At 41.9% G+C, this 144,179-nt stretch overlaps 4 protein-coding genes across 8 annotated transcripts in view; 3 read left to right on the top strand and 1 right to left on the bottom strand.

The window, feature by feature from the left end:
* POLE2 (DNA polymerase epsilon 2, accessory subunit) overlaps positions 1 to 47,110 on the bottom strand; it is a 48,055-nt gene extending 945 nt beyond the window's left edge. The window contains exons 1-16 of the mRNA XM_063440203.1: positions 47,005 to 47,110; positions 33,807 to 33,907; positions 30,930 to 31,005; positions 22,560 to 22,637; positions 21,809 to 21,902; positions 21,209 to 21,283; positions 16,735 to 16,818; positions 16,547 to 16,603; positions 14,966 to 15,014; positions 14,808 to 14,880; positions 11,715 to 11,887; positions 9,906 to 9,995; positions 8,878 to 8,932; positions 4,949 to 5,008; positions 535 to 612; positions 1 to 66 (exon numbers count right to left, since the gene is read on the bottom strand). The exon at positions 1 to 66 is cut by the window's left edge and continues 43 nt beyond it. Coding sequence (XP_063296273.1) covers positions 1 to 66; positions 535 to 612; positions 4,949 to 5,008; positions 8,878 to 8,932; positions 9,906 to 9,995; positions 11,715 to 11,887; positions 14,808 to 14,880; positions 14,966 to 15,014; positions 16,547 to 16,603; positions 16,735 to 16,818; positions 21,209 to 21,283; positions 21,809 to 21,902; positions 22,560 to 22,637; positions 30,930 to 31,005; positions 33,807 to 33,907; positions 47,005 to 47,072 — 1,277 coding nt within the window. The 5' untranslated portion in view covers positions 47,073 to 47,110. The remainder of the gene's footprint in view (positions 67 to 534; positions 613 to 4,948; positions 5,009 to 8,877; positions 8,933 to 9,905; positions 9,996 to 11,714; positions 11,888 to 14,807; positions 14,881 to 14,965; positions 15,015 to 16,546; positions 16,604 to 16,734; positions 16,819 to 21,208; positions 21,284 to 21,808; positions 21,903 to 22,559; positions 22,638 to 30,929; positions 31,006 to 33,806; positions 33,908 to 47,004) is intronic.
* Positions 47,111 to 61,882: 14,772 nt separating this feature from the next.
* On the top strand, positions 61,883 to 85,321 carry ARHGAP11A (Rho GTPase activating protein 11A). 5 transcript variants are annotated; one of them, XM_063439912.1, is made up of 13 exons: positions 61,883 to 61,914; positions 62,016 to 62,334; positions 73,893 to 73,963; positions 74,871 to 74,967; positions 75,447 to 75,703; positions 78,238 to 78,401; positions 78,927 to 79,067; positions 79,496 to 79,570; positions 80,008 to 80,178; positions 80,311 to 80,446; positions 80,579 to 80,687; positions 81,944 to 82,085; positions 82,552 to 85,321. In XM_063439912.1, exons 2-13 carry the CDS (start codon positions 62,206 to 62,208, stop codon positions 84,006 to 84,008), a joined length of 2,949 nt encoding a protein of 982 aa, XP_063295982.1. In that variant the 5' UTR covers positions 61,883 to 61,914; positions 62,016 to 62,205; the 3' UTR covers positions 84,009 to 85,321. The 5 variants fall into 5 exon arrangements, with proteins under 5 accessions (XP_063295982.1, XP_063295983.1, XP_063295981.1 ...); XM_063439913.1 differs by lacking the exon at positions 61,883 to 61,914 and having other exon boundaries at positions 61,961 to 62,334; positions 80,311 to 80,422; XM_063439911.1 differs by lacking the exon at positions 61,883 to 61,914 and having other exon boundaries at positions 61,961 to 62,334.
* Positions 85,322 to 91,087: 5,766 nt separating this feature from the next.
* SCG5 (secretogranin V) lies at positions 91,088 to 119,977 on the top strand. Its single transcript, XM_063439919.1, has 6 exons — positions 91,088 to 91,162; positions 92,971 to 93,202; positions 109,187 to 109,336; positions 115,676 to 115,785; positions 117,249 to 117,302; positions 119,451 to 119,977. The coding sequence occupies exons 2-6, from the start codon at positions 92,977 to 92,979 to the stop codon at positions 119,538 to 119,540; spliced, it is 630 nt and encodes a 209-aa protein (XP_063295989.1). The 5' UTR covers positions 91,088 to 91,162; positions 92,971 to 92,976; the 3' UTR covers positions 119,541 to 119,977.
* Positions 119,978 to 136,180: 16,203 nt separating this feature from the next.
* The window catches only part of GREM1 (gremlin 1, DAN family BMP antagonist), a 17,067-nt gene continuing 9,068 nt past the window's right edge, over positions 136,181 to 144,179 (top strand). The window contains exon 1 of the mRNA XM_063440275.1: positions 136,181 to 136,282. Within this exon, the coding sequence (XP_063296345.1) occupies positions 136,212 to 136,282 (71 nt within the window). The 5' untranslated portion in view covers positions 136,181 to 136,211. The remainder of the gene's footprint in view (positions 136,283 to 144,179) is intronic.

The raw sequence follows: 144,179 nt of genomic DNA, 5'->3' as shown, positions 1-144,179 counted from the left end.
TTCCTGCACATTTTATTTACTAAATCTTCCCGAAGCACAACTATTTCGTGGGTACAATATTGTATTCTGAGAAGAGATTAAGAAAGAAAAAAAAGAGAAAATATCAGCATAGGATTTATTCTATATGCAAATGTCATGTCACAATATAACTCAAACTGGTCTTTGCAGGTAAATCATTTTCATGTTTAAGATGTCTTGTATAGTAAAAAATGTCCAAATGCTTTTTTTCTTTTAACCCCTTAAGGACACATGACATGTGTGACATGTCATGATTCCCTTTTATTCCAGAGGTTTGGTCCTTAAGGGGTTAAATACAAGATTGGGATCAAATGAATACCGGTCTTGTTTAAAAACAAGAGGCGGTGCACTTCCAGAGAGAATAATGGTACACCACAAACACCAAAAATTCCTGGCATCCAACAGGGAAAGATAACCTCTGTCCGTATGAATGTTGAAAAGCAAATTCACATTTATAGCCCAGTAAGCACATACTAAAATACTTATTTATAATATACAGCTTTGCAAAACATGTACCTGCAGGGATTTGTAGTGAAAATCGAGAACGGTACTCGTTGGCGGAATTCTTCAGTAATGTGTTCTGCAATTGGGGGTCTGTAACAAAGAAGTTCATTAATGTTGTTAATACAGTGTAGCGGAGAGCTGGCCTTTCACAGGTTAACTCCACTAAAGATCCCAGTGAGGCTCAGGAACAAGTAATAAAATCCCATAGAACAATAGTTACAGCAAGCAAGGTAATCCACGAATATCCCAATACAGATCCCAATGACTGGACGACACACAGCATGAGGAGCAGAACTGAACTTTTAATCACTCAACCTTCTTTTAAAGCTTTCTTCCATGCAAGGGAGGGATTCACATTCATTATACAGTACACCAATCATACATGAGTTGCCACCCATTATGCAGGACACAGTTACCCTGGGGTACCCCTTTAAATGTTACATCCCCTGGTAGCCCTGATCTGGGTGAGTGACATATTCAAAAATCACCCAGATCGGACCAGGGGTTCGGGAAATTCCTGGAGGTAGTAAAAAGACTGACCGCGCTGGAGGTAACAGCCAAAATTGGTTCCATACGTTTTGGCCCTGCAGTCGGTCACAGAAAAAGGGAATAAAATGCATGAACGGCCTCGTTTATGGAGACTGGGGAGGATTCGGATAAACCCCCTTGTTCGTGGGGTTCTTTCTACCGAACGGTGAGCCGTTCGGTAGTTTCTACACGAATGGAGGGCAGTGTATAGGTCTCAGCAGTGTTTACCTAGCCGAGTGTCCGATTTGGATTCCAGACACTCGACAGCAAAACACCGCTTTTCGGGAGTTTAAGATGGCCGCCGCCACGTGTTCGTCTCCCGAATGGCGACCACCCAGAGGGCAAAGCACACACTGCACTGATTGCCAATTACCCGTTTGCAGCATTGTTGCAAACAGCAATTGGAGACACACTTATTCCTGGAGTGATTTTACCGAACAATCATACACATACATACGGAAAAAATTAACCGAAAGCATATGAACACATAATTTTGAGGACAGCCCAATGCCATCCGCTACATACAGATATTGTAGAAAGTGTCTTGTAAAGTTATATGTGGCTGCAAAATAACATTCTTATCAAAACATTTATTTCCCTTGTAAATATGATACATCGATTACATGGCATTTCAACAACTGTGCTAGCCAAATACGTGACTGAAACATCTTTAAAGTGCACAACATGAAAAACATTGCTCAAAGAAAATAAAATCTCATGTAACGTGTTTGTGGGCCAAAAAGGTAGCAAATGTATAGATGAACATGTACTTATTTTACCTTTTTTAAAATGTATTGCGATGCCATCAAAGCAGCAATATAGACTACTGACTTGGAGGTTACACATGCAGCCACCCTGCATCCAATGACGAGATGGCATTCCATAACTCATCATATGAACGTGCAAATTACAAATTGTTGGATGCCAGCCAGCCAGCCAGCCTCTTGGGCCCACAGTGACTGCATACACAGCTGACCTATCAGCTACATGAGTGACAAGAAACAGAATGAAAGGTGAACCCATCAAAATAGGTGAAAGTTGTAAATGGCGCAGGAGGTGATGAAGTAGGCTAGCATACGTGCACGTTGGAAGGGGAGAAGATACGCTACCACGAGGGATATGAGAGGAGAGGTGGGAGACGAGAGTGTGTGAGAGGTGAGAAAGGACAGAGATTGAGAGTTACACTTGACATAAAGTCGACCTGTGCTCTAAACTTGCAAGAAGGAAGAGTGGGGAAGCCAGAAGCAGAGGAAAGAGGAGTTTGGACGCCAGATTGATTTATTGGAAAGACTGTTGCAGAAGCCATTAGCAGTAACACTGCAATAAAGATTGGAGCTTAGGGGACTGGCTGCAAACGACCAGAAGATAAAGACACCTAATTAAGTAATTAATCTGAAACTTGGAAAACTTTGACAAGCTGATACCCTCGCTACAACTAGGTAATAGCCAACTAAAGCTTGTTAATGTGGCGTTATATTGGGACTGTGTTTAAGGCTTACGAGGAATTAAGGAATAAATCACTAACGGAAAGAAAAAGGAGAGAAAAGGGAAAGAAAAAAAAAAAGGAAGAAAGGAAACAGCTGGGTTTCCTAAAGGAATTAATTATAATTAATATCTTTTTTTTTATTATTTTTTTTTTCTTCAAATAAGGAGACTCAGATTTACTGGCACACATTTGCTAATTGAGTATTAAAGGATATTTTGTCCCATCCTGCAGTGCAGATTTGTCTTATTGCCTAAATAGTCGCCTTTTGCTCCCTTTTTGCAGATTGGGCACACCTCCTGAGGCCACATATACTGCTGTTTATTGTAATTGGCTTATCCCATAATGGCTTTCGAATGCACGCAAGATAATAAGTTGACCAATAAAAATTATAAAGGGGGGGGGGGGGAACAAAAAAAAGCGGTCTGTTTTTTTTCCCCTGAAGAAATGTCGGATAGTACAGAAAATAATATTACAGATATGTCAATACAATCTACATACAATGTTTCTGAACAGGAGATGGAAAGCAATACAGTAACTCCTAATTTGCTTAAATCCAGTTTGGAGGAAGTTCTCAGGGAATCAAAAAGTGATATAAATGAGAAATTCTCAGGCTTGAAAACAAATCTATCCTCTATAGTGTCAAGAATACAAAAGATAGAGGAGGAAGAAGAGGCAAGAAATCTTCAATACAAAGATATGAAGGATGTGCAAAATAAGTTGGAGACAAAAATAATTCATTTAGAGGAAAAGATTTGCGACTTAGAGGACAGATCTCGAAGATCTAATTTAAGATTCCAAAATATTCATGAGGAAATCTCAGATATGAATTTGCGAGACTTTTTGATGGAGTTTTTTTTTTTTAGTTTGGATGTGTCTTCTGATAAGCACAGCATGCAATTGGAAAGATGTCATAGATGTCATAGAATAGAGTATGCATTGATAACCTGGATTTTCTATTGTGGAATGATATAGGAAGGATGACGAGCATTAATGATACAAAGAATTAATTAATAATATCACAAATATTGAAAGAATGGCAAGGTATAAAGAAAGATCTAAAAATTAATAAGATTTATGAAGGATCTGATATTAAAATAATGGAGTCAGTAATGCCTGACATTGATTTAAGAATTTGGACTAAACAACAGGAATGTACAATTGGGTAAACATGTGAGAATTATCAAATATATTTTGATCAATTGAAGCAGAAATGGAACCTCTCTCAACAAGATATATTTAAATACCTTTGAATTCAAGGTTTTCTAAAGGAACATCTATTAAAGTCGAATAATGATATAATCAACCTACTTAAGAAAACATTTAATGGTACAAGTCAAAAATGATGTATTTCTAATGCAAGGGAATTATTAAACATGAAAACTTGGATATTGAAATCGTCTACTATGAAACAATGAGAAATAGATTTAGCGATCTCTATAAATTATAGGGTTTGGGATTCTACACTTTTAAAAATCAAAAAACATATACACTGTCTTAACATCTTAGAGACACAAGTAAAAGTCGTGTACAGGTGGTACATTGTGCCAGTAAGGCTTTATAGGATCTTCCCTTCTAATTTTCCAGTTTGTTGGAGATGTTTACATCAGGAGGGAACCATGTATCATACATTATGGAATTGCCCTAGAATAGTTCCATTTTGGGACTTGGTATTTAAAACTGTAAAGGATATTATTGGAAGACCGCTGATTATAAAAACAAACTGCTCTGTTAAATATAAATAGCACGGTAGGTGTTAAAAAACATGATATTTTGATTACCCATTGCTTAATGGCAGCAAAAATATGAATTGCTTGACACTGGAAGCAAGTAATTATTCCAACAAAAGCATTATTCATAAAACAATTGTTTTATAAATTGGAGATGGAAATAAATATGCTATTTTACAATTATCAATCACTCGGGATATAGATTTTAATCCATTTATAGAGAACTAATAAAAAAGGTTACTGCCCTTAATATTGATCCCTAAAAAGAGCGTGTTATTATCTCATACATTGGAAATAATACAAGTTAAAGTAGAAATCGGTCTCGCAGTCTCAGTGTTTGTCTTAGTGATTGTTTGTTTAAGTGACGTGGCTGTATGGTTATTTATTATGTATGGGAACGATGCTCACGACTGTATGTGATTTATGCATACTTTGACTGTCATAATGCCGTTTTGTATTGTATTGTACTTTGTTAAAATAATATATGAAATAATAAATGAATTTGAAAAATACATTTTAGGGTAGATTATTGGAAAACAAAAAGAAAGTTGTAAATGGCTTTCCCGAAAAACTCCAATAATTGAAATGAAAATGTGTATTCTTAAATATAGCAAGACATCTTTTTGTACAAACTGCTACAACATTAACTGGTTATCAATATCACAGTTTTCAAGTACACTTGTACCTTGGCAAGATGAAGCCAGGACCAGGGTCTTCAGGACCGGGAACAAACACAAATCTGCTACTGTTTAACAGAAGAAAATAAACATTACTTGATGAGAAACATGTCATAGAGTAGACAATAGCAACTGATAATACGCCTATACCCTTGCTGGTTCATAGAGCTCCTCAATATGTGAACATAATTTGGTGCAAAATTACATTATTTCAACATATTCACACACCACTATTTTAGTTATTTATTAAATATTATATATATATACACCGTATACTCGAGTATAAGCAGAGTTTTTCAGCACATTTTTTGTGCTGAAAAACCCCAACTCGGCTTATACTTGAGTCAATGTCTGTATTATGGCAATTTGCATTGCCATAATACAGACTGGGGGCTGTGTGCGGTTACTTACCTCTCCTGCAGCTCCTGTCAGCTCTCTCCTCCTCCGCGGCGGTCCGTTCAGCACCTCGGTCAACTCCCAGTGTAAGTCTCGCGAGAGCCGCGGGGTCATAGTGCGGCTCTCACGAGACTTACAGTGTGAGCTGACAGAGAAGCTGCACGGACCGGCGCGGAGGAGAAGGGAGCTGACAGGAGCTGCAAGAGAGGTAAGTAACAGCTCTGCCAGCCCCCTCTCCCCCCACTGAACTGCCAATGCCACTGGACCACCAGGGAGTGAGAGCCCCCCTCCCTGCCATGTATCAAGCAGGGAGGGGGGACGAAAAAAAATTAAATAAAATAAAAAATAATAATAATTAAATTAAAAAAAATAATAAAAAAATATTAAAAAAATTTAAATTTTTTTTTATAAAATTGCCCACCCCCCACCAAGGCTCAGCTGCACACACACACACACACACACACACTGCACTCATACATACACACACGCTGCACTCATACATACACACACGCTGCACTCATACACACACACACACTGCACTCATTATATACACACACTGTAAATAAATATTCAATTAATATAAATTTTTTAGGATCTAATTTTATTTAGAAATTTACCAGTAGCTGCTGCATTTCCCACCCTAGTCTTATACTCGAGTCAATAAGTTTTCCCAGTTTTTTGGGGTAAAATTAGGGGCCTCGGCTTATATTCGGGTCGGCTTATACTCGAGTATATACGGTATATAGTTAATACAATGTTAAACAAAAATCTGCACACCAGTCAAGCCACAAGACTTGCTTTTCCCACAGAAATCCCAAAACTGCAGTGATGTTACAACCGCAACGGATTCTGGGTGGGCATATACAAATTAGTTTAACAAAGAATCCCAATTTTGCCTCATTCCATTTTAAACACAGATTCCTTTTAATCTGTGTTTGCTGTATAAAACAGCTTGAAACACAATATAGGAAAAGATGCAAAACCAGTGAACCACTCATGGACAGCTGCTTCGTTGTTAATGCAACTCATCAGCATGAGGTTGGTTACTGGCTTGCTAATTGAGGCTTGGTAGTGCTTGGGAAGCAAAATCCAAATAGGTTATGGTGGAGAAAAATTGTGATTGAAAACCCCTTCCACCTGAAGTCTGTGGATAGTTAATACAATGTTAAACAAAAATCTGCACACCAGTCAAGCCACAAGACTTGCTTTTCCCACAGAAATCCCAAAACTGCAGCGATGTTACAATCGCAAAGGATTCTGGGTGGGTATATGCAAATTAGTTTAACAAAGAATCATTGTGGCGAAGCCAACCTCGCCACTGTGAACTGGAGGAGCCTGGTTGCCCGCCTGCTGCCTTTAGATTATGGACCGGCAGCTAAAGGGTTAATTTTGCTGAGCAGGAGGATTTATTTCTCCCCCTCTGCACAGCCGTTCGGTAGATTCTATCTACCGAACAAACAGCCTGTTTGCAACCTCCCCAGAGCCGTGGGAAGCCGGCCGGCGTTGTTAATTGGCCACCCAGAAGCTGGAGTGTGCTGCCAATTTACCTCCCCAAGCTGCGGTTAACCGCAGCTTAATTGCTTGTTACTGGGTGGCCGCTGTTACACTTAGCGGCCGCTAGGTGGCGGTGTTCTGGAGCTCCCCGGGCAGCCAGCGCTTTTCTGCCCGGCTTTCATGCACCAAAATCGGACACTTTTACGTGCTGGCACAGTTGAACCTCCAGCTCCTGGTTCTAATTCGTATGGATTTGGTGAATGCAGGGAAATTCGGTATTTTATGTTTTATGTGAATGTTTTAACCCAGATAGCAATGCCACGGAGCCTGTTCGTATAATTAAAGACTTTAGCTCCATGGCACTTAAACTGTATTCGGGTGGTCTGAGTGCCATTCACCTAATAATGTGCACTCAGACCTGAGCTATCTGGGGATATGTTACATGTCTGTGTTTTATGTATAAAATGTGTCTTTATGTATTTTAAAGTGATAGTCTGTTTCTGTGTCACCACATGTATAATGGAGTCTTGCCTTTGTCCTGGGAGATAATTGAATTACTTCTCTAATTATCTCCAGGACAGAGAGGAGGAAACCAGGATGCATTGTGGGAAAGTATTGTGGCTGTGTGTACGAAAGTGATACATGTCTGTCTGCTGTTTCAGTCTTCCATTTGGTCCCTTAGGGGAGTGTCCACCAGGTGGGAGACCTGCATAAATACTGGGCAGGTAGCCCTCAGTAAAACAGATTCTGCTTGACCCTCAAACCGATGTGTCGTCTCGTTTTGGGGGGAATTGGATTGTACGCTGACTGCCAGGAGTGTAAGCGGGAGTTTCCAGAATTCGTACAGTTTGCAGTTCGGGAGATTGGTGCTTGCAGTAGCTGCTGGTCTAGGAAAAAGGGGATTATCGCCTAAACGATTTTTATCCCCTTTTGAGCAAAACGGTCCGTTACAATCATATTTTTGTCTCATTCCATTTTAAACATGGATAGATAGATATATATATATATATATATATATATATATATATATATATATATATTGTGGCAGGGTCAGAGAGGCCTTTTATGTTAGCAACAGGTTGGAGCGCTCTCAGTTCCCAGCATGATAGGGTTAATAGGTGGAAATCAGCCCTTTCAAGTGAATTTAATTAACCTGCACTAGAGTGATTTAAAAGGTCAGCCTCTGAAGGCATCAGAGAGTCTAACAGCTAGGAGAGAGGAGGCAGTTAAAGGGACACTCCAGGCACCCAGACCACTTCTGCCCATTGGAGTGGTCTGGGTGCCAACTCCCATTATCCTTAACCCTGCAAGTGTAATTATTGCAGTTTTTATAAACTGCAATAATTACCTTGCAGGGTTAAGTCCTCCTCTAGTGGCTGTCTATCAGACACCCACTAGAGGGACTTACGTTTTCTTAAAACACGAAAAGTGTTTTAAACGACACTAGACGTCCTCACGCTATGCATGAGGACCTCCAGCGTCGCCGGATTCCCCATAGGAAAGCACTGAATAAGAGCCTTTGCATTAGGTCTCCCCCACCGACGTCAGCTGTGGAAGAGTGTGGGCAGAACCTGACATCGGCGCTGGATTCAGGTAAGTCATTTAAGGGGTTTTAACCCCTTCAGCAACATGGGATGGGGGGTGGGAGGGAGAGAGGCACTGCAGGTGCAGAAATGTTTTCCTGGCACTGGAGAGTCCCTTTAAGCCTGAGACTCTGAGACTCTAAAGGAAAAGGTACCGTGTAAAAACCTGTGTGTTTAAAACTGGGAACGGGATTAGTTGGCCAGTTAGATAGTTAGGAAAACGGTTTAGTAAGTCTCCAATTTGTAGTAGGATTTTTTTTTTTTTTTTTTTATTTCTGTGAAGCACAGCATTGTGTACCTCAAGGAAAGTGCAAATAAACTGTGTTACTATTTTACCCTGACGCTTGAATTTAAAGTTTATTATCAAGAGCCCGGCCATCCTGAGATACACAGACACACACACACCCTCTCTCTCTCTCTCAATCAAATTTATAATCATAGTCAAAAGATAAAGCATATTATACCTTTTGTGTATGTCTGGATATTCACTTATAACGTCTGCTAAATTCTTAAAGGAATCTGGAATACAAATGACAGAAGAAATTAAGAGTGCTATACCCCCAAGAAAAAGAGATTACTGTATGCTGGAAAAAAAACAAAAAAAAACATTTATATTAACATAATCATTGTCTCTCCCACAAAGTGCAAGTTACGTTAAGAACTGTTGTCAACCGGTGAGGTACTGTGTGGTTACCCCTTCTTATCCACCTAATGCTCAGCTACAGATCCAATTTAAAGCAAAACGTGTAGTTCATGGACCCATTCAACATAAGACAACACACAAGTTGAAGGATTACTCCAAGCATCATGACCACTTAGTGATTTGAAGTGGTTATGGTGTCTTGAGTTTGAGTGTTTCTCTTTGAAGCGCTGTACATACTGGAGATTAACTCCTTCCCTGCATGATGCGTGACTCCACACTTTGCAGCGTTTGCCTGGCCAGAACAATTCGGTCCAACTAATGTAAATTTTGTGCAGAATTGGCATCTGATGCCAGCAAGCATAGCATGCTGGCGTCAAACAGCCCATGGAGGCATGCCCACCCCCCGTGTGCGTTGAGTAGTCCTTCAAAGCCTCTTCATGATTCAGAAAATCATGTGAAACTGTCAAGCATCTCAAAAAGAACCTCTGCTTTGGTCAAATAGGTCACAGACTTCAGTCAGGTACAGGTTGCTTCCAACCAAAGGGGTCACTCTCACAGAGCACGGATATGCCATGAGAGATATAGAAACTGATAACATTGTGTATGTTATATATAGTGCACATGATATTTTGTGTAATATATAGAATTAACATTTAGGGTAAATTGGTAATTGTGGAGAAGTTACAACAGTATTGCAAATTTGAAACTAAAATAGGTAGAAGGTTGTGCCTTTCAGTCTATTCCCACAACTGCCAATTTGATAAGTCACTCCCACTCGTGTTCCTGACACTTTACGTTAGAATTCTCAATAAAAATATTGTTCTACCACTTAAAAACGTTGTCCTATACCTTTTAAAGACTTAATTTTATTCTTCCCGTATGGCGCAGAAGAAAAGTTCCCACAGAAGATGAAGCAGGTTGGAGGAGCACTGGAGTAGCCTGAAATGATAGAAATTGAGATATGTCCGTTGTTTTAGTATTAACATAGAGACTTAAGGCAGAGCAGAGAACTGGACACTGGAAATAGTCATTCAGAAAAATGGAAATGAGTGAGGAAGTACTTTGTTACATGGTCCCTAAACAGAGAGAACGTGGAAGTACTGAAAAAAATCTCGAACTTTTGGTTTTACTGTATGAGGAAAGAGTGTACAGAAAAGGCAATAATTAAGTTAACTGACATATGACAGGGAAATACCTCTTAAATCCATAAACATGATATGTTAATAGCTACTGAACTATATAAATACTCACTGTGGCTGCCTATAACTATACCCTCAATCTCCAAAAACTCTAGCTCTGATAAGATAGGAGGCAACCAAGTTCCAAATCTCACTGAACTAATGAGACCTGAATCTCCCTGTGGTCCCCATACTACTTCCCAAGGTCTAGTGGAGCACAACACAGATGTACATGGGTCAATGTAATTATGTCTTTTTGCGAATGTATTTCATTAAACATAGTGGGCACAAAGATATGTCCAACATTCTTTTGATTGCTAGGAGTACAGTGGAGAATGCAGACAGAAATCAGAGAATTGATAAGTCACCCAAAGACTGGACAGAGGAGTCATGGGGATGTAGCTGCACCTTATCCTTCATACAAACTCCCACATTGTAAAGAGTAATTTTGCTAATTGGATTTTCAACCACTGAATACATCATAAAATGATGCAGGCCGACATAAAACCAAATGGACCTTACACCAAGAAATGATTCCCTGTCAGTCCTCATAGGCTGCAAGGGAATGGACTGTATCTGCATGCTGCACTAGCAGAGGAATGTCTTGGGATATTCCTGCAATATCCAGAGTATACGACGCAATTTTGCTTCCATGAAGAGACAGTCTACACCAGGGGTAGGCAACCTTCGGCTCTACAGATGTTGTGGACTACATCTCCCTTGATGCTTTGCCAGCAATATGGCTGTAAAAGCATTATGGGAGATGTAGTCCAAAACATCTGTAGAGCCGAAGGTTGCCTACCCCTGGTCTACACTATCTCTGAGACCAGAGACAGACATCTGCATCTCCAGATTTGCTCTCTTTAAGAAATCGGTCAGGCCCTGGTCAATACTTTACCACGTTGTTGTGTTTAACCAGGGGCCATATAACAGAAGGGGCAGGGCTTAAAAATTCTACTCCTAAGCTGTTAGACGGGCCTTATAAGCTACTTATCGAGCAAGCCTGGTAGTGTCCATGGCATACTCTCCATGTTTGAATTTGTACTAGTCAACTGCGAATTTTAAACCCTAGCAAGGAGTTTGAAGAGGGGAGCACCATGCATCTCCAGTGGCTGGAAGGAATACAAAAATATCTACCTAATCAGTCCTGCACCCCTCACAATAGCAAGGAAGAATGTGGTTTGCACCTCTGGCTGATACATATGTGCTTTCTAGACACTTCTGAATGAATCCGAGAGCTGCAGCTACGTTACCCTTCAAGCATTCAGCAAAGCCAGACCAGAAGGAGGACTTCACATGTTTACAGCCACTGGAGATGCAGACTACATGCTCAGACCATTGGACGATCAGGAACACGGCAGTCTATTGTACACAAGACTATAGCAAACAGGATTTCTCCCAACATTGGTAAAAAAAATTTACCTTTTTTTTTTATCCCCACTCATACAGAAAAAATTATCTATTGCATTCTTGCAGATACCTGAAAACATAACGTGCAGCTTTTCTATAACTTCAACTTGATCCAGCCATAAATCAGACACAAACACAAACATGACTTCCTCATTCTCCTCCTCCAGCTGCTTCAGCTTTACTGAAGACTTTACAGAAGTTGTAGCGGGTCCACCGAAAAAATTGATGTTGCCGTAATATGCTCTGAATAAGAGGAAAAAATATAAAAATACAAAATATTATTTATGTGTGAGTGTCCAAGACTGGCGGAACACCCAGATACAATAGGCTAGACAACCCCTCCCACAATTCCAGACACACAGCTTTCCCATTATCAACTGGATTTAATACAGTTTTGCAATTCCACAATGATAAGGCATGTAATAGATGTGGATGATATTTATCCTCAGCAGCAGGGGGTCTCAATATATATGCTGTATGACCGCCGTACAAATCCTCCAGATCAATTAATTCAAGGGTATTATTACCAAGGTTAAAACATATCAAGTACTTTAGCAAGAGCATCTAAACTAGAGTATAATGTGGGATAAAAGGCAGAATAAAAATTCTAATTTCAGAAATTAATTACATTTTAAATAAACCACTAAGATCAGATGCACTTAATGGACAACAACTCGTGTGAGCAATACTCGTTGGAAAGTAGTATTTCTGAACAGTAATCTAGTTGTGTCCAACCTAAGATACATTCTAGCTAGCAAGACTTTAACCCCTTAAGGACCGGACTTTTTTTGCGATGTTGTACATTTGCGACCAGGCATCTTTTTGACACTTTTGTGGTGTTTGTGTTTAGCTGTAATTTTCCGCTCTCTCATTTACTGTTCCCATACAAATTATATATTGTTTTTTTCAGGACAAAAGGGGCTTTCTTTACATACCATTATTTATATAATCTCATGTAATTTAATTTTAAAAAAATGAAAAAATATGATGAAAAATTGAAAAAAATACACTTTTTTTGAATTTTATGTGAAAAATCTTTTACTTATCTACAAAAGCGAATGAAAAAAAACTGCTAAATAGATTCAAAATGTTGTCCTGAGTTAAAAAATACCCAGTGTTTACATGCTTTTTGCTATTTTTTTGCATGTTATAGGGCTATGAGTACAAGTAGGATATTGCGGTTTCAAAACATACATTTTTAAAATGTATCAATAGTGTTATTGTAACACTATTATCTGTCATAAATTGCTAAATAACACCCCACGTGTACATATTTTTTTAAAAGTAGACAACCCAGGGTATTCAATATGGGGTATGTCCAGACTTTTTTAGTAGCCACTTAGTCGCAAACACTGGCCAAAGTTAGCGTTCATATTTGTTTGTGTGTGAAAAAAGTAAAAAACTAAATTGAACGCTAATTTTGGCCAGTGTTTGTGACTAAGTGGTTACTAAAAAAGACTGGACATACCCCATTTGCAATACCTTGGGTTGTCTTCTTTTGCAAATGGTATGCCATCATGGGGGTAATTCTCATTCCTGGGCTACCATACGCTCTCAAAGGCAACGTAACCAACCTGGCCATTTTCAATGTAAAAATATTTGACCCATATATTTGACCCTGTAACTTTCAAAAACGCTATAAAACCTGTACATGGTGGGTCCTGTTCTACTCAGGAGACTTTGCTGAACACAAATATTAGTGTTTCAAAACTGGAAAATGTATCACAACAATTATATCATCAGTAAAAGTGCTGTTTTTGTGTGAAAAATGCAAAAAAAGTCACTTTCACTGACAATATCATCGCTGTGATATGTTTTACTGTTTTGAATCACTAATATTTGTGTTCAGCGAAGTCTCCCGAGTAAAACAGTACCCCCCATGTACAGGTTTTAGGGTGTCGTAGAACGTTACAGGGTAAAATACAGTGATAGCAAATTAAATTCTATGTACTTTCGGCCTGGGTTGGCAGGCAGGTCCCTTAAATTGCAATCAATAAAATAACTTAATTATGTAAAAATATTACATAAATACGCACGTAGAATTTAAATATATATGCATATTTATATATTTGAAGTCTACGTGTATATTTATATAATTATTTATGTAATTTTGTATATGGACATATGAATAGTTCGCATTCTTTTTATTTATTTATACATACATAGATATATATACAATTTCATTCTAAGTGTATTTTGATATAAATATATATATATTAATATCAAAATACAGTTAGAATAAAATTTCGTATAGATATTATTTTTAATTTTTTACATTTAATTTAAATTATTTATTATTCGTATTTTATAATAATATATATATATATATACAATATATATAGTTATATATATATTATATATATACACGTGTGTAAATTAATTATAAGTGTATTTTTATATTAATATATGTACATATTAATATAAAAATACACTTAGCATGACATTATATATATAATATATAGACATATATTATATAAGTATAATATATGTCTATATATCATATATATACACATATATAATAATAATTTTTTTTTTTTTATTAACTTTCACTTTAATTATTTTTCTGATTTTACACTTGCAGGGAGACTGCTTGTCAGCACAGACAGTCCCCCTGCAGGCAGAGACTAGGACACCTATTGTGACCATGTGGTCGCCCTGTTGGGCGATCACATGGCCACAGGGGTCCTAAACCGCCATGGGGAGACTGTCTGGGCTGCAGGCAGTCTCCCCACACCGGGAGCACCGCCGATCGGGTAAGTACATAGGACGGTTCAGGACCGTCACCGGTCGGCAACGCAAAAATGCCGATGACGCTCCGGAACCGTCCTCCGTCCTTAAGGGGTTAAGAAACACATAAGCATGAAGACTGTATTAGGATTAGGTAAGAATTCAACCACATTCCAAAACAAACTGGATTTAAATCACAGTCTTCTGTGTAAAGGGGGATTCTGGAATCCACTTAATGCAGCGTTGATTAGCCTGATGTAATTTGGGGATTGTCTCCAAGTCTCCAGAAAAAGGACATTCCACCCACCAGCTTTTCTGGGAAAAAAAACAATCCTGTAATGCTCTGCACTGACTTCCTGTTTGCCAGTCGCTGGAAATATGCACTCGTAACTCATAGAGCTGCCCATTTGTGCAAACATGTTTAAAACTCACTTACCTGGTGGTGCTGGCAGGCTCTGTAGGAGGGAAGCCAAATGCATTGATATGAAAAATCTTGTCTTCGTACCAACCTAACGAGGGAGGAGAAAAAAATAAATATGTTTTGGAGGTGATTCTTTTTTCAGTCTTACATCTAGAGTATGAAACAGATGTTACCTTCTGCTAAAACAAAGCAGGACTCTGTGTATAGGCCACTGTGGAACTGGTGCACGGTGGTTAAAGAAAAATGCAATCACATGTTAAGTGTACGATAGTGTTTTGCCGCTGGGAGTCCCCTGGTGTGCGGTGCACTGGTAAAGTGGAAAATTGTTCTTAAATGGTTTGACACTTACCTGGCTCTGCTGGAAGCTTGTTGTCTTCCCAATCTGAGCTGCTGTGGCAAAGCTATACGTCCACCAGTGGTGTATCCTGGTTTTGTGCTGCCCTAGGCAGGACAAAACTCAGGCGCCCCTTTCCCCCCCCCCCAACGCGACACCCCCACCCAACTCTTCTCCCCCGTCCCGCCTTCTAAATACACACACAAATTCACTGACAGATACGCATACACTAGCTAACAGACACACACACACACACAGTCAGACACACACACTGACTGTCAGACACAGACACTCTCATATATATAATATAATAATATATAATATAATAATATATAATAATATATAATATAATATAATAATATATTATATATAATATAATAATATATAGTATAATAATATATAATATAAAATAATATATATAATATAATATATATAATATATATAATATATATATAATATATATAATATAATATATATATAATATAATAACATAATATATATATAATATAATAACATATAATATATATAATATAATATATATATAATATAATAACATATAATATATAATATATATAATATAATATATAACATATATAATATATAATTAATTTAACCTACCCCCCAGCCTCCTTACCTTTGGGAATGCTGGGGGGAGGTCTCTTTCTCCCTGGTGGTCCAGTGGCTGCCGGTCGGGCTGATGGGCTAGGCGGCCGGCTGGCGAGGGAGCTCTTCCTCTGAGCGCTCTGCTCAGCTCCCTCGCGCGCAGCACAGTGAGGCTGGGAGGCGGAGCCGGAATATGACGTCATATTCCGGCTCCCAGCCTCACTGTGTGGCGCGCGAGGGAGCTGAGCAGAGCGCTCAGAGGAAGAGCTCCCTCGCCAGCCGCCCGCCTAGCCCATCAGCCCGACCGGCAGCCCAGTTAGCCGCAAGGCTAACAAGGTATTTTCCCCAGGCATTTAGGGGCGGCGTTTTTTGCCGCCCCCTGGAAAATGCCGCCCAAGGCAAATGCCTTGTTTGCCTTGCGGCTAATACGCCCCTGACGTCCACGTTATTATACCAAGTTGGGAAATTATTGTCCCAGCTTGGTATGATAATGCAGAAATATGAACTTCTGTTTTACCATACCACATAAGACCAAAGGCTTGTGGACGCCCAACAGAGACAGGTAAGTGTATAACCATTAAAATGACTTGACAGTTTACAATTGGTTCAAACATAAGGGGACTCCTAGCACCATAACCAATTAAGCCTCTGCAGCAGTGGAATCAAATCACATTTTGAAGTTTGAGAACTGTGCAAGAGCATAATGTAATCCAGATATTCAAGAGAGTTGTTGCAACCTTGGGGTGCATCATGATTATTGAGTCTCATCCAAACTCTGGACTTTGCTCAAGTTATCAAAGTACTACAAAAAGGATATAGCTTTGCTGAGGTCGAGCTGCACTGCTCCAGTGGGATCTTCCAGAAAATACTTGCCCTGAAATTAAATGTAGAAAATCACTTGATTAGAACAAGACTATATGCTGTTGCACTTTTTTTTTTACCCCATGCACATACAGCTTTAATGCATTCAATTAGTACTGAAACGCAAGATAAAAAGTTACTCACCTCCTTGAGCTGAGTTATCATACCAAGTACTATCACATCCCCCATTTTAGCTGTACCGCCCAGGAGGGTCTCTACAGATTTGAGCTGAAATTGGCAAAATTATACAGATGTGAACTATGATGTACAAGAAACTGTCAGACACATTGACCACATAAATTAAGGATAACAAGACTCAAGCTAATCTTCAGAGGGTCAATAAAATAAAGCTGAAAATTTTAGAATAAAGTGTTTTGATCTAAGCCATTTATTCCCAAGTCATATATCGTGGAGGATCAGATAGTCTGATGTTAGAATTGATACCAGACACTATATGTAGTGGTTTGATAAAGACTCCCCCCCCCCCCATAGATCATACAAAAAAATAAATAAAAATATTTTTTTTATTTTATAAGGCTACTTCAAATCATTTTAGCAATCAAATATGGGGATTCAGTTACACCATATGGTCCTATTGCGTCAAGCCCACCATTATGTCACATTACCCCAAAATACATTCTTATACAAGTCAAGTCTTGTGGTTTGTAAGGGTGTTTTTAAGGACAGTAAAACGCTAGGCCTACATTGTCTCAAAAGCTGAAGACGTAACTGACAAGAGAAGAGATTTCATACTTTACTGTCTGAAAACGTAAAAGTTAAAATTGATGAGGCAGCTTAATCTCATGAAGGCAATTGATAACATATTTCAGATGTGCAGAGTATTAAAGTCATTTCTTAAACCAGGGCTTGACAAATCTGCTTTGAATCTAGGAGCCAGCTAAAAAAGGTAGGAACTAGGTTTTTTAAACTGACAAAGCTTTATATTCAGCTACAAAAATACAATTATTAAAGAGACACTATAGTCACCAGGACCACTACAGCTTAATGTAGTGGTTCTGGTGTCTACAGCCTGTCCCTGCAGACTTTTTAATGTAAACACTGACTTATCAGGAGGAAAAAGGCAGTGTTTACATTGCTGCCTAGAAACACCTCTAGTGACAGTCACTACGACAGCCATTAAAGTGCTTCCCATCTCAGTGATTCTGCAAGAAGGCACTGAACGTTCCCCATAAAGAAGCATTAATTCAATGCATCTCTATGAGGAGATGCTGATTGGCGCCACATTTTGCAGCACATGCGCAATAGCTTCTCAGTACTTTCCTTTCAGAAAGCATTGGATTGGCAGAGGTCATCAAGCGTGATTATCTCAGCCATAGAGGCAGGGCCAGCCGCGGGAAGACCGTTACGGAATGGAAAAAAAGTGAATATAAACACCATTCCCACGTGATCGGGGGGGAGGAGGGAGCAGGTCATCTAAACACACACACACTGACAGACACACCCTGAGACAGACACCCACACACATACACACGCTGACAGACACTCAGAGACACACACACACGTATACACTGACAGACACATACGCGCTGACAGACACACACATACATACCAAGTAAGATTACACACACACACATACACTGACAGACCACATTATTATTTGTGTTCATGTAATTCTATTACACCCAGCCTCCCTATATTTGGGAGAGCTCGAGTGGGTCTGTTTTCCCTGTTTTCCCTGGGGTCCAGTGGAGGGCAGTGAAGACGAGCGAGCAGCTGCGCGTACTGTGGGTGGTCGGCGAGGGAGTGATCGCCCTGCTCTGCTCCAGTGCCGCTTAGTGATGCTGGGGCCGGGTTGACTTCATATACCGGCCCCGGCATCACTAAGTGAGGGAGCAGAGCAGTGAGATCACAGTCCCCTCGCCGTCAGCTTACAGAACACGCGCTTCGGACGGAACAGGCTCACATTAGGTGTGGACAATTAACTAATACACCTGGATGTAATTAGATTTGTTTTTATAGGTATAAAACAGCCTGTTTGTCACGGTTATGGTAGATTGCACCTAAGGTTGAAACGTACTAGGTTGAAACGCGTTGTGTTAATTATTTTCTTGTTCTTTTAATATACATTGGGATAAAAGTATTTTTACCATCTACCATCCGGTTCCTGGTTCTTCTGGACATTCCACTGTTCCAGTAAAGACTTTACTACAATTTCCAGTTATCCCAATGGTGGATGAAATGCTGTTACAGTTCAGAGCCATTATTTAAGGGCTCTGTAAAGTGAGAGTGCTCCATTTTTACTCTACTACTGTTATTTGTTTTAACAGATTACACTATGGTTGCTCTATTTTACATTTATGTCATATAGGGTTCTGTTATGAAAAAGACCTACTACATATACTTTAAAAAAAAAAAGGTAATAAATTCTAATCACTGTGTGTGCTTTGACACTTTTGTTTGGTACTTTACAAGTTTTACAGCCTGGTTAGTGGTGTTGGTGTGGGGATTTTAAGCCTTATATTAAGAGATAGATTTGGTTTTAATTCCAGTGTGTAGCAATAGAGATATTTGGCATGTGTATAGTGGTGAATTGTGAGTCTAAACATCAGATTACTGAGAATGTGCTGGGTAAGTCAACATGTTTAAACCTTTGCCAGAAATGCTGCAGATTTTGCTTTGAAACATGGTTTGATGCTTTGTGAACATTAAAGAGGAACGGTCATTTCCTTTAGCACAACCGAATAACTAACTAAAAGTTAACTATCGGTTGTGCTAAAAGTTTAACATCGTTATATTTAATATTTAACTTGCAAATTCTGCAGGGAAACTATGAGTTAGTTAATTCTCCTAAAATGTCTCAAATGGTTTAGCAAGCACTTCTGTGCCCAAAACATCATGAGCAGCATAGTCATCAAAAATGTGGAAATTCTGCACAAGTAAGACAGGTATTTATACTTATCTACACTGCTCTTTTCACCCCAGCAGTGTTTGTTGTATATTGAAATACAAACAAAATCACCCGTGAAACAAAGTGATTAAAAAACTTAACTTCTGGGTACACAGCTCCCAAGGTTATTTCCCAGTAGATAACCGTTTAGTAGGATAGTATAAATGATAGGATATTTTAGGGATTCTGCTGATGTACCTAGAATAGAGGATAAAACATAGTGCAAATATTGTTTGATACTCAGAGGTAGTATACAGGTATATATGCACTCACAGATTCCAAATGGATTTAGCGTTTTAAAGGTGCCGCCCCACAATGTAGATGGGGGGTATCAATCGGTGTTCCTCCTCGAGTGGTAGCCACTGGGGTATCAGGGTCAGGCTAGATGGTTCAAAAACAAACTCCGACCAGAAGAATTCCTCCAAGGCAATTTATTCACTCATAAGATCAGGAGGTGTACAAAATAAGTAAAAACAAATATGAAAAATAAAACAGGTCACCGGTCCTACGCGTTTCGTCTTTGAACAACAAGACTTCCTCAGGGACCTTTTCAATAAAACCAGCAGTAACATGTACAATAGTTGGCAATGACATCCTGATGTCATTGCCAACTATTGTACATGTTACTGCTGGTTTTATTGAAAAGGTCCCTGAGGAAGTCTTGTTGTTCAAAGACGAAACGCGTAGGACCGGTGACCTGTTTTATTTTTCATATTTGTTTTTACTTATTTTGTACACCTCCTGATCTTATGAGTGAATAAATTGCCTTGGAGGAATTCTTCTGGTCGGAGTTTGTTTTTGAACCATCTAGCCTGACCCTGATACCCCAGTGGCTACCACTCGAGGAGGAACACCGATTGATACCCCCCATCTACATTGTGGGGCGGCACCTTTAAAACGCTAAATCCATTTGGAATCTGTGAGTGCATATATACCTGTATACTACCTCTGAGTATCAAACAATATTTGCACTATGTTTTATCCTCTATTCTAGGTACATCAGCAGAATCCCTAAAATATCCTATCATTTATACTTTGTTGTATATTGGTTGGAATATGGTACACAAGCAAAGTACACCACCGCAACAGTGCCCCCTACTTATCAAAAATGTTACCGCATAACACAAAAGTACAGAGGGACAATGAGAGGCTTTAACAAAGGCTGACAGCAGCCAAGGTCAAATGGCAACATAGGCTGTCAGGCAGCAGGCCATGGTTAACATAACAGCACGAGAACCTGTGGTGGGACACAAAACGTATCATATAAGGGAATGTAATAAAACGTGTATGTACTAAGATGTAAACCAGACGTATGGATATGCAACCATTCCCCCATTACCCTCCTTCCTTTTTTTTTCTGTAATCAAAAAGCAATAAAAATTGTTAAATTGAAAAAAAAAAAAAAAAAAAAAAAAAAAAACCCAAATGAACGACTGATCCCATTAGTCAAAACTTCTGACACTTTTTTTGGGTAAGGTGAATGTTCATGGCTGCAAATGGTCTATTTTTTTGAAACTCAATAATACTTATTTGTTCCAAACTGAACACTTTCTGTGTGCAGAAATCTAAAGTGAATACATTATCAGATTTTTCCTTTTTTTTGCTTGTTAGGCTGCCCGAGGCAGACAGGGCTACAAGTGGCCGATACCATTCTATTTGTCAACTGACATAACTGAATTAATAATGTACACCATAATGTTACAGATGTACCTGAAATTTGCTTCTGTTTTCACTAGGATGTGCGCCAATAATAGGTGGAGTGAAAAGTTCATGTCTGTGCGTTCTCTGAAATAGAGAGAAAGAGATGCCTGTGTAATGTGGTCAATGAACAGTTACAGTATATACACATTACAGAACCAACATGCAGAGTCAATTTCAACTTCTGAAAAGAAAGTGATGTTCCAAAGTTGATAAAACAAGTATCATAGAACTTGAGTACTAAAATCAAGAGCTTAGGGTGTAGAGGTTAACACAGTAAAGGAGTTTAAACATGCGTGGGATAGGCATAAGGCTATCCTAACTATAAGATAAGGCCAGGGACAAATAAAAATATTTAGAAAATTGGGCAGACTAGATGGGCCGAATGGTTCTTATCTGCCGTCACATGCTAAACCGTACTTGTTAACTAAATTTCCCCTAGTCTAATAGGAGTTGTATTTGGCATTATTCATTTTTTTGGGATATTTCGACAATCCAAACCGGTATCGAGTAATTTTCTGTACATACTCTAAGGCTAACCAGGAACTATAAGAATGCTAAATTGAACCTGGCATGAGCATACAAAGAAACAATTTTTTTTTACATATTTACCTGCTGCAGGATTGTATATCGCTCACGAAACAGCTCTGCTTTGTCTCTGGAGCTTCCAATGAGACTGGGTGCAGGAAGGTCAGTCATGTTCAAACTGCAAACATATAGAAAGATAGATTACATAATTGCCATGCTACAGCTCCGCAATCAACTATATTAAAGAATTTGAAACATAGAATGTGACGGCAATTAAGAACCATTCGGCCCATCTAGTCTGCCCAATTTACTAAATACTTTCATTAGTCCCTGACCTTATCGTATAGTTAGGATAGCCTTATGCCTATCCCACGCATGCTTAAACTTCTTTACTGTGTTAACCTCTACCACTTCAGCTGGAAGGCTATTCCATGCATCCACTACTCTCTCAGTAAAGTAAAACTTCCTGAAATTATTTTTAAACCTTTACCCCTCTAATTTAAGACTATGTCCTCTTGTTGTGGTAGATTTTTTTTGTTTTTAAGAATGTATATACACTCAGTCAAATTTGTGCTTCTATCGCTGGCAGACATAAAATACATGCAAGATAAATAAAAGTGAATTTACTAAACTGTGAATTGTGGATATTTGAGATTGTTATTGCAAATAAGACCTTTCCAATTTGAAGAATTGTATATCTCTATTACTCTGGCCTAACATTTACAATTTCTTTGTTAATTTCCCACAATTTGCATTTTACTAAGAAACTCCATAGCACTTTCCAGTTCAAATATGAAATACAAAGGCAAAGTTGAAGACACAAAGAGCAACTTACGGAAGGAATTTTTTTCTTTCTGGATTGTAGACGTAACGAGGTATGTTATACGCACCAATAATATTAAAAATATTCTCTCTGCATAGAATGACAAAAGGAAAAAAAAAATGAAATAACAAAATACAATAAGGAACATTTAATTGTTTTCTATTGTGATTACTTCATGTTTACTTTCATCTCAAAATTTTGGCAGATCAACCCAAAATGCAGTTTGTAATCCATCTATTAATCTCCTGGACTATGCAGCATGGGTGTTACCAGTCTTAGAGCAGCATTGGGAGCATAGGCGTGCGCACGGGGTGTGTCAGGGCACACCCTAATCCCCGCCGCCCACTGATGGATCGAGCCCGGCAGGGCAGATCACAGGATCTCCCCAGTCGATCCATGCAGAGCCGGCGCTATCCGAGCGCCGGTCTTTCTGTGTGCCTGCATGGGCAGGTGGAGAGATCAAAGATCTCCCTCATCGGCCCAGAGGCAGGAGAGGGCCCGGGGAGCTCTAGCCAGCAGCTTCGCCGGATTCCTCTCACGAGGTTAGAGCGTTGCTGCGGAAACGCTCCGATTTCGCAAGAGTGAACTCTAGCCCTATAGGCTAGAGTTCACTCACCACTAGGACCACCAGGGATGGCAGCAAGGATCCCCCACCCAGGCAAATGATAAGAAGGGAGGGGGGCTATTTCCTAATCTGTCCCCCCACCTCCACACAAATCACTACAAAGTCACAGCACCCTACCAGCACAAAAACACACACACACAGCACCCTACCAGCACAAACACACACACACACACAGCACCCTACCAGCACAAACACACAAACACACACAGCACCCTACCAGCACAAACACACACACACAGCACCCTACCAGCACAAACACACACACACACACACACAGCACCCCACCAGCACAAACACACACAGCACCCCACCAGCACAAACACACACAGCACCCCACCAGCACACACAGCACCCCACCAGCACACACAGCACCCCACCAGCACACACAGCACCCCACCAGCACACACAGCACCCCACCAGCACAAACACACACGCACAGCACCCCACCAGCACAAACACACACAGCAACCCACCAGCACAAACACACACAGCACCCCACCAGCACAAACACACACACACACAGCACCCCACCAGCACAAACACACACACACACACACACAGCACCCCACCAGCACAAACACACACACACACACAGCAACCCACCAGCACAAACACACACACACACAGCACCTCACCAGCACAAACACACACACACACAGCACCTCACCAGCACAAACACACACACACACACACAGCACCTCACCAGCACAAACACACACACAGCACCTCACCAGCACAAACACACACACAGCACCTCACCAGCACAAACACACAGCACCCCACCAGCACAAACACACAGCACCCCACCAGCACAAACACACAGCACCCCACCAGCACAAACACACAGCACCCCACCAGCACAAACACGCACACACACACACAATACCCCACCAGCACAATCACACACACACACACACACACACAATACCCCACCAGCACAATCACACACACACACACAATACCCCACCAGCACAATCACACACACACACACAATACCCCACCAGCACAATCACACACACACACACACAGCACCCCACCAGCACAATCACACACACACACACACACAGCACCCCACCAGCACAATCACACACACACAGCAGTGTATGTGTGTATATATATATATATATATATATATATATATACACACACACACGGCGTGTGTGTTTGTGCTTTAGGGTGCACACCCTTATGCAATAGGCTGCTCATGCCTATGATTGGGACATACATATCCTAGTCTGCCTGAGTTCAGTGAGAGTTGCACTTCCAATTGCAGTTGCCGTTTATCTCCCCAGCTCTCCTCTGGTAAAACAGTGTGACTGTCTCCCCAGCTACTCTGCCACCATATGAGTACCAGAAAAGTAATAATGAAATATTAACCCCAGTCAGGGGCGTATTAGCCGCGGGGCAAACAAGGCATTTGCCTTGGGCGGCATTTTCCAGGGGCGGCAAAAAAAGCCGCCCCCAAATGCCCAAGGCAAATGTCTTGTTAGCCTTGCGGCTAACAGACATGCCGGCGGGCTGCTGGGCGGTCGGGTGGCGCTGGTGGGCGGCCGGCAAGGGAGCACTTCCCCTGAGCTGTCTGCTCAGCTCCCTCGCGCGCCGCAGAGTGAGGCTGGGAGACGGAATATGACGTCATATTCCGGCTCCCAGCCTCACTCTGAGGCGCGCGAGGGAGCTGAGCAGACAGCTCAGGGGAAGTGCTCCCTCGCCGGCCGCCCGCCAGGCAGTGCCGCCCGATCGCCCAGCAGCCACTGGACCACCAAGGAGGAAGAGACATCTGGGGGAGGCTGGGGGGGAGGGGGGTGTTTAAATAAATAAAAAAAATGTGTTAATGTGGGTGGGTGAGTGTGTGTGTCTGTATCTGTGAGTGTGTGTGTCTGTCTGTGAGTGTGTGTGTCTGTCTGTGAGTGTGTGTGTCTGTCTGTGAGTGTGTGTGTCTGTCTGTGAGTGTGTGTGTCTGTCTGTGAGTGGGTGTGTCTGTCTGTGAGTGGGTGTGTCTGTCTGTGAGTGGGTGTGTCTGTCTGTGAGTGTGTGTGTGTGTCTGTGTGTGTGTCTGTGAGTGTGTGTGTCTGTGAGTGTGTGTGTGTCTGTGAGTCTGTGAGTGTGTGTGTGTGTCTGTGAGTGTGTGAGTGTGTGAGTGTGTGTGTGTGTCTGTGAGTGTCTGTGAGTCTGTGAGTGTGTGAGTGTGTGTGTGTGTCTGTGAGTGTCTGTGAGTCTGTGAGTGTCTGTGAGTCTGTGAGTGTCTGTGAGTCTGTGAGTGTCTGTGTGTCTGTGAGTGTCTGTGAGTGTCTGTGAGTCTGTGAGTGTCTGTGAGTGTCTGTGAGTGTCTGTGAGTGTCTGTGAGAGTCTGTGAGTCTGTGAGAGTCTGTGAGTCTGTGAGAGTCTGTGAGTCTGTGAGAGTCTGTGAGTCTGTGAGAGTCTGTGAGAGTCTGTGAGAGTCTGTGAGAGTCTGTGAGAGTCTGTGAGAGTCTGTGAGAGTCTGTGAGAGTCTGTGAGAGTCTGTGAGAGTCTGTGAGAGTCTGTGAGAGTCTGTGAGAGTCTGTGAGAGTCTGTGAGAGTCTGTGAGAGTCTGTGAGAGTCTGTGAGAGTCTGTGAGAGTCTGTGAGAGTCTGTGAGAGTCTGTGAGAGTCTGTGAGAGTCTGTGAGAGTCTGTGAGAGTCTGTGAGAGTCTGTGAGAGTCTGTGAGAGTCTGTGAGAGTCTGTGAGTCTGTGAGAGTCTGTGAGTGTCTGTGAGTCTGTGAGTGTCTGTGAGTGTCTGTGAGTGTCTGTGAGTGTCTGTGAGTGTCTGTGAGTGTCTGTGAGTGTCTGTGAGTGTCTGTGAGTGTCTGTGAGTGTCTGTGAGTGTCTGTGAGTGTCTGTGAGTGTCTGTGAGTGTCTGTGAGTGTCTGTGAGTGTCTGTGAGTGTCTGTGAGTGTGTGTCTGTGAGTGTGTGTCTGTGAGTGTGTGTCTGTGAGTGTGTGTCTGTGAGTGTGTGTCTGTGAGTGTGTGTCTGTGAGTGTGTGTCTGTGAGTGTGTGTCTGTGAGTGTGTGTCTGTGAGTGTGTGTCTGTGAGTGTGTGTCTGTGAGTGTGTGTCTGTGAGTGTGTCTGTGAGTGTGTCTGTGAGTGTGTGTGAGTCTGTGAGTGTGTGAGTGTCTGTGAGTGTGTGTGTGTGTGTGTCTGTGAGTGTGTGTGTGTGTCTGTGAGTGTGTGTGTGTGTGTCTGTGAGTGTGTGTGTGTGTCTGTGTGTGTGTGTGTCTGTGAGTGTGTGTGTGTGTCTGTGAGTGTGTGAGTGTCTGTGAGTGTGTGTGTGTGTGTCTGTGAGTGTGTGTGTGTGTGTCTGTGAGTGTGTGTGTGTGAGTGTGTGTGTGTGTGTGTGTCTGTGAGTGTGTGTGTGTGTCTGTGAGTCTGTGAGTGTGTGTGTGTGTCTGTGAGTCTGTGAGTGTGTGTGTGTGTCTGTGAGTCTGTGAGTGTGTCTGTGAGTCTGTGAGTGTGTCTGTGAGTCTGTGAGTGTGTGTGTGTGTCTGTGAGTCTGTGAGTGTGTGTGTGTCTGTGAGTGTGTGAGTGTGTGTGTGTGTCTGTGAGTGTCTGTGAGTCTGTGAGTGTGTGTGTGTGTGAGTGTCTGTGAGTCTGTGAATGTGTGAGTGTCTGTGAGTGTGTGTGAGTCTGTGAGTGTGTGTGAGTCTGTGAGTGTGTGTGAGTCTGTGAGTGTGTGTGAGTCTGTGAGTGTGTGTGAGTCTGTGAGTGTGTGTGAGTCTGTGAGTGTGTGTGAGTCTGTGAGTGTGTGTGAGTCTGTGAGTGTGTGTGAGTCTGTGAGTGTGTGTGAGTCTGTGAGTGTGTGTGAGTCTGTGAGTGTGTGTGAGTCTGTGAGTGTGTGTGAGTCTGTGAGTGTGTGTGAGTCTGTGAGTGTGTGTGAGTCTGTGAGTGTGTGTGTGTCTGTGAGTGTGTGTGTGTCTGTGTGTGTGTGTCTGTGAGTGTGTGTCTGTGAGTGTGTGTCTGTGAGTGTGTGTCTGTGAGTGTGTGTCTGTGAGTGTGTGTCTGTGAGTGTGTGTCTGTGAGTGTGTGTCTGTGAGTGTGTGTCTGTGAGTGTGTGTCTGTGAGTGTGTGTCTGTGAGTGTGTCTGTGAGTGTGTCTGTGAGTGTGTCTGTGAGTGTGTCTGTGAGTGTGTCTGTGAGTGTGTCTGTGAGTGTGTCTGTGAGTGTGTCTGTGAGTGTGTCTGTGAGTGTGTCTGTGAGTGTGTCTGTGAGTGTGTCTGTGTGTGTGTCTGTGTGTGTGTCTGTGAGTGTGTCTGTGAGTGTGTCTGTGAGTGTGTCTGTGAGTGTGTCTGTGAGTGTGTCTGTGAGTGTGTCTGTGAGTGTGTCTGTGAGTGTGTCTGTGTGTGTGTCTGTGTGTGTGTCTGTGTGTGTGTCTGTGAGTGTGTCTGTGAGTGTGTCTGTGAGTGTGTCTGTGAGTGTGTCTGTGAGTGTGTCTGTGAGTGTGTCTGTGAGTGTGTCTGTGAGTGTGTCTGTGAGTGTGTCTGTGAGTGTGTCTGTGAGTGTGTCTGTGAGTGTCTGTGAGTGTGTCTGTGAGTGTGTGTGTCTGTGTGTGTGTCTGTGTGTGTGTCTGTGTGTGTGTCTGTGTGTGTGTCTGTGAGTGTGTCTGTGAGTGTGTCTGTGAGTGTGTCTGTGAGTGTGTCTGTGAGTGTGTCTGTGAGTGTGTCTGTGAGTGTGTCTGTGAGTGTGTCTGTGAGTGTGTCTGTGAGTGTGTCTGTGAGTGTGTCTGTGTGTGTGTCTGTGTGTGTGTCTGTGTGTGTGTCTGTGTGTGTGTCTGTGTGTGTGTCTGTGTGTGTGTCTGTGTGTGTGTCTGTGAGTGTGTCTGTGAGTGTGTCTGTGAGTGTGTGTGTGTGTGTGTGTGTGTGTGTGAGTGTGTGTGTGTGTGAGTGTGTGTGTGTGTGAGTGTGTGTGTCTGTGAGTGTGTGTGTCTGTGAGTGTGTGTGTCTGTGAGTGTGTGTGTCTGTGAGTGTGTGTGTCTGTGAGTGTGTGTGTCTGTGAGTGTGTGTGTCTGTGAGTGTGTGTCTGTGAGTGTGTGTGTCTGTGAGTGTGTGTGTGTCTGTGAGTGTCTGTGAGTGTCTGTGAGTGTCTGTGAGTGTCTGTGTGTGTCTGTGAGTGTGTGTGTGTGTCTGTGAGTGTGTGTGTGTGTCTGTGAGTGTGTGTGTGTGTCTGTGAGTGTGTGTGTGTGTCTGTGGGTGGGTGTGTGTGTGTGTCTGTGAGTGTGTGTGTGTGTCTGTGAGTGTGTGTGTGTGTCTGTGAGTGTGTGTGTGTGTCTGTGAGTGTGTGTGTGTCTGTGAGTGTGTGTGTGTCTGTGAGTGTGTGTGTCTGTGAGTGTGTGTGTGTGTCTGTGAGTGTGTGTGTGTGTCTGTGAGTGTGTGTGTGTGTGTGTCTGTGTGTGTGTGTCTGTGAGTGTGTGTGTCTGTGAGTGTGTGTGTCTGTGAGTGTGTGTGTCTGTGAGTGTGTGTGTCTGTGAGTGTGTGTGTCTGTGAGTGTGTGTGTCTGTGAGTGTGTGTGTCTGTGAGTGTGTGTGTCTGTGAGTGTGTGTGTGTCTGTGAGTGTGTGTGTGTCTGTGAGTGTGTGTGTGTCTGTGAGTGTCTGTGAGTGTCTGTGAGTGTCTGTGAGTGTGTGTGTGTGTCTGTGAGTGTGTGTGTGTCTGTGAGTGTGTGTGTGTGTGTCTGTGAGTGTGTGTGTGTGTCTGTGAGTGTGTGTCTGTGAGTGTGTGTGTGTGTCTGTGAGTGTGTGTGTGTGTCTGTGGGTGTGTGTGTGTCTGTGAGTGTGTGTGTGTGTCTGTGAGTGTGTGTGTGTGTCTGTGAGTGTGTGTGTGTGTCTGTGAGTGTGTGTGTGTCTGTGAGTGTGTGTGTGTCTGTGAGTGTGTGTGTCTGTGAGTGTGTGTGTCTGTGAGTGTGTGTGTGTGTCTGTGAGTGTGTGTGTGTGTCTGTGAGTGTGTGTGTGTGTGTGTGTCTGTGAGTGTGTGTGTGTGTGTCTGTGAGTGTGTGTGTCTGTGAGTGTGTGTGTCTGTGAGTGTGTGTGTCTGTGAGTGTGTGTGTCTGTGAGTGTGTGTGTGTCTGTGAGTGTGTGTGTCTGTGAGTGTGTGTGTGTCTGTGAGTGTGTGTGTCTGTGAGTGTGTGTGTCTGTGAGTGTGTGTGTCTGTGAGTGTGTGTGTCTGTGAGTGTGTGTGTCTGTGAGTGTGTGTGTCTGTGAGTGTGTGTGTCTGTGAGTGTGTGTGTGTCTGTGAGTGTGTGTGTGTGTCTGTGAGTGTGTGTGTCTGTGAGTGTGTGTGTGTGTCTGTGAGTGTGTGTGTCTGTGAGTGTGTGTGTCTGTGAGTGTGTGTGTCTGTGAGTGTGTGTGTGTCTGTGAGTGTGTGTGTGTCTGAGTGTGTGTGTCTGTCTGTCTGTGAGTGTGTGTGTCTGTCTGTGAGTGTGTGTGTCTGTCTGTGAGTGTGTGTGTCTGTCTGTGAGTGTGTGTGTCTGTCTGTGAGTGTGTGTGTCTGTCTGTGAGTGTGTGTGTCTGTCTGTGAGTGTGTGTGTCTGTCTGTGAGTGTGTGTGTCTGTCTGTGAGTGTGTGTGTCTGTCTGTGAGTGTGTGTGTGTGTCTGTGAGTGTGTGTGTCTGTGAGTGTGTGTGTCTGTGAGTGTGTGTGTCTGTGTGTGTGTGTCTGTGAGTGTGTGTGTCTGTGAGTGTGTGTGTGTGTCTGTGAGTGTGTGTGTGTGTCTGTGAGTGTGTGTGTGTGTCTGTGAGTGTGTGTCTGTGAGTGTGTGTCTGTGAGTGTGTGTCTGTGAGTGTGTGTCTGTGAGTGTGTGTGTGTGTCTGTGAGTGTGTGTGTGTGTCTGTGAGTGTGTGTGTGTGTGTGTGTCTGTGAGTGTGTGTGTCTGTGAGTGTGTGTGTCTGTGAGTGTGTGTGTCTGTGAGTGTGTGTGTCTGTGAGTGTGTGTGTCTGTGAGTGTGTGTGTCTGTGAGTGTGTGTGTCTGTGAGTGTGTGTGTCTGTGAGTGTGTGTGTCTGTGAGTGTGTGTCACCAGAACAACTACAGCTTATTGAATTTGTTCTGGTGAGTAGAATCATTACCTTCAGGCTTTTTGCTGTAAACACTGTCTTTTCAGAGAAAATGCAGTGTTTACATTACAGCCTAGTGATAACTTCACTGGCCACTCGTTAGATGGCTGTTAGAGATCCTCCCTGGGTCATGGCTGCCTAAAATGCATCCAAACATTCAGTATCTCCTCCCTCTGCATGCAGACACTAAAATTTCCTCATAGAGATTCACTGATTCAATTCATCTCTGTGAGGAGATGCTGATTGGCCAGGGGTGTGTTTGAATCATGGTGGCTCTGCCCCTGATCTGTCTCAGCCAATCCTATAGGGGAAGCATTGTGATTGGATCAGGCTACCACTTCTGATGATGTCAGAGGTAGGTCAAAAGGAAACAGTGACAAACTATGCAGCTGCAGATTTGAATTCAAGTAAGATTTTAAAATATTTGGGGGGGGGGGGCTAGATGGTGTTAACACTATAGGGTCAAGAATACATGTTTGTGTTCCTGACCCTATAGTGATCCTTTAACCCCTTAAGGACCAAACGGGAATCATGACATGTCACACATGTCATGTGTCCTTAAGGGGTTAAAGACTTAACAGTTGTATATACATAAAACATGTAAACAAATAAGATGAATTATCAGAACATACTAATTATTTAAAAATATCACTTATCACAAACAGGGTTTGTTTATTGCACTCAAAATATTTTTAATCATACATGTTTTCATCGCTGGACCGGCTACATTCTTGTACTGCTGTCTCCACGGCCGACAGCTCGATCATATTAGAAGACACTGAAAGAAGATAAAATATTGATTATGGACATGTGAATGGCACTTGTCCCTAGCAAAAACGATGCAAAACCATCAAAAAAGGAGTTTATATAAATGGGTAAATATAAATCAAACTATTTTTGTTTTTAGAAAAGTCAACCGTAGCAGACGTTATGTAACATACATTTTGAAGGGATGGGTGTTAAGTTGTAGATATAATAAGCTGGATGATCAAAGAGCACTCAACCAACAAATACATTCATCTGAATGTACCCTAAAATTCTGCCCTGGATTTGGAAACTTAAAATGTTACACATAAGGGCTCTGCTTTTTTTCTTTTGCAATACAGAAATTATTAAAAGGACACTTAAGAGCGTATGTGTCACTCAGTATATACTAGGATATACTGTGCAGAGTGTCATTTAGTATATAGCAGGATTCACTGTTCATAGTACTGTGTGTGTCATTCAGTATATAGCAGGATTCATTGTGCAGAGCACTGAGTGCCATTCAGTATATAGCAGGATTCATTGTGCAGAGCACTGAGTGCCATTCAGTATATAGCAGGATTCATTGTGCAGAGCACTGAGTGCCATTCAGTATATAGCAGGATTCATTGTGCAGAGCACTGAGTGCCATTCAGTATATAGCAGGATTCACTGTGCAGAGCACTGAGTGCCATTCAGTATATAGCAGGATTCACTGTGCAGAGCACTAAGTGCCATTCAGTATATAGCAGGATTCACTGTGCAGAGCACCGAGGGCCATTCAGTATATAGCAGGATTCACTGTGCAGAGCACCGAGGGCCATTCAGTATATAGCAGGATTCATTGTGCAGAGCACTGAGTGCCAGTCAGTATATAGCAGGATTCATTGTGCAGAGCACCGAGTGCCATTCAGTATATAGCAGGATTCACTGTGCAGAGCACTGAGTGCCATTCAGTATATAGCAGGATTCACTGTGCAGAGCACCGAGTGCCATTCAGTATATAGCAGGATTCATTGTGCAGAGCACCGAGTGCCATTCAGTATATAGCAGGATTCATTGTGCAGAGCACCGAGTGCCATTCAGTATATAGCAGGATTCATTGTGCAGAGCACCGAGTGCCATTCAGTATATAGCAGGATTCACTGTGCAGAGCACCGAGTGCCATTCAGTATATAGCAGGATTCACTGTGCAGAGCACTAGGTGCCATTCAGTATATAGCAGGATTCATTGTGCAGAGCACCGAGTGCCATTCAGTATATAGCAGGATTCACTGTGCAGAGCACTAAGTGCCATTCAGTATATAGCAGGATTCATTGTGCAGAGCACTGAGTGCCGTTCAGTATATAGCAGGATTCATTGTGCAGAGCACCGAGTGCCGTTCAGTATATAGCAGGATTCATTGTGCAGAGCACCGAGTGCCATTCAGTATATAGCAGGATTCACTGTGCAGAGCACTAAGTGCCATTCAGTATATAGCAGGATTCACTGTGCAGAGCACTGAGTGCCATTCAGTATATAGCAGGATTCACTGTGCAGAGCACTGAGTGCCATTCAGTATATAGCAGGATTCACTGTGCAGAGCACTGAGTGCCATTCAGTATATAGCAGGATTCACTGTGCAGAGCACTGAGTGCCATTCAGTATATAGCAGGATTCACTGTGCAGAGCACTAAGTGCCATTCAGTATATAGCAGGATTCATTGTGCAGAGCACTAAGTGCCATTCAGTATATAGCAGGATTCACTGTGCAGAGCACCGAGTGCCATTCAGTATATAGCAGGATTCACTGTGCAGAGCACTAGGTGCCATTCAGTATATAGCAAGATTCATTGTGCAGAGCACCGAGTGCCATTCAGTATATAGCAGGATTCACTGTGCAGAGCACTAAGTGCCATTCAGTATATAGCAGGATTCATTGTGCAGAGCACTGAGTGCCGTTCAGTATATAGCAGGATTCATTGTGCAGAGCACCGAGTGCCATTCAGTATATAGCAGGATTCACTGTGCAGAGCACTAAGTGCCATTCAGTATATAGCAGGATTCACTGTGCAGAGCACTGAGTGCCATTCAGTATATAGCAGGATTCACTGTGCAGAGCACTGAGTGCCATTCAGTATATAGCAGGATTCACTGTGCAGAGCACTAAGTGCCATTCAGTATATAGCAGGATTCATTGTGCAGAGCACTAAGTGCCATTCAGTATATAGCAGGATTCACTGTGCAGAGCACCGAGTGCCATTCAGTATATAGCAGGATTCACTGTGCAGAGCACTAGGTGCCATTCAGTATATAGCAAGATTCATTGTGCAGAGCACCGAGTGCCATTCAGTATATAGCAGGATTCACTGTGCAGAGCACTAAGTGCCATTCAGTATATAGCAGGATTCATTGTGCAGAGCACTGAGTGCCGTTCAGTATATAGCAGGATTCATTGTGCAGAGCACCGAGTGCCATTCAGTATATAGCAGGATTCACTGTGCAGAGCACTAAGTGCCATTCAGTATATAGCAGGATTCACTGTGCAGAGCACTGAGTGCCATTCAGTATATAGCAGGATTCACTGTGCAGAGCACTGAGTGCCATTCAGTATATAGCAGGATTCACTGTGCAGAGCACTGAGTGCCATTCAGTATATAGCAGGATTCACTGTGCAGAGCACTAAGTGCCATTCAGTATATAGCAGGATTCATTGTGCAGAGCACTAAGTGCCATTCAGTATATAGCAGGATTCACTGTGCAGAGCACCGAGTGCCATTCAGTATATAGCAGGATTCACTGTGCAGAGTGATGTTTCCAAAGTTGAAACCCAATCAAATTAGACAAATACTTACAAGGCTGCTTTTCAACAGTGTCTATGATTCGATCAATCACATCTTCAATTTCCACCTCAGTCACAGAACTTAGTACATCTGTGAGATATTTACTGGCCTCTCTAGAAGATTAAATTTAAAAAGAATTACATTGGCGTCTAAACAGTGCATCCAAAGCTTTTGAAGAAAGAAAACAACAAAAAAAACATGGTGAATGTTTAGTGAAATCGCCAGCTATAAATATATATATTTATTTGTTTTGTTATGAAGAATGAATGGAATAGGAGAAAATATATAGCCATTATACTTTTTTGTTATGTTACCTTTGACATAAACATTACAATTTCTGTGACCATGAGATTCTGTATACTGCTACTGTAGGTGTCAATAGGACTTCATGACTCATTGACTGAGAGTGCGCAGCTGATGCTCTCAGCTAATGACTGAGAAATTCTGCACAAGCTGGTTAAGTCGCCATCGCAGAATCTCCAGCACCTGGCAAGACTCAGTAAGAGGGCAAACCGTTGCAAAATGGGAAAACTCATATGACACGGAAGCCCCCCCATTGATTCAATGCTTTTCTATGGGGAAGTTTGAATTTAAGCCCTTCGAGGAGTATTAAATTGCAAAGTATTGATGGAGAGGCCATGCGGGAGGCGACAAAAGTGAGTAAAACATTTTTTTTTAACTGCAAATGGGTCGGACAGAACTTATGTAGAGGTAGGGACAGGGGCACTATAGCGCTAGGAATACAAGTTTGTATTCCTGACGCTATATAGTTCCTTTAACAATACTACAAAATGATTGCATGCTTACTATAAAAGAAACACAGTTGACCAACTGTATTTAACTTATTGTAAATCTTTTTTTGGGTGGTGTCAGGTACAATCCTACCACCAATGCATCAGGGGGGTGGTAGTGTTTTTTTTTTTTTTTAAATGATTATTTCACTCCAAATTGCAATATCCCAGCAACAGATAAAACAAAATCAAGGAGTGACCAAAAGCTAACTCTTTAGCTGTTGTAAATTACAACACGATGATGCATTGTGGGATTTGTAGTTCTAGCACAGTTAGGGAATGTACCTTGCTCTTACTGTCAATGTATATACTGTAATTATATAGACTGTATTTTAGAATTATGGACTTTATATAGTATTAGACTGTATATAGCATTATAATGCCATATAAAGGCTGTAATTCTATATAGACTGTATATAGTACTGTATTACAGACTGCAAATAGTATTAGACTGTATATAATATTACAGATTTTATATAATATTACAGACGGTATATAGTATTACACACACACACACACATATATATATATATATATTATTCACTGTATATGGTATTACACACTGTATATAGTATTACAGACTGTATATGGTATTACACACTGTATATAGTATTACAGACTGTATATGGTATTACACACTGTATATAGTATTACAGACTGTATATGGTATTACACACTGTATATGGTATTACACACTGTATATGGTATTACAGACTGTATATAGTATACACTGTATATAGTATTACAGACTGTATATAGTATACACTGTATATAGTATTACAGACTGTATATAGTATACACTGTATATAGTATTACAGACTGTATATAGTATACACTGTATATAGTATTACAGACTGTATATATTATACACTGTATATAGTATTACAGACTGTATATATTATACACTGTATATAGTATTACAGACTGTATATATTATACACTAGAAACAACACAGGTGTAGGCGCTCTCTAGAATGTATGGATGGACGGCAGCAGTAAACCAGCAGGACTTCCCAATACCTGCTATTACCCAGAAAGTGCAGAAAACAAAGTGGTAAACCGCGCCACACGATAAATAGTATAAACAAAATTGTACATACATACAAGTAATCCCAGTATTGAGGTAGTAAATATAAACCTTAAAGGATAAAAATAGAAATAATAGTGCAATATGCCAATGTAGAAAAAAATACAATAGTGCTATAATATAAAGAACCAGTAGAAGGACCAACTCACACTTTACAGAGCTGCTAAGAGCTCTGCTGATTAGCGCCTGGACGGTATAATCCCCGTCTAAGGATATGGTGGTGGTATCTGGTATCCAAGGTTCCACAGGCGTGTATAAAATAGAAACACAGAGAAAATCCAATAGTGTATTATGTATAAATATTGGAATAAAAAACAAGGGGTAAATACCCTACTTACAATTTCCAGAGCACTAAACTTGCTCTGGTGGTGAGTGCTTGTGGTGGTATAATCCCCACCAAGGGATATAAGCAGGATCCAAGGTGCACAGGAATGAGAGGTAGATCAAAAAGCTGGAAACAAACTGCAACTTTATTGTAAAATAAAATAAAAAACCTTTTTATATAAAATCTCCAGTAAAAATACAATGTCCAAAATTCAAAGTCCAGACTTCTTGATCCACTTTACGCGTTTCGCCCGAATAGGGGCTTCTTCAGAAGTGTAGATAGTGGGGAATGGCAGTTCCGTCCTTATATAGGGCATCTGTCTTGTAATCCCAGTGTGTGCACTCTTCCTGTTTCCGGCCGGTCGCATGCGCCAACCGGAAGTGACGTAACGCAATCTGCAGGGGCTGATGGGACGTGTAGTCCTAATGTTGTTACTAATTCCGGTAGTCACGTGCGTCGCCCGGAAATGACGTCACGCGACTAGCGGTGCATTGTGGGGGGAGTAGTTTTTAACACTACCCTTTACAGCATCCTCAAACAAAGGAGAAATAAAGAGCAATTACATATACATTAATGATTATGGAGAACTATATGTTTAAGTATATACCTCTATGGCCATATATATTGGCCCTCTAAGAATCTGTTATATATCTATAAAACCCAGATCACTATATGTATAAGTATATACCTCTATGGCCATATTTACTGGCCCTTTAAAAAATCGTTCATTCAGAATTCCCTGACCACTATATGTTCAACTTATAAACTTTACTATATATGCAGTCATGTAAACAAACTAAGATTGAACAGCTCTCCATAATCATTAATGTATATGTAATTGCTCTTTATTTCTCCTTTGTTTGAGGATGCTGTAAAGGGTAGTGTTAAAAACTACTCCCCCCACAATGCACCGCTAGTCGCGTGACGTCATTTCCGGGCGACGCACGTGACTACCGGAATTAGTAACAACATTAGGACTACACGTCCCATCAGCCCCTGCAGATTGCGTTACGTCACTTCCGGTTGGCGCATGCGACCGGCCGGAAACAGGAAGAGTGCACACACTGGGATTACAAGACAGATGCCCTATATAAGGACGGAACTGCCATTCCCCACTATCTACACTTCTGAAGAAGCCCCTATTCGGGCGAAACGCGTAAAGTGGATCAAGAAGTCTGGACTTTGAATTTTGGACATTGTATTTTTATTGGAGATTTTATTTAAAAAGGTTTTTTATTTTATTTTACAATAAAGTTGCAGTTTGTTTCCAGCTTTTTGATCTACCTCTCATTCCTGTGCACCTTGGATCCTGCTTATATCCCTTGGTGGGGATTATACCACCACAAGCACTCACCACCAGTGCAAGTTTAGTGCTCTGGAAATTGTAAGTAGGGTATTTACCCCTTGTTTTTTATTCCAATATTTATACATAATACACTATTGGATTTTCTCCGTGTTTCTATTTTATACACGCCTGTGGAGCCTTGGATACCAGATACCACCACCATATCCTTAGACGGGGATTATACCGTCCAGGCGCTAATCAGCAGAGCTCTTAGCAGCTCTGTAAAGTGTGAGTTGGTCCTTCTACTGGTTCTTTATATTATAGCACTATTGTATTTTTTTCTACATTGGCATATTGCACTATTATTTCTATTTTTATCCTTTAAGGTTTATATTTACTACCTCAATACTGGGATTACTTGTATGTATGTACAATTTTGTTTATACTATTTTTTATCGTGTGGGGCGGTTTACCACTTTGTTTTCTGCACATATATTATACACTGTATATAGTATTACAGACTATCTAGTATTATACACTGTATATATTATTTATTACAGACTGTGTGTATGGTATTATACACTAGGGATCGACCGATTATCGGTTTTACCGATATAATCGGCCGATATTCGGTATTTTCGGCAATATCGGTATCGGCCAATAGGGATACCGATATTGCCGATAATACCTCCCAGGACCGCCAGGCTCATTACAAGCCCGGCGGTCCTGGGGGGGCGGCAGCAAGCGTTTACTCACCTCCCTGCAGCTCCTCCAGCTCCCCAGTGTAAATCTCGCGAGACCCGCGGCCAGCTCTGACGGCCGCAGGTCTCGCGAGATTTACACTGGGGAGCTGGAGGAGCTGCTGGGAGGTGAGTAAACGCTTGCTGCCCACCCCACTTCCCTCCCCTCCCCTCTCCCAGCTAAGCCAATGCCACTGGACCACCAGGGATTAACTTATCCCCCCTTCCCTGGCAAGGCAACAAGCAGGGAGGGGGGACAACAAAAATTTAATGATAATTAAATATATAAAAAAAATAAACATTTTATATAAAAATTTAAAAAACTTTTTTTAATAAAAAATGCCCCCTCACACACACACTATTATTATACACATACCAGTGGCGGATCCAGAGCCTGATCTCGGGAGGGGCACTTGTAGATTATTTAAAAAAAATAATCCTAGCACAATAACCACTACAGCTCAGTGTAGTAGTTATGGTGCCAGTAGTGCCAGGATCCCACCCCGGAGTAAGTAGTCATACCGTTTAAGAACAGTTTGACAACTTACCTGGGGTCTGCTGGGATATAGGGCATAGGAGAAGTGGTGTGTGTTAGGGGTGAAGTGTGTGTGAAAGGTGCAGTGTGTGTGTGAGCGGTGAAGTGAGTGTGAGTGCGTAAGGGTGGCAGTGTGTGTGTTAGGGGGCAGTGTGTGTATGGGGGGCACAGTATGTATGTGTGGGGCAGTGTGTGTATGGGGGGCACTGTATGTATGTGTGGGGCAGTGTGTGTATGGGGGGCACTGTGTGTATGGGGGGGTTGTGTGTGTGTGTGTTTGGGGCAATGTGTGTATGGGGGGGCAGCAGGGTGTGTAGGGCACTGTGTGTGTATAGGTGTGCAGTGTGTGCGGGGCAGTATGTGTGTGGGGCAGTGTGTATGGGGGCAGTGTGTGTATGGGGGCAGTGTGTGTATGGGGGCAGTGTGTGTATGGGGGCAGTGTGTGTATGGGGGCAGTGTGTGTAGTGTTTGTTTGTGGGGCAGTGTTTGTTTGTGGGGCAGTGTGTGTGTGGGGGCAGTGTGTATGTGGGGGCAGTGTTTGTGTGTGTGGGGCAGTGTTTGTGTGTGTGGGGCAGTGTTTGTGTGTGTATGGGGGCAGTGTTTGTGTGTGTATGGGGGCAGTGTTTGTGTGTGTATGGGGGCAGTGTTTGTGTGTGTATGGGGGCAGTGTTTGTGTGTGTATGGGGGCAGTGTTTGTGTGTGTATGGGGGCAGTGTTTGTGTGTGTATGGGGGCAGTGTTTGTGTGTATGGGGGCAGTGTTTGTGTGTATGGGGGCAGTGTTTGTGTGTATGGGGGCAGTGTTTGTGTGTATGGGGGCAGTGTTTGTGTGTATGGGGGCAGTGTTTGTGTGTATGGGGGCAGTGTTTGTGTGTATGGGGGCAGTGTTTGTGTGTATGGGGGCAGTGTTTGTGTGTATGGGGGCAGTGTTTGTGTGTATGGGGGCAGTGTTTGTGTGTATGGGGGCAGTGTTTGTGTGTATGGGGGCAGTGTTTGTGTGTATGGGGGCAGTGTTTGTGTGTATGGGGGCAGTGTTTGTGTGTATGGGGGCAGTGTTTGTGTGTATGGGGGCAGTGTTTGTGTGTATGGGGGCAGTGTTTGTGTGTATGGGGGCAGTGTTTGTGTGTATGGGGGCAGTGTTTGTGTGTATGGGGGCAGTGTTTGTGTGTATGGGGGCAGTGTTTGTGTGTATGGGGGCAGTGTTTGTGTGTATGGGGGCAGTGTTTGTGTGTATGGGGGCAGTGTTTGTGTGTATGGGGGCAGTGTTTGTGTGTATGGGGGCAGTGTTTGTGTGTATGGGGGCAGTGTTTGTGTGTATGGGGGCAGTGTTTGTGTGTATGGGGGCAGTGTTTGTGTGTATGGGGGCAGTGTTTGTGTGTATGGGGGCAGTGTTTGTGTGTATGGGGGCAGTGTTTGTGTGTATGGGGGCAGTGTTTGTGTGTATGGGGGCAGTGTTTGTGTGTATGGGGGCAGTGTTTGTGTGTATGGGGGCAGTGTTTGTGTGTATGGGGGCAGTGTTTGTGTGTATGGGGGCAGTGTTTGTGTGTATGGGGGCAGTGTTTGTGTGTATGGGGGCAGTGTTTGTGTGTATGGGGGCAGTGTTTGTGTGTATGGGGGCAGTGTTTGTGTGTATGGGGGCAGTGTTTGTGTGTATGGGGGCAGTGTTTGTGTGTATGGGGGCAGTGTTTGTGTGTATGGGGGCAGTGTTTGTGTGTATGGGGGCAGTGTTTGTGTGTATGGGGGCAGTGTTTGTGTGTATGGGGGCAGTGTTTGTGTGTATGGGGGCAGTGTTTGTGTGTATGGGGGCAGTGTTTGTGTGTATGGGGGCAGTGTTTGTGTGTATGGGGGCAGTGTTTGTGTGTATGGGGGCAGTGTTTGTGTGTATGGGGGCAGTGTTTGTGTGTATGGGGGCAGTGTTTGTGTGTATGGGGGCAGTGTTTGTGTGTATGGGGGCAGTGTTTGTGTGTATGGGGGCAGTGTTTGTGTGTATGGGGGCAGTGTTTGTGTGTATGGGGGCAGTGTTTGTGTGTATGGGGGCAGTGTTTGTGTGTATGGGGGCAGTGTTTGTGTGTATGGGGGCAGTGTTTGTGTGTATGGGGGCAGTGTTTGTGTGTATGGGGGCAGTGTTTGTGTGTATGGGGGCAGTGTTTGTGTGTATGGGGGCAGTGTTTGTGTGTATGGGGGCAGTGTTTGTGTGTATGGGGGCAGTGTTTGTGTGTATGGGGGCAGTGTTTGTGTGTATGGGGGCAGTGTTTGTGTGTATGGGGGCAGTGTTTGTGTGTATGGGGGCAGTGTTTGTGTGTATGGGGGCAGTGTTTGTGTGTATGGGGGCAGTGTTTGTGTGTATGGGGGCAGTGTTTGTGTGTATGGGGGCAGTGTTTGTGTGTATGGGGGCAGTGTTTGTGTGTATGGGGGCAGTGTTTGTGTGTATGGGGGCAGTGTTTGTGTGTATGGGGGCAGTGTTTGTGTGTATGGGGGCAGTGTTTGTGTGTATGGGGGCAGTGTTTGTGTGTATGGGGGCAGTGTTTGTGTGTATGGGGGCAGTGTTTGTGTGTATGGGGGCAGTGTTTGTGTGTATGGGGGCAGTGTTTGTGTGTATGGGGGCAGTGTTTGTGTGTATGGGGGCAGTGTTTGTGTGTATGGGGGCAGTGTTTGTGTGTATGGGGGCAGTGTTTGTGTGTATGGGGGCAGTGTTTGTGTGTATGGGGGCAGTGTTTGTGTGTGTGGGGGCAGTGTTTGTGTGTGTGGGGGCAGTGTTTGTGTGTGTGGGGGCAGTGTTTGTGTGTGTGGGGGCAGTGTTTGTGTGTGTGGGGGCAGTGTTTGTGTGTGTGGGGGCAGTGTTTGTGTGTGTGGGGGCAGTGTTTGTGTGTGTGGGGGCAGTGTTTGTGTGTGTGGGGGCAGTGTGTGTGTGTGTGGGGTCAGTGTGTGTAGTGTGTGTATGGGGTCAGTGTGTGTATGGGGTCAGTGTGTGTATGGGGTCAGTGTGTGTATGGGGTCAGTGTGTGTATGGGGTCAGTGTGTGTATGGGGTCAGTGTGTGTATGGGGTCAGTGTGTGTATGGGGTCAGTGTGTGTATGGGGTCAGTGTGTGTATGGGGTCAGTGTGTGTATGGGGTCAGTGTGTGTATGGGGTCAGTGTGTGTATGGGGTCAGTGTGTGTATGGGGTCAGTGTGTGTATGGGGTCAGTGTGTGTATGGGGTCAGTGTGTGTATGGGGTCAGTGTGTGTAGTGTGTGTATGGGGTCAGTGTGTGTATGGGGTCAGTGTGTGTAGTGTGTGTATGGGGTCAGTGTGTGTATGGGGTCAGTGTGTGTAGTGTGTGTAGTGTGTGTAGTGTGTGTATGGGGTCAGTGTGTGTATGGGGTCAGTGTGTGTATGGGGTCAGTGTGTGTATGGGGTCAGTGTGTGTATGGGGTCAGTGTGTGTATGGGGTCAGTGTGTGTATGGGGTCAGTGTGTGTATGGGGTCAGTGTGTGTATGGGGTCAGTGTGTGTATGGGGTCAGTGTGTGTATGGGGTCAGTGTGTGTATGGGGTCAGTGTGTGTAGTGTGTGTATGGGGTCAGTGTGTGTAGTGTGTGTATGGGGTCAGTGTGTATATGGGGTCAGTGTGTGTAGTGTGTGTATGGGGTCAGTGTGTGTAGTGTGTGTATGGGGTCAGTGTGTATATGGGGTCAGTGTGTGTAGTGTGTGTATGGGGTCAGTGTGTGTATGGGGTCAGTGTGTGTAGTGTGTGTATGGGGTCAGTGTGTGTATGGGGGCAGTGTATGTTGGGCAGTGTGTATGGGGGCAGTGTGTATGTGGGGCAGTGTGTATGGGGCCAGTGTGTATGGGGGGAGGGGAGGAGGGAAGGGAGGCTTTAAAAAAAAAAAAAAAAGTGTGTGTAGTGTGTGTATGGGGTCAGTGTGTGTATGGGGTCAGTGTGTGTAGTGTGTGTATGGGGTCAGTGTGTGTAGTGTGTGTATGGGGTCAGTGTGTGTATGGGGTCAGTGTGTGTATGGGGTCAGTGTGTGTATGGGGTCAGTGTGTGTAGTGTGTGTATGGGGTCAGTGTGTGTAGTGTGTGTATGGGGTCAGTGTGTGTAGTGTGTGTATGGGGTCAGTGTGTGTAGTGTGTGTATGGGGTCAGTGTGTGTAGTGTGTGTATGGGGTCAGTGTGTGTAGTGTGTGTATGGGGTCAGTGTGTGTAGTGTGTGTATGGGGTCAGTGTGTGTATGGGGTCAGTGTGTGTAGTGTGTGTATGGGGTCAGTGTGTGTAGTGTGTGTATGGGGTCAGTGTGTGTATGGGGTCAGTGTGTGTATGGGGTCAGTGTATGTTGGGCAGTGTGTATGGGGGCAGTGTGTATGTGGGGCAGTGTGTATGGGGCCAGTGTGTATGGGGCCAGTGTGTATGGGGCCAGTGTGTATGGGGCCAGTGTGTATGGGGGGAGGGGAGGAGGGAAGGGGGGCTTTTTAATTAAAAAAAAAAAAAAAAAAAAATGTATTTAATAAAATTAAATTAAAATGTATTTAATTAAATAATATATTATGTCCCCCCTCCCTTCTTACCTTTATTGAGGAGGAGGGGGGACATTTCTGGATCCCTGGTGGTCCCAGTGGGGAATCCCTGGTGGTCCAGTGGTTCCAGTGAACTCTAGCCCGCGCTCCAGGGCTAGAGTTCACTCTCGCGAGATTTGGAGCGTTGCCGTGGTAACCGCGGCAACGCTCCAAATCTCGCGAGAGGAGGACCCGGAGGAGCTGCTGGTAACAGCTCCCGGGTCCTCTCTCCCTCCCCTTCCGGTCGGCTGTCAGTAATGTGCCTGCGGACCGGGGAGGGAGATCACTGATCTCCCTCCCGGTCCGCAGGCACATTGCAGGGCTGGCGCTTGGGCAATTCCAGCCCTGCACTAGCCGGCAGGGGAGAATCTCGGGGGGGGGCAATTGCCCCGTTGCCCCCCCCCTGGATCCGCCAATGACACATACACTACACAAACACACTGTGTATATAATTCAGTGTGTTTGTATAGTGTGTGTATATATAATGCAGTGTGTTTGTATAGTGTGTGTATATATAATGCACACTACACAAACACACTGTATTATATATACACACACACACTATACAAACACACTGCATTATATACACACACACACACTATACAAACACACTGCATTATACACACACACACACACTATACAAACACACACTGCATTATATACACACACACACACACTATACAAACACACACTGCATTATATACACACACACTATACAAACACACACTGCATTATATACACACACTATACAAACACACACTGCATTATATACACACACACTATACAAACACACACTGCATTATATACACACACACACTATACAAACACACACTGCATTATATACACACACACTATACAAACACACACTGCATTATATACACACACACTATACAAACACACACTGCATTATATACACACACACTATACAAACACACACTGCATTATATACACACCCACTATACAAACACACACTGCATTATATACACACACACACTGCATTATATACACACACACACTGCATTATATACACACACACACTGCATTATATACACACACACTATACAAACACACACTGCATTATATACACACACTATACAAACACACACTGCATTATATACACACACACTATACAAACACACACTGCATTATATACACACACTATACAAACACACACTGCATTATATACACACACTATACAAACACACACTGCATTATATACACACACTATACAAACACACACTGCATTATATACACACACTATACAAACACACACTGCATTATATACACACACTATACAAACACACACTGCATTATATACACACACTATACAAACACACACTGCATTATATACACACACTATACAAACACACACTGCATTATATACACACACACACTATACAAACACACACAGCATTATATACACACACACTATACAAACACACACAGCATTATATACGCACACACTATACAAACACACACTGCATTATATACACACACACTATACAAACACACACTGCATTTTATACACACACACTATACAAACACACACTGCATTATATACACACACACACTATACAAACACACACTGCATTATATACACACACTATACAAACACACACTATACAAACACACACTATACAAACACACACTATACAAACACACACTGCATTATATACACACACACTGCACAAACACACACTGCATTATATACACACACTATACAAACACACTGCATTATATACACACACACTACATTATATACACTGCATTATATACACACACACTATACAAACACACTGCATTATATACACACACACACTATACAAACACACTGCATTATATACACACACACTATACAAACACACTGCATTATATACACACACACTATACAAACACACTGCATTATATACACACACACTATACAAACACACTGCATTATATACACACACACTATACAAACACACTGCATTATATACACACACACTATACAAACGCACTGCATTATATACACACACACACACTATACAAACACACTGCATTATATACACACACACTATACAAACACACTGCATTATATACACACACACACTATACAAACACACTGCATTATATACACACACACTATACAAACACACTGCATTATATACACACACACTATACAAACACACTGCATTATATACACACACACACTATACAAACACACTGCATTATATACACACACACACTATACAAACACACACACTATACAAACACACTGCATTATATACACACACACTATACAAACACACACACTATACAAACACACTGCATTATATACACACACACTATACAAACACACACACTATACAAACACACTGCATTATATACACACACACTATACAAACACACACTATACAAACACACACTATACAAACACACACACTATACAAACACACTGCATTATATACACACACACTATACAAACACACTGCATTATATACACACACACACTGCATCCACTACACACACACACTGCATCCACTACACACACACACTGCATCCACTACACACACACACTGCATCCACTACACACACACTGCATCCACTACACACACACTGCATCCACTACACACACACTGCATCCACTACACACACACTGCATCCACTACACACACATACACAGCTCCCCTGTCTAAACACACTGCATCCACTACACGTGGCATGTATATTTTGTGCATTTACCTTTAGAAATAGTTTTTATTTTCCAAAATGGTAAATGTACAGAATATCGGCAAATTATATCGGCTATCGGCCTGAAAGTTCACAGAATATCGGTATCGGTATCGGCTCTAAAAAATCAATATCGGTCGATCCCTATTATACACTGTATATAGTATTATTACAGACAGTGTATATGGTATTATTATACAATGTATATAGTATTATTACAGACAGTGTGTGTGTATATATATATATATATATATATATATATATATATACACACAGTAATATGTATTACAGAAAGTTTTTATATACAGTATAGTATTACAGATTGTATATAGTATTTTTACAGACTGTATATATATATATATATATATATATATATTATACACAGTATAGTATTACAGACTATATTTTATATTATACACAGTATATAGTATTATACACTGTATATAGTATTACAGACTGTGTGTGTATATATATATATATATTATATACAGTATAGTATTACAGACTGTGTGTATGTATATATATATATATATATATATATATATTATACACTGTATATAGTATTTATTATACAGACAGTTATACACTGTATATAGTATTACAGACAGTATATAGTTTTATTATACACTGTATATAGTATTATTATACACAGTATACTGTATATAGTATTACAGACAGTATATAGTTTTATTATACACTGTATATAGTATTATTATACACAGTACACAGACTGTATATAGTATTATTATACACAGTACACAGACTGTATATAGTATTATTATTATACACAGTATATAGTATTTATTATACAGACAGTTATTATACACTGTATATAGTATTATTATACACAGTACACAGACTGTATATAGTATTATTATTATACACAGTACACAGACTGTATATAGTATTATTATTATACACAGTATATAGTATTTATTATACAGACAGTTATTATACACTGTATATAGTATTATTATTATACACAGACTGTATATAGTATTATTATACACAGTACACAGACTGTATATAGTATTATTATACACAGTACACAGACTGTATATAGTATTATTATTATACACAGTATATAGTATTACAGACTGTCCCCCCCCCTGTGGCAGTGATTACTGAACACTGTCCATAACAGGAAGCCTGACACAGGTAACAGCCCTGTACATGCTGGTATGACTATGAGGTGACTCGGCTACTCACGCCCGCAGTACCAGGCCATGCATTTTGAAGGCAGAGGCCACTTTGCTCTTCAGCTTGCAGGCAGCCATTCTCCAAAGGTTCGCGCCAAGTCCCGGGGACAGCTGACACCGACGTCACTTCCGCCCAGCTTCTGGCACCTGAAGCAGAACGCTGGCACAGGCCTCCGCTCTGCGCATGCGCACCGACAAACAGCATCCTGTCTTGTGCATGTCTCTGGCAATAGAAAAGGCATTGCTCTACCAGTCTACCACACACTGTACAGGCCTCCGCTCTGCGCATGCGCACTGACAAACAGCATCCTGCCTTGCGCATGTCTCTGGTAATAGAAAAGGCATTGCTCTACCACACACTGTACAAGTTTTAATTTACTAGGCAATTAATAAATAAATGTCAATAATAATGTTAATATTAAAAAAAAAAAAAAAACATTTTTTAAATGGTGATTTGGTGTAGGCTTGAGATGTCAGCTGGTGTCTTTTGTTTATTATTCTCTCCCATTAAATTAAGGATAATTATAAAAATGTGGGTAATGTTTAGAACTAGGAAAAAAAATTAGGTGTCCATGAGCTCAAAAATAAATAAAAAATATAAATGGTGACTTGGTGCGTTTTAGTCATTATCCGCTGTAGGAATGACTTTTTGTCCACCGTATAGTTGCCGTGCAGGTACAGTACAGTAACTTTAAATAGGAATATTTATATAAATTGCAACCTAAATTGCAATTGTAGTAATTGTCTCTAGTAAAGAGGTACAGGGAGTGAAGCTGAAGTTGTAGGTGCCAAATTAAGACTGTTTGGCACCAAAATAGTAGGCCTGAAAGGTGATAGGAGGTTAGCAAGCAGTCGTGCATACCAGCTGTTTATGGATTTTCCTCCCAAAACCACTTCCACCACTGTTAGCTTCAATTGCCACCACTAGTTCAACTATTGGCGGTCCCACTGCGGCCATGACTCCTACTATATTTTATAGTTGCAGGGTAGTTTCATCGTAGTCCGAGAGGTCGACTCTTCCAAGTCCATATAAGCATCATAATAGGGCGTTAAGAAAGAGAGTGAGCAGGGTCATCCCCACCATAACCACTGCAAGCAGCGCAAATATTGACAGACTCTGGAGGAGTAGTAACTATTTCCATTGTGCCAAGTAGTCAGGGAGAAGAGAGTAACTGGCAACATGTTATTAGAGGTGTGCTACCTATCCATCATCTTAGAGCGGAGGAGGAATGATTGGCACCCTGCTGACCTACCAACCATCTATCAACTAGTTACCGCCTAATCAGAAACCTGATTGTCTTATTGCAATACAACCAAAACAAATCAACACATAAATAAAATTTGGTTTATTCGAATTGATCGTATAATTTTGACAAATTGGCTAAATATTTCCACTGTGTACATGTCTATTACCACCCTATATCACATTTGCCTTCCTGAAACGTATTGTATTGGATTGTTACTGTCTAACTGTACTGGTTTGTCACCATCTTTTTTTATGTCCTTTACTCTACCCTTCTTCTTATTACCTTGAAAGGGAGCTGGAGTTGAACCTCATCCCTTGACTCCAGTGGTTTGCTGCTGGGATCTCTCTTTACTATCTCGCATACCCGCCAACATTTCAAATGGACAAAGAGGGCCACTTTAATTTTAGGGGTGTGAGTGGGTGTGTCGCTGTTCAGAGAAATTTTCTGATTTGCTAATAACAATGTTTTTCAAATAAATTGTAATTCAGAACAAGAACAATGTATCTTATCTACACATGTTTATTGCAATTTAAAGAGACATATTACTGTGAATATTATTGCTGTGGAGTTCTGTTATACACTCAGACAAAGCAGCAATATGGGGTTTCTAAAAAAGAGGGACATTAGTATAGAAAACAGGGACAGAGGACTTTGGGTCTAAAATTGGGACTGTGCCCCCTAAATAGAGACACTTGGGAGGAATGCCAGCTCTCTGCAACTCTGTAATGAAGCCACGTCTGGGTTGACGTCCCATCCTGACTCCAGATTTGGTAAAGGACCCTAGGGAGCTAGGCTATCAGTACTGAGAGATGCCAGCAGCTCCCTTGCCACTCACTCTCTTGCCAGCAATGCAATGCAAGTGCAAGCGCTTTGCTTTTACTGGGGGCTGACCGCCTTCCCCCCATCGTGTCGGTACACTTCTGGGCACATCAGTGGTTATTTTTTGGCAAATATGGTGATGTGTAAATCATAGCATTAATGATGACGTGGTAAGGGGTGGAAAATATTTGCATGTGTATAAAATAAAGCAAGTAAAAGGTTATAAATTGTATGGAAGGTGACCCATTGTTGTTGGTGAGGATTGAAATATAAAAAACAAGGAGTAGATTATAGCAAGGGGATAAAATATGACACCAAGGAAGAAATAAGACATTACAACTCTTTACGTGGCATGGTCTCTTTATTTAAAATTAATCAAGTTAATATCCTGCCCCAAACCTTAATGCAACAGGCAGGAGCTGATATGGTAATGTTGATACATGCGATAACAGGGCTTTGGGGAGTTGTCCCAATGAACTATGTAATGTTGGCAGTAAATCCATAAACGATACTGGTAAATAATTAACAAAAAAAAGTGTATTCTTCTCTTTTCCTTGTATAACCACAACCTGTAATATTGTATTCAATCAATAAAATGTTTAATTTGATGTAAAATACCTATTTTTCGGGTAGTTTTGGAAGATTTACTTGCTAAAATTCACATCCCTTGGCTCTGAATTTTCAATGCAATCCATATATGTTTGTAATCACAGACTAGCCTGACATTGTAAATACCCTGAATGATACGAGTCATCCTCTCACTCTACTTGCAAATCTGTTTAATGCTTTACAGTTGCATAATTTTGCACGCTTAAGTCGTGATTGCATCAATTGCAAAAATTTACAAAAATGAAGAGCGTCACCTGGGCATATAAACTGGCATAACCAAATAACTACATAACCCAATTCATACACATTTCCAATCCTCTGTGTCCATATGTTGTGTTCAGGCAGGGCTGACAAGGTAAGACCACCATCTACAGAGAAAGAAAGACACCTCTAATGGGTATCGGTGGTGACTAAATATTATTTAGAGGAGATAGCTAAAGTCAGAACTCCAGGCAGAATCCAGGTTGGTCTGTAAATGTTCCAAGGGTCAATACAACTAACATACAGAGAATGGTGAATTAACAATACGGGTTAACAGAACAGGAATCAGGATCAATTAGGAAACTAGCCAAATATCTAACATAAGCTAAAATGATTATTATTAGCATTTATATATCGCCAATATATTCCGCAGTGCTTTACAATTATAGAATGGGAATATTTGACATCAAGTACTTGGCATACAAAAATTAACAGAGACAAGAGATGAAGAAGGCCCTGCTCAAACAAGCTTGCAATGTATTAATAAATATTCTGGAGAGATAAACTACAGATGTGTGGTGGAATCTCGGTAAAAATAAATTTAGTAGGCCGAGATTACCACGTGGCATGTGTACGTGCATATGCTGACGTATCGATCAGTTGGTTGCACGAGGCAAGATACGATCAGTAGTGTACGGAGCATGTGCAAGAATACAGGATATAGTATTCCCCTCCTCCATTGTGCTGGACAAGCCATGCGGTCAAACAGGAAGTTAATTCTTATTTGTGTTGATTGGTTAAGAGAATGTGCGGGTGGAGCTTAATATGGGAGGAGTTATATGCCTATATAAGGAGCCTGCACTATTGTCCGGGGCTCAGAATTTGCTGTATTTTGGTGACGCTAGTCCCTCTGAGTCCCGATCGGTGATCCAATAAAGAATCTCTTCCTTCCTGAAGAAACCTGTGTCCATCTCTCTGTGCTTGGCTTCCGTCAGTTTCTCCGGTATCATTTGGTGCATTGGCCGGGAAACTCATCGTTCAACGGTAGCTGAGAGGCAGAGGCGTGAGACGGTCTATCTTTGCCCACGTTCTCTACGGCTGCACCCCTGAACTTCTGCGTGGACCTCCCTTCGTCTCGGCGCCACTGGTCTGTTGTCCAGGAGATCATCGGCCTCTACGTGAGAAGTGCTGGGGTGTCCCCGTCGATGAGTGTGAACTCAGGTTCAGGAACGAGGAGGTAAGACAACTGCTGTTTTAGACGGCAGGACCCACTAGGGGTATACCGATTGTGCGGTAGGCCCAAAGGGGTTTTGAATCTGTGTATCTGCCCCCTCTGTCGGAGGGAAGGAGCGAAGGCGCACCGCTCGATCGAACGCTCTTTAGTCAGACCGTTTGATTTGGTTAGTCAGGCGGGGTCCTGGTGTAAATAGCCCTAGCCGGACACCGGTGTCTTGTCTAGACTAGCGTTCTAGGGTGTATATTACGTTCGCTAGGTCGGAGGGACCGGGAGACTAAGCGGCGCCTGTGTAAATTCGGTTCGCTAGTTCTCATCCTATCTGGGCTAAGTGGGAAGGCGTGTAAATTTGGAACCCACTAGACTTTTGATAGTGCGACTAAGAGGCGCCTGTGTAAATTCGGTTCTCTAGCTCGCTATATATGTGGTGATTGGGCAGTGTGGCTAACCAAAACGGGTGTATATAGTTTTAGGTAGTCCATTCAAGGTACTGGCCAATAGTTTAGTTGGGAATTGTAAATGTGTTAACGATTGTTTTAGTAAAGTGTATATCTTGTTAGATAGCGCGAGCTCAGCCGTCTAGCGAGAGTGTTAATAGTGTGTTGCTGTATTATAGTGCACGGTACCATAACCCTGTATATTTACTGACACTGTATATAAGTACTAATCATTGTCGTCCATTGCATGTTTAACACCATAACCACTAATAATTGTATTGTGACCTTAACTTGTGCTTTGACCTATGCTAACCGTACTGTAACCGCTATTTGTAAAAGACGATGTTACTGGGGTGTGTTATAGACGGGTAATTCGTATATAGAGAATTATAGCGTGGGTGACTGTATAGTTACGCCAAAGGGCATAATATTGATTATATAGTGACTGGTGTAACAGCTGTGTGTGTACGGGAATTCCCTGAGTGTTTATTGTTATTGTGTACGTTTCACTTGGTAACCGTACCACGTGGTGCTGTTGCCAGAGGAAACGGGTGTGACTGTTGAATAGTACGCGTGTATAGTATTCGTTGTCGACGACGTTCCATTGTTAAGTATGGGTGCGTCGCAGTCAACGATTCCGGATCCCTTAGGTTGTATGGTGAAGAATTTTAAAAAGGGATTCAAAACTTGTGATTTTGGGGTTAAAATGTCTCCTGTACGTTTGGTCACTTTGTGTACTAGGGAGTGGCCTACTTTGGTTGCGGCATGGCCGCCACGTGGCAGTTTGGATCTAACTCTGGTACAGCGCTTACACGTGGCTGTATCAGGTAGGCCTGAACTTTACGGCCAGTTTCCTTATATTGACTGTTGGAGACAGGCCGTAAATGACTCGCCAAAATGGCTCCAGACATGCCACGAGGAGCAGTGTCGCCTCATGGTAGCTAGGACTTGTTCGTCCACTAGGACTGGTGTTAGGCCCATTTTGGACACGCCCCCTGAGTCCGAGATCCCTTTGCCGCCCCCTTACTTTCCGTTAAGAGGAAGTGACGCAAACGCAGGAAGTCCTGCAGCCCTCCCCTCATTACCCCCATCCACTTCCGCTTCCTCCTCCAGTACAGGATCCACCCCCCCTCGTACTAAATCTCCCCTTCCGGAACCAGAACCCACCCCCATTAGAAACGAATATCCTGATTTGGCGCCACTTCAGACTTCCGGTCAAGCTTCATCTAGCTCGGCTCGAAGTGTTTTATTTACGACCTTTTCCCAAAACCAACCTCCCACATCCCCATACCCTATCTCTCCCCGACCGGAACCCATGACTGACGCCTCTCTACGTAGCCCCATCCAAACCCGACAGTTGACTGGTGCCCAACAATTAAAGCACTATCAGATGCCTCTTCGTCTGAATCCCGGGTCAGCTTATATCGATGCCGCAGGTCAAATGGCACACGCTGACCCAGTCTTCGTATATGTCCCATTTACCACAACCGATCTTTTAAACTGGAAGACCCATAATTCCTCGTATACTGAGAAACCACAAGCCATGACTGATCTGTTCACCTCAATAGTACAGACGCATAATCCGACATGGGCTGATTGCCAGCAGTTACTAATGACTTTATTTAACAATGAGGAAAGGACAAGAATAAATCAAGCAGCCATAAAAGCACTAGAGGATAGAGCCCGTGTTTTGAACCAAGCTAATCCAGCAGCATGGGCCGCAACACATTATCCCAACACTGATCCCGATTGGAACGTAAATGGTGCTGATATGGTTCAACTCAGAGCCTATAGAGACGCTATAATTGCTGGCATGAAAGCAGGAGGAAAGAAAGCCATTAACATGTCGAAGACAGTTGAGGTGATCCAGAAAAGCGATGAAGCGCCCAGTGTCTTTTATGACCGATTATTGGAGGCATACCGCTTGTATACCCCCTTTAATCCGGAAGACGCAGACAATTCCCGAATGGTTAACTCCGCCTTTGTCAGCCAAGCATACGGAGATATTAAGCGCAAGCTACAAAAGTTAGAAGGGTTTGCAGGTATGTCCATCACCCAACTAATGGAGGTAGCAAATAAGGTCTATATGAACAGGGATACAGAAAGTAAGAAAGAGGAAGAGCGCAAGATGCGTAAAAAGGCTGATATGCTAGCGGTAGCGATCGCAGGCGTAGATAAACGGGGCCCAGATAGAGGCAATAATAGATGGAGTAGGGAGCCTTTGAGTAGGGATCAATGCGCGTATTGCAAGGAAGAAGGGCATTGGAGGAACGAATGTCCGCAAAGAGAGCAGTACGAGAGAGACCAACCCAGGGCAGGCTACGGAAACTTTAGAGGCAGAGCGAGAGGTAGAGGAGGCCCCGGAGGGAGTAATGGTTATAGAGGGAGTAATGGGAACAGAGGAAGTGTTAGGGAAGACAGGTATATTCCAGCAGCGCAAAGGTCCCGCGATAGAGAAGGTAGGGACTTTGTAGGATTGGCTGACACGGTCATGGAGGACTATTGATACCGACCGGGCTCCATCCCCCTTGGTCGAGCGGAGCCTATGGTCGATGTATCAATAGGGGGAAAAAGGAGTGCGTTCATGATCGACACTGGTGCTGAACATTCAGTGGTGACTAATCTAGTTGCTCCTCCATCTGGAAGGACTATTACTGTGATAGGAGCAACTGGAAGAAGTGCTGAAAAACCGGTTCTTAAAAGTCGACTCTGTACATTGGGAGGCCACGTAGTAAAACACCAATTCCTTTATATGCCTGAATGTCCAGTCCAATTGCTGGGACGTGATATGCTATCAAAATTACAAGCGCAGATTACGTTCCTACCAAATGGAACAACATCCTTAAAGTTTAATGGACCTTCAGGTATTATGACTTTATCCGTACCAAAGGAAGAAGAGTGGCGACTTTATACAGTGTTGACTAGCCAAAACCCTAGGAGTGATGAGACATTGTTTAACATACCAGGAGTTTGGGCAGAGAACAACCCACCAGGACTGGCCCGCAATATTCCACCTATAAAAATTGAACTGAAACTTGGGGTTTATCCAGTAAGCCTAAGACAATACCACATCCCACAGAAGGCTAAGAAGAACATCCAATCCTATCTGGATAAGTTCATACGGTATGGTATCCTAAAATTCTGTACTTCCCCCTGGAACACCCCATTGCTGCCTGTTCAAAAGCCCGGTACAGATGAGTATCGACCTGTGCAGGACTTGAGAGCAGTCAATGATGCGGTTGTTAGTATACATCCAGTTGTACCCAATCCATATAACCTGCTTGCTTTAATTCCGGGCGGGGCTACTTACTTCACAGTCTTAGATCTCAAAGATGCCTTCTTTTGCCTCCGAATTGCCGCAGAAAGTCAATGTATTTTCGCTTTCCAATGGGAGAACGCTGTAACGGGCTCAAAACGCCAAATGACTTGGACAAGACTGCCCCAAGGGTTTAAAAATTCACCTACCCTATTTGGTTCAGCTCTAAGTCAAGATCTACTGGATTTCGAGTCTATCCCAGGAGAATGTGTATTGTTACAATATGTAGATGACTTGTTGATAGCAGCAGTTACAAAAGAAAAATGTCAGCAAGCAACGCACGATCTACTACATATTCTCTGGAAGGCAGGATACAAGGTGTCCAGGAAGAAGGCTCAGTTGTGTTTGCCAACTGTCAAGTATCTGGGATTCCATATCTCTGAAGGTCAAAGGATTATGGGGCCAGAGAGAAAAGAAGCTGTCTGCCAAATACCAATACCCAAGAATAGAAGACAAGTGCGAGAATTCTTGGGGGCAGCAGGCTTCTGTAGGATATGGATTCCCAGCTATGCGATACTGGCAAAACCTCTGTACGCAGCCATCAAAGGTACAGAGCACGACCCCTTCTTATGGACCCAAGAACAGCAAACGGCATTTGAAGATGTGAAGAAGGCTTTGATGAGTGCCCCAGCATTAGGTCTACCTGATCACACACGACCATTCTACTTATATGTACATGAGCAAAGAAGAATGGCTGTGGGAGTATTGACACAGTACTTGGGATCATGGCAAAGACCCGTTGCCTACATGTCTAAGCAACTGGATGCAGTGGCCAGCGGACTTCCACCTTGTCTAAGAGCCGTAGCTGCAGCCGCCCTGCTAGTAGCTGAAGCCGATAAACTCACTCTGGGTCAAGAACTTTATGTACGAGTCCCACATGCAGTACAGACGTTGTTGGATTACAAAGGAAATCATTGGTTTAGTAACAGCCGTATGACCAAGTATCAAGCAATGTTGTGTGAAAACCCAAGAGTGCATTTAGAGACTGCAAACACCTTAAATCCAGCTACCCTTTTGCCACAACCTACTGAAAGTCAACATGATTGTTTGGAAGTAATAGATGAAGTATTTTCAAGTAGACCAGATCTTCGTGATTTTCCCATCCAGAACCCCGATGTTCAATATTATACCGACGGCAGTAGTTATGTGAAAGAAGGGATCCGCTATGCAGGATATGCAGTAACAACAATAGACAAGGTGATAGAAGCTCGGCCACTGGCGAAAGGAACATCAGCACAAAAGGCAGAATTAATAGCACTAACACGAGCGTTACAATTGGCTGAAGGTTTAAGAGTGAATATCTATACGGACTCTAAGTATGCGTTTTTAACCACTCATGCCCACGGAGCTTTGTATAAAGAAAGAGGACTACTGAATTCAGAAGGCAAAGAAATCAAATACGCAGCCGAAATCCTACAACTATTGGAAGCAGTGTGGGAGCCGAAAGAAGTCGGTATCATACATTGTCGAGCGCATCTGAGAGGAGATGGTGATGTAACCAAGGGAAATCGGATGGCAGATAGTGCAGCTAAGCGTGCTGCTGAATCAGGAAGACAGGAGTATGTGGGGCATATAGCTGCTCTTATACCAACTCCACTGTCCCAATGGACTCCAGTTTATACAGCTCAAGAAGAGGAGTGGTTAAAGACTGAACCGGGAAAGTATTTGGAGAACAAGTGGTATCAGCTAGAAGATGGAAGAATAGTTATACCAGCATCACTAGCGGTAGAAATTGTCCAAAATTATCACAACGGGACACATTCTGGGAGAGACAGTACTGAAGAATCTCTCAGGAAACATTTCTACATACCAAGATTGTCCAACTTGACTCAGGCCATTGTACGCAGATGTGTAACGTGTGCTAAGAATAATGCAAGACAAGGACCAGTAAAGCCACCAGGAGTCCAGTTTATGGGGGGACTCCCCATGTCCGATCTACAAATAGACTTTACAGTGATGCCTAAATCGGGTGGACATCGTTACCTGTTGGTAATTGTGTGCACCTATTCAGGCTGGGTAGAAGCATGTCCTACTCGTACAGAGAAAGCAGGAGAAGTTGTAAGATTCCTGCTACGAGAAATAATACCCCGATATGGACTACCCTGTTCTATAGGATCGGACAATGGTCCAGCTTTTGTTCACCAGTGCCTACAACAACTGACTCATATGCTTGGTATAAAGTGGAGGCTTCATACTGCATATAGACCCCAGAGTTCTGGTAAGGTAGAGAGAATGAATAGAACTATTAAGAACCAGTTGGCTAAAATGTGTCAGGAAACCCAACTTAAGTGGAACGTTCTCTTACCCATAGCTCTATTGCGAATCCGCAGTACCCCTACCAGAAGGATGGGCCTCTCTCCTTTTGAAATCATGTATGGGCGACCACCTCCCGTACTTGGTAACTTAAGGGGGGATTTGAGTCAGTTGGGAGAAGGAATTACCCGGCAGCAGGTTGTAGAGTTGGGTAAGACTATGGAGGAGGTACAGAAATGGGTACAAGATAGATTACCTGTGAATATTTATCCCCCTGTTCATAGTTATCATCCAGGAGATCAAGTGTGGATTAAAGAGTGGAATAATGTACCGTTAGGGCCCAAGTGGAGAGGTCCTTATGTTGTTCTTTTGTCTACCCCTACAGCGATAAAAGTAGCCGAAGTAACTCCGTGGATACATCACTCCAGGGTTAAACCAGCAGCAGTCGATTCTTGGCAAGTTACAGCAGATCCAGAGAATCCCTGCAAGATCCGGTTGAAACGCACTACTCAGTCGGAGTAACGAGGAATTATTGTGGATTACAAATTTTATTGTTACAGGTGTGAGTGAGAAGGCCATAATAAAGCCTGTCCGCTTACCAACACATAGTGTATAAGCCAGGAAAGTCTCGAAGGGACACCTGTGAAGACGAGCAGAACTCCATTCCCTGCAGCCCTCACATCCTGGAAGCTGAGGTTCCATCGCACGGACGAAGACTGAGGATGACGGCGAAAGATGTGCTTTTGATTGTGTTTATTTATATGTGTTTTTATATTCAGGAAGGTAGAGGTACCAACACTCCTAGCTGTGAGGTATGCATTAAGACTACGAGAACAGGTAACCATATTTCCCAAACCCTAATTTGGCATTCACAATACGAGTGTAAAGGAGATGTATCGAGATGTAGATACTTAAATATAGACTATAGTGTGTGCCATTTAGGAGTAGGAGAACCTAAGTGCTTCAGTCCAGAGTATCAACCTCGTACAATCTGGTTGACTCTCAGGAATGGAGATCCTCAGGGGACCCTAATTAATAAGACGGTGTTAGAATCCGTATATTCTTCGGGTGTTCTGTTATTTGATGCATGTAAGGCGATATCAAGTGGTAGAAAACCGTGGAATGTATGTGGGGATCTTAGATGGGAGAGGACGTATGGGTCTAATGATAAATATATTTGTCCCAGTAGTAAAAATAAATATGTAAGTCCTAGATGCCCAAATAAAGACTATAACTTTTGCCCATATTGGTCTTGTGTGGGGTGGGCGACTTGGGGACAGACAGTAGATAAAGACATGATAGTGACTAAGTTGCCGACTAGCCCTTATTGTAAGTCTATGGAATGCAACCCAGTCCATATACTTATTAATAACCCCGACAAGTTCCTAGATAAGTATGGAAATTTATTTGGGTTTCAGATATACGGGACGGGTTTAGATCCTGGGACATTATTGTTTATAGGAATAGAGACTGATACGGTATCCTCCCAGACTCATCAAGTATACCATTCCTTTTATGAAGAGATGAGTATAGATAATAAGATCCCCCATAACGCTAAAAACCTGTTCATTGATCTAGCTGAAAGTATTGCCGGTAGTCTTAATGTTACCAACTGCTATGTGTGTGGAGGTACTAACATGGGAGACCAATGGCCTTGGGAAGCAAAGGAGGTAATGTCCGGTTCTGAGGCAGTTGACCAACTAATATCTACACAAGCCGATTATCATTTGAGTGTTAGAGGTAAATCTGAGTGGAGATTAAAGACCTCCATCATAGGTTATGTTTGCATAGCAAGGAAAGGAATAATGTATAATACTTCTGTAGGAGAATTAACTTGTCTAGGGCAAAAAGCTTATGATGATGATACTAAAAATACAACTTGGTGGTCGGCTTCAAATGTCTCAGAACCATCTAACCCGTTTGCCAGATATGCCAGTTTAAAGGATGTGTGGTTTGATTTATCCATCACATCTACCTGGAGAGCCCCAGCAAATTTGTACTGGATCTGTGGTAAGAAAGCCTATTCGGAGTTGCCACAGGACTGGGAAGGGGCATGTGTGTTGGGTATGCTCAAACCATCCTTCTTCTTGTTACCGATTGAAACAGGTGAGACTTTAGGTGTTAAAGTGTATGATGTGAATCATAGGAAGAAAAGGGGACCCTTAGAGATAGGCACCTGGGAAGATAATGAATGGCCTCCCCAGCGTATCATAGATTATTATGGGCCAGCCACGTGGGCAGAAGATGGTACCTTTGGTTATAGAACCCCTATTTATATGCTCAACCGCATTATAAGATTACAGGCGGTGGTTGAGATTATCACTAATGAAACATCACAAGCGCTCAATCTCCTAGTGAAACATAATACCAGGATGAGGACAGCAGTATACCAGAATAGATTAGCCTTGGATTACCTTTTGGCAGTAGAGGGAGGTGTATGTGGGAAGTTTAACCTAAGCAATTGCTGTCTTCAAATAGATGATGAAGGGCAAGCAATAGCTGAGCTTACTAGCCATATGGTTAAACTAGCGCATGTGCCTACTCAGGTATGGAAAGGGTACAATCCAAGTAGCTGGTTTGGTAGCTGGTATGAGTGGTTTGGAGGGCTTAAGGCAGTGGTAGGTGGAGTCCTACTGATTTTACTGTTGTGTCTACTCCTACCGTGTCTTATACCCTTAGTAGTTAGGTCTGTGCAAAGCCTGATAGGAAGTATAGCAGAGAGGAAGGCTGCTGCACAGATAATGGCGATATATAAGTATAAGGCTCTAGATCAAGGAGAACCAATGCAGGAAGATGAGTGTTAAAATATTCACATCATAAGATAAGTCTGGTCTGGTTCAAGGTAACTTGCGGTGTAAGCAAAACTAAGGTTATGTGATGCCTCAAGTAATTGTAAAATATCAAGAGGCATCAAAGGGGGGAATGTGGTGGAATCTCGGTAAAAATAAATTTAGTAGGCCGAGATTACCACGTGGCATGTGTACGTGCATATGCTGACGTATCGATCAGTTGGTTGCACGAGGCAAGATACGATCAGTAGTGTACGGAGCATGTGCAAGAATACAGGATATAGTATTCCCCTCCTCCATTGTGCTGGACAAGCCATGCGGTCAAACAGGAAGTTAATTCTTATTTGTGTTGATTGGTTAAGAGAATGTGCGGGTGGAGCTTAATATGGGAGGAGTTATATGCCTATATAAGGAGCCTGCACTATTGTCCGGGGCTCAGAATTTGCTGTATTTTGGTGACGCTAGTCCCTCTGAGTCCCGATCGGTGATCCAATAAAGAATCTCTTCCTTCCTGAAGAAACCTGTGTCCATCTCTCTGTGCTTGGCTTCCGTCAGTTTCTCCGGTATCAGATGGACTTAGAAAAAAAGGTTTATTCTGAAACCTTACTTGCCTAATTGACATTTGTGTAAAACGCAGAAAAATTGACGTGTTAGTCAAACGGAGAAAGTTATCTGAGCGGTGCCAGCCAGAGAGACCGTCAGTCAGCACGGTGCGCCCAGACTGATCCACCTCTCATCTCCGCCACCTTGGCAGGTCGCCAGACGCCATTGTTGGGACGTCCACAAATTGTTTAACCCCTTAGGGACACAACTTCTGGAATAAAAGGGAATCATGACGGAATATTTCTGCCATGTGTCCTTAAGGGGTTACATTTTTTAACATCAGCTCCAGACAATTCACATTTTCCTGAATAATAATTCCCCAGTTACAGTTATTTAAAATGGTTAGAAATTGCAACATTTACACAAAAATATCTCAGCGGTGACTGTAGCTGTATTAGACATTTTTATATTTTCATCCATTACAGCTATATTTGCCTTTTAATATTTGCAATTGGGTGTCTATTCCCTACAATGAGTGGTTTAGTGAATAAGCCCTGTCATTCTGTCATCACGTGACATGTGGGATATCAATGGAAAGCCTGTTTCCTGCCTGTCAGATATAGCCCATTATTTACCCAGCACCGTATAACCCCACCCCCTGCCAGTAGTGCCCCCATGGCAGTACATGTGCCCCCTCCTCCCCCGGCTCTCTGTGTCTCCCTAGTGGCTGCTTTTCAGACAGGCGCCAGTCGGGGCAGCCCGGTTGCTACGGGAACCCGGGGTCCTGAGATTTGAACTGGTTTCAGCCAATCAGAGCAGCGCAGGGGAGAGCGGGAGAGACGGACGGCTAGACGGGATGTAGAGTGAGCGGAGACAGGAGCAGGAAAGTGGGGAGAAACGGAACGGCTGAAAGGAAGAGAACCCGGGGCGGCCCGAAACTGTAACGGAGACCGCGGTGTGAGGCCCGGGTTACAGACTGTTATGGTACTGAGTGAGAGCAGGATATAGGAGGGTAGTATACTGTGAGGGCCTGAGTGTGAGACGAGGAAGTTACACTGAGTGTGAGTGAAAGCAGGGTATAGAAGGTTATTAATATACTGTGAGGGCCTGGTGGGCACTGAGTGTGAGTGAGAGTAGGGTATAGGAGGTTATACTGTGAGGGCCTGGTGGGCACTGAGTGTGAGTGAGAGCAGGGTATAGGAGGTTATTAATATATTGTGAGGGCCTGGTGGGCACTGAGTGTGAGTGAGAGCAGGGTATAGGAGGTTATACTGTGAGGGCCTGGTGGGCACTGAGTGAGAGCAGGGTATAGGAGGTTATACTGTGAGGGCCTGGTGGGCACTTGGTGTAATTGAGGGGAGGTTATATTGAGCGAGAGAAGAGGAAGTTACACTGAGTGAGAGCAGGATATAGGAGGTTATCCTGTGAGGGCCTGGTGGGCACTGAGTGTGAGTGAGAGCAGGCTATAGGAGGTTATACTGTGAGGGCCTGGTGGCCACTTGGTGTAATTGAGGGGAGGTTATATTGAGCGAGAGAAGAGGAAGTTACACTGAGTGAGAGCAGGATATAGGAGGTTATTATACTGTGAGGGCCTGGTGGGCACTTGGTGTATGTGAGGGGAGGTTATCTTGAGTGAGAGTAAGTTATAGGTTGTTCTAATACTGAGCAGGTTATATTGTGGGAGAGCTATAGCGGTTGTTATACTGTGAGAGCCTGGAATGGACTGACAGCACGGTGACAGGACTAAGAGAGACACCGATATCATGAAGCAAAGTCCGGACTATCCAAACCTGGCCAGACTGGCCGTCATCCAGCACCTCCGCTCCTATGGCATCAAAATCAAACACTGGAACTGCAAGCAACGGCCTGACACAGGGAAAGGACAGCCCAGTGTGAGTATACTGTCTGCTTACATAGCCAGCCCAGTTTGAGTACACCGTCTGCTTACATAGCCCAGTGTGAGTATACTGTCTGCTTACATAGCCCAGTGTGAGTATACTGTCTGCTTACATAGCCAGCCCAGTTTGAGTACACCGTCTGCTTACATAGCCAGCCCAGTGTGAGTATACCGTCTGCTTGCATAGGCAGCCCAGTGTGAGTATACCGTCTGCTTGCATAGGCAGCCCAGTGTGAATATACCGTCTGCTTGCATAGGCAGCCCAGTGTGAGCATACCGTCTGCTTGCATAGGCAGCCCAGTGTGAGCATACCGTCTGCTTGCATAGACAGCCCAGTGTGAGCATACCGTCTGCTTGCATAGACAGCCCAGTGTGAGCATGCCGTCTTTTTTTATCTGGAAGGGAGATAGCCAGCCCAGTGTGCGTATGCTGCCTGCACACTTAGCCAGCCCAGTGTGCGTATGCTGCCTGCACACTTAGCCAGCCCAGTGTGCGTATGCTGCCTGCACACTTAGCCAGCCCAGTGTGCGTATGCTGCCTGCACACTTAGCCAGCCCAGTGTGCGTATGCCGCCTGCACACTTAGCCAGCCCAGTGTGCGTATGCCGCCTGCACACTTAGCCAGCCCAGTGTGCGTATGCCGCCTGCACACTTAGCCAGCCCAGTGTGCGTATGCCGCCTGCACACTTAGCCAGCCCAGTGTGCGTATGCCGCCTGCACACTTAGCCAGCCCAGTGTGCGTATGCCGCCTGCACACTTAGCCAGCCCAGTGTGCGTATGCCGCCTGCACACTTAGCCAGCCCAGTGTGCGTATGCCGCCTGCACACTTAGCCAGCCCAGTGTGCGTATGCCGCCTGCACACTTAGCCAGCCCAGTGTGCGTATGCCGCCTGCACACTTAGCCAGCCCAGTGTGCGTATGCCGCCTGCACACTTAGCCAGCCCAGTGTGCGTATGCCGCCTGCACACTTAGCCAGCCCAGTGTGCGTATGCCGCCTGCACACTTAGCCAGCCCAGTGTGCGTATGCCGCCTGCACACTTAGCCAGCCCAGTGTGCGTATGCCGCCTGCACACTTAGCCAGCCCAGTGTGCGTATGCCGCCTGCACACTTAGCCAGCCCAGTGTGCGTATGCCGCCTGCACACTTAGCCAGCCCAGTGTGCGTATGCCGCCTGCACACTTAGCCAGCCCAGTGTGCGTATAGCGCCTCGCCTGCACACTTAGCCAGCCCAGTGTGCGTATAGCGCCTCGCCTGCACACTTAGCCAGCCCAGTGTGCGTATAGCGCCTCGCCTGCACACTTAGCCAGCCCAGTGTGCGTATAGCGCCTCGCCTGCACACTTAGCCAGCCCAGTGTGCGTATAGCGCCTCGCCTGCACACTTAGCCAGCCCAGTGTGCGTATAGCGCCTCGCCTGCACACTTAGCCAGCCCAGTGTGCGTATAGCGCCTCGCCTGCACACTTAGCCAGCCCAGTGTGCGTATAGCGCCTCGCCTGCACACTTAGCCAGCCCAGTGTGCGTATAGCGCCTCGCCTGCACACTTAGCCAGCCCAGTGTGCGTATAGCGCCTCGCCTGCACACTTAGCCAGCCCAGTGTGCGTATAGCGCCTCGCCTGCACACTTAGCCAGCCCAGTGTGCGTATAGCGCCTCGCCTGCACACTTAGCCAGCCCAGTGTGCGTATAGCGCCTCGCCTGCACACTTAGCCAGCCCAGTGTGCGTATAGCGCCTCGCCTGCACACTTAGCCAGCCCAGTGTGCGTATAGCGCCTCGCCTGCACACTTAGCCAGCCCAGTGTGCGTATAGCGCCTCGCCTGCACACTTAGCCAGCCCAGTGTGCGTATAGCGCCTCGCCTGCACACTTAGCCAGCCCAGTGTGCGTATAGCGCCTCGCCTGCACACTTAGCCAGCCCAGTGTGCGTATAGCGCCTCGCCTGCACACTTAGCCAGCCCAGTGTGCGTATAGCGCCTCGCCTGCACACTTAGCCAGCCCAGTGTGCGTATAGCGCCTCGCCTGCACACTTAGCCAGCCCAGTGTGCGTATAGCGCCTCGCCTGCACACTTAGCCAGCCCAGTGTGCGTATAGCGCCTCGCCTGCACACTTAGCCAGCCCAGTGTGCGTATAGCGCCTCGCCTGCACACTTAGCCAGCCCAGTGTGCGTATAGCGCCTCGCCTGCACACTTAGCCAGCCCAGTGTGCGTATAGCGCCTCGCCTGCACACTTAGCCAGCCCAGTGTGCGTATAGCGCCTCGCCTGCACACTTAGCCAGCCCAGTGTGCGTATAGCGCCTCGCCTGCACACTTAGCCAGCCCAGTGTGCGTATAGCGCCTCGCCTGCACACTTAGCCAGCCCAGTGTGCGTATAGCGCCTCGCCTGCACACTTAGCCAGCCCAGTGTGCGTATAGCGCCTCGCCTGCACACTTAGCCAGCCCAGTGTGCGTATAGCGCCTCGCCTGCACACTTAGCCAGCCCAGTGTGCGTATAGCGCCTCGCCTGCACACTTAGCCAGCCCAGTGTGCGTATAGCGCCTCGCCTGCACACTTAGCCAGCCCAGTGTGCGTATAGCGCCTCGCCTGCACACTTAGCCAGCCCAGTGTGCGTATAGCGCCTCGCCTGCACACTTAGCCAGCCCAGTGTGCGTATAGCGCCTCGCCTGCACACTTAGCCAGCCCAGTGTGCGTATAGCGCCTCGCCTGCACACTTAGCCAGCCCAGTGTGCGTATAGCGCCTCGCCTGCACACTTAGCCAGCCCAGTGTGCGTATAGCGCCTCGCCTGCACACTTAGCCAGCCCAGTGTGCGTATAGCGCCTCGCCTGCACACTTAGCCAGCCCAGTGTGCGTATAGCGCCTCGCCTGCACACTTAGCCAGCCCAGTGTGCGTATAGCGCCTCGCCTGCACACTTAGCCAGCCCAGTGTGCGTATAGCGCCTCGCCTGCACACTTAGCCAGCCCAGTGTGCGTATAGCGCCTCGCCTGCACACTTAGCCAGCCCAGTGTGCGTATAGCGCCTCGCCTGCACACTTAGCCAGCCCAGTGTGCGTATAGCGCCTCGCCTGCACACTTAGCCAGCCCAGTGTGCGTATAGCGCCTCGCCTGCACACTTAGCCAGCCCAGTGTGCGTATAGCGCCTCGCCTGCACACTTAGCCAGCCCAGTGTGCGTATAGCGCCTCGCCTGCACACTTAGCCAGCCCAGTGTGCGTATAGCGCCTCGCCTGCACACTTAGCCAGCCCAGTGTGCGTATAGCGCCTCGCCTGCACACTTAGCCAGCCCAGTGTGCGTATAGCGCCTCGCCTGCACACTTAGCCAGCCCAGTGTGCGTATAGCGCCTCGCCTGCACACTTAGCCAGCCCAGTGTGCGTATAGCGCCTCGCCTGCACACTTAGCCAGCCCAGTGTGCGTATAGCGCCTCGCCTGCACACTTAGCCAGCCCAGTGTGCGTATAGCGCCTCGCCTGCACACTTAGCCAGCCCAGTGTGCGTATAGCGCCTCGCCTGCACACTTAGCCAGCCCAGTGTGCGTATAGCGCCTCGCCTGCACACTTAGCCAGCCCAGTGTGCGTATAGCGCCTCGCCTGCACACTTAGCCAGCCCAGTGTGCGTATAGCGCCTCGCCTGCACACTTAGCCAGCCCAGTGTGCGTATAGCGCCTCGCCTGCACACTTAGCCAGCCCAGTGTGCGTATAGCGCCTCGCCTGCACACTTAGCCAGCCCAGTGTGCGTATAGCGCCTCGCCTGCACACTTAGCCAGCCCAGTGTGCGTATAGCGCCTCGCCTGCACACTTAGCCAGCCCAGTGTGCGTATAGCGCCTCGCCTGCACACTTAGCCAGCCCAGTGTGCGTATAGCGCCTCGCCTGCACACTTAGCCAGCCCAGTGTGCGTATAGCGCCTCGCCTGCACACTTAGCCAGCCCAGTGTGCGTATAGCGCCTGGCCTGCACACTTAGCCAGCCCAGTGTGCGTATAGCGCCTGGCCTGCACACTTAGCCAGCCCAGTGTGCGTATAGCGCCTGGCCTGCACACTTAGCCAGCCCAGTGTGCGTATAGCGCCTGGCCTGCACACTTAGCCAGCCCAGTGTGCGTATAGCGCCTGGCCTGCACACTTAGCCAGCCCAGTGTGCGTATAGCGCCTGGCCTGCACACTTAGCCAGCCCAGTGTGCGTATAGCGCCTGGCCTGCACACTTAGCCAGCCCAGTGTGCGTATAGCGCCTGGCCTGCACACTTAGCCAGCCCAGTGTGCGTATAGCGCCTGGCCTGCACACTTAGCCAGCCCAGTGTGCGTATAGCGCCTGGCCTGCACACTTAGCCAGCCCAGTGTGCGTATAGCGCCTGGCCTGCACACTTAGCCAGCCCAGTGTGCGTATAGCGCCTGGCCTGCACACTTAGCCAGCCCAGTGTGCGTATAGCGCCTGGCCTGCACACTTAGCCAGCCCAGTGTGCGTATAGCGCCTGGCCTGCACACTTAGCCAGCCCAGTGTGCGTATAGCGCCTGGCCTGCACACTTAGCCAGCCCAGTGTGCGTATAGCGCCTGGCCTGCACACTTAGCCAGCCCAGTGTGCGTATAGCGCCTGGCCTGCACACTTAGCCAGCCCAGTGTGCGTATAGCGCCTGGCCTGCACACTTAGCCAGCCCAGTGTGCGTATAGCGCCTGGCCTGCACACTTAGCCAGCCCAGTGTGCGTATAGCGCCTGGCCTGCACACTTAGCCAGCCCAGTGTGCGTATAGCGCCTGGCCTGCACACTTAGCCAGCCCAGTGTGCGTATAGCGCCTGGCCTGCACACTTAGCCAGCCCAGTGTGCGTATAGCGCCTGGCCTGCACACTTAGCCAGCCCAGTGTGCGTATAGCGCCTGGCCTGCACACTTAGCCAGCCCAGTGTGCGTATAGCGCCTGGCCTGCACACTTAGCCAGCCCAGTGTGCGTATAGCGCCTGGCCTGCACACTTAGCCAGCCCAGTGTGCGTATAGCGCCTGGCCTGCACACTTAGCCAGCCCAGTGTGCGTATAGCGCCTGGCCTGCACACTTAGCCAGCCCAGTGTGCGTATAGCGCCTGGCCTGCACACTTAGCCAGCCCAGTGTGCGTATAGCGCCTCGCCTGCACACTTAGCCAGCCCAGTGTGCGTATAGCGCCTGGCCTGCACACTTAGCCAGCCCAGTGTGCGTATAGCGCCTGGCCTGCACACTTAGCCAGCCCAGTGTGCGTATAGCGCCTGGCCTGCACACTTAGCCAGCCCAGGGACGCTAAATACAGTCCTGGCTAGTGTAGTATAGACACTGCCTGTTTACTTGGGCTAAAATAAGGGACACCACATGCTGGCCTGCCCAATGTGAGTTTAGATACAATCTGTTTATCTGAATTATCCTAAAGGACACCACATGCTGGCCAGCCCAGTGTCTATAGACACTTTTTAATTGGACCATCTAGAAGTCACAACAAACTTGACATCCAAGTAGGAGTAAAGGCAATGTTTAAGTACCTGGGCTATTCTAAAGGACACTGCAAGTTGGCTAGTACTTTGGATTGCCAGATCCACATGAATGTACACATTTTCTTGGCTACACTAGGAGGCACGGTTGTTAAACAAAATATGGGTCCCAAAAGCAACTGCTTTGATTAAGTTTTCTTTCTGCAGCATATGAATCCAACATACTACCTTATAGCACTCAACTGCTGATAGTCAGCATGGACCCATTTGCATGTACAAAGGTTATTTTGGAAGTTTCATCTCCATTATAAATGTCTGCATTTTCTTCATAAAATTATGCATTATACAATTTTTTTTATGTGCAGAATATTTGTCAATCTCAATGTTTAAACATAAAAAGTGAGGGAATGTTGTGAAAAAAAGTGTTGTGCAATGGTGTGTGGGGAACTTTAACATTTGACTTGTAATATGCTGATTCTTGCACTTAAGCAGATTGTGGGTGGAATTTATTTTCTTTATACTAGTTGTGTACCATTATGTAATTTTAAACATTAACTATAGACTATAGCTAATTCATTAAACATAAAATTTAAAATACTCCCATCATTTACTAACCTTCTAATACAGTGAGTTTTTACAGACAACTGAAATGGGTTATGCCCAGACTAGGATGTATCTGAAACTGTACTAAGCATATGCTATAAAACTCTGCATAGTACCGCTGGTTTATGGAGTATGCAGTGTAGCACTCCGTAGCAGTTCGGTTAATCAGAAAATGTACTGATATCAGTGTTATTCCATTTATCAATAACTCTATTCATGATATCGTGAATGCAACTGTGGCTCAGCCCCAAAAACCTGTGAAGGAATCTTTCAGGAGAAGTGAGGGCTAACATACTTTGAGCCTGGTCAGCGGGAACACAAACCACGGATGTGTTTGAACAGACAGAAAAAAAAACAAACTAAAAAATCCTAGGCTTTGCTCATGGCATATTTTAAGGAGGTGTGCTATACCTGCAGTGATTTTATAACCCAGCCTACATATTGTACCAAGTATGTGTTGATGCCCCAGTTGCCATTTTAATTACACTTTAATAGGATTTGTTTATTAAAAGGATACTCTAGATGTCAAACCTAATTAACAGCCAGGGAGGTGTTGCCTAATTGTTTCCTAACAGATTCTTTCTTTAATGCTGTTAAGATAGGATACTCCTCACATATAAAGCACTTCAAGCTGAATAGGCTTGTGGGTGTGTAGTGGTCCTTTAATTGGCTCTTTATCAATTAAAGTGAACTGTCACGTGTGAGATTTTGGCACAACTGAATTTCTAACTAAAACTTATTTTTTTTGTTCTATTCTTTTTTTGGTGTTTTTTTTTTTAAAGAAATCTCACTATTTTAATAAAATTAAAAGAAAAAAAAAAAAAACGTATGTGTGTAATGAGCTACTCAAGGAATACCGAAGAGCTTGTTTGGCATTTCTATATAGGACTGCAAAGTCAACCACAATACAGGTGATGAAGATGCTGCACATTGAGACTTTATATTTTGGCCACAGGTGGCACACCTCTGGCAGCACCGTTAGCCAGCCCTGAATGTTCTGGGCTGGTGAATGTGAGTCCTGTGCCTAGAGGTGCATTTGTTGGTTGACTGTGCTGAGCTGGCACTCTCAGACAATAAATAAGGGGCAGGATTGGCATCCAGCTTCTGCAGCTCTTTGGAGGGCAAAAGAACCCAGGAAGTGGTGCCAAGACGCTCCTCACATTAGGCTTACCAGACCCACCATGTTTACTGGGACACTCATTGATGGACAGCTTAATGAAGTGGTCTGGGTGCCAGGTCCAGCTAGGTTTAACCCTTTCTGCTGTAAACATAGCAGTTTCAGAGAAACTGCTATGTTTACAATAGTGTTAATCCAGCCTCGAGTGGCTGTCTCACAGACAGCCGCTAGAGGCGCTTCCGCGCCTCTTACTTTGAGGGGGGGGGAGGGGGAGTGGCGAGTAAGGTATAACCCCTTTCACCCCCTAGAGCCCGGTGGGAAGAGGGGACCCAGAGGGTGGGAGGACCTAGAGACCCTGTAGTGCCAGGAAAACAAGTATGTTTTCCTGGCACTATGGTGGTCCTTTAAGTAGGCAATTATACATACTGCAGGGAAACCCTTTTTCATAAATATGGCGAAATTAGGTGTCTCTGAAAACATGGTGGATACGGTACCCTCATCTAACACCACAGCCACTACAATGGTCTTTAGTAATAACTGAAAACAAATCTCTAAATCCGCTATGCTCCCAGTTCGACTGCTTTAGTCTTAAATATTTTTATTTTATTTTTTTACTTTAGCATGGAGGAGAGACCTTTCAACATCTAATGTGGAGGTCTATATTAGAAAATGTTTAGACCAGGCATGTGTCTGGAATATAGGACAATAGTCATGTCTCTGCTTGCCTAAGAACTTCAAATAATGTGGAAATGGTCCTTTTTTTTTTCTCTGTTCTAATTAAAGCAACCTCATAAAAACTGGTTTCGATTTGAGATATTAGCTGTAATAATGCTGCTTGTTTACAGAGGATCTGACTGTCAACTTTGAGTTTAGTTCCCTTTTTCCTGATGTATAGTGGCAGTAGACATAGGTAGTTACCCTATACCGGACAGGTGACATAAGATAGGGTTAAGAATTTAAATAGGTCTATGCTGTGACATACTTCCAGTAGCCAGTTCTGATGGGTGACATCGTTGGAGTGCAGCTGGTGGATGGAGGCATGGGTTGCTACTAGGGGGTACCACTGTTTGATCCAGGTAGGCGTCCAGGTGATGGCCACAGGAGTAGCGGCCAGGTACAGTTAAGTGTATTGAAGTGTTTCCCTGGAGGAGGTTCTGGTGTGTAGGAGGGTGATCTGACTCCTACTGCGTGAAAAGCCAGAAGCGCTGGGCAACTGCGTGAAAAGCACAACTGTGCTTCAGAGGATGTGCAAACTGTTAAGCTTAATGGCTCCAATTTTGAAAATGACAATGTGTTTAAAATGCTGTTTAGCCCTTATGGCCTCAGGGTGGGTGGGAGTGTGTCGGAAGACCGGTTTTACGTGTACCTGCCGCCCCTCTCCACTGAATTTAGACCATTTAATTTAAGAGTTTTCTTTTGTCTTTTTTTTTTTTTTTTTTATTCTTTATATTTGCAGTGCTTTGCATAAAACATGATATATACAAAAGACTTTCCTATTGTAGAAGTAGCTAAGAATCAGATTTTTTTTTTTCTGATCTAGTGTTCTTTTAAATAAAAGACAATGTAGGGACTCTTAAGTATCGTCGGTAATCTGTCGGCCACTGTCTGGGTGTAGTCTCCCTTTGACTAGACAGTCAAAAAGCATATTCAGGCCTATGACCAGGTTTCAGTCAAAAGAAGAACCATAAACAAAATACATGTGGAGAGAAAAACAAGGTTGAGAAAGAAAACATGCACACAACAAGTGTACAGGCCAGAATTTGCAAGTTGACATTGAATAATTGTGGGACACGTCTGGAGTAGTGCTGTGTCCCAAAATAGTCAGGTTTCTCTATCCTGCGATCCTCCACCTCTCCGGATAAATGGAACAATGCAAGCAGGGTCCCAGGTGTTCATAGTGGCCTCAGTATTCGGGCTTGCATTTTGGTCTCAGTCCCAGAGATGGAAGTAAGATGGGTGCTTCTACCACCGATGTGAGTCTGTGGGTGGTTCCGTTGAGTTGCCATTGTGGCTCCATGTGCTCCCCCTGTAACTTGCAATTTTGTGGTGACTGGCCCTAGATCCTTGCGACAAAGGAGGGTGGTCGTGTTAGATCCTGGAAGATTGTCAACGATGAGCCCTCGAAAAGCAGAGTTTTATCTCTTACGGCTAGCATTTTTGTCTTTTGTCTTGAAAGTACTTGCAGCGGAGGATAACCTCCCTGATAAGATCAGGTGGAGATTTAGCTGAGCCTGTTATGTGGTAGACTTTATCAATGACCATTTTTTGGCAACCGGATTTGGTAAGATAGTCACCAGCAGCCTCTGAATGTAGTGTGATAACTCTTTGGCCGAAATTGCAGCTGGGATGCAGTGAATTCTGACATGGTTGCAACGCTGTCAATCCTCCATAGCTGTCATTTGGGTCAGGGTTGTATGTGTTTGAAGTTGTTTCACTGTCATGTAGTGCAGAGCCGTTGCTTCAAATATCCTTTTTATATTTTTATATTCTTTATTTTTGCATTCCACAAGTTAAAGTACAGAGGTGTACATCAATTTCTTTATACATGCTTAACCCCTTAAGGACCAAACTTCTGGAATAAAAGGGAATCATGACATGTCACACATGTCATGTGTCCTCAAGGGGTTAAACAGAGTCTCTCTGGTTCTCAACTCTCATTAATGGGCATGTGGAACATTTTATGTATTTTGTTGTAGCACAATGGGCTGTATGTGTAGGCTGTAGTAGAATTATCCCTCTAGGAGGGTTGTGTGGCTTTGTGCATGTAAATCTTCGATTTACAACTGGATGGCTGCTAACTTCCTTAACCCCTTAAGGACCAAACTTCTGGAATAAAAGGGAATCATGACATGTCAGACATGTCATGTGTCCTTAAGGGGTTAAACTCAACCTGTCCAAAACAGAACTTCTGGTCTTTCCTCCCTCAAGTGTTACTACTCCTGTGTCTGTCTCCTTCCAAGTCAACGGCGCTACCATCACCTCTACCTCACAGGCTCGCTGCCTGGGTGTTCTTTTTAACTCCAACCTCTCCTTCGCCCCTCATGTTCAATTAATCGTCAAATCCTGTCGCTTCCATCTCAAAAACATAGCGCGCATCCGCCCCTATTTAACCCCAGATGCGGCTGCGGTGCTGGTCCATGCTCTTGTTCTCTCTCACCTGGACTACTGCAATACTCTTCTCAGTGGTCTTACGTGTTCCCAGATTGCACCGCTGCAATCTATAATGAATGCAGCGGCGAGGCTCATTTTCCTGTCCGCTCGCACCTCCCCACTCTGTCAGTACCTTCCAGTTAAATATAGGGCTCAATTTAAAATTCTGGTGCTTGCTTATAAGTCCCTACATAATGCTGCTCCAACCTACCTATCCTCCCTAATACAAAAGTATGTCCCGTCGAGGCCCCTGCCAAAGACCTACGTCTATCCTCTGTCCGTACTCCCACCTCTAATGCTCGCCTCCAAGATTTCTCCAGGGCTGCACCTCTTCTGTGGAACATCCTTTCTTTCTCCGTAAGACTTTCACCCAGTCTCCACTCATTCAAAAAATCACTGATAACTCACTTCTTCAAAAAAGCATATCAGTTAAACTGTTAGCAGGTTTTTATCCCCCACCACCATGACTCTTCAATGAATGACTCCTCAATGAATACTTTTCTAACAACCTACTTTGTACCCCTCCTTTTACCCTTAGTGTCACTATACCCCACTCCCTCTAGTATGTAAGCTCATTGAGCAGGGCCCTCCACCTCTCTGTTCCTGTACGTCCAATTGTCTGGTTAAAATTACATGTCTGTTAGTCCACCCATTGTACAGCGCTACGTAATGTGATGGCGCTATATAAATAATAAATAATATTGCATTTTTGTATAAAGGAATGCCATAGCAAACCTGTATTCCGAATGTTATTGTGTTATAGGACATGATTCATTTTCCCAATGAAACAATGCAGCAGTAAATACTGAATTGTTAAATTCCATTGAAGTGTAAATTACGGGTTGTGACCGCATGGAACAGTTTTTATATATCCTATGTCCTGTGTTGAAAGATCACCATGGGCGCGTTCTTTTTATTGTACAGTATGTTTCATGAGTTTGCAATCTCACAAGAGCATGCTAATATTGACTAAGTGTAGCTAATGTAAAGCCTGGAATATATTGCTAATGCAACAGCTGCAAATGGGAACTTTCATTATTATTTTGCGTTCAATGTTTTTGCACATTTTTAAATCCATTCTCTATGGACTGAATTAAGATAAAGGCTTAATTCCAGCCCAGAGTGTGTGAACATTACTTTTCACCCTTCAGGTTGTGGCACTAGGATTAGTTAGGGCTTTTTTTTTTAACTGTGTATTAAAAATTTATTGTAACTGTGTTTAAAAGTGAAGTAAGATTGACTTTCTTTTGTATCCATCCTGTAGGGTAAAGTGTTTGGAACAGCACTCCATGCATTGCCACAGATACATGTTCAGGATTATGGAACCATTCCCAAGTGAGTATGAACACCTTTATCTGTGTCTAAGTATTTTAATAATTTAGATAAAGGAATGATTGATCTTTTGGAAGAAAGCGGATTTCCTTGTTTCCAACCCAGTTTAGTAATCTATAAAATGTAATTTGTTTAGTGTGAATTTAGTTACTGACATTTCTATGCATACACAATGACAAAAGCAATTTTGTTTCTACAAATTGCAAACAATGAAAATGTTATCGTCCCACAGTGTGCTGATCTAAAGTGGAAGTGTTTTCCCAGATGCACAGTTAAGGCTCTGTCCCACATGTTTATATGTTTATGTACTTTCGAAAGTAAACTTTTGTCAACTATAATCAATTTGTGGGTTGTTTGGACCTGCTCTTAGTTTTTAAAAAAATATTTATTTATACTCTAGCTTAGTCCTGAAGCACTTACGAAATCTTTTATTGTTGTTTTATTAACCAGCTTGGTGTAGTGGCCTCACTGATTCCTACCTGGATGAATAGCTATTCTGAGACTGTAATAAAAACCTGTGTTTGAGCCTCACACTATTGTCTATGTAACGGAAATTCCAGAAGTCAGGTTGCTAAATATCTTTATTTTTTTTTCTTGCTCCCTACCTTGTGGTATGACTTGATTCAGACCTAATTTGCAGTAGTTCGTTATGTTCATTTGTCATTTTAAGTATGAAGAACCATTTGTTTAATTATATTCTGGCAACGGTTATAAAAGGGCAGAAACATTATTCTTCTGTTAAATGTACTGCTTGCATCATCCCTGGCGGTCCACTGGACAGAGCCTGAAGGTGGAGAAATAGGTTGAGTGTTGATTAAGGACACATTATGCACAACAAGTTGCCAACATCACTGTAAAATTAGTTTTATAATGAGACTTAACTGTTACTTCAATGGTCCCCCCTTTTCAGTTTCCTTGTTGATGTTTGTAATTACCTTGAACTTCATGCACATACGGAGGGTCTTTTCAGAAAATCTGGATCGGTTATGCGACAGAAACTGTTAAAGGTAAGCAATTTAGTTTGTGTGTGTGTGTGTATATAGAGAACATACAATGTGAAATGATAGCAAAGTTTCTGATTGTGACATGTATATACTGTACAGGTATTTGTTAATCAGATAACCGTGATCACAGTAATATAGATGTAACAATCCTTTCTGTGCCCTCGATTGGCCGCTTTAATGCAGAAGAGTTTACTTATTTATTTTGATTCTCCCTCCTTCATATTTACATGCAAACCCTCAAAATAATATTGTCTGAAATAATATAAAGCTCAAGATTCCTTCTTCCTTCCTATGGAAATCTGAACAGAATAGATAGACCCATTGTATAAATGCTCGTTTAATACTGATTTGTCATCTTCCTGTTAGTCACACTTATTTTATTATTTTCCCTCATAATTTTGATCAAATGTGACACTGTCCTAATGTCTGGCGGGGGGAGGCGACCATTATGCTTATTTGGAATTCTTTGTTCATGTCCTCAGGCTAAACTTGATAGTGGTGGTAACGGTTTGTCTGATGCTCCTCCTTGTGATGTTGCTGGCATCCTCAAGCAGTTCTTTAGAGAATTACCAGAGCCAATACTTCCTGCAGAACTTCAGGACAGTTTGTTTAAAGCCCAGAATTTAGCTAACAATGAGGATCGGGTTTCTGCAACACTTCTCATCTCGTGTCTCATACCTGAACGGTTTATCCATATCCTGCGTTACATTTTTTACTTTCTGCATACTGTGTCAAAGAGGTGAGTATGCAAATGTATGAAATTGTGTTATTGCTGGTTCGTAGATAAAAATCAGTCTCGTACGTATATTTGGAAACCTTGAATTTGTGTTGACACTGAGGAATGTTCCCCATACGATTTTAGATCAGCCAAGGCCTAAGGTTCCTTGACCAAGAAAGGGTAGCTAACATATATGATTTCAGAAAGTTAACAATGAAATGGTATGTCGTATCAAGGTAACAGAATCTGCACATGCAGTTTTTTTTTTTTTGGAGGGGGGGAGTGTGGTGTTTTGACAATAGAAAGAAAAATGAAAAAAGATGAGCACTAGAGAATCATGGTGCAAGTTAGGTTATACATTGGGATATAACGTCACTGTGCAATATGCACCGTTAACAGCACTGTGGTTTGGACAATTAATAATTGTAGAGAGTAACAGGTAGCTTAATTACGATGAAGGTTAGATCATGCACTTATGTATGTAATATTAAACTAGAGGTCTAAAAATGCTGAGCAGTACACCTAATATAAAACTGACTTACAAGCTCTTAATCAGACGCATAGTTTGAGAGGGGTTCCGGCCTCTCTAACATAGGATGACTGGTTGGTCAATATTGTTGATTAAGGCTTATAGTGAGATGGCCTGTTGGGATTAAAAGGAATTACTGATAAGAATTAAAAGTAACGTAAATGAAGTGTTGCTTTTAATCTGTTGGCATTTGTAGCGGCATATTATGTGTGATCGTTGGGGGTCTCCAAAGCTTACCCCTCATCATTTTTTTGTTTTAGTTTTTCTTTTGCAACCTAGTTTGGGTTGGTCAGGAGGCAGAGGTCTTATGATCAAATGAACGCTGACGACAAATAGCCTGCTCTGGGCTTAATTGTAGGCCTCGTCCACAATGTCAGGAGAGCTATTTGAATTGTTGCCTGTGCTTGTGGTGCCCTGTTACCAGCTTAACCCCTTAAGGACACATGACGTGTGACATGTCATGATTCCCTTTTATTTCCAGAAGTTTGGTCCTTAAGGGGTTAAAGATAGCTTAATAACACCTGGAGTATAAAAAGCTAACAAAAAACTATAAAACAAGACAAGCTGTCATCATTCAAAACCTAAAACAAAATTAGTCAATAGTAGTGATACAGAATCTGTATCATTGAGGAAGCTGTTGCAGCAGGCTGTCGGAAGTGCTTCAAGTGGTGACTGCTGCGTAGGCTTTCTTCGCGGGCCCCTGGGGGACAAATGGAGTTGCGGTAGCTAGGTTCCAGACGTGAGTTGATGCTGTCAGCCCGGTGGTAGCTACAGGGTTATGTGGAAGCCCTAAAGTAGGTTGTAGCCCTTTTGCACCCTGTACATCTTAGATAGGATACGTGGTCTCACCATGTACCTGTAGTGTGCGGGGTTTTCTCCATCGATACTTGATGTTGTTCACTCGTAACCAGGGATGTGAAGGGCTGGAGTGAATGGCGCAATGACAGGGTGCTTTCTGATAGGTCCATTTAGAATAAAAGTGACATGCCCTCAAATGAGTATGATGATTGGTTGCGTACTGTGTTTAAGACCGCTGTTATCTCCTTGCCCTTCTGGAATCGGATCAGCATCTTCTATCGAAGATGGAGCTTTGACAGGTTTCATTAAACAAAACATCCCTTCTGTTTCCATCAATTTCGCTTGCTTAGGTGGTAGGAGTGTCAGTAGCCTTCGCACCAAGTGCGGGAGCTCTGCGTCTGGTGATTCCTCAGGCATCACCCTGACCTTGAGGTTTAGGCTTCTCTTCTGGTCTTCGATTGCCGCAAACCTCAGTTCTGTTTTGGCTTGTTGCTGTTTCATCTTGTGTGCTGCTTTCTGCAGACCTGCTGTTTGCTGAGCGTTTTGGCGGGTATATGTTCCAGCATGCCCATGTCTTGGCGTATTGGGCCACGTCAGCTTAGATCGTGCGATAAAGGCCTGCCAGCAGTTCTTTTAGGACTGCCGTTGTGACTGGGGCCGAGCCTGGTGGCAAGAGAGACGACTTGGGGGGCCGATTGTGCATGTATGTGTTCCTCTGCTGCCCCAACGGAGAAATCTTCTGAAATATCAGAGCCATTATCAGCAAAGGCCATCTTGGGATCCATGTCCCCTATATTCATGCTTATTCTCGGATTGTCTGGCTTGGGTTTTTTGGTCTTTCAGCCCATTGTGCTGTTGCCATGGTTCCGTTTGGGGCTCCTGTAGGAAGGGTTTTAGCCTTGTAATTGGAATTAAATTGGCTTTTTAGTGCAGAGCAATTCCAACATGTGTTTATTCAGTTTAGCTGCTTGGCTTCACCCCTATGTTAAGCTGCTTTGGGGGACTCAAAGCACTGTTATTAAAACTGCAGTTTCATAGGTCTTCACAAACCATTTACTCATCTCTGAGTATGTCTGCTGAATCATTCCTATATGTCCTCATACTATGCCTTGAAATTCATTAAGCAATTGACACATGTTTAGGTGCTATGTGCACACACATACTTTTTTATTTTTATTTTTTTTTATTCATACATATGTTTACTTTTCACTTTTTCCCTCTTACAAAGATCTGATGCAAACAAAATGGATAGCAGTAACTTGGCAGTAGTATTTGCTCCTAACCTCCTGCAATCAAATGATGACAATGAAAAGATCTCATCCAGCACAGAAAAGAAACTCCGTGTGCAAACTGAAGTAGTGCGAACTTTGATAGATCACGCAACAAATATCGGTAAGTCTGAGTGTATAGTTCATATATTGTGGTAAGTAATTAGTCTGCACAGTGTCCTGTTGAGCCCCCAACTAGATTCTATACCAGAATAAAAAAAATACAGATTTCTTCCTGTAGAATGGTTTCTCACCAAGGGTCAACCCAGCCACTCTTAAGGTCAATCTATCTTCCCTGCTTTGTTTGATTACAGTCTTTGTCCTAATCCTAGGATCAGATAGCTTATGGCCACGACTCCCAAGGGTAAGGCATGGATACATATTTTGTGTTAGAGATGAAAATTTTAAATCTTACCACAGATTTTTTATTTTTTTAAAACCTTCATTATCTCAGTAGCATATATTCCACCACAATAAACTTTATATATATTTTTTTTTTTTTTTGCCTTTTGTTTTTCACTTGTAACTGAGTGCAAGGGTGATCCACTTCTTCATTGTCACGCCTCCTACCTAAATAGGATAAGCATATTTCTTATACTTTATATTGGCACGAGATAGCCGAGAAATCTTATTTATTTTTTTCTGACAGGGTGTGTACCTCATTTTCTGCTTGAAAAGATCCCAGGAATGCTTGGTGTTGATGGAGGTACAGATACACCTGGGCGAGAAGCGTCTGAGGGTTGTGAAGACCCTCTTCAGGAGAAGAAGAGGAGGAGAAGGAGCGTTGGAGGTGATTCTAATATACTGTACAAATCTCAAGCCATTTACTTTGGGTCTTTCATTTCTGGTGGTGTGATCTTTGTGTGTTAATAAAATGTATATGTTATATTGTCCACTAAGATAATGTAGGGACGGCATTTAGATACATGGAAAATAGCTGTATTAAATCTCTAACCTAGGGCAACGCGACATAAGTTTGGTCAGATTGATTCTAGGCTGAGGTGTTGCGTGAAAGGAAACCACTATTTATCTAGCTACAGATTAATATGCGTAACAATGGGCTCCATTTAGCCTGCTGATTTTGTTGCCATGTGCATCGCCAATATATCCCAGTTGTTTTATTGGCTATGCATTAAAGTGAATGTGTGCCATTCCTAGTCACCAAAGCCTTTTTGTTTTCTCGTGTCCTCATGGTGCTGAGTTTGTCTTACATTTCAGATTATGTTAGTGGAGCATTGAATAAGCTTATAACTAACAGAACACCTTCCTCTACACCTCAATCAGAGAGGCCGGGTAGGTATATATTGCCTTGTTCCGTAGCTGCATCTGGCCTGCACGTAGCATTTGCTTTATCTGTCGCACTTAGTACATGAAGAAAGAAATTCTGCTCGTATATCTCTTGGCCTGCATGACCCTCGCAGGAATGGCTACTCAAAGCTATTTACCATATTCAATTTGTTACATTATTCATTTTATAACCAGTTCTTCAGAAAGCTTAATTTATAGATCACAACTTTTTTTTATTTATTTTTTTTAGCATCCAGCATTAAAAATAGCAAAATTAAAATGTTAAAATACAAATTTTTAGTGTCTTTGTAACATCTCATGTTGTCCATTATTTTCTTGCTGCGCAGATTATGCTTTTTAACATGGATAACGCTGTTGCTTCTTAATTTTATATTTTGCTTATTGGTGTTCTTTGTAAACAAATTTGTTTTTATTTATTTCAGCTTTGGGATCCATGGTGACTCCATTAATTCTTACTCCAAGTGTCAAAAGGAAACTCCCCACAGATTCTGCACAGGGATTTTCAACAAAGAAAAGAAAATCCATAAAAAATAGCTTGGGATTTGAGTTGTTGCCGAACAGTCTCTTTGGAAGCGGATCTACACCTGCCTCAGGTATATCTATTCTAGTTACCTTTTAATGGGAATGGGCAGATGTATTTTAAGGTGACTTATTTTCTAGCCATTTTATAATGCTATCTTTTATCTTTTTTATTTTTACTGATCTCATATATATTTTTTTCTTAGCGTGCTTTGAAAGTCCACACACTTCTTTTGAGGCCTCACACAACTCATTGTCGCCATTGGTCACTACTGGCAAACACCTCTCCAATTCATCTATGCTAAGGCGAAGCAAGAGGTGTGAAAACCGTAAAGTACAAAGGTGCAACTGTGGGAGTTTTGTTTTTTTGTGGGGGGTGGTTCCTTTCTCCCTTTTATTTGCCCGTTTCTTGATAATGCATTTCATTTATTTGATCGTGTTTAAATATTTACATTTTCTTAATTTTTCTAAAAGGGTGGATTCAGGGAAAACTGGTTGCTTTTCCCCCAAAATAAGCCGGAAAGAAATGGTACGCAGATCACTTCGACTTAGATTCAGTTTGGGGAAAAGTTCCAAAGATGTGGTAAGTGCTTTAAGACTTATAACAATACCATTCCTTCTTGGAATATGGATTATATCTTCAAAAACATCTGGGCTCACTTTCCTGCTTCTTTGTGTTCTGGGGCCTAATGGTCATTTTAAAGGAACACTCTGGCACCATAACAACCTCTTCTCAATGATATTATTATAATGCCTGCTTCTCACGTGTGGTGACTAATCTTAAAGGAACACACTATTTAAAAAAAAAAACGTTTCTAAAAGCACACCATTTCCCCAGTCTATGCCGAGTTATTCACATACGTGATTGTGGCTTTAATAATGTTGAGTGACAGCCAGGGGGTTGTTTCTGCCACTGAATATCAAAGTGTAAATTTTGTTTGAAATCAGCACATTTATAAGCAGTCACAAGTAGGACAAACTACAGCCACACAAAGCAGTTCAGCAAGCTCTGAAGTGCTATATGAACCTTTAGTGTTCCATTAAAGGACTAAACCATTTACAAAATGTTTAACCTCACAGTTGTGTACAGCACGTCTGCTCTGCCCCTCTTTGTTCACCTCACTCCTCTGCTTTATTGCCTCGGACTGGGGGTTGATAAACTGCAGAAATTATGGGGTCTTTGGGGTTTTTTTTTAACATCTCCACGCTGTTAACTTTTTTTATGTATGTTTTTATGTGGTTAAAAAAAACAAAAGCTACACTTTGTATCTACACTTTATTTAAAGCGCCAGTTTTTATTACACAATTTGTTTTTTTTGTTTTTTTTCTTGTTGGGCCTTGATAAATGCTAAACCATTATTGCACTCCAATAAAGCTGCTATTATTCAGTGTTTTTTGTTCCTGCCCTCATCATGCCAAGCAAAGTGTGTCACAAAACATTGACTTCTGGGCTGTCATAGGTTAAAGCACTCCTCATAAGGTGTTCTTATTAATATATCCACATTAAAATTGGAATTTACATCTGGTAGTAAAAACTAGTAAGTCAATTTTGGTTCATTTATGTCTGTGGCTGCAGGTAAAGTGTAATGTTTATATTGCAGGGTTTAGTCCACCTCTAGTGGCAGTCAATAGGACCTTTCTAGGTACCCATTCGTCCCCCATGAGGGAAGATCAAAAACTGAGTTCTTTCTAAGTGCTCTCTTTATAGTGTGGAAGAATGACATGCCTTTAAACACCTTATGTATTGAAATTTGTGAGTAGCTGTTCACAGAAAGGCGAATACTCATTTGTGTGTACTGCCATTTTATGCAAGAATGTAATTTGTTTTCTCTCCCTCAGAGCACGAGTGGGACATCTTCTAACTTGAAATCTCAAAATATTGGTTGGAGACTTGCAAATTCACAAGAGTTGACCCCAGTGACATCAAGTCATAGAGTGGAAACTCTTTCCTTCCCCATCGAAAGTCCATTTGTAAGTGCAGGTAAGTGTCGGGCCACTTACCCAGCTAGTCAGCTTACTTCTGGTTTGTTAAGGAAATTAAATATTTATTGGTAATTATGGATGCCACTATCAAGGTGGGACACAACTGTTTCTCAGGTTTCTGTCCTAAAGATGACATGTTGTAGAGTTAACTGGTAACTTTAAGCTGCTAGATATTCCCATAAGCAAACTACTCCATGTATCTCCTCGGGCATTTTGCAATGTTGATTGCCTTTCTGTGCTATATTTTGGGAATTAGCCATGGGAAAGTGTGTGAACTAATAGTTTCAGTGGTAAAGGGAAGTGCAACATGCTCATTTTTCCTGAGTGCATTACATGTCTTTTAATACATAATCTTCTAATGATATGTAAAAGTCCAGTGCAGGCAAGTCTTTTTGATAGTACTTGTTTTGTCACTATATTGTCCCATACTCATCCACATATTCTCTTTAACTGCATCTTTATAGGTACAAAGTTAATAAGCAAGTCTGAAGACAACCTACTATCCCCACATCCGTCTGATGAGTCAAGTCATCGCAAGTCTTGGACAGGGCCACAGCCCTTCAAGTTAGATGGCATTTGTGATGAGGGCACACCTGTTACTGCACAACTTTGGGCTACACATTGCTACTCTGAGCCTGTCCTTGTCTCTGGAAAACCTCCAGCTATGCCAAAGCTTCCTAGATCCCTCAATGAAGTGTACAGGCAAGACCAAAATAAAAACAATGATTCACTGTGTGAGGAAGAGGTGAACTTGGCAGACAACACTGCCATGAGGATCTCAAAGGCCTTTACTCAATCTGGAACTGATCTTCATAGGGTAATGACAGGTGACAGTCTTGCACTAGGTAACGTTTCAGACCTGGAAAGTGAAGTTGATTTTCAAAATAAAAGTTTAGAAAGTGGAAAAAGTGCCAGTGTGTTTGACAGTGAAAGTGTATCCGAAGAGGGTATAACTCAAGGAGAAGTTAAAGATGAATTGAGGACAGATGCAGTAACAAGTCCAGCTGGATGCTGTGAAAACGGTTTAATTAAAGAACCTCTTGCTATTTCAATAACAGAACCACACAATACAGCTGTGGATACAAGCTTCACAGAACTGAGCCAATGCCAACAATCGTGCATCAAGGAAGTTGTTCTCTTAAACAGTCCTGAACTGTTTAGTAAAACCATTTCTTCCACTGCTCAAGTCAATGCTGTTCAAATGCAGGTAGATCGGGCTTTTGTTTCTCATCAAAAGGATCCATTTCCTCCTTCAGATGTTGAGACTTCCGTAAACACCACTCAAGACTGTCATCTAGCAACTTCAAAATGTAAATCAAACAGGGTGTCTGATCAAATACAACTATTCAATAGCCTCTGCCTCAGTGACAGCAGCTCTGTGCAGAAACTCAAGTCCCCCATCAAATTCCAACGTACCCCTGTGCGCCAATCTGTCCGGAGAATAAACTCGTTGTCGGAGGTGGTGAAACCAGTAATTGTTAGCAGCAGAAAGCAAAGTACAGCTAGCTTACCTATGATGAAATCGGTTAGTTCTGATAGTTCTCTCTCTTCAGAACTTCCCTACATACATTCAGATGGCTCATCACCCACTACGAATTTTAATGAAGCTTCTGTCCCCCACAAGACCCTAAATCCTGCAACCCATCTGGTAGCAAGTTCCAAGTTATCTAATCAATCGCTCAAGCATATTGGACGCTCTTTGACAAATACAACTAGTCCATCAAAATCAGTGTTTGAGGACCTAACAAATCAGGACATACCCAAAACTTCCTACAAGAGATCTGACCTGTCTCTAAAATTACCAGATAAATATGCTGCGCGCATTATATCAGGAAGAGAGCGCCATCGTTACAAGGGCTCTCCAAAGAATCCGATTGGGAGATTAAATTTCCTGCCTTCCTCTAAACCTTTGGATTTATGAAAAGGCTTCTTCAACTGTAACTCACTGTTTTTAATTTAAAGCAACCGCATAAAAAAAAAATACAAATTCAGTTTACATGCATGGTATATGCAGACAAATGTCTTAAATCATAAAAAAAAAAAGCTCTGCGTCTTTTTATGTGCAGCTGTACGTCTAGAAGCACCTTGTAAATGTTGGTACAAACTGTTCTTGGATAGATTTTGACTGAAAACTCAGGAACTAGTAATAAAGCGGTTTATATCTCGCTTTGCCTTATTTTTTATTTTTTTATTTTTTTTTGCTATTAATAATTCAGGGCTTTTTAGACAATGGAACAAACATTGGTCAGAAATTTCAGTGACTCTAGAGTACCCTGGATGATAAGCTATTAATGTGTTACCGAAACATCTGCTGTTTTTGAGGATCCTTGAATAAACTTGAGCTTTACACTAGGGATATGAGACTTGTATAATATTTTTTACACATCTCTTTCTGTTTTCCATTAACAATTATTTCAACTGGAATTTTTTAGGGCTTTTTACTCTCCTCTAACCCTTTGTAATATCTGATTTTCCCCAGAACATTGAGTGCATGTTGGCTACCAGCGCATAGCAAAAGCAGGTATTGCTGTATTTTTCTTTAAATCTAGCTTGTGTGAAACACCTGTATATGTTTTAAAATATGCCATTGTCTCTGGTATTTACCTTTCAGTTGTTCAGCTGTAGGTGTTTACAGTTTAGGTGCAGGATTTGTCTGATTTTTTTTTTTAACTTAAAATTATTTAAACAATGCGGGTGCGAAGTGAAGATTGATTCTGGGTAATTGGAGCATGTATTGTGTAAGTCATAGAGTATTTATTTTGTGCATGCAGTATGTATGTAACGCTTGTGTCCACTACAGATACTTACAATACAATAATCCCTCTGACCAAAGCAACCATGAATAATTCAGCCTTCGAAAGTAACAGATGGTTTAAGTAAAGTGGTTGTTGATTTATTGCTATGACATGGTAACTTATTCAGTCATTTAAAAAAAAAAAAATAATAAAAAAAAAAAATTGTGGCTTAAGCAGGCACGCTGTGCACCTTAACCTCTTAATCCGCCTGTAGTTGTTATGGTGCAGGGCATACCCTGTCACTGTGGCACAGGAAAGATTCACACCTGCTTAAACAGTTTGACCTTTACCTGGGTCTCCATGAAGCATGCAGTAACTTTAGCAATATAATTTTTGTGTAACTTTTCAAATTATTCATTGTCTGAGCGTGTCAGCTGACAATCAATGAATTATGTGAAAAGCTGCATAAAACGACTACTAATGCAGAATGGTTACTTCCATTTTTTGCAACAGCGGGCTGCAAGCTGTGGTTCCCTGTTGTCATTTCCAGCTATGTTGAATTGTTTAGAAGCAGTTTGATATATACCGGGGCACTTCTTGGCATCCAGCGCCAGCCCCTATATAAGCTCCATTTGTAATACATATCTTCATTATCAAAGTCTGTTTCATCCAGTCTGGACAGTATTTGCTGGGCACTTACCTGTTAACAGAACCTTTTATGTTGTCCAGGCTGAACAAAATTGATATTAGTAATGCAGAATTGTTGAATGCATATTATCAAAGTAGCTGAGATGGGGAGCAGCCTGAATGTAGAGGAACACTGACTTATATTAAACCATTCCCAAGTCATTAGATATTAAACCCAGGGATGATGCTAGGGCACTCAAATCAATAACTGCCACAGCTTGCCGTTTTATATTTATTGAACTTGGCTATGTGAATCAAACGTCACTCATAGAATACATTATACTAGGACTTGCAAAACAAAGGAAGCCGGGGAGCTAAATAAAAACTATACTGATAGTTTAAAATTTAAGACATTTCTTTATTTTATATTTTAATAAATGTGCCTCTTTTATTTTTATTTTATATTGTGTGTGTGTGTGTGTGTGTGTGTGTGTGTGTGTGTATATATATATATATATTTAACACATGACAGCCCATTAATCTCTAAATTCTGCAAATGTTTATCAGCCCCTTGTTTGACATTATATTTATGGATTTATTTACTAAACAGTGATTTGTCAAACATTTAATGCCAGTACCGCAGATTTGAAAGGTTTCAAATTAGGTGGGTTTTTTTTTTTTGCTTGTAACTTGCTACTTTTAGCAATTTATTATTAGCACTCTGTCTCACATACCTTCAAATCTGATTAAATCCCAGCACAATTTATTTACAAATTAAGGAGATTTTTTTTTTCCTTTTCCCTTTAATAATTAGTCATTTCAAAGCCCTTAATCCCTAATCCCAGGAAACGGACTGGCGTCCTGAAAAGGTCTGTGCCCCATATTAACTGAGATTTAATTTGCAGAAATCAAGCAGGTGGCTGGCACCAGGTAAATACTTATATTTTAGATTGATGTTATTTACTGCAGGTTTACTGATTAACTCGTCAAATTAATCTGTAGTATCTCTCCCGAATACTGTAGACCTTGTCGAATTGTTTCTTATGCAAGATCCACAATTTTCTCGCTGCATAGTTGTATAAAAAGTATGTGTTCTTAAGATGTCAGTTGTATGACTAGACATATAGGCATCACTCTGGGATGGATATGATCCTTCTCAATTGCATTGCTTTATTATCTAGCCAATGCTAAAAAAAAAAAAAAATTAAATCAAATCTTAGAACATCCTCCTAGCTTGCTTCCTGAATACAGTAATGGGCAATGTCTAAAGCAGAGACTGCATGCTACCCCCTAGATGCCAGGAAGAGAACCATTTAATCCTTCCCATCTCTTCTGTTTGTGCCTGGAGGAGAGGAAGAATTAAACTGGCAATTGTGTTTGTATGTAGATATATAAATGTGTAATTGCTTGTACAAGCAGAAATATGCAAGATTTTCTTTCTATGTAGATATCTATAGATGAGTGACTGGCTAATTATGCTTATATCTGTTTATATATTTATATTTCTGTTTTATGAATGAAATCCATTGAGATTCAAGCATCATTTGTGGAAAGCTGACTGGTGGATCACAAACTCTCAAAAAATATACTGTGCTCTCTCTTAATGTAATAGCTGTGAGCTGTTATTCTGTATTGTAAAGGGGCAACTTTGCAAGTGTTTTTGGGAGAGAGGAGGGGAGGATGGTTTTATGGATCATAACTTGAGTTTCCGTTCATGCGTGCTACATTTTAATTAGTTCAGAAAATTTGTGTCAACTTTCTACAGATCTGCTAGTCATAGTCCCATTATAACATGGCAATTGATTTTCATATATTTGGCAAATAAATGTTCTCAAAAAGAAAGTGTTAAAGCTTAATTTTTTACACACAGGTGCTGTACGGGAGTTAGACTGGTCAATATTTTAAGCAGTCTGGCATTGTCAGAATTGCACTTTGCCCTTAAGAATAGTAAAATGGTTAGAGCTAGCCATAAATCATATGCTTAGCTACACACATTGTACTTCAATGTGCTACATTGACCTAGTTTAACTATATTAGACTGAATTGATAAGATCTCACATAATAGCCAAAGTGGAAAAATAAATACCCATCACACTAGGGTTTTTTTTTTTCGTTTGCCTACAATTTGCTATTCCATTGACATTACCCACCTATTCCCACATTTGTGAATAATGATTTCTGGGCCTCATTTTTTTTTATACACTGATGCCTTTAAATAAAAAGAACTGTTTAATTTCTGTTGTAGATCAATACACTTCTTTTTTGGGCTTGAAAGATCTGTTTTCTTTGCAAATGTTAATCTACGTAAAGGTATTCCAGCTGCAACAGCCGTTCCTGGAGTGTTTTAATCACTGCTGTTATGAACAATCACTGCTGTTATGTCCTTTTATTTTGGGGTGACTGTCTTTTTATTCATTTCATGTTTTAATTTGAGGCTGGAGATAATGAATAAATGTCTTAAACTCCGGTGTGGTGTGTTTTTATTTATTTTCTTTGTGTTCGATCTCATTCTTTCCATCCTCTATTAACCCCTTGGATAACTTTGTTCCTTCAATCCCACAAACACCATGACCATAATGATACAAACAGGGAGAAAGAGGGTGGGGGTCCGGCAGAGCAGCTCACTTTTTCAAAGTCCAGCAGCAGTGACATGCTTGTGCCAGGGACATTTATAATTCTACTTTTCTCACTTATTAGAACTTGCAACTTGAACAAGCTGGTCACTGAACTGTTCATAGATGCCAGCCTACCTATAAACTAAAACCTTTTAACTTGCACAGCAATTATTCTACAGTTAAACTGCCTAGAGATGACCTGACTCTAAATAACTCTTTCTTGCCACATACATATTCTGTCACGGTGCTTGGTGCAATTCTAAATGTGCTTGTTAATTTAAAGGAAGAGTACCAGTATTTTAGTGTGTAAAAAAAAACAACAAAAAAAAAAACACACCATTAATAAAAGACCATCCCTAAACACCTGCTGGCTATGTTTGTGACACTGCCCTGAATTTAGTGACTTATGATTTAAAATGTAGGCTTGACACTAGACATAGAAGCAGTGTGTCAATATTATTCTCTGCTAACTGTTTTTTTTTTTTTTTAACAAGTATACCCACATTCATTACTGATCATTTTCCTTTCTCTCCTATTCCTCTTCATGTGTAGCATCTGGTAACATCCATCCAGTATCAACCTCTGATGTTCTTGATAATTTTTTTTTCTTCTTTGCTTGGCATTCCATTTTTGTACAGGGCACTTTTACATTACTCATATAAACCTTCCAAATTCCTCTTTCATTAAGTGACCATAACTCCTAACTTTCACTCGCAGTTTAATGGTCTCCAAAACGTTGACCTCGGCAAACTCCGGTACGTCCTATTAACCCCCTTAATTGCTTTATTCAATTATTTAAATACCAGAGTAAAGGTTCTCATTTCAAGCAGGATTTTTCTCACCTTAGTAGGCATTACACTAATAATTGGCTTAGTTTGCTGCATTACGTCAAGCATGTGTTGTTTTACATCCTGTCATTGCTCTGAAACTGAAAAGGCTGGTAACAAAAGTAACTATCCTAGACACACTACTCTGTCCTTAACGGTCAGTATTCCCGAATCGACTGTAAATATTTACAACTGAAAAATCTGCACCTACTACACTGCACAGGTTGCACCATCTACATGGTCCGATCTCACTGATATTTGTATAGGGTTTTGATCTCTGCTAACCCGGCCCCGAGATTGGATTTGGAAATTAAATAAAACCCTGCTTGCCAATGTAGGTATGTAGTGGAGCTCTATGGACCCTGGCTGGGCATCTCCGCCAAGGAATGTTTCTAGCAGGTACCAGGGACAACCTCAGCCCAGTCGCCGTGGTTTGACTGGGGTCCTTCTGGAGTCTCTGCCAGGGAGTCCAGGGAGCTTTAGTCCTTACAAGGACTTTTCCTGCTGAATCCTCCGCGAGCTGGAACCAGATGCTGAGTAGTGAATAGGCCTTACCCTCCCAGTAACCAGATGACACATAGTTCTGGGAGTATAACTGGTTTTAATGTGCCAAACCTGGTATTTTATGAACAGACCCCAGCTGGGGAAGGGGGTGTCTTTAAACCATACAATGCAAGCCCCTCCAAGGAATCTCTGGGCCCCGGAGTTAATTGAGTTAAAGACCGGTAAGCTAATTATCTCCCAAACACTAAAACATGAAAGTACCCCAAAACGTATAATAATACCATGTTATTCAATCCCTGATCTGGGTGCCTAAGTTGTCTAAATAGTGCTCAGATCCATGCAGTGTAGGAGAAATGCCACCGGTGCAAAGCTCTGACTGCCGCACACATGGTCCTAGCCCAAAATAGTTCCAGGACGTTTAGTGCTTTTGCCTGTCAACTTTCAGGAGTTCCTCCAGCCGAAATACAGGGTGCTCCGCCTGGCTCTCGGGGAGTGTTTTTTTCCTATTGGTCTCAGGCACCTTCCCTACAAAAAGCGCTTGTGGGTTGAAAAAGTGGTTCAAAACCTTGGACCAAGTTGTCCGGGAACCGCAAGGTCACCTCATGCCAAATACAGTTCCATAACATTCGTGGCGAAGTACCGCTGAGGTGACGGGAACCACGAAGTCCTTATGCCAAAGTTAGCTCCAACAGTTGCAGCTTAGTAGCGCTGAGGACCATTCGTGGGTTTGTTCATGCGAACGGCCGCCAGGGAGCTAGCGTTCGGTTCCATTCGAATGAAGGGAAAGTGCCGAACCAGGGGCACAGAAGGAGAGCTGCTAATGGTGGCTGGGCAGGGTAACACCCGAACAGGGTCTCAAACCTGGACCATATTCAGTGGGCAGGAGGCCAGCTTTCACACACCTCCAGGAGTTTGTGGCAAAAGTGAGGAAAAGAGTGTTTGTCACAAGGTGTTGTTTCCCAGTTGACTCGGAGTATAAATACTTACCTTGAGGAAAACAGATTTACAAAGCTACTGTATTGTTAACTGACAAGTGAAATGTTCGCTCACGCCTTTGGTTATGACATTTATTCTTCATAATTATTATAAATTTGTTCAGACATTGCTTTGTTGACTAAATTACAAACACTATGATCACGGAATAATGCTATTTTGTGCTATATCTCACTTATTTTATGCTTCCTGTGTTTTGTTTGGTGAAACATTTGAAAATATTTAATAAAACCTAGATTTAAAAAAAATCACAAAACAACCATACTAACAATATCATTCCCCGTAATCTGGGTGGTCTGTTTTTATCACAACAGGTAGTTTTAAGGTAACGAAATGTAAGGAAGTAAAACACCCTGATATGACACAATGAGCTTCCACAGTTTCCAACAATATATTACAGAAAGAGTTGTACGTACATGGCATAGCCATCCAGTTAAAGAGGTAAGCCTCATATATTAAATTAAAATTTTAAAAAACTGCATGCCTTGTGAATAAAGCATTCTGAAATGAAACACCTAGATATGTCCTATGGATTGACACTGGGTCTGCCTCCTTACTCCCTTTGGGATCTAGTCTGTTCGCAGTTGAAGTCCTAGGCTGGATAAGCAAAGGCTTTTGTTCCATTTCACTCCATCACTGTGCTGCCTCCCTCCTCACCTGTCACATCACTCCCCCACCCACTCTCTGCTTCCCTTGCATCCTCATTCTCTCCTCCCAGCTGCTTCCTCTTAACATTTGAGCCTGTGCTGTTGCCTGCTGCCTGCCTCCATCTTTGTAAGTCATCTTGCTTTTATTTATATATATTTTTTGCGAGCACAAGATACTATATCTCCGCGAAGATGCTTGGGTACCAGTTTAAAGCAAAACAAAATTCAGAATCCTCTCTATAGAATGTCATGAAATGTGTGATTTCTTATTTTTTTTTTTTCTGATCTAAATAATTGCCTGGGAATTCTAAATAGGATTGATTATAGATCTAACCATCTACATAACTGTAAACTGCTTAATGAAAGTATTTTCCTTTACACAGGCAAGCAGAACCCTAAGCAAGCAGATATAGTAACCTAATTTTATGAAATGGATGCAGCAACAAAAATGTTATGTGTGGGGGTGGGGGGGAGGGGGGAGAGTCAGTCATTTGAACCTAAAAGGTTAGCAATGTATTATTTAATCTGTGTAAGGATTGATACTTCTAAAGGGTTAATTGAAAGTGACAATCTTCTATTGACCGATTTATGCGTGTCACATCCCACTGTGATCCATAGAATAAATTAATTTCTAAGGAACTGTTAAATTGGTCATTCTGTATGGGGCCCTCTAGTGGCAAGCAGATTACACTGCTACGTATGCAACTGTAACATTACTGTTGAAAGTGTAGGTTTAGTTTAAAGATGCACATAAATCATAATTCTTTAACACATAATTCTGACAGTCCATTTTAAACCTAGATAGTAAAGGGGCTGTTTTATTAACCATATATTAGAATATAGTTGTATAATGATTGGTTACTAGCTTCATGCAAATGAATATATTTTTTTTTTATCCATTTGACAAAAACCTATAGAAATTGTTGAATCACTTTGATATTATTTATATAGCGCCAACAAATTCTGCAGCGCTTTACAATGGGTGGACGAACAGACATGTAGCTGTAACCAGAAAAGTTGGACACACAGGAACAGATGGGGTTGAGGGCCCTGCTCAATGAGCTTACATGTTAGAGGGAGTGGTGTAAAGTGACACAAAAGGTAAGGATAGTATTAGACTAATGACCGTTGCAAGAGAGGAATCAGGCAGGAGCTATGAACAGTTTAATTGATACGCTTTTATGAAGAAGTGGGATTTTTATTATTTTTTGAAGGAGTGGAGACTGGGTGAGCATCTAACGGAGGAGGGAAGTGAGTTCCACAGGAACGGTGAAGCCCTCGAAGTCTTGAAGGCGAGCATTAGAGGTGGGAGTACGGACAGAAGATAGATATAAGTCTTTAGCAGAGCGTAAGGGTCTAGACGGGACATACTTGTGTATTAGGGAGGATAGATAGGTGGGAGCAGCATTATGTAGATATTTGAAAGCAAGAAGAAGAATGTTAAATTAAGCCCTATATCTTACAGGAAGCCAATGTAGGGACTGACAGAAGTGGGAGGTGCGGGCGGACAGGAAGATGAGCCTCGCCTCATTATGGACTGTAACAGCAGAAGTTGGGAGCACGTAAGACCACTGAGAAGCGGATAACAGTAGTCAATGGAAGACAGGACAGTGGAATGGACCAGCACTTTAGTTGCATCTGGCGTTAAGTATGGTCGGATGTGCGCAATGTTTTTTGAGATGGAAGCTGCAGGATTTGGCAATAGACTAAACATGAGGCGTGAAAAGGAGGTCGGAGTCAAAGAGAACACGTAGGCAGATGGTCGCACCGTTGACTTGGAGGGAGACAGACACAGGAGTAGCAACACTTGAGGGAGGAGAGACCAGAATTTCAGTTTTGGTCAAGTTGAGTTTAAGGCAGCCAACCAGTTAGAAATATATATTAGATATATTATGATCTGCCTACCTAAAGACAAACTTGTTTTTCCTTTTTCAGGAAAAAATGGGCAACAATGCTGCCATGACGCGAAGTTTTCCCCTATTCCTACTTCTGGTCTACAGTTTGACTCCATCTTGGGGTCATAGCCCTCGGACATCGGACCATGTGTCGGAGGCGGAGATCCAACATCTTTTCCACAAGGTGATGGAGGAACTTGGCATCGCCCGGCCCAGGATGGAGTATACTGCTCACCAGGCTATGAATCTTGTGGGTCCCCAGAGTATTGAAGGTACTTCTTTACAATACTATAATATCCTCTTGCAGCCCTAACAATGCTCTCCCCTTGTAAAGATGGAATCTATTCCGCTACAAATACATTTGACATTCTAGAATAGAAGCATCCACAACAAAAATCTAAAAATATCATTTTGGGTATTCAGGTGCTTGTTTATTTTTTAATCTCTCAGGACCTGCAAGCTCAGGATCGACTAATTATAGGTCTGGCGATATTCTGTATTTTCAGCAATTTTCAGCAATATCGGTATCGGCCAATAAAAATACCGATATTGCCGATAATGCAGACCAGGGCCGCCACGGTACAAACACATTCACTATACACACACTACACACACACTGCATTCACTGTACACACACTGCACAAACACACACTCTGCATCCACTACACAAACCTACACTGCATCCACTAATCAAATACGCTCACTGCATCCACTACACACACACATATTCTTGAAAACATAACACATTCTGACTGGCATGTATATTTTGTGCATTTAAAAATAATAAAAAAACAAATCAATAATATACATTTTCAATTAACAGTAGATTTGTGTAGAAATACCGTATATACTCGAGTATAAGCAGAGTTTTTCAGCACATTTTTCAGGACATAAACAGCCATACTGATACACATACACATGGAGACACACAAACACGTCATAAGTTACATATTTTAGGCACCATAATTGTTTCTATTTGTTTTTGCGTCCAGTGGCTGCAGCTGGTGATGGTTGAGACTGATGGAAGTCTGTGGCTGGCTCAGGCTTTCCCCCCTCATACTATTCCTCGTCCACCCCACACAGCTCTCTGGAAAGCTGGGAGGAAATGACCTGTACATGTTTCGTCCTAGCTCCCCATCTGCAATCTGACAGGGGCCTACGGGGTGGCTCTAAGTGAGTGGGCCTGCCGATGGGCCCCCCAGCTTGGTGGACCCAGTGCAGCCAGTGAAAAAGAAATCTAGGACTTGAACAAATTGTTTGTTCACCGACCATCCCCATACGTGGAAGCTGAAGGCAGTAAATACGTCACTTTGAAGCTTTTATTTAACAGGCAGACATTTGTCTCTTTCCAATGTTTTTGCTTCTCTTGTTTCCATAGATTTCTTTTCAACCCAAACATGTTTCTTCCTCGTGCCATTCTCCACCCTCACATACACTGCCACGCACACACACTATCCCACTCATGATTTCCCATCACTCGCCCTCTTTCCAAATCTGTCTACAATTCTGGAATGTAGTTAACTCATGCACTAAGTGAATAATGAGCAGGATGAAAGATTGCTATTACAAGGGATTACAAATATAAATGTGTTTTCCGACCTTTCCAAGATTGTCTGTCTGATGCTTGTTATGATCAGTCTTTGGTTGGACTCATTTGGACATCTAAGGAAATAATAACAAGCAAATCACCAGTGCCACCTTAAATTACAGATGTATTGTCTGGGTCTGATGACTCATTTTTTTTGTTTTGTGATTTTGATTCATTTTAAATTTCACCCACACGGACACAGTCTATCCTTCTCTCAAGTCCCAAGGTGATTTCCTAAAAGGGACACTTCAGGATTACATTGGTGTACCCATTTTAATGTATTATGGAACGTACAAATAAACTAATAAAAGGATTCAGCTCTAAATCATTATTTTTTTTTTGCTGCCTATCTCAAAGGCTTGCAGAGACATATCAGTTTGTCTTAGTCTTCCCTGCTATTGTGTTCTATAAAAGACCCGTGCTCACCCCCATAAACCCCTGCACAGCACTTTATCCAGAAAAAAATGAATACATCTACTTTTCTTGCTAAGAGCAGCAACACAAGCAGCTTCTAATAGTTTGAAAAGTAGCTATATTCATTTATTTTCTTCGTATGGGGTGGGGGTATTGTTAATGACCAAATATGTTCAAGCGCTGAAGGCTCTCAAATATATATCTAGTTAAAGGGACAATATAGGCATAAAAACAACTTTAGCTTAATGAAGCAGTTTTACACATTCCTAGTCACACCTCCCTGCGTGTGACCTGCACAGTCTTCCGAACATGTCCTGTAAAGAAAGATCTAAAGTTTAAACTTCCTTTATTGCATTATGTTTAATTTAGAATCTTGATATCTCCTGCTCTGTTAATAGCCTTCTAGACCCTGCAGAAGCCTCCTGAGTGTAATTAAAGTTCAATTTACAGAGCAGGAGATAACTTCTAAAGCAAGTTAACATCTGATTGCAGGGTATGAGAGGCACAGCCAGGGTGGGTGCATGGACAGAAACAAAAGTGATTTAACTCCTAAATGGCAGGGGCATGGTCTACACACCAGAACAGTTTTATTAAGCTAAAGTTGTATTGATGCCTATAGTTTCCCTTTAAGTTTTAACATAAGATTGTTCCAACCAATTATATCACTTTATTAATTCCCCCAAAGGTTTGTTTGTACACTGCAATTATATGATGGCATGAAGACAGAGGTGTATATGTGTGCATGGCTTATTTGCAATTAAAGAACCACTATAGTGCCAAGAAAACATACTCGTTTTTCTGGCACTATAGTGCCCTTAGGGTGCCCCCACCCTCAGGGCCCCCCTCCCTCCGGGCTCTAGGGTGAGGAAGGGGTTAAACGCTCACCTTTCCCTAGCGCTGGGCTCCCTCGGCGCTGGGGAATCTCCTCCTTCTTCTGCCATCATCTGCTGAATGCGCATGCGCCGCAAGAGCCGCGCGCGCATTCAACCAGTCCATAGGAAAGCATTCTCAATGCTCTCCTATGGACGCTGACGTCTTCTCATTGTGAAAATCACAGTGAGAAGCGCGGAAGCACCTCTAGCGACTGTCAATGAGCCAGCCACTAGAGGCTGGATTAACCCATTTGTAAACACAACAGTTTCTCTGAAACCGCTATGTTTACAGCAGGCAGGGTTAATCCTAGAAGGTGGATCACACTCCGTCAGGACCTTGGAGGACACTTGTGCCTATATTCTCAAGACCAGTAAGGACTTTTCAAGTCTGCTCTACTTGCACTTTATTTATTTTTTTTAGGTGCTTTTATATGGACTTTAGTAGCCATTTGGCTATTGGACATTGCTTCTTTTAAACCCTGTGTTATTTAAAGCAGTCCTGTATTTCTATACTTTTTACCAATAAATTGATGAACAAGAAAGAAGTTGTTTCTCCACTGTTCCAGTTATCTCCAGAACAGCCCAAGAAAGGACAGGGACGTCCTACTAAGTGTCCCACTGCCAAACTCATGGGAGCCTTATGATTTTATTTGGCTCCCTGCTTGTGAGTACAAGATCTTTATATCTTCCTTTTCCATATCCATAATTTACTGTATTACACTATATGGTTTTATGTTCATTTTCTTTTAGGAAGTTATAAGAAGTGTGATCCACCATTTGTACGTATTTCAATTGTTATTTCTAAAGTGGTTTAAGGGGACCCACTTAGGTGGTCACAACTATCTGTGTTGTCACACGTTATCACTTTTTTTACTGTATTTATTTTATTTGTTAATCCTAGAAGGACCTGGCACCCAGACCACTTCATTAAGCTGAAGTGGTCTGGGTGCCTATAGTGGTCCTTTAACCTTTTTTGATAACCGCCTCTTACTACTCTTGTCTTCTTACCCCTATAGCATTATGGTGAATGCTCTAACAGTGATATAATCTGCAACAAATGACACACTTCGGCCTATTATGTTTTATATCCATGCTCTCATCTGACACTCAGCAATTCTCTTCTGTTCTATGATATACTAGCCTCATGCTTCACTAAAATTATAGAAGCCAAAAATAATGTTAAAAAGTATATAAAACCATAAACCAGCTTGGCTTGTTCTTGAAAAAGTAGAGGACTCATCCCTAAAACTATCTATTAACTGATAATCCTGTAAATTGTGGAACACCCTACCTGCCTTTAGGTGGCACAGGTTAGGAAAGGCAAAAGTGAGAATTCTGGTGTCCCCGTGCACTTTGTGCCAGCCCTTCCCAATCGGGCCTTGTAAATTCCAATAATTTCTTAAATCAATAAAATACAATATTTGTAGACCTTTTCTACATTGTTCATGCTTGTATCTTTCTTAACATTATTTTATCTCAAGTATTTAATTTTAAGACTAGGTAGGACCACTCTTGGCTAATAAGAGGGATGAGGGTAGGACATATGTTTTAAGTGACCGCATGTAGCTTTTATTTACCTTTATTTGACGTGTTGCTGCATATTCCATTAAAGTTCGTTATGAATTCTCTAAGAAACCATGCAATGTACGATTTATTTTTCTTAATCTTCTAGAGAGGGTTCTCTTTTTGGCATTCTTTACAATCGATGGCAAGGGTGGGAGACCTTAAGCACTCCCGATGTTGTAGACAACTTTACCTTTGCATTATGGAATGTGTAGTCTACTGCATCTGCAGTGCCGAAGGTTTCCAACTCTTGAAATGGGCAATCTGTTGTATATTGTCTTTTTTTGATCATTCTGAATCAAAATGGAAACTTTCTACAATGTTTATGGAAACGAGTATATTATTCTCTTGTCTAAAGACCTCTAATAAAAGAAATATGTTGACATTTTAAAGAAGGAGAAATCGAATTTGGCGTTGAGCCAGGGACATCAAACTCAAGGTGCCTTCTCGAAATGTGGTCTTAATTTTATTGGATTCTGTAGAATGATTCAATATCTTTAGAAATATTTTTAATCCCATAGAATTTGAATTGCTAATATGAAGATCCCCAGAGTATGTAATTCCTTAGTTCTGAAAACTTTCATCCATTTTAGGTATATTTCTTTTCATGGTAAAGTTTACGTAAACTGTTACCATGAACTAGCTGCGGAATGTTTTGGGTTCTTGACTGTCATTACTTTCCACAAATTTCTTGCTCTTGAAAATATTTACAATGTTTGCCCTTGGGGGTAGATTAATAATACATATCTGTATAAAGGAGAGCCACCTTGATAAAGTAACACTCTCATATTACTTTGTAACTGTTGCATAAACATAATTATCTATATTGTAATCAGGAACTCTCCTTCTAGAAACCACAACATTCTGTAATAAAGGAATCAAGTTATGTAGATTGAAAGCTCTGTTTAAACATCAGACTCTGATAAAACCAGCTCTTCAGGCAGAGAATTTCACATCCTTATTGTTCTTACCATAAAAACTTTTCCTTTGCCTTGGACTAAATCTCTTTTCTTTCAGTCTAAATGAGTGACCTTGTGTCATTAGATTAAACTCCAGGGTAATAACTTATCTTGTAGAAGACCACGACTTTTTTTTCCCCTTCGCTTCTTCATGTTTGGGGAAGTTTTTTGTTTCCTAATTGTCCATTTTTAAACTGCTTTTATTGATTTTAAAAATAAATATATATATATAATTTAGGGAATTTACTGAAGGGTAAGCTATTGAATTCCGCTAAGCTTTTATCCGTTCACAGTGCTTTTTATTCTTTGTTTTTGCTTAAATGCATTTGCTTGGGCTAAAAATGGTAATCCAGATGTGGACTTTGTGCTCACTGTGTCTAGGGGAAATATCAGCTAAACCTCACAGACGAGAGATATATATATGATTTTTTTTTTTGATTTTTTTTTAGGATTTTATTGGTCAGTGTGCTTGAACTAGAACAAGTGCAGAGAATGCAGAAATTCACAGTTAAACCGTTTTTTCAGTATTTACATTTGAAAGTAGACATATAACATGGAGATAAATAAGGACTGCAAAGTGCACAATCCAATTACACAGCGAATTGTACAAGTGAAGCGCATTTACTTTTTCAAAGTTGATGCCACTTTCTGGTAACACTTATTCTCAAAGGTGTAAAAAGATGGTTGCGTCCAGGCATCAGTCTGGTCAAGTCCCTAGCCTGTGTCAGGGTAGTGAGCAAAAATATTTTTTATACTAACAGAGCAACAAGCGGGCGAGTTTCTCTAAACTTTTGTACGTTATCAGAGTTCTCATATTTATTTTTATTTTTTTACAAGCTTGATTTTAACCTCTCTTGATCATTTTTGTTATTAAATGTTTATAGGGAACATTTTGTCATATTATCCTTGGGTTTATGTGTTGGATGGGACTCAAACATGTACTATAAACACCATTTGCAAATGCAAGTAATCAAGTACCAGTGTGTGTGTGTTTTCTGCATTGTATTAAATCTTTAAATTCTACAGGAACAAAACAATATCTGATTTTGTCCATCTTCACAACTCAAATCTACCAACACCACTTGAGATCAAGACCTTTGAAATGTGTATTAAACATTGCTAAATATAACCTTTTATCCACCCTCTGTAACATAATAAATATCTTGCACTTTTCAGCCTTTATAAACCTCAAAACGTCTGTCCACTGACCCGTGTTTTAGTTTGCACCTTACTGACCGTGTAAGTTTCTGATTTGGGTATCTGGGTTTTAGCTGTTGGTTTGGACTTTGTTACTCTTGGATAATCTTTGTAGCCGTCATTTGTCTGTTAGTGTTCGCATCTTTTGGTAACTGTATATCTTCATGCTTTTTGTTCTTCTGCTGTGGTTTTCTGATCTTTGCTTGGGTACCAAATACTATACTGATTGCTCATGAAATAGGCCGTCAGATACTATAGTATTCAGCCTACATTAATCCCTATTGACAATCACTGTTTTGCCTTCTGTATTTGTCTTTTCATGCCCAATTAAAACCAGTAGGTGAGTTCATCCCAATCTATTCCCATAAAAGCAGACTCCACTTATGAGAGCGTAACACAATGTGACAAGGTTTAAGTAAGAACTTGTAGGAGTAGCTCATATACACGATTCCAGGAAACAAGGTGACCTTGACTTAACTCCAAAAAAATCCTGTGCGTGCGGAGACCCTCCTTCTGTTATCTCCTGGGGTCTGCAAGTCATTGTAGACATAGGAGAGAGGGATGTTATATACACACGCCCCCACTCTTCACATGACAGTGTTTTGATGAAATGCATTGGAAAAGGAATCCGTCTGCTTTGTATTACTCAACAGCACGCAGTTGAGGCATTTACATATGATCAACTAGGATATCTCCATTAAGTGTTATCACATGCATAACACAGGCTGCAATGCCAGGATTTGTCCACAAGGTTGCGATCATGCTATTGACGTGACTGGCATTACAACAAAGATAACTCCTATGAGTCTGAAAAGTTAAATCCTCCTGCAACAGAGGCTTATTTCACAGAAATATCAATAGACCAGACACATAGACATGATTACTCCACAATAACTATTCTGAATAAGAGAGTGAATTTGTTGTTTATCTAAACTGCCCATTTCACATCTAAAACCATATATTTATTTTGTATAATGCTCAAGGTAACCGTTTCTCTAACCCAGGTTTTCTTGTACTCTTCCATTGTATGCTGTGCAAACTTTGTCAGTATTGCAACATAAAGTGTTTAAGACCATCTTATCCTGTTTGTACTAGTAATTATTTTACAATTCTAGAGGTCTGCAGTTTCTTTCATTAAATGTATAGATACAATCTTGGAAGCTTGGTTCCTACACAGATAACTCATGCAATAGCCAGTTGACCTTAAAACCATGGGTATTATAACCCAGCTTGTTGCCATGACCAAAGTACGTGGGAAACATGGCTTTGGTGCCAGTTGACCGCTAGGGTTTCCCATTCAGTACCACAGCCCCCCTTTAGGGGTGGCTTTGAGCAGACATCTTGTAGCCAAGCTTACTGGTCACTGGTTGTCCTTAATACGATTCTGGCCTGGCTATCACATAAACCCCTTACAGTGCTGTCATCTGGTATACAGTTTCATCCCATCATGGGTTGCAATCAAATTCAGTCTTTGACCATTGTTCAACATATAAACTATGGTCTTAATTTAATAAGCTTTCCAAGCGATTCGATATTTGTCGAAAAAACTTTCCAAGTGATTTAGCTACAAAAATTCCCATAGACTTTAATGGTGACTTCTGTAGATTAAGAGGAGCCTATAGCGATGAACTGTTATGTTGTCTTGACACAAACAAGACTATCATACTTTCGATTTAATTGATGATTTGGTTTTACAAAGGAAAAGTCTTGTGTCTGTATATACAGAGCCAGTGGACAATGGGACATAGGCCATTCATTGTGTTAGTTAATATACCGGTACTTTCAATATCTGGGAGAAAAACCACACCATAACAACAATATTCCATATATACTGATATGTATCCATTGTTCAATCCACTTTGTCTATGTGTCTATTAGAAATAAGTTCATTATGATGATTCATAGTCCGTTTTAACTTTTAGCAAAAGCTGGCATTTCCTTGATCGTACCATCTGTTATGTGACATTTTCAGGAAGTGGAGGAGAGGTAGGTATGATTATACCTGCATTCAATGTATAATTAATGTAAATAGACAACTCCACCTCTTACCTGCTACCAGCAAAAAGTTTCTTTAAGCAACCAAACATCCATTGTGCTTGCTGCTCCCATAAAACCTTCCTACCTCCAGTACAGTTCTCTCCTCCTTTCACACTTTTGGTCTCTAAGGGCTAGATATTGTAGTCGTATAGGCTACACTAAGTGATCCGTTCTAGTACAGCTATATTCTTATATCCATTATAACGAGGCATCATAGTTTGCAGCTTCAGATGTTCAAAGGGGGGGGTTTCGGGACTGAGTGGTACATAGTACATCTTTGTTAGCAGTATCGTACCTGGTTGTATATAACATTATTTATTTATGCAGAGAGTGACCGGTATATCGTGTCAGGTCCTTTAGGAGGCTTATTCTGGCCTGGTGTGTGCTATGGGATGGACCTGTGGTAGTAATATAGTGATCTCCTCACTTGTCTATGAACGGGATGTCTCACCGGTCAGGGCCATGTTTCAGTTAGGTGTGGTAACTTTACCTTGGTTCTGAGTTTTGGTAAATCTTTCTTTTTGATTGTTTAATTGTAATACATAAACAAGTTAACCCATTGGCCATTATGCAGAAAAACGTGTCCCGTCTCCACTGCCCTGTATGACACAGATGAAGTCCACCCCTCATTTTACTTGTATTTCTCCCAGCATCATCATCTCCCCCTCTGTATTTCCACCTCAGTCCCAGCGAGCCTGGTATTGCCACATGGAGCTATGCCGAGGCAACCCGTGGCAACGCTTTGACGGCCAGGGTCTCACGAATTGCGAGACTTAGAGGAGATGTAGATTGCATGTGCTGGGCCACCGCTACTTCTTACATTAGTGGCAATATCGGTAACAATTGTGGCCGATACGATATTTGACAGAATATCGGCCGATAATATCAGCAGAACCGATACTCAGTCTGTCCCTAGCCAAGAGTGCTTCCAGACATGCATTCCTTGAAGAGGGTGGACATAAAAATATCAACCAGCTTACAATGAATTCATAACAAGAACCTAATAACAAGTCAAGGATATCTTCTGACTCTTTCTTGCGGTCATATTGGTCTTTGTATAAATAGGGTATTGCATCATTCTTCAAGCACAACCTCAATCTTTGAGAGGCGATAGAGGTGAGAATCTTCTCTGCCTGCTGCACTTCATAACATCCTAATTAATGTGCACCAATGTTTAAAGATGTTGAATGGAGAATGTGACTGGTGTTTTATTTTGTCCTAGTGTTCATTTTACCACTCTCGACTTAGTTTAGCAATTTGTTTGGGGGGAATTCCCATACTGGAATATGAACCACGTAGTGAGGGATCATGACCTCATATTTCTTGGTTATTATACACAATACAAAGTTAATGACTTTTGAATATGCGCACTTGTCTCACATGCGCATCAGGTCGACAATACTTTTCTATTATGACCACTGTATATGATTGAACCATAACCGGAGGAGGTCGTGCCTCCTCGATGATATCACAAGAGGTGGAGATGTGAGCAATGCCAAGGGAGCCTCGGCACTGGAACAAGGTGAGTATAACTTCATTTTTATTGGAAAAGGGAGACTTGAAGACAACTAGTGATAGGGGCACTATAGTGTTAGGAATACAGGTTTTGCACATGCAAACGCTTCCAGACTTTGCAAAACACCAAACTGTCAAAAGGTTAAATTCAATATTCCAAACTAGTCTTGTATACATTTACTATATTGTACACTTTATTAGATTGTGCTGTTGGCTTCAATAGCTTTTTATATATCCACTGATATAGAACTAGGGCAACAGAGAACTTGTATTTATGAGTTTTCAAAATATTATAATTTTAGGATTACACTCACTGATATTGCTCTATTAGTCATTATACTTGCAATGATTACCAACATGTATATTGGTCTTCTCTGTCATGGGACATGCAGATCTTGTGGTCTTCAATTACTCCTTGGGTGATCCCATAAAGACACACTGAAATATACGGTCAGTCTCAATGAGGTGTACTGCTTGTTTATCATACCTTGTGTTACTTAATGGTAATTTGGCCTTCCCACCAGTAAAAGCAGACATAGCTCTGTGTGGTACAAATATTGAAACAAAAAGGATATATAAATACCCATAGCAATAGCATGTCTCTGAGATCGGATAAAGAACCCAAAGAATTACAGTCAAACACTTAAACTTCCTGAATTATCCTATTTTGTTCGTTCATTGATATTTAAAACAATGCGCTTAAAAATCCATAAGATCTTGTTCTTCTAAGTCTCGGATCCAGAGTGCTTTAGATAAATTTGTAAAACTAAAATCATCAAAGAGTGAACTGTAAACACAGTCACAGAATTTATAAGCCATTGGAAAGTTATAAAAAAATTGGAATCCTATAAAATTTCAGGATAGGGTGGAGTTGCTCTGGGTTGATTTACAACCATCTTTGAGCAAGTTCATTATGCAATCATACGAATTCTGTATTTAGTCACATACATTTCTATCTGAGCTACTAAGTGGCAATTTAAGCACCATAACGACTACACAAACACTGCCATAAACACTACCCTGTGTGATGTTATGGTTATGGTGCTTAGACTGTCCCATCAGGTTTTATTAGTGATCATTAAGTCCTAGTTAGGAAGTTGTAGCCCACCAGCACAACATTAAGAATCACAATTTGACTTCCACACTGAAGACTATACTCTAGCCAACAACTGTACCCATAATATTAGAAATAGCATATAGCAATGGCAACCATTACTGTGCACTATTCCTGCAGTCATTTCACTAGTAGAGGTGGGCACGGTGGTACAACCATTTTGTAAATCAGGCATCAAATAAATTGTCCAATATAAACCCTTGCGCTTGCGTTTGGATTTTTTGCCTGTACCTTGGGTATCTTTGGTCACTGCTTTCACCAACTTTTGGCCTACTGGTAAACTAGAAAATGGTCAGAGTTGTGGCAGCTGACATTTAATGTGGATAAGTGCAAGATAATGCATCTTGGATGTAAAAACCCAAGGGCAGAGTACAGAATATTTGATAGAGTCCTAACCTCAACATCTGAGGAAAGGGATTTAGGGGTAATTATTTCAGATTACTTAAAGGTAGGCAGACAATGTAATAGAGCAGCAGGAAATGCTAGCAGAATGCTTGGTTGTATAGGGAGAGGTATTAGCAGTAGAAAGAGGGAAGTGTTCATGCCATTGTACAGAACACTGGTGAGACCTCACTTGGAGTATTGTACACAGTACCAGAGACCGTATCTTCAGAAGGATATTGATACCTTAGAGAGAGTTCAGAGAAGGGCTACTAAACTGGTTCATGGATTGCAGGATAAAACTTACCAGGAAAGGTTAAAGGATCTTAACATGTATAGCTTGGAGGAAAGACGAGACAGGGGGGATATGATAGAAACATTTAAATACATAAAGGGAATCAACACAGTAAAGGAGGAGACTATATTTAAAAGAAGAAAAACAACAAGAGGACATGGTCTTAAATTAGAGGGGCAAAGGTTTAATAATATCCAGAAGTATTACTTTACTGAGTGGGTAGTGGATGCATGGAATAGCCTTCCAGCTGAAGTTGTAGAGGTTAACACCGTAAAGGAGTTTAACCCCTTAAGGACCAAACTTCTGGAATAAAAGGGAATCATGACATGTCACACATGTCATGTGTCCTTAAGGGGTTAAGCATGCGTGGGATAGGCATAAGGCTATCCGAACTATAAGATGAGGCCAGGGACTAACAATAGTATTTAGAAAATTGGGCAGACTAGATGGGCCGAATAGTTCTGATCTGCCGTCACATTCTATATTTCTATGTAACTGACCTTACTTAAGTATTTAACTTAAAATATAGCTCTCCTTTTCCTCTAAAGACTCTGGTTCCTCAGATGCAACCAAGCATCTTTCCTATCTGTCCCAACATATCCGATGTATCCCTTGCCAGGGACTCTCCTTTATTTAAAATACTGAAGAATCCGCCGGTCAACAATTTGCATTACTTAATCACATTCTGAGAGAGTATTACAGCATTTTTCCTTATATGAAGTTCTTGTGTAGCTCACAGACTCTCATACACACGCGCGCACACACACACACACACACACACACATACATGTTTGTATTCTTTAAAAATAATTTCCTTCTAAAGACGTAGCCCTCTACAAGTCTGATTTCATCTCTGGCGGATGTTCTGGGATTAACCTTCTCACGTGGACCTCCGTTTGTATGACTTTAAAAAAAAATAAGCTGTCTTCCAGGTATTCCATGGGAATCCTCTCTTTGATAAATGGTCCTTCGCCCTCATAATGTTAAAACATTTGTTCTTTCCCTTCACTTTTGTTTGTACATGAACTCGTGAGATTTATAAAAAGATCAGTAAGGCTTAACACGATTCTAGTTTATATGAGCAGAAGACATTATCACCACTAATGCTCGACCATATTTTTATAAAAGCTCTCTGGCTTTTCTGTACCATTCTATTTCCAGATGCTTTAGTCGGAGAGAGATGTGTTTTCTCAGTGGAAGGAATGCTGTCATTTGGTTAAACTTTAACTAGGTATGTGTTAGCACCCTGGAGCCTGCTAAGTACCTCTGTTTTTTTATGGGCAGTTGACGGTGCCACAGGGTCTGTGATGTGTGTGTGGGGGGGATCCATGTATCAGAAGTGACACATTGTAAAACAAACTGCTTACAAGTGGCGCGCTGCCTATTGATTCGAGAAGGGCATCTCATTGCTCATAGAAAGAGACTGCTCATCTTTAGGTCTATTTACTGGAATCTTGACACCTCATCCTGTTTTACTAATCACTGGTTCAGATCATCTGTGTATGTTCTGTCTACCTTCAAAACCATCAGAGAAGAAAGTAACATTTCTTTGTAGGGGCAAATTATTCTTCTGGCCGTCATTAACCCACCCATATTCCAGATCGTAACAAACCCATTCGTCCAATATGAACTTGTGAGAGAAATAAGTTGTGGGGAAGAAATAGCTTGGTAAACAAATAACAATTCAAACCATAAAGTGAATTACATAAAACAAATGTGCTTCAGCGATTCTCCATAATGAACCTAAAAAAATCAGATGTGATAAATAGTAAGTAAAAAGCTGAATATTTTTAGCCGTTCATATTATGAAACAAAATAGACGCAACTTTGATCAAAATTTACTAATATTAACTCCGTAGTCTAGCCTGCCGCAACTGCAAGATTTCTGGCTCCCAGGTGTCTTTTATACAGGCAACGAGCTGAGATTAGGAGAACTCTCTTAAAAGGAATGCTCCTAATCTCAGCTTGTTACCTGTATAAAAGACACCTGTCCACAGAAGCAATCAATCAATCCGATTCCAAACTCTCCACCACGGCGAAGACCAAAGAGCTGTCAAAGGATGTCAGGGACTAGATTGTAGACCTGCACAATGCTGGAATGGGCTACAAGAAAATCGCCAAGCAGCTTGGTGAGAAGGTGACAACAGTTGGTCGATTATTCGCAAATGTGTTTCTTCCACATCTGTTGTCACCTTCTCACCAAGCTACTTGGCGATTGTCTTGTAGCCCATTCCAGCCTTGTGTAGGTCTACAATCTTGTCCCTGACATCCTTGGACAGCTCTTTGGTCTTCTCCATGGTAGAGAGTTTGGAATCTGAAAAATGTCAGTCTCCCTTGGTCTGGTGCTCCATGCAAGATCTTACCTCGTGGAGTTTCAATGATACACTCTGTGAGCATTTTATAGAGTTGCAAAATGTATGCTGTAAGAGCCAAGCCTTGACTATAGATTTGGAGAATTTGTCAAATTTGCACATTTGTGTAAATTATACAATTTGGTTTTAAATGCTCTACAATTTGGTGTTTAAACTCCATAATCTTTAACAGCTGCCATATCTCTGGCAGATTTTTATTTATTTCTTTATTTTTCTTTAATATGCCATATGGTATACTTTACAACAAAACATTTAAGAATTTACTTTAATACACACTCTATGACAACACGTATGTGAACTCCTCTTTGTAGATATTACAACCATACCCATTCCTCCAAGGCTTATGAAACCAGGCCCATGTCTACAGATAAAAAAAATTAGCTGTAAAATGTCCATTATTATAAAGTAATGAGGTGAAACAAAGCTCAATTAGAGATTGCCATCTTGCCAACATGTTTGTCACATACTTGCCCTACTGAAGGCACATTTCCAGGTTAACTGAAAGTGTGCTTATTGTGAAGTAAGAAGGCGTTTGGTGGTTTGCTGTAATGCTCACTGCTCAACCATAGAACAGTAGAAACATAGTCTCTGGGGTTATGAACCATGCCTCTCCATCTGGTAGTCTAATTGATTACTCTTGGTAGCGACTGCATAGTGACAACTGTAGAATTTTATGGAAAATAAATAATGAGCTGTGTCTGTGTGTTTATGTGTGTATGTATATATGTGTGTGTGTGTATATATATATATATATATATAATTTTCAGACCAGAGAGAACAAGAAATGTAAGGGTTAAGTGCTCACTTATACAGTAAAGTTATTCAGCAATATTGATTAGCAAATGTGTATTCAGCCTCAAATAAGCTTGTATCATTTTTTTTTATTCTGTTCATGTACAAGCTGTTTTATAATTACCGTGGGTGGTTATTCATTTAACATAGGAATCAAATACATTTGACAAAGTAATTCCAAATATTGGATAAGAAAAATTCTCCTACTCAGATCTCTTGGCATAATATTTGAAATTCCTTTGTCTATTCCCCAAAATTCCCTATTTAACAAAATAAACGTCTGCATCTATATCTGAGAAAATGGTAATGTAGAATACAAGCTCTGTGAGTCTTGTCCCCTCCAGCTTGGGAAATTTTAATATGATCTGTGAGGAACTCTCCAAAAGTACAGAATAAAATGAGCATCAATCATATGATTACAAGTCTGTAACAAGTTTCCCTTCACTCTTTGAATGATGAAAGATTGCCTATGTTCTAAACCGCTCGGTTATGAAATATATTTTGAGGTTTATTCACACCAACTTGTGAACTGAAAGACGAATTGGACAATTTAGACTAGAATAGCCAAACTGTTACCATAAAAGAGATGGAGCTTTTTTTTGTTTTCTGTTCAAACCTAACCGTTTAAATGTTGCTGTTCTGTTTTCATTTCAATATAATTTGGATTTAGCTAATAAATCCTTAAATGTCTATTTTGTTCCTTGGTTATATTGCATCTCTTTACAAGCCTACATTCATTTTATTTCAGAATGTTTTTTCCCAGTTTACAAGATTGAATAAAAGAGAAACATTTAGAAGAACATCCATTCAGGTCTTTATCTTCATTTCTGGGCAAGTCCTGCTTTTACAGGGACGTACATCTGATACCGCCCTACAGAAATAAAACATACAGGACTGAAAGTTTATTCTGCAGTAAATGTGCTTCGTGAGTTGCTTTGGTGAATAAAATCATTGTTTCTTGCAATTAACAACTTGCCCAGTGATGAAAATCTATAGACAATGTAAAGTTGCATAAATATTCTTGTCTTAGCTTTCCTACAAAAGCTATATTGCTAGACAGCCAACTTAAAAACATTTTGGCCAGTTAGAATTCTAGGAAGGATGCTATGGGGAGCAGTTGCCGTTTAGACTTGAATGTTTATTTATGTTTATCACAGGTGGTGCTCATGAAGGTTTGCAGCACTTGGGACCGTACGGAAATATTCCAAATATTGTAGCAGAGCTTACCGGAGACAACATTCCCAAGGACTTCAGAGAAGATAAAGGATATCCAAACCCTCCGAACCCTTGCCCTGTTGGGAAAACAGGTAAATGCATTCCTTGAGTGTTGTTTGCGTGTGTTTTTTTGTATACATAGTCATAGAGAGATGCAGTTGTGGCCAGGTGGAGAGAATATTACCACTATGGTGTAGGCAGGATATCTATGCTTTAGGGCTTGAGCACGTGGATTTTTGGGGTGTAAAGGAGGCTATGTAAGAAGACAGAAAAAAAGCTGTAAGATGGACCTCAAGTTTCAAACACTGGTGGCGTAGATCTTGCTACCTGCAAGCTCGTACCGTATTGGTCAGGATATTGAGGAGCAGGTCTGGACTTGAGATAGGTGCTAAATTGGACTTAAAACAGGACAAACACAGAGGGAATAATTTACCTGAAGAAGACAATTGCTTGAAATGTGTTGTGCGTGCAGTCATCGGAAAGGTCTTTGGTTGAAAGCAGCTTATTATGATGTTAGTTGATATGTTTTTATTTCAATACATTTGATGTTCATCTACAATATCTGTATCGCTCCTGTGCTGATTTACTTGAGCCAGTAACATACAGTCTCAAAATAATTTGAGCCACTTGTATTGTATAAGCGGTATTACCCTATATGAGTGTTTCTCTTTCAGTTACATTTGGAATGAACTCTTATGGGGTATATATGCTTTTTATATATTTTGTGTAATGCACTAAGTCACAGAGCACATGTACATAATTGTAAATTTAACGCAGAGTCCACCACCCAGCCACCCTTTGTTTTATTTTGTTTTGGTCAGGGTGCCGAGGTATTATATCCTATCCCTGCTTCCTCTGCCCCTGGAGAATACTGCCATATTCAAAATTCTCCAACTACCCCTTTTGGTCTCCTCCATCTCCAGAACCTATTTAGATCAACATATAGACAGCTAGAACAATTTAATACGAATAATACTAGTTAGCCTCCCAATCGGCACATCCACCGTTCATCTGTTTTCCCAACATTCTAAAGCTGTCTGCGTTATTTAAAGTCGGCACTTGTGGTTTACGATATGTCTTGCTTTAAGCTTGCATATTGTAATCTCATAATTTTGTCTCCACGTAAATTCTCCTATTTAAAAAATGCTCAGTCTGTGCCTTGTTTGCTTTTATTAGGCATTTTAACACTGCCCCATAATCTAACATTTATTTGGTTATAGACAGCAGTGTCAGAGTCCAAGAATGTTGTACATGTCAATCCGCGAGATGACTTAGACAATATATTGGCAAAAGTAAAACTAGGAGACGATTTAAAAAGCCAGTTATCAAAACATGAAAAAGCTACCCAAGCATAAATAAGGTATGGGATAAAAACATTGTAGCAGGGACAGGGAGATGGGATGTTAGACTCCCGTTCAGAGTGGTATGTATCTACAGAAAAGTTTGATGGAATCTCGAAATAATGGCAGTGAACGTACTGCTCTCTTGCCCATTTTGCATAAGAATCTGTGAGCATTTTATAGAGTTGCAAAATGTATGCTGTAAGAGCCAAGCCTTGACTATAGATTTGGAGAATTTGTCAAATTTGCACATTTGTGTAAATTATACAATTTGGTTTTAAATGCTCTACAATTTGGTGTTTAAACTCCATAATCTTTAACAGCTGCCATATCTCTAGCAGATTTTTATTTATTTCTTTATTTTTCTTTAATATGCCATATGGTATACGTTACAACAAAACATTTAAGAATTTACTTTAATACACACTCTATGACAACAAGTATGTGAACTCCTCATTGTAGATATTACAACCATACCCATTCCTCCAAGGCTTATGAAACCAGGCCCATGTATACAGATTAAAAAAATTAGCTGTAAAATGTCCATTATTATAAAGTAATGAGGTGAAACAAAGCTCAATTAGAGATTGCCATCTTGCCAACATGTTTGTCACATACTTGCCCTACTGAAGGCACATTTCCAGGTTAACTGAAAGTGTGCTTATTGTGAAGTAAGAAGGCGTTTGGTGGTTTGCTGTAATGCTCACTGCTCAACCATAGAACAGTAGAAACATAGTCTCTGGGGTTATGAACCATGCCTCTCCATCTGGTAGTCTAATTGATTACTCTTGGTAGAGACTGCATAGTGACAACTGTAGAATTTTATGGAAAATAAATAATGAGCTGTGTCTGTGTGTGTATGTATATATATATATATGTGTATATATATATATATATATATATGTATATATATAAACATATATATATATATACATATATATATATATATATATATATAATTGTCAGACCAGAGAGAACAAGAAATGTAAGGGTTAAGTGCTCACTTATACAGTAAAGTTATTCAGCAATATTGATTAGCAAATGTGTATTCAGCCTCAAATAAGCTTGTATGCTTGGAAGAGCATTAACGATCTAGACCAGGTCTTGGCCAAGGCAAGTAGGCACTTAAATCAATTGCTAAATTGGTGTAAGAAATCAAATATTCTGTTGTCTAAATCTAATCTACCCGGTCAAGGTTACATATCATTCCATAACCCACTGCTAGACAGTAGCAAGATAATATCTATGAATATCTAGCAAGGCAAGACCCCCCTGGCAATCAGTTCGCACAAATATTTGCATTGCAAACGAGATCCCCCCCCCCCACACACACACACACATGCAATCACCGTGAATCTCAGGATTTAAAATAAAAACCTTGGTAAAGTGATAGGGATTGTTTGTGACAGATATAAAAACCTGGACAGTATGTTCATCGTTAAAACTGAGATTCTCCCAATCACTGATATGCTTGGGTATGTACAGCATTTACGGTCCTTTTGGACAGAAAGTAATATTATAGTGTAGCAAGATAAAAAAATAATCTAGGAAATATTGGCTTCCAACCTTGAGGCAACATCAGATATTCCAGCATGACCATACCAAGTGCAAAACACGGTATAAATAGACACAAGTTATTTAGAACAGTGTGAAAGAACTTGATTGGCCAGCACAGAGCCCTGACATCAACCTACCTGGTCAAATACCTTTACGAAGAACTGTGGAACACTCACTACTCCAACCGGTCAAACTGACCAACTTAAGAGCTAAGCTTCACTCATGCTCTTGTGGCATGAAATGAATTAAATCTCTGTTTCAATATTTCAACCCCTAGTGGAAACTCTTGCTAATGCCCATGGTTTTGAAATGAAAATGTTCAAGTCCGCGTCTAAATAAATTAAGCTGTTGGTAAATCTCTGTGTGTGCGTGGGCATGTATATAACTGCAAAGCATGGGAGATCGTTATATCATTTGCCAAAACAATATATATAATAGTATTCTAGCAAATATTTAGAAATCTTTCTGTGTCTTAAAGTACTTCGGACAAAATGGAGATAAGTGGAATTCTGGACCAGTGCATCTCAGAGCGTGTTTGCATTTCCCGATTAGATTTCCTGGTCTAGTAATTGCATTAAAACATCATATACAGTGCTAATTTATTTGTAAAAGAATAACAGAAAGGGAAGGAAGTTGAGTTGGTTGATGTTAAAAGTACATCATTGTAGGTTGTGATCGGTGCGCCATTTAAACACTGGTCACTGTTTTATATAAAGTACCGTATATTTACTATATGGGTTAATACTATCCTTATCAAACGGTTCTTGTGTATCTGCACTAACAACAAATTAAAATAAAATGCTACGTATGTCTTGCAAAGCTTATATTTTAAAGGGTTGCAGTTACAAAACACTAGGCATAGCCTTGCGGGTACCCTGCATCCACCTGCGTCGTCTCTTAACCAGCTGATCATTAAGTGGCGTCCAGCTGTCTCTGTGTAAATGAACACAGAGTAGGGGGTTGTTAAGTGGACTCATGGTTGTTAACATTTTTTTTTGCCAAAGGCACAAAGTGAAAGTGTTCTTGGTAAATAAGTTACCAGGAGAAATGAGCTCTATGGAATTAACTGTTTGGTATCCATGGCACCATGTCAGACAGGGGTTACGAGACAAGGTCATTGAACCACATCAAACATTTACAATAGACCGACCGGTGCTCCGTGCTACCTGGATAGAAAAATACATTAAACAAAAATCATTTGATTGGCACAGTCAGTATGACAATTACGCAAAGCAGATATATCTAGCATCCTTGGGTAAAATGTGGGATGTTATAAAAAGTTATCAGAAGCATGAGTACCGCATAATTGCATTCAAACAGAGAATTATTTGAAATGTGGAATAAAAATATTTACAAGCTGCAGGTTTTGCCAGCTGTCTAGGTTACACATTTATTTTAACTTTATTATTAAGAATGGACACGAAACCAGAATTGCACGTACTGCAAATAATAGCCTACTGGGAGAATTAATTGTTCTATTTAATTAAGAGCACAGACTGTTCAAATTTTCATCTTTTTTAAATACACACTTAACGGTTACTGGCCCTTCCTCGTAAATCGATGACAATCCATGCAAAAATGTGATTGGTCTGTCTCTCATGATGCCAACCTCTATGAAAAAAAAAAAATATTCTTTGTCTGCCAGTAAAATAAAAAAGTACAGTTTTATTGTAATGCTAGAAAAGTCTTCTGGATATATAGAAACGAAAACTCTTCTGTAAAGCCACTTAAAGATTTTTACAGCATTTTGTAAGAAATTAGCTAAAATCTTAACATAAACTAAGAACAATCAAGTATTTCACATCTTTAGTTTTATTTGATCGGCTGAGAGTACTGGGCCAATCCCTGCTGGCACTCTCAGACGATCATAGTCACCCAGGTTGGAAGACATTGATAATGTTAAAGTGTTGATTCTACATTAAGCAAGCAAACAGGGGGCTCAGAGAAGATCCCCATTCCTAAACAATTTCCAATTAAACCCAGCGATGATCCGAGGGCACTCTAGGCAACATAACACTACAGTAAGTGTACCTTTTAATAACTAACCCTCTAGGTCCCATGACTAAAGTAAGAACGTAGACATTAATATCTACACCTACTATATGACTATCTAACGGGAGAGGATCTTAAATAACCTTTAAAAAAAAAAAGGCAGAAATACTAGAAAAATAACTAAATGCACCACAATGATATGCAGCATAGTCTCCAAACCATAGGTATGTCATTTTATGCCCCTAAATGCAGGTTTATAAAGCATTTTTCCTATTATGTTTTTATACCCCATCTCCTCTAGATTGTGAGCTTGTTTGAGGAAGGTCCTCATCAACCTATTGTTCCTGTCAAGATTTGTAACCGTTTGTCTTTTTTGTTGTTAAAGTTCCCTTAATAATATTCTAGAGCACTGCTGATTATGTTGGTCGTATATAAATGCCTATAATAATGAAACTAACGAAACAATAGTGAAAGCATTATAACTGAGTAGGATCCAAAAATTAAGAACATTTACACTTTCCTGCCAGTTCCTGGTGGAGGTCTCTTGCACTAGTTGATTAGAGTGCTTTAAATTCAGCCAATCACGCTGCATCACGTGACATCCTCCAATGGACAAACACAGGGATTACTACAATATTCTGGGGCCCTCCTATCATGTATACGGAAAAGGATAGAGAGACCAATCGTAGGTCCCCTCTGTGTGGGTCCTAGACACCCCCAGCGATATTTTATTCTTATATTTCTGTTTTTCAGTGCTGTCACAGCAAATTAGACTTTCAGGCTTTCTACTGCAGCTGTGAAAATGCTTGATAGTTCTAATAAGTGTTTAGGGCCCCAATCAAGGCAATTTTTAGTGGGTTTTTGTAACAAGGTCAGCACATTCCTCTCTCTTAATTAATTTACTGCACCCTGGACCATGTTTCATATGTATTTTTCAATGCATAGTTGAGCGATGTTACAATGTTTTTGAGCCTTCTCTATTGTCTTATAGAGTAGCCCTGAATATCAAAAATCACAGCGATTTTAGCTTTGGACAATATTATCTTCTCCCAACAAAAGTATTAAATCCGTCAGAAGAAATGAGGTCATTAATTAAAGTGTTATTAATTTGTAATACTTCTTAATTGTGAGCATGCCTTAGTACTTGGAGACCTGCACTCTCACATCATATATGATTTGTCTGAATAATGCAAATCAGTGACTAGCAATGCCACATTTAGGACATTTTACAAACTACTAATCAGAGCTGGATATATAAGTCATTGGTTCTGCTATTTTGTGATATAACTACAATAGTTTTGGCTACTTCCTGACTTGTTTGTAATGATGAAACGCGTAACTCAACAAATTGCCCTCCCTTGCCCCCAAGCATGGACTTTTCTTGAATAACATGTTAAAGTACAGATTCTAAATTCTTCATTTACGATCTGTTCTGTCATCTTGTAGAAACATCTAGATACTTACACCCAAAGGGTTTCTATTATTACTGTTACTTGCATGTTCTATGACTATCTTTAGTAAAACCACTATATGTTCCTCCAGGTGATGATTGCCTTGCGGACACGCCAGATACAGCCCAGTTCAGCAGAGAGTACCAACTACACCAGAATCTCTTTGACCCAGAACACAACTATCCTGGAGGAGTGAAATGGGTAAGTCTCTCAGCAAGTTGGTTAGCTATGAGTTTCCACTGGAAACATCAAAGATTAGTTCTTTATCGCTTTAGACCTTAGTTTACTACATTAAATTCAAACGAAACATATTTCAATCAACCTCCCAATCTCCATTATAATTAAGAGTAGTAGTTATAAAGCTCCACCAAATTCCGCAGCTCTGTACAATTGGTCGAGTAGTTGGAACAAGAGGAGTTGGACATACATCAATAGAAGGTGCTGAGGGCCCTGTTCAAACGAGTTTACATTCTAAGAGCAGTGGGGTAAACGGACACAAGAGGCAAGGTTATGATGTATTTCATCTGAATGTTGCAGAAGAGTTTGCAATGAAGGCTTACAAGACACCGATGCAGGAAAGAAGGTGGGTTAGTGAAGTGTGGGGAGGCTGTTAACAGTTTAATTGATATGCCTTCTTGAAGACGTGAGTTTTCAATTATTATTTTGAAAGAAAGGATGAGAGCCTAATGGAGCAAGGAAAGGAGTTCCAAAGGAACGGTGCAGTCCAAAAAAAGTCGTTAAAGTGAGTTTCAAAAGTGTGGGTTATGAACAGAGGATAGACACAGGTCTTCAGCACAGCGTAGGGGTCTGGATGTGACATACTTGTATATTCCTGATGATAATTAGGTAGGAGCAGTGTTACGAAGAGAAGTGTCATCGAGGGCCAGAATTTTAAATTGAGCCTTAAATCTTACAGAAAGCCAATGAAAGAACTGACCTAAAGTGAGGCATGGGAGGTATGGGCAGACAGGAAGATGAGCCTTTGCACAGCATTCATTATAGACTCTAGCGGGGAGTGCATAAGACCAGTGAGACGTGGATTGCAGTAGTCAAGGTGGGAGATGATGGTGGCATGTACAAGCAACTAAGCTGCATCTGGTGTTAGGTAGGGTCAGATTAAGCAATGTTTTTGAGATGGAAGTGACAGGATTTTGTCAAATGACTGAATGTGAGGCGTGAAGTAGAGGTTGGACTCAAAGAGAACACCAGGACATCGAACCGGTGAGGTACAGCTTATGACTTGGAGGGAGATACACAAGAGCAGCATCATTTGAAGGAGGAAAGGCAAGAAGATCATAAGAGCATAAAGCAAAGCATTATTCGGGCAATAGTAAGCGTAGTATATACTTTAGGTAGGAAAAAGCATACTGGACATCAACAACAACAAAAAAAGACCTAAAGCAGATAAATAAGAAAATAACTGGATACAAATGGATACATACAGACTAGAAAATAAATTGATATTGTATCAGGCAGACTCTCATCTCTTTAACACTGTGGTAGCCAAACTCAACCGCGAAATAATTACGTATTTATCGGGGGAAAACACCCACAAAAATAGACTTTCAGGCCGTTTGTACTGTTGCCATTATCCCCCCCCCCCCCCACACCTTTGCGGTAGCTGCTCACATAGTAATTTTTACTTTTGTGTCTCTCGACTACAGAACAAGAAGCTGCTCTATGACAAAATTAAAGGAGCCCCACAGAGAAGAAAACGGGTAAATCCAATGCATTTTGTTTTCCGTCACATGATTTGATATGATATATATAAATGTACTGATTATCAAGGGGTACACTGGGGGTTTATATAACTCTACATCCGTTTCTGTATAGCATAATTACTTGTATTTATTAATTAAAATTATAGAACACACAATTCAGGCTAGGCAAGTGTGGGCAGATGGTAACAAAACCAGGGAAGGAGATCAGGACTCAAGGACCAAATTTAAAGTCCTAGAGATGAGCAAGATCCACTCCATCAACACACGTGCTCTACCAGTCATCGGGTACCCAACTGGGATTAAAACTTGGTCAAGACAGGAGCTGGACACCATGGATATTAAGACCCAGAAACTACTTGCAATACATGGAGGATTCAATTTGAGGTCCAGCACCCAGAGACAGCCAGAAAAAAGACACTCGGAGCACAATGCGTGACGAGGCCATCCTGAATGATTTATACAAATAAAAATAAAAATTAGGCTGTGCTGCAAGGGCTAAGGGAAGGTCTCACACAGCAGCAGAGCGTGGATGCAGATAAAGAAGAGATAAGGACAAACTCGTGTATGGGATTTACCTCCAGCAGATAGTGGATGTGGCTAACATCACAAAGTCTGACCATTTGTTGGGAAAGACGGGACTAAAATACATCACCGTGTTACTACTCCTCATGGCACAGGAGCTGGCACTCTGCACCAGAGGAAACAGTAGTGGGGGTATATCACACTAGACAAAACCCAAGGCGCAGGCTATGAGGCGGGGAGTTTGGAAAAGACTGGCACGATTCAGGAAGTGAATTTAGACAAAGAGCTAATTACACCAGTCGCCAGCGTGTTGATAAGACATACTTTTTTACACAGAATTGACACTAGGCAGCCTGTAAACAATGTCCTGGGCACAAAAGTGTAGATTTCTCTGTACAGAGTTTCAAGCAGAAACCATGCACATGCTAAAATGTATTCCTGACACTGTAGTCCTGGTTTGTCTGTTTAGATCCTCTGCCCTGCTCCAATATTGCTGAAAAGTTTTTAGTCACCTTTTTGTTCCATGCCGCACTGGTCTCACCACAGCTGACCCTGCCTGGCTCCACCTCTATAGCTGAGATCATCAAACTTGATGATCTCAGCCAATCCAATGCTTTCCTAAAGGAAAGCATTGGGAGGCTATTATGCATGCGCAGCAAAATGCTGCACTATGCCAGCAGCATCTCCTCATAAAGATGCATTGAGTCAGCCATGCTTTGCAAGAAGACGCTGAATGCCAGTGCTGCACACTGTGCTGCACTGACCCAGTAAGCACCTTTAGTGTCCGTCTGAGTGACTGCCACTAGAGGTGTTACTAGGTAGCAATGTAAACACTTTATTTTCTTTGATAAAAAAGTGTCTACATAAACCTGCAGGGACAGGCTATAGACACCAGAACAACTACATTAAGCTGCAGTGGTTCTGGTGACTATAGTGTCCCTTTAATAAAATGTATGTGTGCTGGACATAACTTTTACACAGCAAGTCCGATGTTCTGGGAAGAGACCACATTGGTTTTAGTTAAACTTGGTGGAAATCTCCAGAAACAATATGGTTATATTTTCCCCTAATTAGAGCCACTATTTAATTATTCCAGCTTAGCTTTTCAAACGATCACAATCTGTTAGAAAAACCTTTCAAATTATTTATCTACAGAAGTCCCCACTAAAGTCTAGGTGAAGATTTTCTATTAGAGTGTGATCATTTGAAAAGCCTATCCTAGAGGATTAAATCGTGGCCCAGGTCTGGTAAACCTGGCTGTAGAACAACGGAAATACTTTTGTTTTATAAATGAAATCGAATCAGAATGACACCGTCTTAGCATATCAGGACCCTTCACGATTTGGAACATATACCAGATTCTTCTCATCTATAACAGGGGTGTCCACAGAAAAAAAACAGACGGCAAAGCAATTATCATAAAAAAATGACTGTCGGGGGTGTGGGGACACTTGGCCCCTATTACCCCATGCTACAGACACCTCTTTATTTGAAGAGATGTGTTTTTTGGAATATGTCTGATACCCCATTTAGATTAGAGATACCATCAATTTAAAATGCAAATCTCTTTCTACGTACTCATCTGTACATCCGCTAACTCTCTCGTCTCTGTTACCTTTGCAGACAGTAAATCCATACCTGCAGGGACAGAAATTGGACAATGTTGTAGCCAAGAAGTCTGTTCCACATTTTTCTGGCGAAGAAGAGGAATAAGCAGAACCAAATGATTGAGTCGCGGGTGCTGTGATCTGGCTCGGCGTCCTATCTGCTGCTTCAGAGCCCCACTGACTGGCAGTATGTTTATTATTTATAGACCTGTGAATGGGAAACAGCTGGATTTATAACATTATGTTGTCATAGATAATAAAAAATATAGACTTCTGCTTTCTGTTAAATTAGAGGATTGGTATCTTTTTTTTTTTTTTTTTTTCTTGTGTTTTTTTTTTAGTTTTAGTTTTTTTTTTCTTTTTTTTTTTTGAATGTTAAAAAAAAATAAAAAAAAAAAATTAACCATTTCAGTCCTACCGCTTTGGACTTTGTATTAGATGAAAATGCAAACTATTTTTACTATGTGATCTAGTGACCTGGCCGCTGTTCCAAGTCACTACCTAGCAGAATTAGGTGTTACGCAATAAAGTTTTCAACCCACACATTGTGCTTGTTATTTATCATTAAATACATGTGTTTAATATCCTGCTATAGAACGCCGCGTTTAATTGCATGACGGCTAAAGGTATAGATGGAATACAATGCTTGCAGCTTCTACCAATCAAGGACTGAAACTGTAACAAAGTATCATAGGTACTTAATCGGTAATGGCTAATCCTTGGACCCCATGTATATTTCCCATGATGCCCAGCTGGCAATCGTGGGCACTATATATTCTCAAACATCTGGAGAGTAACTTGCGGTCATCACTGATGTAAAACATTTAGCTCAGGCATCTCAAACTCCAACTACAATTCCCACAATTCTCTCCGTGCATTCCATGCAAAGAATTCTGGGTGTTGTAGGCATTAAACATCTGGTGGCGGCGTTTGATAACCCTGCACATTATGGTTAAATTACTGTCACTAGGTATTTTGACCTACATTCAGTAATTCTGTTGTCCATGCACCATTTAGCGAATAAACCGCGTAAGAAAATAACATCATTCTCATATCCATTATGTAGAGCGAAAAATCATGTATATATATATATTTTTTTATTATTATAATCACTTTGCATTTTCCATCTTTCAATAAACCATTTCAGCAACATTTTTAATAGACAGGTCTAAGAATGCCGTGTTGAAATTCACCAACTAATAAATCCCTGATCCCAGTGATTCTTCAACATAGCATAAAAATAAAACAATCCTTCATGATGTTTGTCACTTAAAAGAAATATCTTCGCAAACATAAGTCTTCAAGTTGCTGATGGGCTGATAAGAGAACATTTTCTATCGCTATGTGTTTGTTACATATTTTCGTGGTGATTTGACATTTGTTCGTTTTTGTTTTTTCCTCTGTAGTTAGTTCTTAAGAAATCTGATCCAAGTTTACTTTTGGGAATATATTTTCTTTGATACTGACTTTTTTCTTTTTTGCTTGTAGGCATCTGGACTCGTTAAATAAAATTTGATGGCAGATAAGAACAGATTTGCCTAGTCTACCCATTCTAACAAGATTCTTTAACAATCCAGAACAAATTAAATATTTGGCCTTGTGTTGTGCTTAGAAACAAACCCTTGGTTATAATTTTATTTATTATTTTATGTTGTAATGTTCTTGTTGTAGTGACATAATATATTTCAGAACACGTCCTATAGTCGGTATGGCTGAAAGGTCAGTCTTTGAACTAAGAAACTACAAATCCCACAGTACTTTGCTTGCCGTACATTGACAAAGCATCATGGGAGATGTGGGTCTACATCTCCACTGGGAAACCATGAAATACAAACCCCCCTCTCCCCCCTACAAAACTAATAATAATGCGGTACACATTTTTCGGAAGCATCCTCCAGTGAAGGACACATTTGGTCCCTTGACAATGTGTCGCTCATGTCCGTAATGTAATTAAATTGGGCTGTAGCCACTCAAGCATACACTGGAAATCTGTTGGCTCTTAAGTAGATAAATATTATGTCATAACGTTTTGCAATATTGTGTATAAAGCACCAAATGTCAAAAAGATGGATGAAGAGACGTCACTTACAGTGTAAACAATGGAGACGGGGGTAGTCAAATGCACGGGATGTTGGTGATAGTGGATAGAACATATGTTTGAAAAGCAATGACGATAAGTTCAATATAAACCTAGACATGCAGAGCTTAAGATTTAGATATTTATTTAGGGTTATTTACTAAACTGAGAATTTTGGATAATTCGCAAGGTAACTGCAATATATTTAATATATTATCATGGACCAGTTTTACCCCAGGCAAATCATAATGCTGTAAATGTGCAAAACTGTAATAACCATAATCACACTAATTGTAGATGTTAATTATTTAACACTTTCAAGGTTAAGTAGTCTGCTTTAATTTTACGAACTGATCTGCTCCTGTGCATTTCCTATCACTAGAACCCCTCTTTTAACTCTAATTAGTTGCTCCTGTCAGTCCAGCTAACCAGAATTAAAATCTTTGATTGAAATTCTTTTTTTTTTCCTTTCGAATGATCAGTTAAGAGCCATGTTGTCAGAAAGTATGTAGGATGCCATTACCATTTGCAGTATGGAAGCAACACTCAAGACAATGAGCCAGCCATCTGAATAGACCGAGAAACAGTTCTGATATCCAGAACAGGCAATTGTTCTCTCCGAACCTCAAATATGTGCCATCTATACCTTACTATCAATCAGTGTGTTGAAAACCCATCCAGGAGAGAAATAATGGCTCCACAGGTAAAAACCAAAATCTACCTATATTACACATGACTAGTAAACCTAATTAGTCCTAAAGCCTTGTGTATTTTTATATATATATATATATATATATATATATATATATGTGTGTGTGTGTGTGTGTATGTGTATGTAGTGGTATTCTTGAATTTGCGCTTTGTCTTTACCTCCTCAATTGTAAATCTATTCCATGTATCAACTACCTTTTTTGTAAAGAAATGGTTACGCACTTTACCCCTGCTCCCATTATTCTCTAATTTAGGATTATGACCCTTTGTTCTGATGTTTTTGGTAAAAACATGTTCTGCTTTAAATATAGTGAAGGTTACTGTCATATTTACTAATAATGTTTTACTGTAAAATAGTGAGCATCGCTAACAAAACATTTTTTTGTAATGGGACAAAGGCTTAAGTTCTGCACCGTGGCAACACTGTACTTCAGAGTAATTTCCCAGTAACCCAAGGATCCATAATGATTCTATTTACAAGCCATACACTAAAATAAATCACCGCTCCTAACATCTTATAAAATGTGTATGAACTTTTACCAGAAGTCTTAATCGTCCCCCATCTCTTATCACTCTCTGCCGGGATACAAGGTAACAGAGTTCATCCCACTGACGAGTTAGAAGCATTGAAGCAAATAACGGCATTTCTATTTTCTCACTATCGTAAAACATTTTGGAGTTTTCATAACTCTGGGGTTTCATAAAAAGATACTACAAACACCATAACTACTGCAACTCATTGGCAGCCTATGTCCATTTGGGCTAACATTGAGTCACCGTTATACCTCTAACCTGCACAAATTATTTGGAGATATTATGAAACATAGAATGTGACGGCAGATAAGAACCATTCAACCCATCTAGTCTGCCCAATTTTCTAAATACTTTCATTAGTCCCTGGCCTTATCTGATGGCTAAGATAGCCTTATGCCTATCCCACGCATGCTTAAACTCCCTCACTGTGTTAACCTCTACCACTTCAGATGGAAGGCTATTCCATGCGTTAGAGGGGCAATGGTTTAAAAATATCCCGGGGGGGGGGGGGGGTGGAGCTTGTCTGTCAACTCGAATGGACGCCATCTCTGAGAGCTCTCCTCACTTCTGCACAATCTACCCAAATATCGCTCTTACCAAAGCTCATCCAGAGCTAAAACCCGAAGCATTCATTTCGGGAAGGCGAGCTGAAGCCATTGATGCCTTTCTTTCAAGCAGCAAAGCCAGCCAGGCAGCGCTGTAAGACAGTGGCCTACCGGGCCTCACCACTCCCAAACCTTGAGGCCCTGTTCGGAGGACCGCGGGAAGCGCAAATCACTGCAGCATACTCACCACTTGGTTAAGACACCTTGGCACACCACACACAGGTCACCACATGTCAGGATCGGGACAGGGATCCAACACGCAGAGTACAAACAGTAGCCAGATACGTATACCGGACCTTAGAATGGCCGGACTAACGTAAGTAGTACCGTATAGAATGGTCAAAGACAAGCCGAGGTCGAGGGTAACAGAAGACAGGTAAGCGAGAGACAAGCCGAATCAAGGGTAACAGAGATAAGCAGAGTAAGGTAAACAAGCCGGGTCAAAACCAAAAGGGATAATAGAATACACAAGCACTGAGTGACTAGAACAAGCTAGAACCACGACAGGGCAATGAGCTAATGAAGGAAGCTCTGTTAAATACCCTGTTCAGAGCAGTAACCACACCTCCGAGACGTCCTGATTGGTCCTGCAGCAATTGACTGACAGGTCGATCCGGGGGAGTGTCCTGATGATGACTTCCTGCCTAGATGGTGTAAAAGGCAGTCACTCCCTCGCGGCCGGCCTTGCATGACCGGATAGACCGCGGGGAAGGGAGTCATCAGACCGTCTGAATGGTGGAACAGCTAAGTCTCTACCTCTTTTGGAGGTAGAGACCACAGGTACCCTGACAGTACCCCCCCTCTCAGATACGCCCACCGGGCGGAATGAACCGGGACGAGATGGGAAGCGAGAGTGATACGCCCTGCGGAGACGGGGAGCATGAACAACCTCCTGAGGTACCCAACTCCTCTCCTCAGGACCATATCCCTTCCAATCAACCAGATATTGTACTCTCCCCCGGGAGATTCGAGAATCAATAATAGAGTTGACCTCATACTCCTCCTGACCCTCCACCTGAACGGAGCGAGGAGGGGCTATTGTGGAGGAAAATCTGTTACATATGAGTGGTTTCAGCAATGAAACGTGAAACGAGTTCGGAATGCGTAAGGTATTAGGAAGAGCTAAACGATACGCAACCGGATTGATACGGGTCAGCACCCTGTAGGGTCCAATATACCGAGGAGCGAACTTCATGGAGGGCACTTTTAAACGGATGTTCCTCGTGCTCAGCCATACCCTATCACCTGGAACAAAGACCGGAGCCGCCCTTCTACGTTTATCAGCGTGTTTCTTGACCAACATAGAGTTGTGCACAAGGATTTGTCGAGTTTGATCCCACAACTTCCTCAAATTGGCAACATGAACATCAACCGACGGCACCCCCTGGGAAGGAGAATCCGAAGGAAGAATAGACGGATGAAAACCATAATTCATGAAGAAGGGGCTTGAATGAGTAGAATCGCAAACGAGATTGTTGTGTGCAAACTCCGCCCAAGGAATCAAACCGACCCAATCATCCTGGTGTTCAGAAACAAAGCATCGTAAATATTGTTCAATTTTCTGGTTGGTACGTTCAGCAGCTCCGTTAGACTGAGGATGATAGGCAGAAGAAAAGTTTAATTTAATACCAAGTTGAGAGCAGAAGGACCTCCAAAAGCGGGAAACAAATTGGGAGCCTCTGTCCGATACAATTTGAGAGGGTATCCCATGTAGGCGAAAAATCTCCTTGGCGAATATCTCTGCCAATTCGGGAGAAGACGGAAGTTTAGGCAGGGGAATGAAGTGTGCCATCCTAGTAAACCTGTCAACCACGGTGAGGATAACAGTCTGTCTTTTAGAGATAGGTAGATCGACAATAAAGTCCATGGCCAAACAGGACCATGGTTTCTCTGGAACCTCCAAGGGTTGCAGGAGTCCACATGGAAGCGTATGGGGTTGTTTGGTTTTAGTACAAACTTCACATGCAGCGATGAACTCCTCAACATCCCTCCGTAAAGTAGACCACCAGAAGTCCTTAGAGATCAAGGCGTAAGTTTTGCGAATACCAGGATGTCCCGCCATCTTGCTATTATGTAAACACTGTAAAAGTTCCAGTTGAAAAGCAGGAGGAACGAAATGACGACCCGCAGGGGTCTGTTTAGGTGCGAGATGTTGCAACTTAATGATCTCGGCCAGTAATGGAGAATGAATCCTGAGATTCGTATTAGCAATGATATTGCACTTCGGAACTATAGAAGAAAGAACTGGTTCAGGTACAGTAGAAGATTCATATTGGCGAGATAATGCATCGGCTTTAGAGTTTTTAGAACCAGGTCTGTAAGTCAGTACATAATTGAAGTGAGTCAGGAATAAGGACCAACGAGCTTGTCTAGAGGATAAGCGCTTAGCCTCCCCAATATATGACAAGTTTTTGTGGTCTGTCAAAATCGTAATAGGGTGTAGGGTCCTCTCCAACAAATGTCTCCACTCCTTTAAGGCTTTAATGACTGCTAACAGTTCCCTGTCTCCGATGTCATATCTGCTCTCAGCCCCAGAAAGTTTCCTGGAAAAAAAACCACACGGGTGTAATGGTTTATCTACCGCTAATCTTTGTGACAGAACCGCACCTACTCCTGTCTCAGAGGCATCGACCTCGAGTAGAAACGGCAAAGTCGTATCAGGATGGACTAATATTGGAGCAGAAGCAAAAAGTTCTTTGAGCATCTTGAAAGCAGCGAGAGCTTCAGGAGACCACGTCTTAGTTTCTGCCCCCTGTTTGGTGATATTGGTAATGGGCGCAATAATAGACGAGTAACCCTTAATGAAGCGCCTATAATAATTGGAGAAACCAATAAACCTCTGAATAGCCTTAAGTCCCTTAGGTAATGGCCAATCTAAAATAGACTGGAGTTTGTCAGGGTCCATCTTAAAACCTTCCCCAGAAATCACGTAACCAAGAAAATCTATCTGAGACTGATCAAAGCTGCATTTTTCCAATTTACAGTATAGACCATGTTGCAGAAGTTTCTGTAATACCGCTCTGACCTGTCTATGGTGAGTTTCAATCTCCCTAGAGTGTATCAGTATGTCGTCTAGGTAGACAATGACACAATCATGTTGAAACTCCCTAAGTACCTCATTAATCAGATCCTGAAATACTGCAGGAGCATTGCAAAGTCCAAACGGCATAACTGTGTATTCATAGTGACCGTACCGAGTATTGAACGCCGTCATCCACTCGTGTCCCTGCTGGACTCTCACCAAATTATATGCCCCTCTGAGATCTAACTTGGTGAAGATTTTGGAGCCCTTAAGACGATCAAATAACTCGGTAATAAGTGGAATAGGATAGGCATTTCTGACAGTTATTTTATTCAAGCCTCGGTAATCGATACAAGGTCTCAGCGTGCCATCCTTTTTCTTAACGAAAAAGAACCCAGCCCCGGCCGGGGAAGAAGACCTCCTAATGAATCCCTTTTCTAAGTTCTCCCGAATGTACTCCTCTAGAACCAAGTTTTCCTGAACAGACAAAGGATATACATGGCCCCTCGGAGGCATAGTCCCAGGTAGGAGCTTAATTTTACAATCAAATGGCCTGTGTGGCGGCAAAGAATCGGCATTCTTCTTGTCAAATACTGCCTTTAAGTCTAGGTAAAGGTCTGGTATCTGTCTTTCTGTGGACTGAATAGGAGTCTCAGGTATGTTAACATTAGCTAATGGAGAAACCTTGCATAAACACCTATCCTGGCAACCCTGGCCCCACGAGAGTATCTCCCCTAACTCCCAATCGATAATAGGGTTATGTTTCTTCAACCATGGGTACCCCAGAACTATGGGAACGGAAGGGGATGAAATGAGCAAAAGAGATAAATTCTCCACGTGTAGGATACCAACATTTAAACTAATGGGTATGGTTTCACGAAAGATAACAGGGTCTAGTAGTGGTCTACCATCTATGGCCTCAACGGCCAAGGGTGTCTCCCTTATCTGGGATGGGAAATTGTTCTTAATAGCAAAGGCTTGGTCGATAAAATTCTCAGCAGCACCGGAATCTATCAATGGTAGCAGAAGCCTGTGATCTTTATAATTAGGAGTAGAGGACAAAATAGAAACACCCAAGGCTTGTCCTCTAGAGAGACTTAGGTGCGAGCGTTTCCCGGACGGTTAGGACAGTTCGAGAGTAAATGACCCTTGGCTCCACAATACATACACAAACCCTCTCTTCTCCTGTACTGTCTTTCCTCCTCAGAGAGGCGGGTATAACCTATCTGCATAGGTTCAGGAAGCAAAGATACCGTGGAGTCAGGACTTGGAAAAGCGGGGGCTAACCTAAAAGAAGGTTTCCGGTTCCTCTCTCGAGTGTTCTGTCTCTCTCTTAAACGTTCATCTATACGAGAGATGAACGAAATTAAATCTTCTAAATTCTCAGGGAGTTCTCTGGTAGCAACCTCATCAAGGATTACTTCAGATAGGCCATTCAAAAATACATCCATATACGCCTGCTCATTCCACTTGACTTCTGACGCCAGAGACCTGAACTCTAGTGCATAATCCACCAGTGTTCGGTTCTCCTGTCTCAGGCGCAACAGTAATCTGGCTGCATTAACCTTTCTACCTGGAGGATCAAATGTTCTTCTAAAAGCAGCTACAAATGCGTTATAGTTATACACTAATGGGTTATCGTTCTCCCATAGTGGGTTGGCCCATCTCAGAGCTTTCTCAATAAGTAGGGTGATAATAAATCCTACCTTTGCCCTATCTGTAGGATAAGAGCGGGGTTGCAATTCAAAGTGGATACTAATTTGGTTTAAAAAACCACGACACTTCTCAGGAGCCCCACCATAGCGTACTGGGGGGGTAATGCGAGAAGAAGCACCCACTGTGGCTACCTCTAGACCTAAACTGACAGGAGAAACAGGGGTATTACGTATCTCCTCTGGTGGGTTATTGGCATGAGATAATAGAGCCTGTAGCGCAAGCGCCATCTGATCCATTCTGTGATCCATGGCTTCAAACCTAGGATCAGGAGAAGCCAGCTGACTGTTTGTACTTGCAGGATCCATTGGCCCTGTCGTAATGTCAGGATCGGGACAGGGATCCAACACGCAGAGTACAAACAGTAGCCAGATACGTATACCGGACCTTAGAATGGCCGGACTAACGTAAGTAGTACCGTATAGAATGGTCAAAGACAAGCCGAGGTCGAGGGTAACAGAAGACAGGTAAGCGAGAGACAAGCCGAATCAAGGGTAACAGAGATAAGCAGAGTAAGGTAAACAAGCCGGGTCAAAACCAAAAGGGATAATAGAATACACAAGCACTGAGTGACTAGAACAAGCTAGAACCACGACAGGGCAATGAGCTAATGAAGGAAGCTCTGTTAAATACCCTGTTCAGAGCAGTAACCACACCTCCGAGACGTCCTGATTGGTCCTGCAGCAATTGACTGACAGGTCGATCCGGGGGAGTGTCCTGATGATGACTTCCTGCCTAGATGGTGTAAAAGGCAGTCACTCCCTCGCGGCCGGCCTTGCATGACCGGATAGACCGCGGGGAAGGGAGTCATCAGACCGTCTGAATGGTGGAACAGCTAAGTCTCTACCTCTTTTGGAGGTAGAGACCACAGGTACCCTGACACCACACACACAAGGCTACTACCTCAACCACAGGTAGAGATATTGGGGAAATGTTAAAAATGCCAGCGCAATCCAAGCAGTCAAGTGCAGAGCGCCATGCTGACTCTACCCCGGGGTCAACACGGGAGCAGAGAGAGCCTGATCCCCCAGTGGTCCTGCAGACAAACCCAACCTTACCACCAGAGTCCTCAGATGACTCAGTTCCCACTACCAAAAGGGATCTGAAAACCCTCCTGGCTGATATCCAAAAGCTGCTTGCGGCTGATGTGGCCCTCGTCAAAGTGGAAATACAGCAGGTGGCAGAATGTTTTAGAAGCGCAGAGGATGATATCACAGGTATCCAGACAGCAGTGTCCAATCTTCTGGACTCGGTACAACACCTCCAAACAGAACAGCAAGTGCTGGCAACACAGATGATGTCCCTGGAGGACCGCCAGCGCAGAACACACATCAAGATTCGGGGTATCCCTGCAACGGTCACAACGGAGTAACTCCTCCATTATGTAAGACTCTTGCTGTCCACCCTCCTGCCACACACAGTGGCCAAGAAAATTGTCCTTGATGGGGTTTACCTGGTAACCGGTAACCGTTACCGGCCGTACTTAAGCTGCAAGATGTTATACTTCGCTGTGTGACTGTGCATGATAAAATACAAATAATGATGGCCCTGAAGGGCAAAACACCCCTTGCCTTTGAAGACGCACAACTCCAATTCTTCCAAGAACTAACAAGAGCCACCTTGCTGCAACGAAAGTCATTACGACCTGTGACGACAGCACTACAAAAAGCTGACATCCCCTACAGATGGGGTCACATAGGATCACTACTAGTGCACCGCGAGGTACACACTCTCACAACCGTCTCAGAGTCCGCAGCCTTTTTGGAAGCTATGGGAATATCTCCTCTGCCACCGCCCTCAGCAGGAGGGGACCGCACAGGATCCGGAGACACAGATGGAAACACCCGGCATACACCGGCCGTGGAGGGCTTACGGTTCCCGGACACTTTATCTCTGATGGTGACTGATTTATCCACATTACCAGCCACGGCGTGGCGCTGTCTCTTTCCCTACCTCAACCCCCCCACCAGCCCTATTAGGTCAGGGGTGACCAACACGAAAGCCAGATTTTAACTCCCAGACTTTGGAGGTACACACCTCGATAATCACCTCCTCTACGCAAAACTGCCAGGCACACCACCTGGCTCGCCAAAATCTCTCTGGCATCGCACTAGCACATGTATTCCAGCGTGCCTTACTTCTTGCATCACCGTATACCTTTATAATTATACTTGACCCCCTCCCTCCCCCTCCCCGACTCTGGCACATTCTAACCCAACACTCTCCACACCAGCTTGGCGTATCCTGGGTAATCGGATATGTATGGCCATGACCATCCCATTTATATAAACCCTATACCAGACCCGGGTAGGAAACCTCACTTGTATCACAAAATTCGGAAATGTGCTTAACCACACAAGCATAGGGAGACTATGTCTATGAACCTGCTACTGTTATGTAATGTTATAATACAAATAATCTCTTATGTTATACTTCTAATATTGGGCATGCTGACCCAAGCACTGACAAATTAAAGAAAAAAAAACAATTCGGAAGTATTACTTTACGAGTGAAGTGAAACTTCCGCACTGATGTCCATTGCTGAAATGATGAGCTTCAGGTGCTGGAGACTCTCTGTCATTTGTCAGACTGGTTTTAAACAGATTGACAAAAACCAGAGGGACTGCACTCACAGAGTGCTTTTACCATAAACACTGCAATATTTTGTTGTGGTTATAGTGCTTGGAGTGCCCCTTTAATAACTTGCCTGCACTCATTTTTACAGGATGATTCAAATGACAGGAAAGACCAAAAACCTGTAAGTTACTTATTGCTAATTCCATACTTTTTGTTATGTAATGTATTTAACATTTGTGGAGCCGAATCACTTTCCTCTGCTGTGAAAATCCGTCGTCAGCTTGTCTGATACACAAATAGTTTTTTTTTTGTTTTTTTTTAAACAGAGTTGCAAAATCGACACGTAAAAAAAAAAAATCCAACATCACTATAATCATCGCTTTACTATTTTACCTTTCGATTTTACAAATTGATTTTTAGTTCATTACAATATGGTGCTTAGTGGATATAACCCGTTGTATCCGTGACTGATTTAGAGGGACTTAGCTCCACAGTTTGAGGTCACAATAACAGAAGTATTTCTCATTAGCCAACACCGACCTCTTCACTTTGTTAAACACATCAAGATCTTTTCTCCAATTACTTGTTAACTTGTTAGCGTATCAGGGTCACAAGACACCCTTGGGAAACGACATAGTTATTTACTAAACTTACTTGTTGGAGACGGGCTTTAACATTTTATGCCAAAAAAGACACCCTGAGAACATTTCACCAAATTAACTATTTTTTACATCTGTGCTGCTTTGGCGTAAACGGTTGAATTCTCTGGTTTCATAAATAACCCTGATTGGATTTATTCTGCCAGAACAGTCCAAACAGGCTTCAATGCGAAAGGGAAATTATATGACATTGGGCCGAGCACCCGTCAGGTGCACCTATTGCAGAAGGGAATTAAGAAAACAAACCAAGCTCCGTGCTGAGATGATCGGCTAAACTCACACTTAGAAACATAGAAACATAGAATGTGACAGCAGATAAGAACCATTCGGCACATCTAGTCTGCCCAGTTTTCTAAATACTTTCATTAGTCCCTGGCCTTATCTTATAGTTAGGATAGCCTTATGCCTATCCCACGCATGCTTAAACTCCTTTACTGTGTTAACCTCTACCACTTCAGCTGGAAGGCTATTCCATGCATCCACTACCCTCTCGTACTCAATACTTCCTGATATTATTTTTAAACCTTTGTCGCTCTAATTTAAGACTATGTCCTCTTGGTGTTAGCATGGTGTTGCATTAGCTTAAGATCAGCTAAATCCCTATTGAAACTGCTGCAAACCCATTTAAAACTGATATACATGATCCATTGAACTCTATCTATCTAAAGTTCCAGGCTGCCTTCCAATCATCTACAGCTAGTCCACTGAGGGCAGACCCTGCCTGGAGCACTGTTTTAGATCTCTCTGCAGGGTTCTAGTACCCTGAACGTAGTGCAAGGTCGTCTAAGGATGCGCACACACTATGCGGGACTGGTCAGGACAGGACCTAAAAATCGGGACTGTCCTACCGAAATTGGGACAGTTGGGAGGCCTGCTTTAGCCCTGCCTTCCCCGGACACATTTTGAGTAGAAAACCAAAGGCAAAGGAGGAAGTAATAAGTGCAGGATAAATTGTTTCTCCCTTTAAAAAAAAAACCTGCTCAATTCACATTACCGTTAAAGTGTGGCATGATTATCTTTTAATAACATCCCTCTCAAATGTCCCACTTTAGGGACCAAAGCCCTCTGTCCCTATTCTATAGAACTTTGTAATAGTTGATTGATTAAATGTTAAGCATTGACCATTTAAATATCTTTCCTATCAACTAGATCTATTCAGAATGGATTGGCCCCCCAATTACGTCCCCCATTCAATGTACATTGTTTATAATCTGTTATGTAAATAAGATACATGCCATATATTCTATGCTAATAGTTTGGATATGGCAGATTTTAGGCGTAGAACAATTTGGGCTTTAGAGCATGATTTCCCCACAGAACCAGTAGCAGAGGAGCCTGTTGTACATAGCTTTTGATAGCAGATAAAACAAAAAACAAAAAAAACATTGGCAGATCTGACACCGGTCTACCCATTTAAAAAGTACAGCCTTGATTTTTCATGAATTCCTATAAACCTGCTTAACTTGGATTGGATTGTTGTTCAATCTATGCACTCTTAATTTATAAAAACAAATGATTTCCTAATTTTTATATTCATACTATTTTATAATTTCGGGGGAAACCACATCACAGAACCCCTCTTCCTGCAGGAAGTACAAAATTCTTGTACTTTACTACAAATTAAATACATTAATCTGCTATGTAACTTGCAGATGCAGAATCTATATCCAAGACAAAACATAATCTGGTCATGCAACATTGTCTCTCTTAGCTGTGACAATGGCATTTTCCCATAATTTACAATTTGAAGTATTTTTATATAGCCAACATATTCCGCAGCGCTGTACAATAGGAAGCGAGACAAACCATTTGATAAAACAAGCATGACTTACGGGAACAGTGGGTTAAGAGATCCCTGTCCAAAGGAGTTTACAATCTAAAGGCCCTATAAGTGGCTGGCAATCAATTATGGAGATTGTATTCGAAACGAGAGCTGGGAGGCCTAGGTTGGACAACCTTGATGTAGAATTTACCATGCCACTTGAGAGTAATATCTCTATTTTGGTGGGGGAGAAGCACAATTTCCATTTTTCTCAACGGGCGCCAGTCAGTCTTTGATTGCTATTCTCCATTCCCCCCCATCTCAAAAGTGGACACAGTTTTTTAAGAATAAACCATAAATCCTCGTTCAGAAATGCAGATGTTTGATCCATTAAGTTCTCTAACGGTGACAGTTACACATGACCCTAATGTCAGTGCAAAGTCCACAAATTCACCATCTCCGCTCTATTCGGACTTCCTGCAGGATCTATGCTGTCTGCACACTACTTTAGAATTCCAGTGTGATTCTTTATAATTCAGCGTGAGCGCAGAGGATGTAGCGTCTGATCATGTTTAGCTTATTTATGATGTTAACTGCTCTGCATTGACCCAGGCAAACATGACAAGATGTTACCCATGTGTTCAACACATGTTGCTTCTCAAAACCTGCAGTGGAGGTGCACAGAGCCTGGACTGTATTTAATCCCCCCGAGGAATGGGATGTAAACTTAACAGAAATTGGTTCATCTAAATTACAGGATTATTCACAGTACATATTATTGCACTGTGATCCTGCAATATTTGCACAAGCTGAGTGAGTAATCTTGTCTGGAGCCTCTGGGACGTATTTCTTTTATGCCCCAACTATTTATACAAACAAAAATAAATAAAAAAAAATTAAAATTTGCGGTGAGTCAGTAATATGAATGTATTTTTCTTTAAGCTCACTTCACATAGCGCTGCCGGACTGTTTAATATAGAAAATAGGGTAACATCACGCTGTTACTATAGCAATTAATCTTTTAGTCTAGGGTAGCAATAGCAGACTTTGTAACCCCAGTTGTTTTCAAACTACACATCCCATGACGCTCAGCAAGTTTTAATTTATTATTATTTATAAAGCGCCAACAAATTCCGCAGCGCTGTACAAAGGATGCTGAGCATCTTGGGAAATGTAGTACAGATATTTCTCAGATGTCTAGGTTAGCCAAAAGTTTTCTAGTTTTATATGGAAAGGGACGGTAAATGACACGGACATATTTATGGTCACACAATGTGGCAAACAGAAATTACATTTCCCCTTGAAAATTGTAACCACAAACCAAAATGCTCTGTAAAGTTAATGGGTGCCTGGCCAGCTGTAATTCATTTTCAGACTTTGTACATATGATTTTATAAGCAGCACTGAAATTTGAAATAACATTGCAATTATACATTTCAGGCTCATTCTTGGAGGTTTGTTGATAGGTCACATTTGGTTATAGCAAGCATCTCCAACTTTGGCTGCTAAAGTACAATGACTTTAACGGATGTTTTTGGTGATGTACACGTGGCTTTGATGTGAGCTGATGGGGTTTATTCCCTAAACTCTGAATTGTATCCAATCGGAAGCAAAATGTCAACATTTAGGCAAAACCAGGTGCTCTGGAAATAATCCTCTATCTACACTATGGTGAAAACTTGTCAGTTTTTGCCTAAATTTAGGAATTTGGATTTTAATTGTGGACAATTCAGAATCTAGTGAATGAGCCCCTGTGTGTTTCTGATTAATAATATTTAGGTAGAAGTATGAAATTACAGTGAGATGTCTTACTGAATTTGTGTGTGTGTGTTTGTGTGTGTGTATGTACGACAAGAAACCAGAGGATACAACCAGATTGAGCATCAGCCCCAAATCAGGACTGTCCCATCAGATACGTGTCTGTTGGGTGCTATGCTAACTTCCTCTCCATCGCATTTCTGCTCCTGTATCACTTATTTAAGGTTTGAATGACAATACACATGCCCAGTAATTCACCGTTAGAGTGAATGAGACCGGTTGGTGTACACTCAATACAATTTTTGCAACATCCCCCTTCTCTCCTTAGCTCTCCTCAGCTAAACTCTGCAGTCAATTGATTGCTCTCAGCCAATGAGCTAAGCCCTGCACTGCAAGACTTAGCTCAGAGAGAGCGCTCCTAGCTCGCGTTGGAAGTATTAAATCCAGAGTGGTAGACTACGGATAAGAAGTCATACTGTTCTAAAAGGTATGACTACTAACAAGGGGGGCCACTCCTGGCACCATAATACAGCATGCTGTAGTGGTTATGGTGCTTGTAGAATTCCTTTAACCCCTTAGGGACACATGACCCGTGTGACATGTCATGATTCCCTTTTATTCCAGAAGTTTGGTCCTTAAGGGGTTAAATACTCTAAAACCCTTCCTTCCCACTAGATCAGAGGTAGGCAATCTTCGGCACTCCAGGTGTTATGGACTACATCACCCAGAATTCGCTTACCGCCATAATGCTGGCCACGTCTAGGGGGAGATGTAGTCCATGACATCTGGAGATCCGAAGCTTGCCTACACCTGCACTAGATCATGTTTTACACTGACTTAAGCTTGACCTTGCCTTTTTTTGAATGCACTGTGCCTCCCTCACCACCACCATTTCTGGTATGCCCTTCCATGGATCTACTACTACTCTAGTCAATTACATTATATTCAGCACTTTGAAAGGGGTTATACAAGACAAACTCTGGATACCCCATTCTACAACCAGACATGGGTGCATGAAGGTGCTTTCTACACTCTCACCCCCTGACGCCCCCCAGGTGGGAATGATTAAAAGGGGAGCGGTGTTCTGAGGTTGACACCCCCTAATGTGTGTTCTGTACCCTGAAGGTCCAGCTGATACCTGGAGGGACCACCTCTCCCTGCAGAGCTGCGCTCTCCTAGCGGTGACCATTGGAAATGTTAAGGGGCGTTGAGGGGGAGCGCCCCATGTGCGTCCAGCAGCCAACCGCGTGAGAGATTCGGAGAGCAGCGCTCAGCTGGCAGGCATTTAAATGGGAGACAGCCCGGCGCTGCTGTAATGTGTCCTTTGGATGTGATACTGCTGGCTCTTCCCATCCTTGTATGCATGGACTGCATCTCCAGCACCGCACTCCTGTGAGCCAGGGGAGCCTGGGACCAGGCACTGTACACAGGTGAGGGCAATTATCACTTCTCCTGGGGGTCCTCACTGACTGCATGCAATGGGGGCACTGATTAGCAGGATGGAATCAATGGATCATTCTATCAGGATATTACTGCTACATTGTATGATGTGTGTAAGAAAGGCAAGCTGGGGGGATACTGTCTGTCTGTGTAAATGTAGAGCTATTGATACATCGGTATATTTGATCTATTAATCTGTGTTTTAACCTTCTGTTTAATTCCAATTGTTCTGATCACTCTATAAAACACACAGTGCAGTATAGATGTAGGGGTATTTGTCACTGTCTCTCTATATCTATCTATAATGTCTCTCTCTATGTATGTATTGGGCAACCCAGCACATCCCAATATTTGTTTAACAAATTATTTAGAGCATCATTTTGTACTGTGACTGAGTTTAGAAATGTGTACAATAAAGTCAGTTACAGAGGATTTATCTACCAATGATGTACATTTCCATGGCACCTAATAATTGCATGGATATAGTGAGCTGATACTGAAATGTATTTTTCTCATTCATAGGGTAAAGAGCAAATATTTAAAGTGTAAGTGTGTGTGTGTATGTATGTATGTATGTATGTATACGTATTTGCATATGTCTTCCATCAAAGTTGCAACATCTCACTATTGTTTCCAACTGATATGTAAATGCCTGAAATTTAACTGCCACTTTGTTGAGTGTCTGTGTGTCAGTGTACCCATATAATCTGTTGTGTTGAATTTCATTGATCCAACTGTATATCTACTTTGGGGCCACTGTATGTATGTATGTATGTATGTATGTATGTATGTATGTGTATCATTGGAGGCTGAGTGGATTATTGACCAACTGGGGAAAAATTGAGGACGTTAGAGGAAAAATATCCTTAGCAGTTGGAGAGTCTATGCCAAATTTATTGTGGCCTACATTTTGGAAGTCAGCGAATTATGACCCCTAAACATGATCAAATTGTAATATTCTATACCTAGTAATCTGTTCCCTAGAAGCTTTATTAGACGAAGCAACCCCGTACTAGCAGGATAAATAATGCAAAACATATGTAATTATTTTAGCTGATACTATGCATTATATATCACTGATGAAGTATGTTTTAACACTATACATAATTTGAATGGGTGTGTGTGTGTGTATGTGTGTGTGTGTGTGTGTGTGTGTGTGTGTATATATATATTTTTTTTTATTATTTCTAATTTACAAATAACTTTTATAGGGACGGACATCCCTGAAGAGTTTCACTTGAAAAGTAAAGGACTATGTAGCTTTAAATGTATGAGGGAGAATTGTTTGCCCAATCTGGATTATTAGAAACCCGTTAAAGACTAGAATTATTTTATTAACTGTATCTCTTGAGTATATTAGTTTTTAATTAATTGGGAGTCTAAAACCTCTTTAAATGGATATTCCATTAGTTTTTTTTTTTTCACACATTGTAGCTCATTCAATAATATGAGCGTTTTGGAGAATTGCAAATTTTAACATAATCTAGCTGAGAAGGACAAATATTCCAGCTAGTTAGTTTTGGGTTAATACTGTCACTTACCTGATGAATCCGACAGAACTAGCAGTTCAGTAAAAAAAAGTTATTTTTACTTCTGAAATTCATTCCGATTTCATTCCATTACTGTAGTGTATTTAATTTAAATTTCACGTAACATGGTTGACCCCACGTAACACGTTAAACATGTGCGTATATATGTAAAATACTACGCCCGTTCCTTTTAGCCATGTAGGTATATTGTGTCTCAGTATCGGCAGCAGAATTTTAAATAAATACCTACAAAGTTGATACGGTGTGACTTATTATTTTTTTATTTTTTTTTACATTTTGGTCTAATTTCTTACAATTTTAGTGTTTACATGATCAGTAAAATAGTGTTTTTGTTCTAGCACTTTTTGAGAATGTATCATTTTTTGGGGGGGTGGGGGGGGTAGGGGGGGGGGGGAAATTAAACTTACCTCTCTATTGTAAATAAATATAAAAATGTTTTTATCATATGTAAAATCATGTTGTATGTGTTATGCTTTACCCCTGCCAACTGGCTTAGATTTAAAGGAAAAATCTAGTTTTCTCTCGAATTCCACTATCCTGTCCGTTGTCCAAAATCTTACACTTCGATCGTAACTACATCAAATGAGCTGGCAGTCAAAAAGCGTGAAGGGCCCCACATTGTCCTTCAATATTTATAGCTGCCAACTGATTTCATTTAGTTAGAATATGAAGCTCAGATCTGGCGTAGAATTTCGAAGAGTGGAACGATCTTGAAAACATTCCAATGTTATCCACGTAGAAATGTTTAGAGTTTTCCACCAGAATTCTACGTTTATTTATAATTCTGAAATGAAATGCACGTGAGAGGGAGGTTATTTTTATATGCCTTATTCCTCTGTTTTTTTTAATTATTTTTTTTCTTAGCTGTATTTGCTAGATTTGACTCTGAATCCACAATAAAAACAAGTTGATACAAGATAGTTTTGTATATTTATTGATTTATTTTTAGTGTCTAAATAATACTGTTTTCATTTTTTTTGTGGACTCCCAAGTATTCGTATTACGAAGTATTACTATAGATAATGTTTTAAACAAAAAATTGCACCTGCTGTCTAATTGTTGACGAATGATAATGTGATGTAGGACTGAGACATGCAACTAGTTAAAGGCATAGGTGTGCGCAAGGGGCGTGTCATGTGCACAAGACTGAATTGCCCTCCCTGTGTACAAATTAAATCCATGTCTGCAATTTAATTTCAGTTCGGGTTAGCTCCTTATCCAAAGGAAGTTAGAATTGTGATAATTGTTTGTTTATGAATGTCATGTTAATGTGAGAAAAAAATGTTTTGGTATTTTCGGATTCCTTTATTTTTAATCTATATTGTTAGTAGTGTTTTCTTGGTAAGTTTTCATAAAAAACTTTATCGTCTTTCTAAGTTTTAGTTTAAATACAAATTTACCATTGATTTCATATTCAATAAATATTTGCCTTTTTATAAATTTCCTTGTGCTGTGCCCATTTTTGGTTCTAGGCCAGTGTTTATGGTAAAATAAAGTAGCCCTTGTGCAGGATATATTGTTGCAACCATGTTGACTACAGTTTGTTGGAATGCTTTGTGTGCTGGCTCCTCAGGGACGCCTTTATAGTGACCTGCAGGCAGCCTAGGTCGTCCTTCCTATCTTTGCCAATTCCTCCAGCTCTCAGAACGCCGGGTGCTGTGGCTCCGCCAATTTTATGACGCAATGCGGATACGCTAATGATGTTATATTACATCCTTTTAATGGCCCCTTACATTTTGGGGGTCGTGGCCACACTATAAATAGGTTGTTTGTGCTTGGTTCCCTGTCCTGCTGTGGTTCTGTTTTGGTCCCAACAGCACGTTTATATTTCTATACGGTCTCTCTGGTTTCGGCTTTGGCTTATCCTGACTATTTTCTGCTCTGTAATCCTTGACTCTGCTTTTGTTCCTCATTCTCCCGATTTCTGGTTCCCATTCACCTGGCCTGCCTTTGTCCATTCTCTATATAGGGTACATAGACCTTGGCCACTCTATGGACCGGAATACGTTCGATTACATTTTAGGGTTACACTCTGCGTGTTGGGTCTCATAATCATGACATAGTTGGAGTAACTATATGCTGTAATGATCACATTCTGTATATTTATGTGAATTTATAAGGCAGAACACATATCTGTTCTGTTAGTAAAACTATTTACTTTTGTTTTGGGGGGGGGAGGAATAGGAGTCTGTTCTGGTGGGAAATCTCAATGTCCGTTGTACCATCTTGTTCGTGTTTGTCAACGTTGTGTTATTCCTCTACATTGATAGTTGCTAATTAAATATCTGACTGAGAATTTGCAGGGGTAGATCGAATAATGATTAGGCAGAATCTTGCTGTTTGTGGTGAAAAGGTCAATCCAGTGTCCCAATGAGACTAGGCAAATGTACGGTAAATAGATGTTGTCTTGGAGCACCAGGGTCACACAGTCTGGAACTGTATCTATCCTATTCTAGACTGTTCTGAAGGCACTTGTGTCTCCTAATTGGTGGTTTTCATATTGCGAAGGTACTATTTTAAATCCCTATTTGAATAGAGATTATTATATATAAATTGTTGGACTCATTTGAACTCTATGGTTGGTGAGTAGATACACAAGGTTTCTTAGAAAGGTTTCTAATTGTGGAAATATCAGAATTATAAATTGCAATGAAACTCAAGTAAAAATCTAGAAAGACCATACGTTAACAGAGCACTATTTTTATTCTTTCAGAAGCAAGACATTGGCAAAGGAAACTATATAAACCAGTTGGAGGTCTGTCTAGTAACTTGGTTTCCCACCCAGAAATATAGCCATTGTCTATTATATGCAAAGTATTGTTTCAAGTCGAACACAATTGATATTGAAATGCACTGGCAGAGATATATAGTAGATAATTTAAATACTTAACTAGGACAAATGCAATGGTACTGGAATAGTAGTCGTCTGCCAAGTGTCTAGGTGATAATTAATTCAAATTTTGTCTAGGATTTACTATGTGCAAATATATATGAAACTATTTAACATTAAATAAAGCAGAGTCTCTGTAATGCGTGCCTGAGTGCATTGGTTGCTGGGTTCTAGACTGCTGTAGAAAGACAAATTCTATACAAACTGGCAGTTGACAGTTTCCTAATTTATTTTTTAACAGGACACTATAGTCAGAAAAACTACAGCTTAATGTGGTGTCTATAGCTTGTTTGTGCAGGCATTTTAATGTAAATGTAGTGTTTATATTGCTGCCTAGTAACACTCATTCAGACGGCCTCTACAGATCAGTGCTGCAGTGTGGCATTCAGTGTCTCCACGCTCCCCATAGAGGTGCATTATTCAATGCATCTCTCCGAGGAGATGCTGATTGGGGAGGCGCAGCATTTTGCCACGCATGCTTTCTGATGGGAAATCATTGGATTGGCTGAGGTTGTCAAATATGAGGATCTCAGTCATGGAGGCAGGGCCAGCTGCAGTGAGACTGGCGTGGTGCTGTAAAAAGGTGAGTAGAGGGGGCTGGACACCCAAACTGTTTTACCACTATATTGTCGTGAATATGTTTGTATTCCTTTTTAAGTAGGGGGGGGAGTAACAACTCATGGGGCCCGCTTGTAACTTGCAAGCTACACCCGTAGCTAAGGCTGGCCCACAGCACACCGCCACGTAAATTTTTGTGTTACAGAAAGGGTTGTAATGTGAGGGTCAGAGGGGGGACTGTGACTGTACTCTAGGAATAGGGGCTGCAGTGGGAAGATATGGGTTGTAATTGGGGGATAGACTATAGACTACTGTGGGGGTTGGGTGGTTAGGTGCTGCATTTGGGGGGGGGGACAGAGACTGTAGTGCAGGGGTTGGGTGGCTATAGGCTGCTGTAACAGGGGCAGTACCTGTAGGTGCTGTAATGTATGGGGATAGGGGATGTAGTGGGGGTATAAGGGCTCTTATCGGGAAGTACAGGGGCTGTTATTGGGGAAGTATGAGCTACAGGGGGCTGGGGGCTGAAGGCTGCATTGGGGCTGTAGTCGTGGGATAGAGGCTGATGAAAAAATAAAAAGCAACTAAAGTTATTCCCCCCTCCTTCCCTCCCTGTGGCTTACCTTGGGAAAGGAGGGCGGAATTCTTGTGGTCTTTGGTGGTTCTGTGGGAGAAAAACTTTCTAGCTTCCCTTGGGGTCCGGTTTATCTGCTTTTGTGAGCTCTGGTGTTCAGTGCGTTGCCGTGGTAACCCATGGAACTCACAGGAGCCATACGAATTTGGGCCCAGCTCTAGCCGGGACCGAGCAATCTTCAAATGTAAAGATGGCCGCTAAGCATGTGTGGCGCTCACATTTGAAATGGAGTACCAACCTGAGGTTCAGAATTGGCCTACCTGCAGTGAAGGTTAATAACTAAATAAGGTGATGTTTTAGTCTCTACCAATATCCCTAACTTGACTCCTAAGGGTTAGATTGAATTGTCAGATAAATGTTAAAATTTGAGTTGCTATTTATTAACCAGATTTAAAGGATTACTCCAAGAACCATCACCATTTCATTTCTAGGCTGCTAATGTCCGTTCTGTGCATAAAAGGTGTGCGTTGGCGACCGACGACTAGTGATAGCATGGCCTCACTCCGTGCCCTCTGTGATGCCGGGAGCCGGAAAATGATGACATTCCAGCCCCGGCATACTAAATGGCGGGAGGAGTGAGGAGCCCACACTGGATCCCAGGGAGGTGAGTGTTTGTGTGTGTGTGCGTGTGTCTGTCTGTCTGTCAGTGAGTGACACGAAGGGGTGGCAAAATGGATCTTTGCCTAGGGTGGCAGAAATTCTTGCACTGGCCCTGCCTATAGATTTTATGTGGAGATCATGCTAGAAAAGGTTACTTCTACAAAAAACAATGTTTTACTAAAACACTTTTGGCTTGGAGTAATTCTTTAACACAGGACTGCTCTGAATTTCCTCACCACTGTAAAGTTTAGACGCTCTTACTGGGGAAAGTGGTACAATGGGGTAAGTAGGGTAAGTCCAATGGGATGTTATTGCCCCATGATGGAGAAATGGCTTTTGAGCGTGTGTGTGTTTGTGCAGTAGTGACGTAAATGCACCTGTGCCTACAGCATTGTACAGGTAAGTACATTTCTATTTACAATGTAAAACTGTTCAGATTTCTGTAGAAATAACATAACTTTCAGCAAATTTTTGGTTTGCACAAAAATCTGACATGGGGCAGTTCTGTTGTCAGTTTCTCTTCTAACAGAATTTACTCCTAGTAAGGGTTATATTAAAAGAACAAATCTACTATATTGATTAGACTCCTGGGCCCGTCATTCCAGGGGGCCCGGACACCCTGTAGACCACTGCGACCGAGGTGCCCGCCAGCATTTTGGTGCGGCCCCGACCGCGTGGAAAAAATGCCGGGCCACATTAAAGGAGCCCATCGAGTGGCCCATGCTCTTGGGGGCCACCCAATGGCAATGGATTTCCTGGGGCCCAGTCAGCGCTGCAGCATTTTAAGAGCGTGATCGGGCTTCCGTGATTATGTTAGAGCTAGGAGGAAGCAGTCACTTCCTCCCAGCCAACAGAGCGCTGCGCAGGAGGAGAGGAGTAAGTCAGAGTGGGAGCTCTGACTCCCATTAGCGTGATGCAGCCACTGGACCCCAGGTAAGTCCCAAAGTTATGTATTTTTTTTTTTTAACAGTTTGTGTGTGTGATGGAGAATGTGTGTATCTGTCTGTCTGCATGTATGAGGGGCGGTGACGTACAGGGGGTGCCCCGGGGCAATTTTTGCACCGGGCCCAGTGGTTTCTAGTTACACCTGTGGGTGCAATCACATAATTTTCTAACAACTGAACTCAAGATGAGTTAAACTAAACTCGCACAAATGATCCCAAAATTAGAACCAAAACACTCAGGAATTCCGGAACTACTCCTGAAAACTGATACATTTTTTCCCTGCTTGCTGCATAAACGGCGGGCAGAGGGGGTTATACTTATACAAATATATATTGTTTTGTTTTCCGTTCCTCTAGGTTAATGTTATGTATTCATGTAATATGTGTACATATTGCTCATATAGCAACCCACCACCCCCATATCCAGTGCTTGTGTAATTGTATATTGTCAGGGATTATTATTTTTTTTTTTTTTTACTAAAGTAATTAGCGGATCGTTTTCCTGGCACTGGAGATTCCATTTAACGCCTAGACAGCAGATAATTGAGCAGTGAGACTGCATTGTCATGTTTTACACACCAACACTACTTCATTAGGCTAAAGTTGTTTTGGTGCCTATAGTATTTCTTTAATGATGATGAAAATTGTGCTATTCTACGTAGGGTTCTCTGGTGTCTCCAGTAATCTGTTAATGGGGAAATAATACAGGACTCT

This window comes from Pelobates fuscus, chromosome 13 (assembly GCF_036172605.1).
Source record: "Pelobates fuscus isolate aPelFus1 chromosome 13, aPelFus1.pri, whole genome shotgun sequence".
Taxonomy (NCBI): domain Eukaryota; kingdom Metazoa; phylum Chordata; class Amphibia; order Anura; family Pelobatidae; genus Pelobates; species Pelobates fuscus.
Note: the sequence above shows the minus strand (reverse complement) of the source record. Positions and strands in the feature narration are given on the sequence as shown.

Bases quoted from the DNA above. Each gene is read 5' to 3' on its own strand.
- ARHGAP11A (XM_063439912.1), top strand. From the start codon at position 62,206: ATGAAGCAAAGTCCGGACTATCCAAACCTGGCCAGACTGGCCGTCATC. The intron at 74,968-75,446 runs GTAAGCAATTTA...TCATGTCCTCAG, and splicing joins TGCGACAGAAACTGTTAAAG to GCTAAACTTGATAGTGGTGG. The intron at 79,068-79,495 runs GTGATTCTAATA...CTTACATTTCAG, and splicing joins GAGGAGAAGGAGCGTTGGAG to ATTATGTTAGTGGAGCATTG.
- SCG5 (XM_063439919.1), top strand. From the start codon at position 92,977: ATGGGCAACAATGCTGCCATGACGCGAAGTTTTCCCCTATTCCTACTT. The intron at 93,203-109,186 runs GTACTTCTTTAC...TGTTTATCACAG, and splicing joins GGGTCCCCAGAGTATTGAAG to GTGGTGCTCATGAAGGTTTG. The intron at 117,303-119,450 runs GTAAATCCAATG...TTACCTTTGCAG, and splicing joins CCCCACAGAGAAGAAAACGG to ACAGTAAATCCATACCTGCA.